This window comes from Erpetoichthys calabaricus, chromosome 13 (genome assembly GCF_900747795.2).
Source record: "Erpetoichthys calabaricus chromosome 13, fErpCal1.3, whole genome shotgun sequence".
Lineage (NCBI taxonomy): Eukaryota > Metazoa > Chordata > Cladistia > Polypteriformes > Polypteridae > Erpetoichthys > Erpetoichthys calabaricus.
In genome coordinates this window covers 34,389,245-34,533,423 of record NC_041406.2, presented here as the reverse complement: position 1 = coordinate 34,533,423, position 144,179 = coordinate 34,389,245, and the positions used below count along the sequence as shown (strand labels likewise).

Here is a 144,179-nt window from a genome sequence, read left to right as displayed (position 1 = left end):
TGGGATGACTCCCAGGTCACCTGTTGCCACAACCATTATACAGCCAACCATCTTGTGATTAAAACTTCAGCATTGACAGACTTGGAGTGTTAGTGCTGGAAATAAGAACAGCCACCTTTTCATATAAATTCTGGCACACTTTTACATTGAGACATGTGCAGATTAGCATAGCTGACATCTGAGCGACAATGCAGAGAAGATATCACTGCTAGTTTTAGCTTGGTATAAATTGTAATTAAAGAAAACGTTAGACACGTTGTTTAAATGAAAGCAGCTCAGCCAGAGAAACATTTCCTGGACATTTGACTTAAAGTGTCAAAACACTAAACATCTATCATAAGGGTAGTATGGTGTGGCAGACGACCAGGGACCTTGCCTCACCGGGACGCCTGGAACAAGGAAGGACCAGGAGAGGGACAATATATTCCCCTCAACACAAGAGGGCAGCCCCCCTGGATTCCATCAGGGCCATGGATACAGAGCTGGGAAGCTCATCCCTGTGGGGGTCCGTGGCCACCACCAGGGGGCGCCTGGATGGTTCCCGAGCCATGGACTGTAGCACTTCCGCCACACCAAGAAGTGCTGCTGGATCAGGAACCAGATACGCCTAGAGTACTTCTGGGTGTAAGGGCAGCACTTCCGCCACACCAGAAGATCATCAGGGAGCACCTGGAGCACATCCAGGTGTGCTATAAAAGGGGCCTCCTCACTCCATTTGTGGAGCTGGAGTCGGGTGGAAGAGGACAGATCTTGTGAGGAGTGAAGTAGAGGCGGCAGAAGAAAGGAAAGGTCTGTGAGTATTGTGGCTAAACATGCACTGTGATATTGTGTTGTGGAATAAAACGTGTGTGATTTGGACATCTGGCTGTCTCAGTGTCTGTCTGTGTCCGGGGCATCTTTCACAGGTGTCAGGCCAAGAAATACATAAGGCAATTTACTCCTTCATACCCCAAAACCTATTTACTGGCTCTGCTAGGTGGCAGTTGTAAATCAAAGAATGTAGGGAAGGAATCCAAAACTAAAATAATTTTGCATAACCAGAGCGAAAATGAAAGAAGAAAGTTGCTGTCAATTAGCAAAATGATTTGTGACCAAAAATCAGATTAAAACACTAATGGGAATCTAGTTTTTTCTTTGTTGTATCCTTTGTTGTCATGCTGCTCAATGGATTCTGTACAGCCTCACTTACAAATTATACTGGCTGCTGTTTGCTGGTTATTAAATAAATGAAACTCAAAATAGTTTGAAAATGTCCACACCAGCCCTTTTTGTGAATCGTGACTCTCTGTAAGGAAGCATTTGGTTACAAAAGGTGTAGCTATTTTCATGTGCACCACAGGTTAATAAAATATCTTACTGCCACCTCAAAAGTATTTTCTGTGGCTGAATCCTGTGTAACTGCTCTACAAAAAATTAAAAGAGAATGGAGTTTAAAATGCAGTTCACTATGTATTACTTTCGTGGCATACAACTGAGATAGACCAATCAGCTCCAAATTGCTAAAAGCAGAAATTTGAAGTGAACCATTGTCACTGCGCATTCTACATCAAAACTGACCTAAGTAGACCTCTTCTGAGTACAAAGACATGCAAAACAAAGCAAACCCCTTTTCATTATGTGAAAAAGAAAAGCTCTTGCAGAACAAGTCTGTCAGATGTTTATTGAATACAGGGGGAAACTCTGTGTTACTAATTCTTACACTCTTTAACTATTTTGTTTTCAAATTGTAATTTCTGCAAACCACCTTCTACAATTACATGCTATAAAATGGTAAGCATTGAAAGGGAGTCGGGTGCAGAAACAGACAAATGAAAAGAAACAAGCAACCTGTTGGGGAAGTGTACTGTATGTCTCTGGAAGCCTTTTATGCTTCACTTTCATACACATTTCATTCAGTTAGGAGATTCTTGGCCTGCTTAGATTCAGTATAGACATTACGAAGAGGTTTTGAACTTTCTGTAAACCAGGAAAACCTGATTCCATTGTTAACATTTTAAATGTACTGTGGCTTTGCTTTGCTACACTGGTGTCAGAAAAGTGATGACAGAGTGAATCTCCACAGAAATTATGAGAAAGCACAGACCAAACATATGACTAGAGTACTAGACAAATGTTTGCAGCAAATGCACTAAGTCAGACTATGAAGCGCACAAACATGAATTCATCAGTGGGAAGACATGGAAGCATGATAATGTCTGAAATGCTTTGGCTATTTGAGATACCACTGTAAATGGCATCTAAAAGAGGACAAATCTAAGGCAGGGGGACTCAGCTCTGGTCCTGGAGCTCTGCAGTGTTTTTTATTCCAACCACTTTCAGAATTAGAAGCCAGGCCTAGCAGATAATGAAACTTGATATTAAATTACATGGCTTGTTAGTACTTTCATTCATCCAAGACAAATCTTTATCACATTGTGGATTTTTCATTTTCTGAGTAAATTATGCATCTGTTTTGTGGTCCCAAACAGATTTGTGAATCTTGATCCTTCCCTTCTCTCTCATTTATTTCAAGACCTTCATGGTGCATACATACAGGTTTATGTTAGCTTGATGCACATACACAGGAAGCACGTTAGCTGGAGAGCTGGCTTGTCATTTGTACCTCATTATTAACTGATGGCTGGTTAAGAAAATAAATGCAGCTGTTTAAAACTAAAATAGGTAATTAAGTGTTCTGAATCATAACAAATGACTTAGCTAAAAATAAGTCCAAAAACAAAGAGAATGTCACTAAATGCCAGCAGTCAAATAACAACCAATGAAAACTGAGAGATGAATCAAAAGAAATGGGACATCCTAAGTCATGACCTCAGGATCAGCATATTGTGAAATACCGGAAAACATCAAAATCAAAAGAAGGAAAAGCAGACTTCCTTAAAATGACTAAAACTAGCAGACCAAGTAGGCTACAAATCGTTATGTGTGCAAAGTACTGGTATTCTTAAAGCTCAAACTTTGGGTTAAAATATCACCAAAATGAAAAATCTTTCTCAAGAAACACATCAGTCAATTGTTGTTTTGTGAAATGAAAATTATTCCATGTAACAGATTGCCAAGGAACTAAACAACTCTGGGATGCTGGCCTTAAAGGCAGAGTTTTAAACAAAATGGCATTTTTAACTGTACAAAAAGAAAAGGTTAACAATGGCAAAGTTTGAAATCACCCAGAAATCCATCATCCAATATTTTTGTTCTTTTGCCCATTGTAAGCTTTTCTTTTCATCGTTTAACCATTTCGTTTCAACCTTTAACAATTCTAAAGAGCAACAATTAACAAGAACCTGGACTACCTTAACATGAGGAAAAACAGCAAATACAGAACAGAGAGACAAACACCCAAACTGAGAACAATCTCCCATTCAAGCCTGCTGACTTCTCATTGCCTTACAGTCATAAAAGCCTTTGACTTGGGCTAATTTGCCACTACATTTGGCTTTGTAGACAGAGGATTTTTCTGCTATCATTCATCATTTTCTTTGTCAATACCGATTGTCACTACTAGTGATTGACTCCATCATCAAAAAAGCTAAACATTGCTCACCTTTGTTGCAGCATTTGTGCCCGATGAACCAGTGTCATCTCCACCCCTGTCTTTATCAGTAAATCCGATCTTCTCCTTGCCTGATGGTTTCCTTACTTGCAGTCTGCTTTTCGGAAACAATTTGCAATTGTGTTCTTCTTGACATCAGGACGGAGATAGAAAGCCAAGTGAATGTACAGCTTCTTTCAATGTTTTTCTTGTTTCATTTCCTAAAAAAGGTACTTAAATAGCTGACAATGGCAATTTACCTTATGGTCTTAAATTACTCATTGATCAATGGGTTGGATTACATTGGAGACAATTCTATTTTATCAGTTTATATGACTTACTAAGGTATAAAGAACATATATTTCTGTAAGAATTGCCTATGAATTTAATTAATTTTGATTCTCTCTTAATATTCTTCCATGTTCAGTTTTCTAAAAATTCCATGCTATTTCTTAAATATATTTTTGTGTTGCTTTTTTGATGGCATCATTTTGTATTTTTATGTTGCATTTTGGCTCTATGGAGGCTTGTCCCGTTGCTGAGCTCACTTGTGCATGTATCAGGTGTTGATGCGTGAGCTCCTTCTTGTTTAAGAGTGAGGCGGTGTGGCATTGTCTTGTCTGTAGATTGCATATAAATAAAGGAAAGGCCCTCACAATTAAAAATAACAAAAAGGAATCATTTTGTTTACTGTACCTAGGAACAGTTCATTTGCTTCCTCAATTATGATTTTTTTTTTCCCAGCCTAAGAAACCTTGCCTGATTGATCTGTCCATGCCTTTCTTTCCATTATTAATGAAATGTTTCATACTCAAACCTTTGACACCTTTGAAATAAAACTATCAGTGACATGCACTTTGTTCATGGACTGGCATTGTCATTGATCACACATCTCTGAGGCTAGTGTGTCTGCTTACTTAGCTTTCTGTTTAATAAACTGAGCATGCATTCACCCAGCATACCAGATTAGCCATGTTGTATAGCAGAATCGGAATATTTAGTGGTGGTACTCATAATATTCTTATTATAGTCAGCTAATGTACCCCTAAAATGACAGTTTTCCTATCAACACTAGTACTGAACACTCAGTGAATAAAATAAATGCACTGTTTTCTGGTTGGATCTGAACATTCACTTTGAAAGTGAGAAGGAGACATGGAAATTGTGTGATCACCAAGTGAATAATAATAATATTGGCACTTCAAGATTTCAGTCATTTGACAGATTGATATGAAATAAAGATGGCTGAAAAGAAGTCAGCTGTGATGAGAATTGGAAACCAAACACATGGCCAGTGTAGCTGAGCCAGTGATGGGATGAAATATTCAGAGCATTAGAATCAGCAGCGACAGACACAATGTCAGATCTATGCAGTATTTTATCAAAGGAACTAAACAATTTAGTCTAAGGAAAACAGGATTTAAGAAATTTTGGCAAATTTAATAGAAATAAAAAACTGAAATATCCCATTAGCACAAGTATTTACACCACTTGCAGGATTAGGACAGGCTCACACCTACCTATAGAAGGTCCCACAGTTAGCAATGTGTATCAGAGCAAAAGCCAAACCGTGGGTCATTGAAATTGCCCGCATATAGATACGATTGTGTCAAGGCACAGATCTGGAGAAGGATACAAAAATATTTCTGAAACATTTCCAAGAGCACAACAGACTCCGTATTACTTAAACAGGAGTAGTTTGGAATAACCAGTGTTGTGCATGATCTAGTTCAAAAGAGCGCGTTCATTGAACAAGCTCATGTTTCTAAGAACGGTGAACTTAACGTATCTTATTTGCAAGTGAAGAACTTGAAGGTGAATTTTGTGGACATGTGGACTTGAATAGTTCCCGATTAAATGTTTTGCCTTACCCTGTAATGTAGGGGTGGAGCCGAATATGAATACGGTATTTGGATAAGCACAAATAGTGGATTTTTATGAATATTTATTTCATACGATTTTTTTTGTTATTTATTTGTATTCGGAAAAATAACGTAAAATCGAATAGGCACTGTCTGTGTCTGCCTGCTTGTGTTTCTTTAAGCTGCATCTCCGCTGATACGAGCATGCGGTGAAGTTTCGCTTTCACTTTTAGGAAAACGTTGGACTTCGCGAGGCCACTTTATATTTTTCCCCGTTGGACATGCAATATGTAATGTGAATTTTGACCGGCAGAGTAATCGGTTAGTTCACCTACACGCTGGTTCCACAGTCACCATTTGTGTCTGGAAATAAAGTGGTAATTTATATGCATACTTGCATCTATTTCATTTCTTTTTTAACCAGGAGGATATTAGCATATGGTTATACGTGTTTGTTGATAGGTATAACTCAATAAAGTGTATTTAAATAAAAAATTCTTCATAATTATTGTATTTTGCTCATGAACACTGTAATAGCCTAATATAAGGCATGCAAAATTGAAAAAAGTAAATGCATGGGTCATTTATTCTCACTCCTTAAAAAATACAAAATGAACTGAACATGAATAGTTCAAAATTGAAATGGTGAACTATGAACGTGAATTTATTCATTTTAATTTGTGTGAACTGAACTTTGAGCGAGTTCTTGTGAGGTGTGAACCTGCACAGCCCTGGGAACAATCACAACTCTTTCTCAGCCAAACTGAGCAATCAAGGGAGAAGGACCAAGAACCTTAATTGTCACTCTAAAAAATCTGTGTGGAGATGGTAGGAACTGCCAGATGGATAACTCAACACACCACCAATCTGGGCTGAATGATAAAGTAGTCAGATGGAAGCCCTCTCTCAATAACAGACACATTAAAGTTCCCATTTGGAATTTGGAAAAAGGCACCTAAAGAACTCTTAGACTGTGAAAAGCAAGATTGTCTTGGCTGATTAAAAAAGGCTTGTTCTGTTTAGTCTTAAGTCTAAGTGTCATGCCTGGAGGAAACCAGGAACCGCCTATCACCTGTACAATACTATTCCAACAGTGAAGTATGGTGATGGTAACATCATGCTGTGGGTTTGGAGACTCGGAGACTAGTGAGGGTTGGGGGAAAGCTGAACAAACCAAAGTACAGGGACACCATTTAATGAAAACATGCTCCAGAATGTAGTGGACAGCAGATTGGGTGGAAGGTTCACCTTCCAACAGGACAATGACCCTAAGCGCAAATCAGAGACAACAAAGAAGTAGCTTAGTAACAGCTCTGGGAATGTCCTTGAGCTACCCCTATCCAGAGCCCAGACGTGAATCCAATGGAATGTCTTGGGAGAGATCTGAAAATAGCTGTCCACCAATGATGTTCACCCGACCTGACAGAGCTTGAGAGGATCTGCAGAGAAAAATGGCAAAAAAATCATCCCCAAGTCCAGGTGTGCAATGACTCCTGCTAAAGGAGTTGAAACTAAGTACTGAGCAAAGGGTCTCCATACTTGTGTCAGTGTTGAAAGTTTCTAAAATCCAAGTTTTGTTTTCTCATTCTTGGGTATCAAGTTTTGTTTGATGAGGGAAAAATAATTTAAATGACTTTAGCACAAGGCTGCAACAGAACAAAATGTGAAAAAAGTGAAGGAGCTGGAATACTTTCTGAATGCACTGTAATTTCTTGTAAACGAGTCTGAAAAGTGTCCAGCATATCCAGGATGACATTTACCAAGTTAATAAATTGAGTAACAAAGTTCAGTCTTGTTGCTATGTTATTTCTAAAAAATGTGTGCATTGTTTGTATTTTACAAGCAATAGAATAAATTTTGATAAAGAATTTGGCAAACAATGCAGTCTGCATTATTTAATGCTGCCAACTGACATTGTGCTGAAGGCCAAAGGTTCTGTTCTACATCCTGTACCACCACTTCAATGGTGGTGCAGTGGTAGTGCTGCTGCTTTGCAGTAAGGAGATTGTGGGTTTGCTTCCCGTGTCCTCCCTGTGTGGAGAGCGCTTTCAGTAGTGAGAAAAATGCTATACAAATTTAAAGAATTATTATTATTACCAGGTGTTCTTGCTTTTCTGAAAGGTCCAACAGAGACTTCTTTCACGCTACCAGTAGACTGAAATTTATTTAACCCTATTAAGGAAGTGTCATAAGAAGGAATTCTTCCTTGATGAGGCATGTTAAACTTAATACAAAATTTTCTTTGCTCTTCTGTATCTGTGCTATCTATACACAGAGATTGCTACAGGACTCTTTACTACAGGAGACCTTACCAGAAAAGGAAACTGGCAATTTTACAAAGATGATTAAAAAATTAAATTAAAAATCAGCTGCTAATCATAACTCTGCTTTGGCATCAAAGCTTAAAAGCAGCGTTGCCTCATCACATTTTCATATGAGTAAATTTCTACCAGCATAAACCTGTTATAATCTAAATCTAAATATAGTTTTCAGGGTTTCTGGAGCCTAGGCATCTATTGGTTGTATTCATCTTTTTCTTTCTTGTGTTTTTATTGTTGATAAAAAATTATTCATATTCACCAGGAGTACTGTCTTGTTTTCCTTATGGATGCCGCCATTTTGGAGAATGGGTGCTAGCACACGAGTTTGTGCTACTGGGAGATGATCACGTATCATCACCTCACTAGTGTGAAGTTTTAAAAAGCTTGTGTCACGTGTACCAAGTTCATCCAAGACTTGATTATCAAATGTTAGTTTTTGATTTTACTGGTAATGACACCAGGTTTATTTTTTCATATTGTCTCCTGATTCTGTTTTCTTTCTAATCTGCAGTTACCTTATACAAGCAGTACAGTAAAAGTCTAATCAGTTCAGTTCAGGTTTCTTGTCATGTGAACAGAGTAATGAAATTCTTATTTGTGAGACTGACCTACACATTTTTTAACTGATTCAATTAAATTTTTTTGTGGGCTATATCTTATGGAGTTATGTGATCTTGCAACAATTCCATTGTTTGTTTCCTGATTCCATGTTTTGCTATTTGAAAATATTTTGGGGCATTTTCACAGCCATTTTGTCAATAATGGGTGCCAACATTTTGTCTAACACTCTGTGGTTGTTATGCGGCGTGTCCTAAGCTGTTATGAGGTGACTGATTAACAGGCTTGCAATCAATGTGTTTCCCTTTTGAATTTGTGGATAAAAAACCTTTGTTGTTGAACATGCTTTTCTTTCAAAAAACCTTTTTACAAGAATTTCTGGATCTTGACATTTCTCGCTATGTTATTACAGTAATATGATTTTTGGTTTTCACTTTGGTATTGGCAAAATTTCATTTTGATCTTATTTTGCCTTTTGACAATGTCTTTTCTCCCAATCCCTCTATAAAGTTCTTGGTCTTTTTATTTAGCTTAATACATTACATGTACATAATACATACTGTATTTCCCTCTCTGACTGTCTGCAGGAACTTAAATCATGACTGTCTGCTAATTTTCTTAAATTAAATAGTGATTAAACAGAGGTTCTTCTGGTTGGAACTAAATCTGTTTTAGATAAATGTGATAATATTTAATTGACTGTTGATAATTCTCTAATCTCTTCTTCCTTCCAGGTTAAGACTTCAGGTGTTATTCTCGATAGTAGCTTAAAATTCGAGGCACATATTAATAATGTCACTCGGCCTGCATATTTCCATCTATGTAATATCAGCGGTTTATGTCCATCTCTTTCAGCTACCAGCACTGCTATTCTTGCTCATGCTCTGGTTACATCTCATATTGATTATTGTAATTTTATCCTTTCTGGTCTTCCTCACAGACTCTTTAGCAAACTCCAATTTGTTCAGAATGCTGCAGCTCATATTATTACCAGAACCCCTTCCATAGAACACATTACTCCTGTCCTTCAACAGCTTCACTAGCTCCCTATTAAATATCACATTGATTTTAAGATTCTGCTTATTACTTACAAGACCCTTCATAATCTGGCACCTCTTTATCTTTCCGATCTTCTTCACATCTCCATTCCTTCTCGTATCTTTAGATCTTCTTTCTCTATCAGTCTCATTATACCTCCTGCTCCCTTGACTACCATGGGGTTCAGAGCTTTCAGTTGAGTGGCCCCTCGCCTCTGGAACTCTCTCCCATAAGACATTCGTAACATCGACTCTCTTCCTTCCTTTAAATCTCATCTTAAAACACATCTTTTTCAGATGGCTTATTTTGTGTGATTATTTTAGCTGATAAATTTAAATTTCATTTTATTATTATATTTATTCTGGTTTTTATTGTACTGTAATATTTTATTAATTTTATACTGTGACTGTTGTTATTAATGTGCTCTGTAAGGTGTCCTTGTGTGCCTTGAAAGGCACCTATAAATAAAATAAATTATTATTATTATTATTTAACATGTGCAACCTTCTGGTACTTTGAATCCTGTCTGCATAGATTGTTGGACAACACAGAATATAGCGGGCTTAAAGTAGCTGGAGCTTGGACAGCAGTACAAGTTATTGTTTATCTCTTCTTCATTCCTTACAGTACTTAGTTTAATAAAAAGTAACTAAGCAAAAAACCTATTGTTACAAATATAATTATAACAAAGTATACACCTTATACACACACTGGATAATAAGCATGCTGTCCCCTGAAGCCCCAACTCTTTTTCTGTATATTTGCATGTATGATTCTGCTGTGTGCCACCCTAACTTTAAACAAGGAGGGCTAAAATACATGTTTGGAAGTATTATGCATATAATGATTATTATCATGTATTTTCTTTATCAGGATACAGTACTGTTGTTTACATATGCAGTATATTACTTTTGCAGCTGAAGGACACCATTCAGGGTCCCTTAGTGAGTCAGTGGTGAGATTGAACTGACAGTCTTATGATTTCACATCCAGTGGTATATCACTATGCCTTTTATTATATGAAGCACACAAAGGAGGGGTGATCAGGGAAGATTCGGGTGGCATTGACACTGTCTGCATTTCATATTATGCAGAATGGGTCCCACCTTTTCCATTTAGAAACCCTTTGCTGTCTACTAATAGTTTCATGGAAATCTTCCAACTTTCAACCCATCCTCCATGACCTCTCTTTTATTCCACGGTCCACGGCATAATTACTTCTGTTACATTCTTAAACACATAACTCATTTTTCCTCCTACTGTTCCTTTCATCCACTGTGATTCTTGGATATGCTTTGTTGTTTATGAGTGTGGACTTTCTTTTGAAATATGGACCTTTCTAACCCCATCTTCTGATATTATATGGCCTAATGTCAATTCTGGCCCAGCAATCCAATGCAGTTATTAGGGCAGCTACCTAATGTCTCCAGGGACCAGGGCTCAGCTCAGTCTCTGTCTGGTTAGACTTTGTATGTTCGCTATGTTGTAGGCATTTACATCATTCCGTAAGTTGAATTTACCTTTTCTAATATTTTTCTTATGGTTGTATGCTACAGATTTCTTTTTTGAACTGAAATAATGAGAAAAGTAGTTAAAGGAAGGGCAAAGCAGTAATCACCGCTAGGCACGAAGGTGTTTGTTTAAAGGGCAATTAAACTCTTAGTCATTAGATTCAACAGAGCTTATAAGACTTCAGATTTCACTTAAATTCAAAAATAAACAGGCTATTTTTGCTAGCACGTATTTTCTTTCTTTGTTTAGAACAAAGATCAGTATTTAATGCAGGTCTCCCTCTTATTTCAGATGACTTCCCTGACCTAAGACAACACACTACACAGGCAGACACACAGAAAACCTGTAGAAAACACACAAGAAAAATGTTAGAAAAACAATGAAAAGTAATATTAATTTCTTTGCAGACTCAACAAATTGCTAAAAACACATCAAGCATGTTCAAAACCCAATACTCCCTTACACTGATTTTCTCCATCTCTTCCTCCCATAAAGGAACTCCACAGCAAACACCGCCAAAACAAGGCCACTAACACTTTCAGAGACCACACTCACCCCCACAATGGCCTGTTTGCACTTCTGCCAAAGTATTTGGTGGAGAGCTACCAGATTTCATAAAAGTTTCATCCCACAAGCCTGTAGACTCTTAAACGATGGCAGAACTGATAATAGAGTGCACTACATAACTCTGGGCAATATGTTGGTGATTCTCTGTTGTTTAATCTTGCTGTTATTCTTGTTTATTTCTAGCATCTATTCTTACACATAATCAGGCCGGGAGACGCAGCTTCATTCTGCTATGCACTGCTGTGTGTGGCTCCAAAGGACAAAGTTAACTTTGTTTTTCTGTACTTCTCAAAGGCTGGGATATCAGGTTAGGTAACAAATTTATATTGGAATCTTAAATGTGAGTGTGTTCTGAGTTCAGGGTTAGTTATTATCTCACATTGTATGTTGCTAAGTGTTATGATCCTGACACACAACAATATTTGAAAACGGATGCAGGCCTCAAAAAGTAATCAAAAGACAGATCTGTCCTCTTCACAGATCTTATTTTGCTTCAGTCAAACTGGGGTTCAGCTTTCTCATTTATGTCTGTTTTGTTCATGATGTCTCATTTTCTATGTGCCATGTGTTTTGTGGGTGGTCCCCAAAGAAACAGGGCCACCCACCCATCACTGTCAAGGGGCTACCCTCTGCTCTATAAAGGCTGAGGAAAACCCACAGTCCTTTGGGGTGCTGACCTCTATGCTGTTTTGTGACTTTTCTTTGGATATGAGTATTGGGACATTGTTTGCCTTGGATTGCAGGGGTGGCTATACCATATAGGAAAGTAGGTGGTTGGCTTAGTTGACAACATTTTTCCAATTACCCCGTCGCTTGACAACAATTGAGTTTCTCCACGCCTATATCACCACGGGGAAGCCTGCTCAATAAAACAATTGATTGTCCACGTGGCAAAATCACCAAGGGGGCCTCCCTCCCATACACCGAAATTATTAAGAGTGACCCCCCACCACCACCATTCCAATTTGTGAAATGACATCCCTGTATGGCTCATGCGAAATCTGAAAGTGGATTACCACTCCCTAATTATTATTTGTATAGGAATTGCCTTCAAGACTCCGTGGTTTGGGTACAACATTTTTCCTTGTGCCTACGGCAGCAAAAAAAACTACAGCCAGCCTTGTTGGATTTCCTTTGTGGTTTCAGGCAACTGCTTTGACCTGTTTTGCTCCTTGGAGCCTATCTTTGTTACAGGGCATTTTTGTTGATAATAATTCTTTAATCTATAAAGATTCTATGTATGCCCTTTTTGTGACTAAGTGAAGTTTAATGGTTTCCCACCCTCTATTGGGCATGTTTTGCACTTTTGGCCCACTGAGGGTGGAAGTGTTTAAATTCACATTATTAGTTTCTTCTTCCAGACCCTTGGATGCAATTAAATCTTAGGGAGGAGACTCCATGGAGATACTGAAATCTTGTTCACTACAACAGGTCTGGTCCTTAGGAGGTACTACTATAGCAGGAACAGATATGGTGGGCTGGCAAACTAGCCACTGTGTAATCAGCAGCGCATTTGTGACACATCCTCAAACAACTTTCCTGAAAGTGGAATTCCTTTAGAGTCTTTTGTCTTTAATGTTAACCATGTGGCTCCTGTATCAACTAAAAACTGAATCCTCCTTCCACCAACATTGAAAGAAATTAAGGACCAGGTTTAGCAGAATTAGACAAAGCTATAGCTGCATTTTTAAGATAAATGCCCACCTCATCCTGCTTTTGAAGATAGCGATCATACAATGTGCAGGGTGCCACCTGTTGATTCTACTGAATACAAGTTTGTCTCTGTCCATTTGCTTGTGGGCAATTTAACCCCATTGTTCAAATGAGTCAAAATAAAACATTCATTTCCGTTGCCTTAGGATGAACTTTACTTTATTGAATAATTTTATTTATTCATTTATTTATAAGGATTCTTTGTTTGCCTTTAAATACAAACCACATCTGACAAGTCATCCTTCTCCTTGTGGAACTTTTGGCCTAATTTTGAAATATTTATAATTATTTGGCCAGTTCCTCATTTCTGGGACCCACTCCAGCTAAAGCCAGCAGTTAATATTTGGGTTCTGGCTGAAAATATGTTGCCTTTGCTGGGCAGACCAGGTAAGATTCTTTTCTGTTCACAGCCTGTTTTTGGAAGCCTTGCCTTATTTTGCTTTGGAGGAAACTCTAATTCATAAACCATAAAATTTTTAGTCCATGACTAACCAAAGTAAGTTCCTTTATATTTAAAGATTTGTTAAAGATGATTCAAAAACATTGCAAAACAAAGCCAAGAGAAAAAAGGAGCAACAATAGAAAAAAACTAAAAGCAAATAAACCAAAAAAATCACTAATCAAAAAAATTACTACCAACAAGAGACCAGGGACCCAAAATCAGAAGCACAAAAATCACAAAAGCTAGAATAAAAAACAGCAATGCTGAAGTGATCTAAACACTTCCGCTTCTCTGTGTATACTGCAGCTATGTTTTTGGGGGCCCCACCCCTATGGCTGTATATAATGAGGACAGGGCAGGAAACAAATAAAAATTATACATGTACTGTACATGTACTACTATAACACAAAAATTCCAAAAAATAAAGAAACTGAATAAACAATATAACATTATATAAATAACATGGAAGGGTCAAAACCGAAAGCAGAATTAATAACACAATGCACAAAAAGATTAGAAAAAAAAACAACAAAAATAATAAATAAACAAAAAACAAACTGGAGGCAGTGATGCAAACCTGGCTAAAACATAATAATTATGATACAAAAAATGAATAGAGAGATAGATGGGTGGATTTAAAAATTTTAGGCTTTATGGAGATAGGATACAAAACAATATAATAAATAAGCACAGTGTACAATTACATATGGGTAAGGGAAATGAAAAAAAATACAAAAACAGATCTCAGAAAAATCATAAAATTTAAGATGTTAGAAATTATAGACAAAGCTGTCATAAACAGCCCCTCAATTGTCTAACTCTGGATACCTGCTCGCCAGGGACAGTGAAACCAAAAATCAATTCATACCATGAAAATTAAAATAAACAAAAAAAATATTGAACACCGGCCTTAAATTTCCTTTGTTATAATCTCCCACTTTTTAATAGTGCTATCCAATGCCCCATTAACTCTTGAAGCTGAAGCCTCCAAAAACATTACATTACAACATGAAAACTTTCAGTGCCAAACAGATAAATGATTTGTTTTTTCAATCGAATAACTAGCAAAAATTTCAAAGCAGTAGAGGCAATGGAAAGAACTAATTTGTGTAGCTGAGATTTCAAAGAATGACAGTTTGAGAAGTATAATCCATCCATTATCCAACCCGCTATATCCCAATACAGGGTCACGGGGGTCTGCTGGAGCCAATCCCAGCCAACACAGAGCACAAGGCAGGAATAAATCCTGGGCAGAGCACCAGCGCACTGCAGGAGAAGTATAATAAAATTACTAATTGTATGGATACTGGTACTTGAATGTCAAAAATGGAGGACAAAGCACTGGTAACAAGATTCCACAATTCTGCCACCTTGGGCACTCCCAAAAGTCATTCATAGAGGTACCTGGCATAATAGATGGACATTCCAGTTAGTCAGCCTTACCCAAAAATATAAGGTTGTTGCAGGGACGTGTGGTCAGGTGAGGCAGAGCCTCACCTGTCATCATGAAAAGTAAAAAACTTATAAAGATAACATAAAATACATTTGTCCACTGGTCTGTGCTATAAATTTGTTTTCTGTATGATTGCAATAATTTTGATTATTTTTATAGTCAAAATCGCTGACTTTGTGCATTTCCTGTTCAAATACAGGGGAGAAACGTGAGGTGCAGCACCGACGTGCCTCACCTCAACTTGGACTGCGCTCTCCCTTACACACGGGGTTGATGTATGCAATTGGCGCTTCCCTGTTGCTGTCTCTCTGTATGTCGCCAATATAATGCTTGCAGACACGTTTATTATATACCCTGACTGCCCACAGTCTGGCTAATATCTTTAATAATTGTGCATGACATATTTAGTCTTGCTGATCAGACATAAAACCGCAGTGAAAAGGCACAAGCTGAGTGAGGTAGACAGTACTATGACGCTCCGATGGGGTTGATGTTGAGCTCAACAGGTGCTTGTTGCTGCTGTTCTACACAGAGGCTCTGGGCGCCAATAAGTTAGCGATATCAGAAAGTCAAGTGCACTGCAGCGGCCTGTTTATTTCTATTTTTTGTTCCAATTGACTGCCAAAATGGAACATTAAGACTTTTAAAACTAAAGGAAAATAAGGAGGACTTTTACAAGAAAGTGATGGAGATTTTCGTGGAGTAGGATCGGCACAAAGATTTCATTTACAAACAAAGGTAAGACCATAAACGGTTTTCAATTTTATAAAGAAAATGGGATCAGACTAAGAAAAAAAAATCCAATATTTAAAAACTAAATTTTGACCTTAATTACATATTCTTTTGTTTTTCTTGTTATTCTTTTGTTGAACATTCTATTAAAATTGATAAAAGCATCAGAATTAAAAGCTTTAAAAACTAAATATTTCAATGAAGGTCAAAATTGAATTCCGTTTTTTGTACACCTCTCTATACTTTAATTTTTATTGAATGAGTATGAATTGTGGAATTCCAAATTTAGAACACATGGAGGGTGCAGAGCAAATGCGCACTCTCCGCTCACTCTCGCCGCTATAAATGTAACGTTCTTTCTTATCCAAATATGTACCTTACCTATATGTGTGTAAAGAAATGCTGGTGAGATATGAAAAATAACCAGTAGTCAATGTACATACCGCCAAATGAATAGTGAATAAGCCTCTCTTTGGGGTTCATATATTTGTAAATATCACTCTGAAGGAGTGAGTGCCTTACTAGCCATGAACCTCACCACACGTCACTGGGCTGTTGCTGTGTAATGTCTGTACGGTGAACAAATCTATATTGCACATGCCGTTATAGGCTATTGTTATGACCATCAACATGGAAATTCTTCACAGAATTCCTCAGAGTGCATTCTCTTGTAACATCATCCGGGAGTCAGGTTAGAGTTAAAAGTCTTCCTCGGGAGTTCCATGGTATCCAAGCTAATGAGAATAAAAAAAACTTTATTTTCTTGACTTTCTGAGTAATTCATTTTTTGCTTTTAATATCGTTTCTTTCTCTCTAATAAATAAACCAACTTTTTTGAATGTTTGTCCCTGTGACTTGTTGTCAAAGCAAAAGCTATTCTAATGGGAAACTGTAAACGTTTTAATATGAGTGGCATATCAAGATCTCCTTTGGTGTCTAATGTTATCCGCGGAAGATGTACTATATTACCTTTCTTGTTGCCTGTTAAAGTTTTACATGTCAGAATTGTTCGACCAATTTTGAATACAACTAATCTTGTCCTACTGCATAGCCCCTCATTCTTACATAAATTACGCAATAACATTACGATTCATCCTTCTTTCAACAGTAATTCAGCCAGTGGAAGACCAGACGATGTTAACGCTCGTAGATATTCTACCAGATATTGTAAGTTGATGTTTTCATCTTCCCGCAATATCACCACTAACTGTTTTAGCATAGTCTATTCATACACATTTAACCAATTTGCCATGTAACCGATCAACAATATTCAAGTTAATTCGTTTGACTTCATCATTTCTCCATGCTAGGATTGCCCGTGTACTCATTTCTTCTGTTGATAACCCTTCGAGATGAAATTCTTCAATAAGATTTGGACATAATAAGTCTTCTATTATTGGGAACTTAAAGTGAGGAAAATGTAAAAATTTATAAGAGCTGAGAGCGCAGGAACTGTGTCTGACAAAAGCATTCACACGAATGAGAGATGAGAGGACCGTGGGCGTGGGCTGTTAACCGTAAATGGTTGAGAGGAGGGCGGGACTTGAAAAAATCTCTTGGCAATAGTCTCGTCTCAAGATTTTCTTTTATAATAGAGAGATGTAAAAAGCATTTATGTATGCTACATGGAGATAATTGAGGGTTTTTAAGATTTTCATCATCATCATGACTTTTATTTTGCTCTTCCAGGTGTTCTGGTTATTTACTAATGAGCACATTAGTGAATCCGATGCTGAAGCTGTTGTAGCCTTTCAGTGTCTCCCATGCTTGTTGACATTATTTGGAACATGCTTGTTGACATTATTTGCAGCTACAGAAGTGCTGTTGGACTGAGTTTGAGAACCACTGATCTAAACAGCTTAACATGGCTGTTAACAGAGTATGAGATTAGTCTGTGAGAGATGAGATAAGAAGGAGACAAGCACAAGACATGAACTGGAAATTTTATAAGGATCAACTCAGCTTTGTCAGTGTTTATCCATAGGATGATAACAGACATCAATACACTGATGTAACTGACCAATGTACAGTCGTGGCCAAAAGTTTTGAGAATGACACAAGTATGGGTTTTCACAAAGTTTGCTGCTTCAGTGTTTTTAGATCTTTTTGTTTGATGTTTCTATGGTATACTGAAGTATAATTACAAGCATTTCAAAAGTTTCAAAGGCTTTTATTGACAATTACATTATGTTTATGCGCAGAGTCAATATTTGCAGTGTTGGCCCTTCTTTCTTTTTCAAGACCTCTACAATTCACCCTGGCATACTGTCAATCAACTTCTGGGCCAAATCCTGACTGATGGCAGCCCATTCTAGCATAATCAATGCTTGGAGTTTGTCAGAATTGGTGGGTTTTTGTTTGTCCACCCGCCTCTTGAGGATTGACCACAAGTTCTCAATGGGATTAAGATCTGGAGAATTTCCTGGTCATGGACCCAAAATTTCCATGTTTTGTTCCCCGAGCCACATAGTTATCACTTTTGCCTTATGACACGGTGCTCCATCATGCTGGAAACGACATTGCTTGTCACCCAAATGTTTTCGGATGGCTGAGAAAAGTTGCTCTCAGAGGATGTTTTGGTACCATTCTTTATTCATGGCTGTGTTCTTAGGCAAAATTGTGAGTGAGCCCTCCTTTGGCTGAGAAGCAACCCCGCACATGAATGGTCTCAGGATGCTTTACTGTTGGCATGACACAAGACGGAAGGTAGCGCTCACCTTTTCTTCTCCGGATGCCCCAAACAATCAGAAAGGGGATTCATCAGAGAAAATGACTTTACCCCAGCAATCCTCAGCAGTCCAATCCCTTTACCTTTTCCAGAATATCAGTCTGTCCCTGATGTTTTTCTTGGCTTCTTTGCTGCCCTTCTTGACTCCCACCAAGCCATCCTCTAAAAGTCTTCATCTCACTGTGTGTGCAGTTACACTCGCACCTGCCTGCTGCCATTCCTGAGCAAGTTCTGCACTGGTGAAGCCTGCAGCTGAATCAACTTTAGGAGACGGTCCCGGCGTTTACTGGACTTTCTTGGGTGCCCTGAAGCCTTCTACACAACATCAGTGGAAATGGGTTTTTTGGGATTAAGTTCATTTTCATAACATTTCACTCTTCATAACATTCTGGAGTATATGCAAATGGCCATCATAAAAACTAAGACAGCAAACTTTGTGAAAATTAAAATTTGTGTCATTCTCAAAACTTTTGGCCAAGACTGTACCTTCAGGATTAATTATTTTATAGGAATGTATGTAATTTGCATTTGATTTGAAAATGAGGCCTATTTAGAAAGTCAAGCATCCCAGTGGCAGCATGCAGAAATTCAACTGATGTTGCCCAAATGAGGGAGTGAGGCTGTTAGAAAGCAAATTCAGAAGGCTGTCAATGAATCCAAGGGGAATCTGTTGGAAAAAACATGGATGAGTCGTTTATTTGAACCGCCCAAATCAATTTGGAGCTGAGCCTATATATACAGCTGACTGTGTTTATTCAGTATCACAGGGCCTGGTTCAAGTCCCCAGTGAACCTAACACAAGTCTTTGCAGTATGTGAGCGCCGGGAAGGATTTGAGCGGTTTGGCCTTTTGTACCATTTCTTTTCAATGCAGTTGGTATTATTTTCCATTGTCTGGTTTCCAAACTACATACAATGTAATGACGTTTATTGCCTTTCAGCTTCTGTCACACCCCTAATTGTTATTGCACTGTGTTCTCAAGGGAACCATCAGCAAGCTGGTATTGGATGCCTTCCCACCGACTGCTATCAGTGAATGGTAACCTGCTGAATATGGACGTTTGTCAGGGCAGTTCATTTGTGATAGTACTACTGAGCAATAAGCAGCACACACCATAGTTCTGAGGGCTCTGAAATTGACAACAGTGATACTGTGTGCTTATCTGATCCATCAATGAAAGTATGTATAATAACAATGTGTATTGTTGCTGTGCTTTCTTTAGTTTTTTCTCTCCCATGACAGTTACCTCTCATCATTTTAACAATTCTATTCAGCAGAGGATAATCTGAAGCAGAAAAAAACGGGCTGGTGGACAAACAATCACTGTGCAAAAGTCTGGTAATCAGATTACAAGAAAGACTCTGAGGTGGGCCAAAGAAAGGATGCAAAAATGAACTACATGGCTGAGGCCCATAGGATCTGAACTGTAAAGTATAAAAAGGATGAAAGAATGATGAAGCTGAGGCAAGGTCTAAAAGAAAACTTAAAAAGACTTGCGCTTAGAAAGTAAAATAAATTGTTCCATGGTTAATCAAAGAAAACAATTATTATACAATTCTACTACTATCATTAATAAAATACAAGGTATCAGTCCACTAAACCATGTCATTTCACCCCACCTGTCTTTCCTTCACCTGATTCTTAAAATTAAATAAACATAACAAAACTGTTATTTTAACACCTTTGTATATGCATATTTTTTTGTATATTTTGTGGTTGTATAGTGTAAAGAGTTTTGTTCCTTGTTATTCTTCATCTACACGGTTGAAAGTGTTATGGAGGTTAGAAGTTTTATGTGACCATGTTTGTCATGTTGATGATGTCACCAGGGTGACACTATACATTTGCGAAAGTCACAACAGATGTCTTTCCTTGGCGGATACGCAATGTGCTGAAAGTTCTGGTAACACAGTTAGCTTCTTTTCTAATTAGAGCCTAGCGCTAGATTTTAAATTCTATATTCACTTTGTTTCACTTTTGACTACTGATTAATATCTCATTCTTTTTGGCCAACTTTATTTGATTCAAATTTCGATTTCCTGGTGTTGACCTTGGTCTTCCCTGACTATGTCTTTGTTTGGTTAACCTTTATTTTCTCATAATAATCCTCGGACACATTACGTGTCGCAGTATAAACAGAAGGCAAACTCTCCACACCACTGCTGCCACCTGATCCCACCATTGCTGACACTGAACCTCACGTGAGTCTGTATACAACCTAAACATGAGGTGCAAATGAAAAAGGACCCACCAGCTCTCTAGCTAACTTGCTTCCACTTAAACCTGTGAATGTGCATCATGCAGTATTTGTATTAGTACAAAATATTTAAATAAATGAGAGAGGAGGGAAGGACTAAGAGGTACAATCTGTTCAGGACATGTGTCATGGAAACTTCAAACAATGAAGCTTATTATGATTTGGAAACTTTATATATTTGTTATATGTTTTTCTCAATCGTTTTAGATAATCTGACACTCATTTTTGAGATTTTGAACTCAACTCTGATGTTTTTTTTTCTATATACTTTAATAGTTGTTTAATTTTCTGGTTGGTTGCTATATTTTTTTCTTAGTGGTCACTGCCATTTTTGGATGCTCAACATTAGGACAGCTGACCTCGTTTCTAGGGGCATGTCCTCTAATGTCGTAACTTGCTACAATAGGTGAAATGGTCATCTGAAAGTTTATTACCCTATCTGAGCTGTGGAGTGAAATCCCTTTATCCAAATTCCTTTTGCTAAATTTTTAATCCCCAAAGAAGAACTGAAAAGTTCAGGCAGCACATGCCGATGTTCTCCAAGGTATGCTGAAACACTATGGGGTTAAGGGGCCTGCCCAGGCAATGCAGGAATGGGCTAGCAGCAACAGACATTTGTCAAACTCCAAAAACAAATATTTGTCTAGATAGGAGAGTTTTTGAGATAGGAGAATATCATTGAAATTAGGAAAAAAAAATATGATGATTAATATGTTGAAATTACAAAATAAACATTTTAACAATATGTTAAATTATTGAAACAAGGTTTACTACTTATTTAATTTTTGCAAAACAGCACTATCTGATTGGAATGGGGAGGCATCATCTCACTTCCACCTAATGTAGATACATCACTACATTTGACCATCCATTTTCTGACCTTACTTTCTAATATAAGGTTGCAAGAAGCCCAAGGTCTATACATCAACAAACACTAGACTATGGCAGAATACACAAATGTGCAAAAGTCCCAGTTAGAGTCACCAATCTACAGAATATGTACAAGGTAGGGGGGAATGAGGTATCAGTTTAAAGCCCATCTGGAAAAGAAATAATGCATCCAGACAGATAGCGACCCTGATGGGAATTGAACTCAGCCTCATTGTGCCACTGTTATGAATGCCAATTTTTAAAAACTTACTTTGCATGCCCAAGACGAAATTCAAATTATCAATATCCAATCACTAATGGGATATCCAGTAAACTATATGGTGATGCTATTTCTGTTAAGACTTTTAAATGTACCTCTTGGTAAACAGTCAGGCAAAAGTGGACAGTCAGACAAAAGTGGCATTCAGGCAATCATTTAAATGACTTCTGGTGAAAATATAACAAATTGAACATACTTCATATATATATATATATATATATATATATTACAGTGCATCCGGAGAGTATTCACAGTGCATCACTTTTTCCACATTTTGTTATGTTACAGCCTTATTCCAAAATGGATTAAATTCATTTTTTTCCTCAGAATTCTACCCACAACACCCCATAATGACAATATGAAAAACGTTTACTTGAGGTTTTTGCAAATTTATTAAAAGTAAAAAAAGTGAGAAATCACATGTACATAAGTATTTACAGCCTTTGCTCAATACTTTGCCGATGCACCTTTGGCAGCAATTACAGCCTCAAGTCTTGTTGAATATGATGCCACAAGCTTGGCACACCTATCCTTGGCCAGTTTCGCCCATTCCTCTTTGCAGCACCTCTCAAGCTCCATCAGGTTGGATGGGAAGTGTTGGTGCACAGCCATTTTAAGATCTCTCCAGAGATGTTCAATCGGATTCAAGTCTGGGCTCTGCCTGGGACACTTAAGGAAATTCACAGAGTTGTCCTCAAGCCACTCCTTTGATATCTTGGCTGTGTGCTTAGGGTCGTTGTCCTGCTGAAAGATGAACCATCGCCCCAGTCTGAGGTCAAGAGCGCTCTGGAGCAGGTTTTCATCCAGGGTGTCTCTGTACATTGCTGCAGTCATCTTTCCCTTTATCCTGACTAGTCTCCCAGTTCCTGCCGCTGAAAAACATCCCCACAGCATGATGCTGCCACCACCATGCTTCACTGTAGGGATGGTATTGGCCTGGTGATGAGCAGTGCCTGGTTTCCTCCAAACGTGACGCCTGGCATTCACACCAAAGAGTTCAGAATTTTCTTTCTGATGGTCTGAGAGTCCTTCAGGTGCCTTTTGGCAAACTCCAGGCGGGCTGCCATGTGCCTTTTACTAAGGAGTGGCTTCCGTCTGGCCATTCTACCATACAGGCCTGATTGGTGGATTGTTGCAGAGATGGTTGTCCTTCTGGAAGGTTCTCCTCTCTCCACAGAGGACCTCTGGAGCTCTGACAGAGTGACCATCGGGTTCTTGGTCACCTCCCTGACTAAGGCCCTTCTCCCCCGATCGCTCAGTTTAGATGGGTAACCAGCTCTAGGAAGAGTCCTGGTGGTTTCGAACTTCTTCCACTTACGGATGATGGAGGCCACTGTGGTCATTGGGACCTTCAAAGCAGCAGACATTTTTCTGTAACCTTCCCCAGATTTGTGCCTCGAGACAATCCTGTCTCGGAGGTCTACAGACAATTCCTTTGACTTCATGCTTGGTTTGTGCTCTGACCTGAACTGTCAACTGTGGGACCTTATATAGACAGGTGTGTGCCTTTCCAAATCATGTCCAGTCAACTGAATTTACCACAGGTGGTAACATGCAGAAACATCTCAAGGATGATCAGGGGAAACAGGATGCACCTGAGCTCAATTTTGAGCTTCATGGCAAAGGCTGTGAATACTTATGTACATGTGATTTCTCAATTTTTTTATTTTTAATAAATTTGCAAAAATCTCAAGTAAACTTTTTTCACGTCGTCATTATGGAGTGTTGTGTGTAGAATTCTGAGGAAAAAAAATGAATTTAATCCATTTTGGAATAAGGCTGTAAAATAACAAAATGTGGAAAAAGTGATGCGCTGTGAATACTTTCCGGATGCACTGTATATATATATACACACATGTGAATGTGTGCGTGTTAGTTGTGTCTGGCGTTTGGGGCTCAGTAGCGCCCCCTGTCATCCTCTCTATATATACATATCATTAACAAACATTTGGACATGAATCCAGCATATGCAGGCTTAAAAAGAACATCCAAATAATGAAAAAATACTTTAAGACAAACACCCTCCAAACCCCACCTTACTAATCCACCCCTCTTGCAGCCACCTACACCCCCCCATTTGCTATATATTGCCTTTGATTCCTGTATGTCTAATCATATTCCTCTAATGATGACACCTGGTAGGTGTTGAAAGCTCACGAATGAAAGACTATTTTAAGGTATGTGATAAATTTTCTTCTCTCTTTGTGGAATTCTAGCTATAAATATGCAAACCATATCACAGATCTCTGATTTCTATATATAGTCTGAATTGCAATCTGATTAATAGGATGGTTACCTACCAGGTAATGCTTGTGGCTGCACCTCCAGAGAAGCATTATAGGTAGACAATGATTCTAAGACTATGTAGCCGGCATCTATAGTAAATGTGTCCCACGCATGATCATTCAGAGACAAAGAAGCGTGCTGATGTTATTCAGGTATTACTAGAAAATTACAACTGTTGTTGGACAGGCATTGTTCTGTTAAAATAAATCACTAGGCATGCCTGCCGCCAAAGCTGTTAAGATCACCCTCCATGTATTACCACAAAGTTGACTTATAGAGAATGTTGTCCAACACCAAGTCACACGCTGTTCTTACAGTAAAAGAATAAAAACAATGAAGATAATGTGAATGTTTACAGTATGGACCTGTAGATGATCTTCTTCATTATTATTACTTGGCTGACACTTTTTCCAAGGAGATTTACAACATTTCAGGTACAATTGGTTACATTCCTTTGTTTTTCCTATTGCAGCACAGGCAGTTAATGTTACTTGCTCATGGTCAGACATAACATTTAAACCCACAACAACAGAGTCTGAGGTCTAAAGTCTTAACCACTAAACCACACTGCTTGCCTTTATCTCCCCTGGTAACATCACTTATGTATGTATCTGCCAAAGATTCAGCCCCAGAGGTGGGAGGAATATGGCAGGTGCTAATGGTAAACTAATCTCTGTTGTGATATTTTCCATATTTTTTGCAACATTCTGCTTCTCAGTGGATACAATTGATAATATCTACTGAACATTTTATTTTATCAGGTTTCTTAAGCCAAACTTATGTGTGTAAATTGATTAATTTTATCAATGACTTATTTGCTTTATAGGATGGAGAAGTGGTTAGTACTGCTATCACATAATCACCAGGTAGATTTTCTCTTGAGTAACTGGTATCTCAATGATTGCTGGCTTTATGTGAAGATACATGCAAATGTGAGTGCATCGGGAATCTTTGTAAATAAAGCTGCCAAGAGAAGCCTTAAAGCTTGATTAGTTGTGTTTACCTAAATACAGAATTTCTACATCTTTTTGATCTTGGCATATCCAATTTCATATATGCAGATTGTAACATACCCCTATTGAAGTGCTTGGACACTTCATGAGTGATGCAACCCAGATTCAGCAGATGTTTCAGGTCTTTTAACATCAGACACCCTCACCCAGGTGAACCAACAGGACTATGGTTCACTCCTCTTAATCCTCACATATATTAGGCTCTTTCTGCCGCCTATGTGATAATTTTGATGGCTTTTCTTTCGTGTACACTTGTGATGTCCAAGAAACTATAAGAGAAGGCTGCAAAGACTCTGCAATCCACCTCTACGGTAACACGCCATACATAGCACCACCGTCTGTGGCATTCTTCCTCCAGCTTTAAGTATTTAGCTCACTTGTGCTCATGGGCTTGCTCCATCCTCTTCTCCAGAGGAACTGTGAATTCCAGCATAACCACCTGCTTGGATGTTTCTGAAATAAGATGATGTCAGGGCTCAGGATGGTCTCTGCAGTGTTGTTTAGGATTCATAGTTGCTTCTCTAGGTCTGCCTTCAACTTCCAGTTCACTTGTTCTTCCCAAGATCCCCACTGCTGCCCTTGGCTGAGGTCTGGGTTTCTCTCCAAAACTGACAAAGGCTATCCTCTGCCTCATTAGTCTAAAACACTTAGTATAGTCTTTGGCACTAGAGATAGTTTCTGCACTTACCTTAAGCACCTGGCCATGATGCCTTTGACAGCACCCCTCACCCAGGGCCTTCAGGCAACTGCTCAGAATGTGCTCAAGCACTCCTCTTCTTTGGCACATGGGACATGCTGGAGAGTCAACCTTGACCCAGCAAAAGACATTGGATGGACTTAGCAGGATGTCATAGACAGACTGTATTTGCCTTTTCCCTGGGATCTGTCATAGTGGGTTGTTGAAATGTACCCATGCCCTGCTCAACTAGATGTCACTGTCACCACCAGAATGTTGTGGCATAGCCATGTCTCATCTTGGCCACTGCATCCTGTTCCCTCCACTTTCTTTGAGTTCTCACATAAGTGTAAGCATTGGAAACTTTATGGGTCACTAGAATTGTAGCACCTCTCTAGGTGACTATAAACTCATCATTCAAACTGCACATGGGTAGTCTCAGTTTATTCTTATTCTAGTACTGCACAATGCGGCTTAGGCATTGTGGCAGGCCAAGCCACCTGCATAGATGATGGTGGATTCTTCTCTCAAAGCACTTAACCATTAAAAGTGGAATTTCATAAACCAGCAGAGGTCACAAGATCCTTGGGAGTATACAATGATGGTAAATCCAGGGTGACCTGACCTGTCCATGGTCATGGCTTCTGGCCTTGATAGAGCCAGAGTCCTTTAGGGTATAATCAAAGATCTTACAGACAATCTTCTTAGGTTTTTTGGAGATAGTTGGAATTTGAGTGCCCGTGCCATCCCTCAGAGAAAAGTGAACATGATTATTCACCTTCCCGTCATTGATCAGGGACCTGGATTTGGATGTCTTGAAGCACATCACAGCCCAAGAGATGAGTCTCTTCAAGCCCTTTGATAATCCACCTGCACCCTGGCACTGAGGCTGTTGTTACAGTCAGATCATCTATAAAGGCTCTAATATGGGGCTACCAGACTCTGAATTTGGTCAGCGGGCCTCAGCACTCTGCCATGACCAGAAGTGAATGTGCCCGGGATATGACAGAAATCATGGCTGTTGGTGACAAAGGGCCCGCTCTATTGGGCCCTGTGAGAATTCAGTGATCTATACATATGCGCACTTAAACAGAGATTTACCAGAAGAGTTCAAATGGCTTGTCTAACTGCAATCCATTCAATGCATTCAGCGGAAGCCTAAGAATGAAAGAAAGGAAGAATTGTTTTATTACCCTCACATTCACAGGCGCCCGAGGAAATGCAGGATGAATAAGCAATTTTCTTGAATTTCGATCACTGCAGTGTATAAACTGTCCTGACTGTCACATCATCGTTTCTTATGATCACACTACAACAAAAGGCCAGAAAGACCATCCTGGGAGTTATAATATGTGCTCCATAAAATCATACAAACTGATTGAATGCACCAGCAAACGTAGAAATCAACACCAAAGGCAGTGTCAAATTACTGGATTCCAGTCACATCTGGCACAAACTGTTCTCACCTGTGCTGTATGTCACTAAAGCTCACTGCAGTGTTCTAAACAGCTACAGTGGTGGGATTGTCGGGTTGTTATCTTTAACTCATCAACTTTAGATCATATTGTGTAACACATCAACTTGAGATTGGTCATATTGTTTGCTGTTGGATTGTAAATTCCCATTAAATTGATGATAGAATAAGAATTAATAAAATTTAATTGTTCTGAAAAATAAAGCTTGAAATAGTATAAAAAATGTCATATATAATGCTTTTTTTCCACAAGCTTAAAGAACTAAGATCAAACATGTGCTGAGTAAAAAAATTTTTTTGAGTTTTATTTCACAAATCTCTCACTGCCTGATTTTTCACGAGTTCCTGCACTTCTTTCTACTACTGCATTTGCCAACTGACTGGTATAATGGTATACAAAAATAGGGACTGAAATACAAATCAATATTGTAGTTAGATTGCACTAAGGACAATAATTCTCATTTTGCATAAAATTTCTGTTTCTTGATATTCTTAAACAATAGGATTCTCCCTCATAGACGATAGTGCCTGTGCTAGCAGTACAAACTGCTGAAATTCAGTATACAATTTGCTTTAAACTTAATCTCCTTTAACTCTTTTTTTTTAAGTACTGGAGGTATATCTGCATCTGAATGACTCGAGTGAATTTCTTTGCCAAGCAGAGTAATAGGCATGGGAGGACTGCATTTCTCAAATGAATCTATTGTTGAAACTTACTCTTGGCAAGTAACTCCAGACCTTGTCAGGTTAATGTAATGACATGCTTCCTCGGGTAGCCTCACTTTCACAAAGACTCTAGGTGCAGCTAACAATTTAAATTTAAATAACTGGAACTGAATGGAGTATATGTTGTGACTTGAGTCTGAATGAAAAGAACATGGAGATTTAAGAATCATTAGTGTAGGGCCACTTTAACTTCACAAGCGAGCTTGCGACAGGCCACTAGACTGAGGTTGAATGTTAGGACCCTGTGAAAATGCGTAGGCCAGGTGCTATGACACCATTCAATCATAATCCTTTGTATCATTGTTAAAGTGAAAGCAGCCATAAGTTAAATGAGACAACCCTCGTAGGAATACATCATAGACCAACATGTTTCATGTGTTCATATTTTTTATAAGAAGATAATAGATTGCTGAGAAGATGAAATTCAACATAATTTTACTGCATGTGATTAACTTCTGTTTACATAACATGTGCAAAAAAGTAGAGATCTGAACATTCCCAGCGCACTACTATCTACTACAAAACTTGAAAACTTACTTTATATATGCAGATCTCCTCACTTTCTGCACACTCTTGTGTTGTGGACCTAATTTTAAATGGTTAAATTGGCCATTTTTCCCCTTCAATCCACACTCAATAACCCATAATGACAACGTGAAAACATGCTTTCAGAAAGGTTATTAAAAATCAAAAATTAAAATCTCTCATTCATATAAGTGTTCTTAGTCTTAATTCAGTAGTAGATTATAGAAAGAAGCCCTTTTAGCAGCAACTACAACATCAGGTCTTCTTGGATTAGTCACTATAGTCTTTGCACACCTGCATTTGGGCAGTTTATAACATTCTTACTGGCAAATCCTCTAAAGATATATATTTGATGGGAAGTGTTTGAAAACTGTCATCTTCAAGTTTCTCTACAGATGGGATTTAAGTCTGGACTTTGGCTAGGCCATTCAAAGGACCTCAGACACTTGCACTGAGTTCAAAAGTCTTTCAGTCAAGTCAATACAAGTTCTCTACTAAGAGGTGAAATCTCATTATACTGCATTTAACTACAGTGTATACATTTTAGTACAGGAGACAAAATGTCAGTATACAGTACATACTATAGCATATGTGTTTTACCATATTGTATATACATTTTAGAACAGAGTAAATATATCATGATATAGCGTATATGCTTCAGTACATGGTACCTACCTGTACACTGTGTGGCAGACGGCCGGGGTCCATGCCCAGCCGGGATGCCCCTGCACACTATATTGTGCCCTGGACAGTGCAATACCTCCCCCTGGACGCTAGATGGCCACCCCCCTGGGTTGGAGTGGTGCCTCGGTTTCTTGCAGGGCTCCATGGGAATTGGTGTTGGGTGCAGCCCTGTTGGGTCCCGCAGGCACCGCCAGGGGGTTCTGAAATTGGGACTCCTGAGTCTGTGTGGGCAACATATTTGTCACACCCTGAAATGCAGCCGAAACTCGCCGATCAAGCACCTGGAGCACTACCGAGTGGACTATAAAAGGAGCCAGCGACCACCACTCAGCAGCCAGAGTCGGGTGGAGGAACACAAGGTTGCCTGGGAGGAGTGGTGGTGCCAGAAAGAGAAGTGCTTGTGTTACTTTGTGTGTTGCTTGGGACTGTGCATTGCCTGTGGGGTTCCCGGGGAAGACGTGCCCCACAGGTGAAGAAAAATAAATATTTGTTTTATTTTACACGTGCCTCCATGTGAATCTGAGTTGGGTCGGGCGCAATATAGCACCATTCTTACAACTGGTAAGACTGAATTAAGTCCTAAATGGTGGCTCATATACTGATACCGTTATTTGCGATGGAGTATTCTATAACACACACTGTTTCTTCCAGTTTCCAATTGTCTTTGGATTGTGTAGGACAACACTGTACTCACTGACACTTTGATTTTTTTTGACAAATGGTTTTAAGTAATCAACAGGAGTTGGGACACCTGTGCAAATTGTTTGCTTCAACTTACAAGGCTTAATTTACTACAGTTGCAGCAGAACATCTGTAGGTTGTAACCTATTAGTTGTTCTCTGAAGAACACCCATTTGTGATATTTTGAAATTTCCTTTTTTAAAGATTTTGCTAAACTAAACTTTAAATTTACTTTTCTCCATTTTAGGTCATTCCTTGCATTTCAGCTGATTAAATTTGAAGAAAAACCTGAAAAACGTTGGTGTTCTAAAACTTTTCACTGGTTTTGTATTTACAGTGCATCCAGAAAGTATTCACAGCGCATCACTTTTTCCATATTTTGTTATGTTACAGCCTTATTCCAAAATGGATTAAATTCATTTTTTTCCTCAGAATTCTGCACACAACACTCCATAATGACAACGTGAAAAAAGTTTACTTGAGATTTTTGCAAATTTATTAAAAGTAAAAAAACTGAGAAATCACATGTACATAAGTATTCACAGCTTTTGCTCAATACTTTGTCGATGCACCTTTGGCAGCAATTACAACCTCAAGTCTTGTTGAATATGATGCCACAAGCTTGGCACGGCTATCCTTGGCCAGTTTCGCCCATTCCTCTTTGCAGCACCTCTCAAGCTCCATCAGGTTGGATGGGAAGCGTCGGTGCACAGCCATTTTAAGATCTCTCCAGAGATGTTCAATCGGATTCAAGTCTGGGCTCTGGCTGGGCCACTCAAGGAAATTCACAGAGTTGTCCTGAAGCCACTCCTTTGATATCTTGGCTGTTTGCTTAGGGTCGTTGTCCTGCTGAAAGATGAACCGTCGCCCCAGTTTGAGGTCAAGAGCGCTCTGGAGCAGGTTTTCATCCAGGATGTCTCTGTACATTGCTGCAGTCATCTTCCCTTTATCCTGACTAGTCTCCCAGTCCCTGCCACTGATAAACATCCCCACAGCATGATGCTGCCACCACCATGCTTCACTGTAGGGATGGTGCCTGGTTTCCTCCAAACGTGATGCCTGGCATTCACACCAAAGAGTTCAATCTTTGTCTCATCAGACCAGAGAATTTTCTTTCTCATGGTCTGAGAGTCCTTCGGATGCCTTTTGGCAAACTCCAGGCGGGCTGCCATGTGCCTTTTACTAAGGAGTGGCTTCCGTCTGGAAGGTTCTCCTCTCTCCACAGAGGACCTCTGGAGCTCTGACAGAGTGACCATCGGGTTCTTGGTCACCTCCCTGACTAAGGCCCTTCTCCCCCGATCGCTCAGTTTAGATGGCCGGCCAGCTCTAGGAAGAGTCCTGGTGGTTTCGAACTTCTTCCATTTACGGATGATGGAGGCCACTGTGCTCATTGGGACCTTCAAAGCAGCAGACATTTTTCTGTACCCTTCCCCCAGATTTGTGCCTCGAGACAATCCTGTCTCGGAGGTCTACAGACAATTCCTTTGACTTCATGCTTGGTTTGTGCTCTGACTTGAACTGTCAACTGTGGGACCTTATATAGACAGGTGTGTGCCTTTCCAAATCATGTCCAGTCAACTGAATTTACCACAGGTGGACTCCAATTAAGCTGCAGAAACATCTCAAGGATGATCAGGGGAAACAGGATGCACCTGAGCTCAATTTCGAGCTTCACGGCAAAGGCTGTGAATATTTATGTACATGTGCTTTCTCAATTTTTTTATTTTTAATAAATTTGCAAAAACCTCAAGTAAACTTTTTTCATGTTGTCATTATGGGGTGTTGTGTGTAAAATTCTGAGGAAAAAAATGAATTTAATCCATTTTGGAATAAGGCTCTAACATAACAAAATGTGGAAAAAGTGATGCGCTGTGAATACTTTCTGGATGCACTGTACCTTGGTGATTATACCCAGTGTCACACATGTGCGATTTGGAGGCAGCTAAAGGGCCTGAATAATAGTAGTACCATGCCAGACCAGGGGGTGGCGAACTGCACTGACTTTCTCTCTCAATCCTCTGCAGACCATCCACGGCAAATCCCACTAGGTTCCGGCGCCATTTATGACATCACTTCTGGCTTCAGTACTACTGACGATATCACTTCCGGTCCAGACGACATCACTTCCGGGTTCTGGTACCAATGACGTCACTTCCTGTCCTGGCCTTTAAAGCCGCCATATTCTCACCCTCAAATCAGTTCTGCTTTGGACTCAAACCAGATGTCTTATGACTGTTTTTGTGACAACAGAATAACTCGCAAATATACAGAGTGTGACATCACTGGAGTAACTGTATACTGGTCAGCATGTGCATTTCCAGATCATCTGTGATTAAGGATAAAAACTTGAGTGTTGGTGTGTGAAACCTTCATGTGTTTTGCATGGTTATTTGATCTAATTTTTCTTACAAGACTCTTCATTTTTGATTAACATTTTGAATTTCATAACATATCGTTTTTTACTTTTTCGTAATGATGTTGGCTTGACTATTCACATTTCAACTTCGTATCTGTTTGGAGTCAGAACACAGTGATTTGATTGTTGGCCTGTTCTCTAAGTATAGAGACATTAAATTTTGTCCCTGTGTCTGCATGGGTTATTCTTCACATATCTGCGTTTTCCTCCTACATCCTGAAAGATAGGCATGTCAGGCTACTGAAGATAGATAGATAGATAGATAGATAGATAGATAGATAGATAGATAGTGTAACAAAAAAACTTATAAACGGGTAATATACTGTATATATATGTACTACAGTAAAATATTTTTTGAAATTGAATACCCCTTTACTACTCATACTCCATTACCTCCTTACCTAAAATGACTTTAGTTGCAAGGCAACAATAATAACTTCCATCCATCCATCCCGCTATATCCTAACTACAGGGTCACGGGGGTCCGCTGGAGCCAATCCCAGCCAACACAGGGCGCAAGGCAGGAACAAATCCCCGGGCAGGGCACATACACACCCACATACCAAGCACACACTAGGGACAATTTGGGACCGCCAATGCACCTAACCTGCATGTCTTTGGACTGTGGGAGGAAACCAGAGCATCCAGAGGAAACCCACGCAGACACAGGGAGAACATGCAAACTCCACGCAGGGAGGACCCGGGAAGCGAATCCAGGTCTCCTAACTGCGAGGCAGCAGTGCTACCACTGCGCCGCCCCAATAATAACTTATATATATGAATTAAAAAATATGTGTCTCTATGGCCATTATTCAAGAACAGCTTTACTTTAAATTGTGTATACAGTATACACCTTGGTCCCAGTCAGAGATAGACTACTTTTTCCATCCCAAATCCATCGGGGGCAGTTTGGGGATGGTTGCTTTTGAGAAATCTTGCCATATGACATATTATTGTGTTATATTTTGATTCCCAAATCAAAGCTGCATACAAAAAGGTTGTCAATAATGTGTAGGGATAAATTAACTCACTACAACTTTTACACATTTTCATTACAGCAACACCCCTTTGGATCTAGTGATTCACATTATGTGGATGTTTTGTTACTTTTATTTTCTCTTCAAATTCATTTCCAAATAATATTTCTTCTACAACAAGATCCTAAATACAAAATCTGCTGATGCCAGAAGAAGTCATCTGATGCAGAATTTTGAAGGCTAAGAACAGCAAAAGAGAAAACATTCAGCAGCAAACTGCCTGAGAAATACTCAAAAAAGAGCCAGGAGGTCAAGAGGAGCAATTACAGTGCAAAGCAGCAGAGAGAGAATGTCATATACAATGTAAAGGATCAGAGAACTGACTGACTCCTCCAAATCATTGAGGAACAGAGTGTAGAAGAACATTCACAACAACTGGGGACTGATCGTCAGAGACATAGGGTGTCAAGAGAAGCTTAGTCATCTCACCAGTCTGAAAAGCATTTAGTATCTAATTGCTTATGACATGCCCTACATACAAGAAGAAAATGTCAGAGGACCACTGACAGTGAAAGATAAATTCAATATCTGCTTTAACTATAACCCCCTATGTCGGGGTAGGCAACGTCGGTCCTGGTGAGCCGCAGTATGTGCAGGTTTTTGTTCCAACCCAGTTCCTTAACGAGAACTCAATTATTGCTGATGAAGCACATATTGCTTAAGCGACATTTTGATGCTTCATTTTAGTGGTCTCGCTTGTTAAGGTTCTCCAACCTTAATTGCTTATTTCAATCTTAAACTGCTGCATTCAGTGTTTTAATTGCTCCTTATTAGCAATAAGATGTAAAAGACAAAGCAGCCAGCAGTTCTCCAGCTAGCTTTTTTCCAATTACATCTGTGTGTGTTCATCATGCACTGTTTGATTTAATAAAACACTTAATAGAAAAATGTGACAGACTGAAAATGATCTGTTTTAGGCTTCAAATCATTTGGATGATATCTTTGGAAAGGAAAAAAATCTACGATATAAGAGCCTTACATTGCACAGACTAACAAGCCATAAAATTAAATAAGGTCTGAGATTGGCAATGATTGGTTTCTAATTAAGCAATTGGGTTGGAATGAAAACCTGTAGCCACTGCGGCTCACCAGGACCGACGTTGCCTACCCCTGCCCTATGTGATTATGCTTCTTCATCCAATATTGGTTCAATGGATCAAATTTGCCAGAGCAATCAGTCGACATATGATATTTATTCACCTCAGATGACTTTTAAGTTTGAAAACCAATTGTACTATGAAGTTACGTTTTGGATAGCTTGGCGGTGCAGTGGCTAGCACTGCTGCATATCTCTTGGACCTGAATGCTATGCCTGTGTGAGTTTTATTCTCTTCAAGTGCTCTAGTCCTGCCCCGTCTCAAAGACATGTTTATTACATTTGACTGGTGGTTCTAAATTGCTCATATGTTAATGAGAGTGTGAGCCAAGCAATGGACTAACACTCAGCCTTGTGCTTGTTGCTGGTAACTGAATTGGATGAGGCAGACTTAAGAATGATGTTGCTGTACATAGTTTAATTTGATTTGAGGATGGCTTGGTTGTCCTCTGCCACAGAATTCCAGAGATGGATAAGCTTGCTTGATTCCTAAGCCACTCACATGTCCTCTCACATCTCAAATGATGGGCAGGACAGCTCAGTTATTGATTCTAAAGAAATAATGTGTAGGAGTGTGTGTGAGTGTGCTCTGATGTGAACTGTCACCCTGTCTGGGGTTGGTATCTACCATACTGGACTGGCTCCATCCCAGAACAGCCTTGCAATGATTTAACATGATTCAGAAAACTAAGTGATGGATCAGCTTTGAATTTACAGTTCACTTTGAATAAAAGCACATTATATAAATATTTTGATTCCTGAAATCTTTTAGGTTTATCCTGTGGATTTCGGCCTGCTGATCACAAAATTACCTTTCAATTTTACTATCATGTGCTGATTTGTTGCAATCGCCTAGTTTTGTGATTTTTCCTCTCATATTTTAAGAATACATATATAGCATTATAGGAATATCAGTGGTGATCTAAAAGTAGTGGCATTTCTACTAGGAATACAGCTTGGATATCCCAAGTACTGAGAATGGGATTGCCATGCTAAAGAGTCTCATTAAATGAAAAACAAGGCACAAAGCAGGAATAACCCCTGGACAGTGCTCCAGTCCACCCCAGGCAGGCATGCACATACTAGGGCCAGTTTAGTGTTGACAGTCCACCTAACATGCATGTCTTTGGCCTGTGGGAGAACATGCAAACTCCAGAGGACATGAACCCAGGTCTCCTTATTGTGAGGCAGCAGCATTACTACTGCACCACCATGCCACCCACTGTCTATCATAATCACCAAAATTTTTTTCAGGAAGGAAAAACATTAGAAAAAAATTGTTGACTTGTGTTATTAAATAAAATAATAAATAAAAGTAATACTAAGGGTGGCTCAAAAAGATAAATCAACTTGCTTTCAATCACATAGAAAAACAACAAATAGTGACTACAGTATTTTCTTAACATCCTGATTACTGATTCTTATGTCATTACATAAATCATAAACATACATTTATTGCAAGGAAACAGCTCCCATACCTCTGAACTGGGTTAGTCATAATGTTTTTCAATAAAATATACACACTTCAGTATCGCTGTTCCTCCAGACTGTTCCTTTAATTGATGCCTTCTGGTGAGAGGTCTCAAAGTTGCATCTCTCGGACCATTTCTGATCCATGTCAGTATATTTCTCCTGCAAGGTAAAAGGACATGACTTCAGCATAGTGGGTAAAAGGTGGCAGAAGGCTTTAAACCTGGATTGTCCGTGAATCTTGCATTCTTTATCAAATAAGCTTATAGCAGAGGAAAACAAGAATTTAGATTTATACTGGGGCAACACTTTAAGAAATGTACAACAGAAGGTCTAACAATTATAAAAAAATTGAACATAATAAAAATTGACCATCCAGTTATAGAATGCAATACAAATTTTGAAATTTGCCTTTAATTGCAATAAAATTATTTCTTGTCTAAGGTTGTTTTCTGCCTTGTGACTATTATTTTGTATAATATTTATCTTTACATTAAATATTAGTTTGTATTTTCAGTAAGTTTAACATGTGTGAGCACGTTCTTTAAGAAATGTTAAACTTAAGTCCATTTCTAAGGCACAACAGAGAATTAAAAAATGACATAATAAACAAGAGCTATGCACAGCAGAATACAAAATTCAACTAACACAATAAGGATGAACTCCGCAAGACAAAAAAAAATCAGATTCCTCTTCAGATTGTTCTGATAAGGTGAACAAAGCTAATTTCAGGTTGCTCAGAATACCTAATTAATAGATTTGGGGATATAATGGCCACCATTCTGTAGAACAAAGAGGACACTCAAGCAATTGTGTACCTCCACAGCAGATAAACTAAGCTCAGCTTGTATCCAGTCGAAGTGAAACAGATTCAGCTGAAATTGTTCTTAGATGACACGTGAGCACAATCGGTACAAAACTGGCATTTAAACAAGGCACCGCCATAAATGTGTATTGAGGGAAGCACAGTCATGGTTAAATGATTTGAATCCACCGATGGAAGTGGCTCCGCGGTCTAAGTACTCACACAAAGTGGTGGGAAAACTGAACTGATTCATTATTGTACTGTATTGGTGCCTTTTTCAAAAGCTCATTGCAGATACATTGATGCTAGTTTAGGACAAACTCAGCAAATCTGAAAAAAAAAACATTTCGTTACAAAATGAAAAACCAAGGCGCCTGTGACTAGAACATGATTTAATTAGGTCTGATTTAGATTAGACATGTTTGACTGAAACAGCTTGAACAGTATAATTGGCATTTTTATGTTTCACAGGTTTTGTTTGATTCCTTCTTATAGCATTATATAACATAACAGAATAAATCTAATTCAGGGTCACTGGGGTGCTTATTATTATAATGTTATTCTTTATTATTTTATTAAAGAAGACATTGTTAATATCTTACATTTTTAAAAAGTGTAATGTTAGGGCTTAGGGGTCAGATGATAAACGTGAAAATAGCAATCAGTGACACTTTGTGTGATTGATTTGAGTGAATTTTAGAACCTTCCTGTGGTCAATTTGTAAAAAAAAAAAAAAAAACATGGCAAAAAACAGGAGGAGGCCACTGACATTTTTCCCTCCTCATCTGTCTTTTCACTAGTTTTGCATTTTACTACGGTCATTGTCACTACTGGTAGCATGAGGCCATACCTGGACCCTACAGAGGTTGAACAGGTAGTCCAACTTCTCCAGGATGGCACATCAATATGTGCCATTGCCAGAAGGTTTGCTGTGTCTCGCAGCACAGTCTCAAGGGTATGGAGGAGATTCCAGGAGACAGGCCGTTACTCTACAAGAGATGGACAGGGCCGTAGAATGTCCTTAACCCATCAGCTGGACCGCTATCTGCTCCTTTGGTCAAGGAGGAACAGGATGAGTACTGCCAGAGCCCTATAAAATGACCTCCAGCAGGCCACTGGTGTGAATGTCTCTGACCAAACAATCAGAAACAGACTTCATGAGGGTGAGCTGAGGGCTCGATGTTCTCTAGTGGGTCCTATGCTCACTGCCTGGCACCGTGGAGCTCGATTGCCATTTGCCATAGAATACCAGAATATCAGCTTTTCACAGATGAGAGCAGGTTCACCTTGAGCACATGTGACAGATGTGAAAGGGTCTGGAGAAGCCGTGGAGAATGTTATGCTGCCCGTAACATCGTTCAACATGACCGGTTTGGTGGTGGGTCAGTGATGGTCTGAGAAGGCATATCCATGGAGGGACGCACAGACCTCTACAGGTTAGACAACAGCACCTTGACTGCCATTAGGTATTGGGATGAAATCCTTGGACCCATTGTCAGACCCTATGCTGGTGCAGTGGGTCCTGGGTTCCTCCTGGTGCACGACAATGCCCGGCCTCATGTGGCGAGAGTATGCAGGCAGTTCCTGGAGGATGAAGGAATTGATACCGTTGACTGGCCCCCATTCTCACTTGACCTCAATCCAATAGAACACCTCTGGGACATTACGTTTCAGTCCATCAGGACATCATCCGTCATCTCATTAGGAGCATGCCCCCCCGACGTTGTCAGGCATGCATACAAGCACGTGGAGGCCATAAGAACTACTGAGTACAATTTGGAGTTGCTGCAATGAAATTTCAGCAAAATGGACTAGCCTGCCTGCTGAATCATTTTTTCACTTTGATTTTCGGGGTGTCTTTGAATTCAGCAGTCTGTAGGTTGATGATTTTCATTTCCATCAAACGATGTGACATCCTTTCCTTACAGTCCATATCAGTGTATCAGGATTTTTTTTCCTATTGAGATCTGATGTGTTTTTAAACAATTACCTTTGTCCTCCTGAAGAGTTTGGCATGGTATTCACTATAGACTGACACTATACAAACAGAACAAAATAAAGAGCATGTTTTTTAAAGATTTCTTTACAATACAGTCACGTAGCCCATATAAAACAAACCACAGGCCAGGCTCATTATAAGAAACGTTTCTAAAGACTGCAATTATTGTAGTCTCCCATTTTTATTTCCTGACCAACAGCACTAAACTTACATTTTTTATTGCAAAGAATAAAGTGGAGTCTCACTGGGAAGCCTTTGGATTGCAGGCCTCTATCAAGTGTAAGTAGGATTGGGGAGTGTAGTAGGCTGCTTTGCATCTTGGTTGGACATGCAAGTTAAGATTTTTACTGTACTCTATATGCATGACAATGCTATTACATTGTTTCTTTCTGCATGAGTAGTAGTAGTATCAGTTGTTGCACACACGTTAGCATTCTAGTGACATTTCCAAGGTAAGAATACACAGACCAGCATCACAGGAAATGGTGTTGCTCTTTCAGGTGCAGCCTTGAGGACAGAGTGCATTGATGTCCCTTCCACCCTTAAGTTCCTGCCTCTTTTGCCCTGAGGGCTACTTAAAGGATTATTTTGTCAGATGTTCAATTGCAAATCTGAGACCAGCTAGCAAGGAGCACCCTGAAAGAACTAACTGTAATAAGCTCGAGAACAGAGGCACCAGAGGACAACCAATGTCCACAAAAATTTTATTTCAACCCTTTTCTTTCTTTTTGCCTCAGCCAAACAAATTAAACAGGATACTGGCTGGTATCCTGGCTGGTCTCCCCCACTTTGTCATGTTCCTTTTGTCATTTCTTACAGAGTAGAGAGAGGTTAGGAGCACACACTGATATAGCGCATTGCCGCACCCACCACATGACAAATCAACTCAGGATCCCAGATTAGGACCCGAGTGCAACCATGCAACGGGTGACACCTCAGCACCACACTAGTTCAGATAGAATGGAACAGTGTGAGGTTTTCATGGTGGCTGGAATGCCAATTCTGCCTCCAACTCCCAGGTTTTTCCCTGCAGATTGGAGGGCATACATGTAGGGCTGGATGCAGATTAACAGAGCAATTGCAGGTTAAGGGACTTGCTCAAGGGCCCAACAAAATAGAGTCACTTTTGACATTTACAGGATTCGAACCGGCAACCTTCTGATTGCCAGTGCAAATCCCTAGCCTCGGAGCCACCACTCCGCCATTTACACAGTAGAAACTACCAAATGTCACGACTGCAGCTGTTTATTACATACAGTATAATCTGTCACACACAAGAAAAATCAGGTCTGCTTATGCCTCTTGTTCACATCACTGTGGAAGTACTGTAGAGCAGTGCATTTTTTAAAATGTGGCACACCGCAAATTTCTTACACAATGACATACCAGAATACACCATCACACACATGTCCTCTTCCATTATGTAGTAACCACCCTTTCCTCTATTTTTAATTTGTACAAAAGAGGTTGAGGATATCTACTTTTCAAATTCTGGGGAGCTTAAAGTTTCTTTTCTGCCTCTAATGCATCTTTAGGAATGGAAGAACAAACATCATCATCATAACTGACAAAGTGGGGATCTTACTACCAGAACATTTGTCAGCTCAACTAAAGCTCTACAAGTGACAGGAGATGAGTTTTTTTCACTAGAGATCTTTATTGAAATACAAAATGACAGGCAGACTCATAGAAGAATGAATGCATGTGAATGCTTCCAGACTGGTCTGCCAACTTCAAGATGGAGCAGAATAAGAGTCAGAGAGACCAGAAAGTAAACAAAAATAAGACAAAGCAGGGTCTGAATCAGAAAAATAAACAGATCTTTCGCTTAACCAAGGATGAAACCAAAATCAAAGTCACTAACCAAAGAAAGTCATTGGCCACAGAGAGCCCATTACAAAACACAAAAGTCGCACAGAGAGCTACGTAGGTATTGAAAACCCTAGACAGTGAAAGACTCTGAAACCTGTAAACTCTGTAAACCAATGTGGCTTCTGGGGACAAACCAGATGCTAACAACCAGATTACAAAATGGCAATGTTCATTTCAAACAAAATGGCACCATGATAAAACTAAAAATTAGGAAGATTTAAATTCCTAAATTTTGAAATGGTTCTTTAAATATGAACACTAAGTTCACCAATAGAATCTCTGATGTAAGAAAATATCGGTTTTTACTCCAGAAGAAAAAGAAAAATATATTATGTCAAATACAAATTAAAAACGTAACACGATCATAACACACAAATTCATCTACATATACATACACATACATCTTTCTTCTTGTGTCAGTGGCACAAATTTTACTGGAAGTGAAACACTATTTGTTTCCCAATTTATTTTTTTATCTTGTGAGAATTGTTTTACTCAAGTTGGAACCATTTTGCAGTCAGAGGAAAACAGTTCCAGTAAGTGGGATGAAGGAGTTTAAATCATGAATATATTAATATTGTGTGTGTTGTGAAATGCACTGTAAAAAATAAAAACTGTAAAGGATCATTAAATGATAAAATTTACAGTTTCAAAGTTTGCATGATTTTTAAACAAATTTTCTTGTACCTAAAATAAGAGCTAAAAAAGAAAAAAAAAATGGTGCTATATTCATTAAAACTACCAATACACAGAATATCATGTCATTTTCTAACCGGCTTAATACAGACAAATACAGCCTCTGGCATTGGGTGCTAGGCAGGAACAAACCCTTGGATAGGGCACCAGCCCACTACAGGGCAAACATGCATGAGGGCCAATTTAGCAATACCAATTCAACTAGGATGTATGTTTTCAGACAGTGGGAGGAAACCAGAGTACCTGGAGAAAACCCACGCAGACACAGGGAGAACATGCAAACTCCACACAAGGAGGATCCAGGATGCAAACACTGGCTCCTTACTGAGAGACTGCAGCACTACCAGTGTCCCACAATGATGCACTCTATTAGTTGTATTTAAATTTGGTTACACATCAAAATATGCATGTGGCAGGGTCTGTCAGTCGATGGAAATATAAAAAACACTGCGGGCACCCATGGCATGATAACAGATCCTGCTCCAAAAGATGTGCTTCAGCACATTTCAGAAAATTCTGGAGGTCACCAAGTGCGACTTCAAATCAGCAATTCCTTACACTGTAACTTCAAGATCTGCTGGCACAGCATTCTTAGTATGTAGTCCTACGTCAAGATTAGTGTGACATCTTGTATAAACCGGTCTAAGGTGGAAATTGTTAGCAGTCTTTAGTTGTATATTCTCACTGATAAACAAAGCTATTCTAAGACAGTAAAAAGAAAAAAAAAATAAGTGAGAAATGTTTCAAATTACATTGGTTTTCTGGTACATTTGAATGATTAGGGCTCCATTTACAAGCAGAAATGAAACCTTTTCATTAAGACACAAAAGGTAATATGTCACACCCTTAACTCTATTTTAATTAAAGTAACTTTAGAAGTTTACCGTGCGTGTGTTCCGTCCTGCTAGCTCGGCCCCTTCTCAGGTGAGGGAGTCGCAAAGGTATATAACCCCCCTAGCCATGCAGCCCGCAAAACACAGGAGCTCACAAGGACAAGAGGTTGCTTTCTAGTGTCTGGCACTGAGTGTTCAAGTCCTCCAGGATGCTCCACCGGTAAGTGCACAACTACGAGGCCGCATCGGTTCTGTCGAAGTGCTGCTCAGGTGACTGAAACTGGCTTCGTGAAAAAAAACAAAAAAACAAAAAGCTTAATGTGGTAACGACTTTCATCGCAAAAAGCAATAACGTGTCATAAAAAAGCATTTTATCATAAAAACAGCCAAAAGGAATGCGAAGAGCAAGAGAGTTTGCATTTTTTAGAATGAAATTCTGTGCCTGTGACACAAAACTTACGAATTACTGCGATACTTGACTGTTAACTGTAATTTTGATTTGCTCCTCCATAAATCCGTACAGGTTACACCTGTGATTAATACATCGTGTTTTTCACACATTGATCTGAAATATAATAATAATAATAATAAAAAAAACTTGCTCAGAAATACGTATGAATGAAGGAGTTTAAAATCAGTTATTTTAATTGGCAAAGGTTCACCCTTACTTTAAAAACAAACATTAAAGGCAAATCAGAAACGCCCAGTAGGGGCTTCCACAGGGTGACACGTACGGCTCATCAGGTGACACGCATGGCTATGGCGACGCGTCTTTAATCGTCTTATATTTTATAACAGTAGGGGTAACATTTACCAATGCCAGTTTCTGCTTTTTACTCCATACAAATGTACATATGTGTTTCTATCAGCATGGCAGTCACGGTTACCAGCGTCTTTACTTTACTGACGCAGCTCTTCACCCCTCCCACGTGTTATTTCTTACTTAACAGCATGTGCATCTTGTACATAAATAATTCTCTTGGTATTGTATCACGTGTTTTGCACAGTGTGGCAAAGCTATGATTGATCTGGCAGGTGAACTAAATGATCGCAGTAAGTTTTGCTTCAATGTCTATACAGTATAAGTGTCAAGCCGTAAACGGCGTTTTATGGGGCATCCATAAAGTCAACGTGACCGGATAATGGAAAAAAAAAAAATCACACAATGGTACACAAGTTAGTACAGTATACACTGGCTGGGAAACCGCTGCCCTTTCTTCTGTAACTGACATTAATTGTGTTCCTGCCTTGATAGATGATGTATTTGTGAATTGATCGTTAATCTGCTTGAGTGTTTAATTTGAAATAGGCCCATGCACAAAGCATTTGTCATCTTGTATTGTGTGATGGCTTTCAACCCTGGATGAATACACCGATTATTTTACAATAGCGCAATAATTTACGTCTTTTCTTCCTGAAATAATATTAGAGCTTTATGAATAATATCTGTTGGTGCTATGTTGATAATCGTACGAAGACACCGATTCTTATAAAACCGCCGCAGAAATACTCAGTCTGTACCTTTTGGAATTTTACGGGATATAAGATATTATGTCTTTATTACAAAAATCAATTGACTAACACTCAGTCATCACGTTTCAGGAGTCAATTACCGTGTCTAATTATTAACAGCCGTACTTTGATATGCACAAGCTCAGCATCTAACACGAGCACGTGTAAAATGTGATTTTGGGAAGCATTGCTCAAAATTCTTATTAATAAGAAACCCGTCTTTCAATGTGCCCACGGGATTGTATGAATAAATCCATACACATGTTGTATTTTCACACTTTTTCCCCAAACAAGCAAAGTGTGAGAAGAGGACCTTATTACTGCTGTCGAAATAAAAAAAAAAGTGAAAAAACGTCGGGTGCGAGAGAAAAACCAGCGCTGGACTGGACGCCGGTTTATTTAGTGCATATATTCAAACATTCAGATCCTTACTGGACATTTAAAGGAGCTTTCTTTCCTTACAGACACAAATGTTATTCACTGGAGCAACACATTATAGCGAAGTTACAATGCAAGCTGTAAGTGAGCAACGCATATGTATCTATTTACAAAATCATAAAATGTAAATTTGATCATAACAGAGTTTGGCTGGCATAGCCTCATAACGTGGAAAAATACAAATAACCCTTTCTTATCATCATTTGGTCAACGTATTAATTTCGGTTAATGGGGCTGCAGCCTATCAGACCTGCGCAGCTAGGGATGAAAGTAGGAAGCAACCCCTGGAGGGGGTGCCAGGCCATCCCAGAGTTCATCACGGGGCACTTTTTGTTCACACCAGCGCAACATTGTGTCACCAGTTAACATACCCTGGAAGAAGACAGGAGGACACGAAGAAAAGAGAGACAGAGAGGGTGTGCGAACGCACACTATCACTATATTTAAAGATAACAATACACATCACATTGACCATATATTTTCACAGTAAAAAACTGCATTACAATAAACGATTAAAATAATTATGTTAAATCGATAAATGCACGTTAAGTTACATTTAAGCAGTATTTAGCTGTCAGTATTGATTGTTTTAATGTGCAAAACTATTTTATGAATAACTATTGCATTGCCGTATACTTACAAAGTTGTGGAATTCTCCCTTGAGCATATAAATAAAACGTATTATTTATTTATTATTAAATTTGCATAAAGTTAGTATATTTGCATAAGGGAACGCCCCTTTGCACCATGGGAAAGAAAAAAATATTGATGGTTATCTAAAATAATTTTTCAGTGTGTTCTGAATGTTTTTTTTTTGTGGTTATGTACGCTGTTTTATGCGGAGTTATGTTCGTGATACTGTCGAAAACTGTAGCACACCTGTCTGTATATCAGACAAGCAGGGTTTCCTTATCCACTGGACAACAGAGAAGGAGTTCTAAATGCTGCCATAAGTAAATAAACTCTTCGTTAACAAATGCTTAAATGTCACTAATAGTTAAGTGTTGATTTTAACTTAATATAGGGACATGAACTGTGTATTTAGAGTATGTTATACATTAAAAACTGCAATTGTTTTGATTTGACAGTTACAAGACAAATTAAAGAACATAATAAAACAGTTCAATGTATTGTTAGTGATAACAGAATTATCATTCTTGAGCGCATTAACTGAGACAAACCATAAGCTGGTCATTCTTTCTGACAGTTTTTTGACGGTTAAATGATTGGCAGCCTAGACATTTAACCGCTAAGTTACGGACACATTTTTTACAGTGAACCTCATCATCACCTGAAGACATGCTTCTTCTTAATTATTATTACTATTATCAGTGTTGTTGCTATTGAGTTTATTAGTAACAAAATTGCCAGTGGAAAATTAACGCTAATTTTGAAATACCTTTTAACATACATACACTTTTAACGGGTACTTTAACATTATATTGTTGATTTAACGCTGGCAATTTTACTTTGCTCTCGTTGTTATGTTGTTGTTGTGGTGTATGTAGTGTAAACTACATTCTTGCACACATACTCATATCACATTCAAAACCAGAAACCAACCTATACAGGGCACCGCAAAGGTGATGATGATAACTGAGGTGGCCAATGTGCGCCACGATGATTTTTGAACTAATTCTAACTGCAACAGTACATCAACCACCTGCAATTGAAACATTAAATAACACCGTAAACTAACAGCTGATTTAGCATAAACTCATTTTTCTTTCTTTTTTTTAATAATCATGATGACCGTGAAGTAATTATGAAGTTGCATTTGGTTCATTGCTACCTTCTCTGTCATTAGAATTAAACTTTGAACTCTTTAAATGTAAAACTTTGTATAGAACCGATATTTCTAAATTGAAAAATATTCCTTTTTTCAGTTCCAAAAATGTTTTAATTTGTCACTAGTCGCTTGTTTTTTAAATCACGAACAGATGTTCCCCGCTGTTGCTTTTTGTTGATTACCTCTCTGATGTCGTCTTACGTCACGTCCTTATGATACAATCATAACATCGTGCTGCAAACATAAGTTCACAAAATGCAGTGGCAGATATTTCATGATGCAATGTTTTAAATGTCTTTTTATTTATTTATGCTTTTTTTTTTTTAGGAGTTTGCTTATTGCTGTTATACTGACTGCTCTTGCAGTGGTCTTCTCTGCACCAATTGACAGTAAGATTATATTTTGTCTGTATATGATAATAAAGTAATAACATATTTACAAATAATGGGTGAGTTTTTAAATGTAAGCAACATGTGGGCCTTTGGAGTTATTAACTATGAATCCCACAGGGTATAAACAATTCAGTTCAAACTACTGTAATCTTTTACTGGGATTGTCGAAGGGCAGGTTCAGATTTACAGATCAAACACACACAAAACACATAATATGCACTGCATACATTCAGCTTTAACTAGGTAACGATATTAAATTTCTATATACAATAGTCGCCCAGCGGCGGTGAATTAAAGCAAGGCCAGATATAAAGAAAATCAAGTTCTTGTTTTTTGGATCCTGGTGAAAACATCTCTGCCAGTTTATTAGCCTTCGAAGCACAGGAGTCAAGTGCCCCCCTGAGCCCGGAACTGTGTACTGCAGTTTGAGCTAATGTCAACGAGCAGCATTAACACCCCACTGAGGAAGTACTGTAGAGTATTTACTCCAGTTCATTTGAGATCCTGGTATAAATCCACTGTTTGTAACTGTGTGTAGAAAAAATAAAAAAGACTATGGACAGCCGGAGCAAAAAATACACCATTATAAAGTTAACATCTTAAGTTTTCATTTAATCAGAATCTGACAGATCATCCATTATACTGGCAGGATGATCATTCCAGAATTTGTGGACCTGTATTAAATGGCTCCACCTCCACTGTGGTCATATTTCGACTTGAAATTGTAAGAAGGTGGTATCATGTGAGTACCACAGCACTGCAAGGTGCTAACATGATGTGTAAACTAATTCACAGGTTTATGCATTAGAAGAATCGCTTTGCAATCTGCTTTAAGTTAGAGGCCGATGCAGAGACTTAACAGATGAACAATTTTGCTGCTTTTTTTTCTTCATTGTTTTATTTTCTTTTAATTATTCATTCTTACATATTTACTAATTCCTTAATCCTAATAGTCACAGGGTTTCTGAAAATAAATGTCACTTAGTCAATAATAAAAAAAATACAGGATATATGAAGTTTCATTAGATCTTGCAGGAAATTGTAATTAAAAAAAACAACTTATTATTAGTTTAGTTTAAAAACTAGTTTACTTTTTGCTGTTAGGGGCTGCTTTCAGTAACATGGTAATTTGAAAGTCAATTCCTTTGCTAATAGTCATTGTCAATACGAAGTACATTATTGGAATTTTCCACATATTAGTATTCATGTTATTTATGTTAAAAACATTTGTCGATCACTTTTTATATTGATTTTATTTCTTTACTTTTTACAGATGGAGACGGTCCTAATGGTAAGAGACTCTATAATCATGTCCTACATTCTTAAAAATACTGAATGGCACTTTATGATGTATTACTGGGTGGTGCAGTTCCCCATAGAACTATTGCTTGACCATGTACCATTTCATTCTGGGGTTTTTTTTAAAGAAAATTGGTTCCTTCTGCTTTGAAAAACTTTTTAATATGTAGAAGAAACAAAACTGAGATGTGTAATGAATGGTAGGCTACCTAAGAGGACACTAATAGATTAAGAAAAAGTGGACTTAGCCTGTGTGAGTGTATGCAGTGAGAGTTATATTAAAATAATGGCCCACTGGTATTTCGCAAAATCTGTTATCATCTATTCATGGTTATTTACTGTATGGAGCCTGTTTCAGAACTAAATAAATAAGTAAAGGTACTTTTCAGGAACCTTCCTGCGAATGGGTCTTTTGTGTACAAAAAATGGTTCTCCTATGGCATCGCTCTGAAGAACCACTCTGGCACCTTTATTTGTAAGAGAGTACATGCACATCTTATAATGTTTACTAGTAGCTTTGTACATTAGAGTTAGTAACCTTAATGGACTGTGATTATAGATTTAGAATTATAAAGTTAAAAGCAGGCATTTTCTAAATTCTTCAGACAGACATACTTCCACCACGACCCCTTCTGCTACATGTTCAGTAGCTATTACCTAATGCTAAAAGGAAATCTGGCGTTATGAACAGTAACATTTCAGAGTAATGGCTGCAGGGCATAGGATGTATACATACAAATTTCTTTCCAAAATGTCAAAAGTTCTTAAACAACCTCATAATTTATGTATTATAACATAACATCCTACAAATTGTTGGATCCAATTCAGGGTCACAAAGCCAGAACCTAGCATGGCAGCACTGGGCACCAGGCAGGAGACAGCTATGAACAGTGTGCCAGTTTTTCACAGGGCCCATTTACACACATGCAAGGCCATTTGAGAATGACCAGTCAATCTGACAGGCACCTCTTTATATATAAATTATTCATTTTTGAATAAAGGATGAAACTGCAATCTCATTAGTACACACTCCATGCAAATCTCCTATGAAATGAATATCTATTTTAGATAGTGTTAAGATTGCTTAGCAATGTATATTTTGTAATCAAACAGAAGATGTTTCCTGTTTTGTAAGTTTTTTTGTAAGTACCCAGTTCAACATCTGCCATCCTATAAAAAGATCTGTTTAACACAACCTGGACAATGACATGTCTGCTCCTTGCAAAATTCAGCCTTCTAATTCACACTCTCTTGTACAGGCTCAAAAGTAAGCTGACATCCCACAAAGTCAAGAAACATAGTTCTAGCTCAGAAGGACCATCCACCATATACTTGTCTGCATGAGTTATGGAGGATACACACACAAAAAAATAATTCTCTCTCTACTTTGTCTTGGCTTGACAAAGATGAGACGTTAAATAGAACTCTGTCCTATGTATAAGGTGCCATGAGCCTGTCCTCTTGAGGCTGCCATTGATCTTTTGTGTTTTATGTTTTGTTGCATGTTTCATTGCATTCTTGTCTGTTTGAAGGTGCTGTGTGCACTGTACTACTTCCCTCTGTGCACCGTTTGGTTGTCATCTCTCACACAAACAGAAGTGCAGCGCTGCAACCTATGACAGTAATCAAACCTGTGTCTAGTCGATGAGCAGTATGACTGAGACTCTGGAGATGTCATACTACATGACTGCAGCCTTGGGCACACAATGCAACCGTTGACAACACATGAAAATTATGTGAATGAAGGCTGTGATGGAATCTCACTGGAAAAGTCATGTAATGTGATGGGGGTTATCTTGGTGGACACAGTGCATACATTAAACTACATTAAACTATTATCTTTAATTCAGACTTCCACACTACAAAGTAATTGTAAAATGTAAGCTGAGGCATATGTCAATGACAAAATTTGTGAACATTTCAAAGCTGTAAAATCATCAGACATTTAAACACACTGAAAACTGATGAGACATGCTGTAGATGGTATACAACTGCTTCCTTATACAAATATTAAACTATATATTATATAATATTATTTCCTGTGATTCTGAAGATTGTGACTCTGGGCTGAGAGTTAAAAGGTTTTCTCCCTGCCGGAGGCTTACTGTTGTTGAAGTGAATTGCGACAAAGGGTCTTAGTGTCTGCCATATTTCAGAGAGAGTTTGAGGTGAGGGTTTGGAAGGTGAGCATGAGAGTTTTGGTACTTGTGTCACTGTATCTTGGCTAGGTGGATGGGTCACCTAGCATTCTAATTAGAGAACAAATCCCATTTAGTGAAACCCAGTAGGGCAGAAAAGTTGAAAACTGGCACATTTCAACCTTATTGCCATCAGCTTCTTTTAAACATATATTTGCTTTCTGATGCTGTTTGTTCTGGGTTAGGGTAGCACAGAATGGTGTCCTTTATCACAATTGATTTGTGTTTGTCGGTCTTGTTGAACTTATGACTATTAAGTTACACCTTTGAATCTAAAAAAAAAAAAAAAAAAATCTAAAATCTAAAAAATCTAAAAAAATAAAAAATCTAAAAAAATCTAGTGTTACAGGAAATGCACAGAAACAGTAAATAAATAAGGTGCCCCATTTATGAACAAAATAACAAGTGGGAACTGACCCTTCTTCATGGACATGTACTGTTAATTAGCTTAAGGTGATGCCCCCTTTCATAAGGATATGTCAAAGGACACATCAGCACATCTCAAATGTAACTGAAAGTAACAAATGGTGTTCATGACAACATCTTCTGTACCCTAGTATTTTACCCCTAATTAAACAACTGTCTTTCCAAAGCCCACAATGTTCTATGTCTATCACCATATTTGAATAACACTAATGAAGCGTTCACACCGAACAACCACAGTAATGAGTTTGTGGCACTGCACAGCTGTTAACAATTTTTATGGTTACATCTATTATAGAATCTTTTGAGATTTAGAACTCCACATTAAATACTGACATTAACATCTACAGTGGATAGTGCTAATGGACATTTGCCCAGCAGGACTCTATCTGAGGTGGCACGGTGGCACAGTGGGTAGCGCTGCTGCCTCGCAGTTAGGAGACCCGGGTTCGTTTTCCGGGTCCTCCCTGCGTGAAGTTTGCACGTTCTCCCCGTGGCTGCGTGGGTTTCCTCCGGGTAATCCGGTTTCCTCCCACAGTCCAAAGACATGCAGGTTAGGTGCATTGGCAATTGTAAATTGTCCCTAGTGTGTGCTTGGTGTGTGTGTATGTGTGCGCCCTGCGGTGGGCTGGCGCCCTGCCCGGGGTTTGTATCCTGCCTTGCGCCCTGTGTTGGCTGGAACTGGCTCCAACAAACCCCCGTGACCCTGTAGTTAGGATATAGCAGGTTGGATGATGGATGGATGGACTCTATCTGAGGATTTATATGTGAGTTGGATTTTAGTAAATGCAAACAGCTGTAATGAAGTTCTAAATTTCAAATGTATTACTGTACTAGATAGTATTTGTTACATTATGTAGTGCTTTTCTAGACACTCAAATGCTTTACATAGATGGTGGGGAAGCACTTCAACCACCACCAATGAGCAGCATCCACATGGATGATACAACCGCAGCCATTCTAGTACCAGTACGCCCACCACACATAGCTATTAGGTTGTGAAGGGGTGAGAGAGAGAGACATAGTTAGCCAGTAAGAGACAGGGGTATGATTAGGGGGCCTGAATGAACAAGGTCATGGTGGGCAATTTAGCCAGGACATCAGGAAAACACTACTCTCTTTTTGAAGAATGCTCAGAGATTTTTTTTTTATGACTACTTAGCGTCAGGACCTCAGTTTAATGTCTCGTCTGTCTTATTAGATAAGCTATTGTTGATATTCAGAGCTACAGAAAGGGTACACGGCTCTTTGAACTTAAGTGTGGCTTATAATCAATATGATAAGAATTTGGCTTATTTTCACCAGACATAAAATACACAGTACTGTCATGGGCAGTAAAACACAAAATTTCTGCATGGGCAACATAGTGCCAAAGTTATTAGCATGGCCACATCATAACACATGGACCCCTGATCAATTAATGCCCAGCTGAGTTGCCACCCATATGGTCTTTACAATGTCTCCCTATGCTTTTGTGGCATTTTTCCAGGGACTTTTAATCCCACTATTCCAAAACGTTTTTCTTGTGTCCCAATTAGCAACAGCAAATTGGGACATTGTTAGTGAGTGTGCGCAGTGGTGGACTGGTTTGGTTCTGGTGTTGTTTGCTCTGCTGTAAGGAAATTATTTGACTCTTAGCAATCCTGTAATGGAAATATTGGGAACATAAAATGTAAAGATGCTTGGATTTGTATATCTTTCCCTTGGACATTATCATTAATGCATTACATAATCACAAAAATTGTGAAGGGAGAATTTGTTTCATCATCATGGCAGACTGGAAGAACTCTATAAATTAACATAATATTTTATATTGTAATAAATACACACACTGCTTCAAAAATTTTGATTCATTATAATTTTGCAATGGTATACATATTATCTTGAATGGAAAACATAGAACTATTTTGAATATTTAAAAGCCAATTAATTTCAGTCAACTTCCAGCTGTATTTTCTATTTGTTTATTTAGCTCCCTTTCATCTAGAATGGTAAATTCATTCTTTCTTTACAGCTCAGATTTTTATTATTCTGGAAAAACAAAATGGTAGGCATGCATGTTTCATCTCATGTGTAAGAACCCTCTGAGTCCGAATGTAACTTATTTTGCAGCTTTTGATTTTCTAAGCCTGATGCAACAATGAATTTCTTCTTTGACACACATGCTAAATGAAATAAATGCAGCAGCAGTTTGTGTCAGCAAATCTTAAGTAAAAGTCTTGTAATCAACAATAACTTGGTGTGGTAGTACAGTAGCCAAAAAAAAAAGCCAATTTCATAGAAAAGGACATTCATCTGAATGAACTGAAGACAATAAATAATGCAGTACTTTAAAGTCCTGCTATGAAAATATAACACATCACTAAGAGTTTTTATATGTAATGGCCCTCTACCAGTTTTAAAATTTATTGGACTTTCTAAAATCTGTCATTTATGGGAATCCATATATTTAAAAAAAATGCCCTGTTAGGTGCCAGTGTCTCAAGGTAGCAGCTAAACTTAACTGGAAAAAAATTCACTGCAGGACACCTTCACCAACATGCTTGCACTCTCACACCTGGCACAATTTAGAGGCTTAAGAAATCGATGGGCACTCAGAGAGAACTGGGCAGATGTTAAGCAGCTATTTTTCTTGAGCCTCCACTCTGCAGGGCCCTCTAACAGTAAATGCTAGGATCAGAAATTAAAGGAAAGATAATCAATTTCATAGGTAGATAAACAAATTTGACAAATCTGTTCAGCATACTTGGAAGTAATCATATTATATACAGTAACTCCAAATTCCACATAATTCCAATATCATTTTTTAGCCATTGAAGATTACATTATCTTTTCTTACTAAAACACAAATGATACTATCTCAAACATGCAATAACTGCCCATAACTATTTCTGTCAATATGATTAGTTATTTACAAAAACCTTTGTCTCTCTGCTCCTCAGAAATTTGACTACTCACAGACTTCAGACTGGCAGTCTTTCAGTTCATTTAAATGAATCCATTTTTTTTTTACTAACAAAAGCATGTTCGATTTATACCACGTAACACTAAAACTCTCCCTGCTCTATACAATAAATGGATGGCGAATGCAACAATTAAATCATTTCTGTTTTTTTTAGATGACACCTCTATTGATGCAGCTGACATTGGTAAGTAATGGAAATCTGAATGTTCATATTGGATTAATGATATTTCAAAACAATAGATACAGATGACAGTAGAAAAAAATGAAAACGTCTTTTATCGCTATCGCAGCAACATTTTCAGATTTAATTAATAATGAACACAATTAAGTAACAAGATTTACTATATCATCTATACAACATTTAAGAGTAGTCAATCAACCATACAGAGATTTATACCTGCAAGAAAACCCATGTAACACAAAAGAGAACATCCAGAATCCATGTAAGCAGTGCTAAAGCCAGAATTTCAACTCACAACTCTGGAGCTGCAGGGCAGCTGTGCTAGCCACTGCTCTACCAAACTACTCAGAAACAAGTATATTGGATTTCAGATTTTAGTTAAATGCAGTAAAAATGCACATTACTCCTTGGTATTAAAATGTATGATAGCACTGTATGATTAACACATTTGAAATTCACAACTATTGTCACTCTGCAAGAGGTCTAGTATTTTTTTTGCCCACTTTTGCTTTTTTGTCATCATCTGCTTATGCATGTCCCATCCCAGCATAATTTTTAAATATTACACTGAAGGCTTTATGCAAGGTGATGTTAAAGATCAAATTACAGTACCAATGTTTAGACACTTTTTTTCTTTAACAAATGAAGAACTACCAGATTAAGTGACTTCCTATGAACTTACTGGAATTCAATCTAATATGCAGCCATGGTTCTAAGTATGAAGAGTTTTGGAATGTTCATCTACCCTCTGGATCCCCTCAGAAAATTAAAATTATAAGGGTCCTAAAATACATATTTTAAAAATTTTATAGAGCTATAAATCAGATGATACCCATTACTGGGAATGTGAGAAAATATACTCAAATATAAATTCAAGAAGATGGTACCCTCAAAGTGACCAGCTTGTGGATCCCATGCTCTTAACTAACTAGAACTGCAACAGTGGCCTGTGGCAGGGTCACACAGTAGTAAATTGTTTCACTGAATGCAAGGACGTTATTCTGCTTGTTGTATTTAACCAGCAACAATTTTGTTTTAGCCTAACTCCATGCCAAATTATAGGAAAAAAAATGAACATACATTTTGAAATAAAATAAATAAAACAATGAAATAGTTTCAAACAAAGCATTTTCTACTAAAAGTGTTTCAGAGATTCAGCACAGGTGTCACAAGTGTGTTGGGGGCTTCTGTTCACATGTGTGTGTCATGAAATGTGACTGTTCTGCATTATACTGGTCACAAGTACAGTATAAGTTGGTCTGCCTTTAGTGGCAAATTGCATATCTGTGTATGATGTAATCAATATCTTTAATATTCAAATGCAAAGTGATGGCAGTCAGCTTGGCTAACATTATATTCCAAAGTACCAGAGTAGGAGACATGTGTTCATCCAGCAATGGAACATTAACTAGACACCACCAATTACCACAGGATATTTTGCACGCTATGTGAATTCATAGGGTTACTCAGCACAACAGGTAAAAGGCACAAACTAAACCTGCTTGGAATTCTAGTTGTGGTGCAAAGCACACACTGGACCATTTCAGAGTGACTGGTTGAACTACAGTATGACACACACATCTTGAAAAAAAGCCAGAAATGCACAAAGAGAAAGTTAAACTCCACATAGACAGAGAGTATTTTATTTGAGCACTGAGGCAAAGGCACAGCCCGCTTTGCCACAACATCACCATAACTTTACAAAAATGTTTATTCTTAACAACATAAACAGCCGCATAACATAAAATTAATAATTCCAAAACGTCTTTAATCCAAGTCCGACTGATGGAAGGCCAGCACTGGACGCAAGGCAGAAACCAGCCCTGAACAGAATACCAGTTTATAACAGAGCCCACTCTCTCACACACCCACACTCACACAGGGCCACTTTGGAATACAAAACCTGATCTGCTTTGATTTTGGGAATGTGGGAGAAAAACAGGAGCACCTGGAGAAAAACTGACAGAGACACAGGCAGAGAGAACATGCAAACTCCACACAGACACTGAGATCTGAACCCAGGATGCTGTCCCTAGTTATTCTACATGTTGTCTCTCTTTGACAAGCTTTGAGTCATTTTATATCTACTAATAAAAAACTAAAGCAGAAGATAAATGTTTTCTCTTCTGATGTTCATTTCTGTATTTTGCAGTTGATGCTATAAATAATCACAGCAGACCAGAGGGAGGTTCAAAAGGTAAGTAAAGTTAATTAAAATATTTTATAATTATCAATTTCCTTTATGCCAGCATATTAGTATTTTAATGCTTACTTGTTCTAAATGACATTTTAAATATGATCTTAAGTACTTTTCACCTTTTGTTTTTCAATAATTTACAATTTAAATATTTCCTAATACAGATGGACTCAATATATTTAACTGTCATGGCTTGGGGGTTAAAAAGAAATCAGTAAAAGTAAATTAAACATTTTTTTCTAAACATGAAGTAAAGCAACCCTGTCAAAATACATAATCATTTAACTGACAAAATGAATCATAAATTTCAAAGTCTCATTAACAGTAGTGTTGATAACAGACACAAATCTAACTTTTAAGAAAAAAAGAGAAAGGCAATCGAGGATGTTGATGTGATTATTTACAGTAGATCTGGGGTCTCCAACCTTTTTTCCCCTGAGAGCTACTTTTACAAAATGAAAATGGCCGAGAGCTACTCATGTTTTCTAACGTTTATTCTCATAGCTTATTTCAGCCCAAACAAACTAAATAAGCTTGTTTTGCCTGAACATCTATAAAATGTTGGTGTCCACAACTCACATTTTGCATTAAAACATCACAAAAAATATTTGGATCACCTGCAAATGCATTTTGTATGTCTGTATGCATTTTCTAGTGTATCTCACACTATTGAATTAAAACATGAATGCTGTCAAAACAAAACAATGCAATTGCAAATACACATATATTACTTATTTGTCATTTTGTTCCATGTCACTCTTTCACTTCACGTGTCCCATTGCATGTGTGATGTGTTTTTTAGTTAGTCAGATGACTGGCACTGCATGGATTCAACAAGAGAGGTGTATGATGGAGTGTAGCCACTTAGAGTCATTTAAATGTTCATCTGTCAGTCTTGTTTTGAACTTTGATTTCATGACATTCATGTCAGACTCACAGAGGTATGTAGACCTAAACAAAGCAGACATTTTCAGAGCTGCTTGGTGAAGATTCTTATAGTTATCTGGCTCTACTAAGCTCCAGGAATGCTGAGAATACTGTTGAGACTTTAACTGCACATTACTTTGAAGGTTTACTAATATATAATATATACAATCCAATGTCTCTCTGTCTGTGTGTCTGTCCACTTTTCACGAGAGAGCTACTTAACGGATTTAGATGTTTTTTTCCTATAATTTTTTGAACATTCCGGTTGATTTTGCGATTTCTCTCATTTTTTTATGTATCATAGTTCGCTTGCGGTACCTTTTTAATTGTGCAAAACGAGAAACACAAAAAACAATAAAATGTCTTTGTGTTTGAATTATACAGTTGTTGAACCCTATATATTATACTTTGAATTGCTTTGTGATTGTCATTGAAGCCAACTTAAAGCCAATGAAACTCTTCTTCCTTATGACATTTCCTCATTCCAGCTCTAGCGGTTTTCCAGTGACCGTCATTTTCACTCTCACTTATTTTATAAGTTACTTTTTAAAATCAACTCAATTAATCTTTGCCTTCCCTCTATTGTCATCTGAAGAGAACTAAAATGAAATTGTAGTCCCCTTGGACATTTTGTATGCTTACAGTGGCAGAGATCACGTAAGGTCTTTCTTTTATTGAATCACTGGCAAGCCATTTGCCTGGCCTGGCCTCTCTCTAAAGCCAATGACACATTAGGTGACTTTTTGTCACGGGGCTTGTCAAACTTGCCGACTGAATTCACTAATTTCGTCACTGTGCCATGTCAAGTTACACGACTGAATATGTAAGCATGTCTATTTTACCAACCAGGTTATGACTTTCCAGCACAGCTGTGCTTTTCACTGGCACTGATACAATGGTTAACAGCTACTGCGAGTTCAGCCAGTCTTGACCCTTTTATTGTTTTTTACCCCATTTGGTTTTAGTATGTAAAACACAACACACGACAAAGACGAGTGTCTTTCCTGTTCGTAAAGTTCCAAACACACATGTTCCTTATTCCTTGTCACTACATTCTATGCATTGAACTTCCAGATGAGCATTCATTGCTTGTCAGCCCTCCAGCACACACAGCCTGCCCAGATGACTAAAGACAAAATCAAACTTGTTTGGTTTTATTGTAGTCAGTTGTAGTCTCAGTCACTGAGTATGTCAGATTAGGTGATTGCATTCATAGGAGCAGGCCATCAACTGCCTCTGACTGGCTAAGACTACGCAAATGAAGGCTACAGCTGAAAGTCACTGAAAACATTGTGACATGAGCTTATGCTGCTATACATTCTCCCTGAACTATATCAGCAGCAGGATTCAAAAACCAATCATTACATCAAACATCACCTGTTTTAATATGTTCAGCGAAAGTGAAAACTCTCCACCAGCTGTCAACAAGGTTTCTGACATTGCAAGTGGTTTACCCTTTGTAGCTGCAAATTCTTTCATCCTGCCATATAAAGTTTAGCAGTCATGTACATAGGTAAGAACACTACAAATTGAACATTTCACTAAAGTAAGCTCAAAGTGGAAGGATAAAACTAAATTGAAACAAGGATGAGAAGCTAATTTGTTTATTTGCTTGAGTACAAGTCTCCCACTAAGCACTGATTTCTACACATGGCCATCTTTTATACTGTAGCTTGAGTGTCATGACCTCATGTAACACATGCCTGCCAATACACACATTTGACGCCCAAAATGGCAGTGCTCATTAAAAATAAATGAAACATTTCCAAAATAATATAAATAAAAAATATAACTTAACAATGTATTATTAAAATAAACATATATTGAATAGGTGGGCAAGGGCAGGTCAGGGACTTTATTGTTTTATGTTTATGACTTTTCTCATTTGATTGTTCTTCCTTTTTATTAAAATGAATACAAAAAAGTAAAAAAAAAAAAGAAATTAAAAACTGCATATTCGTATCACTGAAAGTCAGATAACGTTCTGAGTACCTATCCACATTGATGCGATGTGCCCTTAGAAAACACTGTATTTAATAAAGGCTTAAGGGTCTGAACCTAAAGGCTTCGAATAGATGGGAAAAAACAGATGTCATGTTTTTGACATCTGTATTTATTTCACTAATTTGTCAGTATTTTAAAAATGGCAGTGGAGAAATTTAAATTTATTGAAAGTCAAAAAATACATTTTGTAGTAGAATAAAACATTTTTTGGTATGTGTGTCTGGACATTGAGTTAATCAATTAAGTTCAAAGCAAAGTTGAAAGTAGACAAAAATGTTTGAAATAAAATTCTGTGTGTTTTGTGGGCTTCCAAGCTTTGGAATACATGACCAATGTCAGAAACATACAAAAATGAATCCCTGTATATTAAAAAAAAAACAAAAAAAACACTTATACTGTAGATGTGAAAACCAATGAAAAATTGCTGTTAAAACTGACCGATGTCCGTAATGGCTAAGTTTGTTTTCTTATTATTCAGATTCTGATAGTGATGAAAGTGGAAAGAGTGCTTCTGATGAAAATGAATCCAAAGGTAAGTCACTAGAAATAAATTTAATATTAGGAATGCATCATAACTTACACAGATCATTCTCCCTTTAGTACTGTGCATAATTTGTATGTATTAGTGTATGCAATTTGGAGTAAGATTTTTTTAAGTTTTGTTTTCTTATTATTTAGATTCCAACAGTGATGAAAGTGAAAAGAGTGCTTCTGATGAAAGTGAACCTAAAGGTAAGTCACTAGAAATCCATTTACAGATTTATCATAACAGTTAACTTCCACTTTAATATGACGGAGAATTTGCACAAGTTAGTGAATGTGATTTGAAGTAAGATTTCTCGGATTAGTTGTTTCTAGATGGAACCAAATATAATGGAGTCTTAGCCACGGTTTAAGGAGTTAACAGTATTTGAATTTGAATGAAAAGCTGAATGACCCACAAGTTAAAAAGTAAAAACTGCTTGGGAGTCTACTGGTTTGGTCTTTAATGCTACAATATATCTTAATGGCTAGCAGTGGGAACAAACAGTGTGTTGCCTGGGTGTGTGAGATCTGAGAAAGTGAGAAGAGCTTTCTTCTGGTGCTTCTTATCAGTTAAATAGTTGGGTCTGGAGCTCAAAAACATGCACTATGTTTACAGTACAAAACCTGAATACTCTCATTATTGTTAAGAGTATAACCTAATTAATCTTTGTACTGAATCTTTTTAGATTCTGGTAACGATGAAAGTAACTCTCTGGATGAAAACAGTTCCCAAGGTATAGTAATACGAATATAACAATTTGCAAAATGCAAAAATATGTTCATTTTAGACTTTAATCATGTCTTGAGAAATGACTGGGAACAATGGAACTTTGTAGCCTTTTTCAGACCTGTATCTCCTCTCAATGTCCAAAGAAGTGTGTCCAGATTTCTGCCATTAATCCACTAGCCCTTAGTTTTTATTCTACAATAAAGGCAGCAAAAAAAAAATGAAAAAAAAACCCCCACAATTACTATTAAATTACACGAGGAAACATTCAATTTAAGATCATATTAAAAATGACCACATTTACCAAGCCTGGGACTCTATCTAATTCAAAACACCTATTATGTTAAGAAAGGACTCTGACTGAACCTATATTGTTGCCACTGGTGTACATATATATTTACATACTGTGAATATATACACAGTACAAGGAGACATGATAAAGTGAAAGAAAGAGGGGAAAACCTTGGTAACCCCGTGTAATTTGAAAGAGTGCACAATAATACGCCATGCAATATTTTGTAAAGACGTCTTTCCAGACGCAAGTTCAAAAGAGAATGTAGAACAAATTGGCCAATTCCCGGGTTATATAGTCACTCAGCAGGAAGTGTCGGGTACAGAAGGGCAGACAACGGAAGTGGCGTCGGCAGTGTAACAGGTGTCAATCTTCCGTTCTGCAGAGGGAGAATGAAAGAAGGCTTTAGACCACAGTGCCAACCCCTGTTTCCAAGGGTAAATACCATCACCTGACTTCCACGAGCATGAATATAGATATATATATATATATTTGGGTTTTTTAATAATTGGCATTAACAGGCCCAAAGTGTACCATGAGAACATTCCCCATCTCATCACACTACCACCACCAGCATGGATTGTTGAAACAGGACAGATTGGGTGCATGAATTCAAGGTGCTGTTGGCACCAAATTCTGATCCTACGATATGTGTGCCTTTGCAGAAATCGAGATTCATCAGGCCAGGCTAATTTTTTTCCAGTCTTCAACTCTCTAGTTTTGGTGAGCCTGTTGTTGTTTTCATACACACAATCACTCTGCTCATTCAGAACACTTGGTTAATGTTGGCAAAAATGACCTCAGTATGTGTTCTGCGATTGGCCACAGTCATGTCCAGTATTACATCTTTCCTTGTGCCTGATATTTCTAATGTATACTGTAGTGAACAAAGCAGTTTCACCAAATGAAGGAGTGGATGAAAGTTATTACAATACTTAAATTTAAAAATGATTTAGGCAATTGTCTAGATACTGGATGATTTTTCACTTTTTCACGATTTTTTTAGACTCTGAACACCACTCAAAGAGTTCTTCACATGAAAGCGACAGCCATGGTAAGTCAACTCGCTTGTCCTCCTTGCAAGATATGACAGTGGCAAAATGTCACAAGTCACAAATGAAAAAGAACAAGTGAGATAAATACATAAGTATGAAGTTAAAAGGTTTTGTTGGATGTTAAAGATAGATCAATATCACATTTTGTTAAAAAAGAACTGAAGGCTAGGTATAGAAAATTCTACTTTTAGATATATTTCTATATAATAAACAATATTTGTTTATTTATTAGATTCAGATAGTGAAGATGATGAACACAATTCAGAAAACAAGGATTCTGAAGGTAGGCAACATAAAACAATAACTGAACAGATGTTCATTTCGTTCATTTAGTGGAACTTGTGTTTCTTTTTATTTTGATAAAGATTATTTTACAAAATACAGTGAATCCCTGCCATTAGAGCTGCCCTCAGAAACACAGAAAAAGTGTATGTTCAGCATTGCAGTTTATGTTCAAGTGAATGGGATAACACTATATTAAAGCTACTCTTCTCAGTCTATGAAAGGGTCCAGTAGCTCCAAATGTTTACTGCAAACTGTTTCTTAATCAGTGGTGCCGACTACACGCTGTAAATGAAGTCCATCAAAAAGCATCATGTCACAGTCACCTCTCAAAACTGTCACTCCTTGTCTAACCTCACTCTGGCCACACAGGAGTCAAGGAGCCATTAAAGATAAAGGCTTTAGAATGCCTCCTGGGACTACTTTGGGGTTAAGGAATGTGCTCTATAAGTCCTAAGGCCACCTTCAGGAGTGTCCTTTGGCAACTCCAAGTATCCTACAAGTTGCTGAAATTATTAATATTATTGATGACTTTTTTTAGTAGACACCTTTAATTAAGGTGACTTATGGAAGTCAACCATAATACATACAGCTTGAGTTAAAGAGCTACATTGATTTATGTTGTTAAAGTGCCAGGCATGTGTAATAATAATATTACATTTTATTTATAAGCACCTTTCATGACACTCAAGGATACTGTATATAAATAAGTTAAAACAAAAACACAGGGAAATAAAACAAATAAATGATAAATGTAAGATTAATCTCTCTCTCTCTCTATATATATATATATATATATATATATAATATTGTGGAAGCCGGCCCGGACACACACAGGTAGACATGTTTAAATCACCCAACACACGTTTATTTACACAACTAATATTTACAACAGTGCACACATCCCCAAAACTCCCCCAAAGTTCAGGCCTTCTTAATAGTGCCTCTCTCTCTCTCAGGTCCGCCTCCACTCCTCTCTTCTCCTCCAAGACTGTGTCTCTCATCCTCCTGACTCCTACCATCGAATGGAGGGAGGCGGCCCCTTTTATACACACCCGGATGTGCTCCAGGTGCCTCTCGATCAGCTTCCACCGGTACTCCCCAGTGTGGCGGAAGTACCGGCTGCACACCCAGAAGCACTCCGGGTGTCCCTGCTCTTCTTCCCTCCAGTACTTCCGGGTGTGGTAGAAGTGCTGAGGGCCAGGGCTCCTCAGGCATTCGGGCGCCCCCTGGCGGTGACCACGGGCCCCTATAGGGTTGAGCTTCCAAGCTCAGGTCCCGTGGTCCCCAAAGCCACCAGGGCGGTCGCTCTCTCGTGGCCTGGAGGAGGCGTAAGCCCTTCTCTGGTCCTCCTGGGTGTCCAGGCTGGGTACCACCCTGAGCCCCTCGCCACAATATATATAATATATATTGTCATAAGAATGAGTCATAGACATCATAAAGGTATGGGGCAGCTTGATTCAAAGTTGATTTGAAGTAAGCACGATGTGCATAGAACAAAGTCCAAAACAGAACTGACTGGCCTTGAGACAAAATGGCTGTTTTAAGCAAGAGTAGGGGAAATGACATCACTGGCGTCGGAACCGGAAATGACATCTTTGTGGCCGGAAGTGACATCATCATTTGGTGCCAGAAACGGAAGTGTTGTCTTCGTGGCCAGAACTGGCATCATCATTCCCGGGAATGGTCTGCAAGAGATTGAGAGAGACAGTTAGCACATTCCGCCACATCCTGGTCTGGCGGTGAATTACTATTATTTAGGCTCTTTAGCTGTTTCCCATGCACACGTGTGTGACAATACAAGGTGTGATCAAAAAGTACGGTGAATGTTGATGCAGAGCACCATCCAAGAGCAACGCAAAACAATTCAATGCAAGTTCTGACATGTCCATCCTAGAGCCTAGTTTGTGACAAGTTTCAACTTGTTTGATACTGTCAGTCGTTTGTGAGCCACTGTTGAGTTCAAGTGTGCTTTTCAAGTTTGTTGTTAATAATGGATATCGAGCAACGCATTAACATGAAATTTTGTTTCAAATTGCAAAAAGCTCAGGAAACCCATCAGATGTTAAAATTAATTCAGATTCAGAATTAAATCAGATGTTCAAGTTAATTGCTTGAACATTGCGATTGATTTCTCATTGTGCAAAGTATCATATTTCGCTTGCGGTAGCGATTGATTCGTGTGAATGCAAGAGACAGGATGCTCTACCTCTCGCCATGTGTTGGACCGTACCTTGCTTCTGCTTAGCTAGCAATACCTATTTGTTCAGCAGACATTATCGAGATTGTTAAGGAGTAATGTTTGACGTTTTTGAGAGAGATCAGAGCTACGTTTGTTTTAGAGGGGAGCTGCTGATTGGCAGAGATATCACGACCACATGCTTTTCTCCCCATGCAGGGGACGCTCTCCCATCAGAGCTGAACACGATCAGATACAGTGCCAGCATTTGATGTTGGAGCGTACCTACCTTCCGCTTGGCCAGAATTACATTTTTTAAATTGATTTTTAAAGTTTGTCCTGTGTCACTACTACGTGGGCAGAGCAGCATGGGACAGCTAGTAATAAATAAATAAGACAGTCAAAATTACAAAATAATTCTGCATGTAAAACATATGTTAGTTTTAAAAGGAGCAATTGAGGAAGACTGTGTACGATAAAGAGATAGGGAGTTCCATAATCAGCGTGCTGCTGCTGAACTAAAAGCTTGATCTCCCAGTGACTTGCACTTACTGTGCTAGGCAAAACGACATTTTACATTGGATGACCTTAAATTGAGACAGGGCCCATACTATTGTAACATGCTTGAAATATGCATAGGACCATTGCCATGAAGAGCTTTATGTTAACAAAAGAATCTTTTAAGAGATACAGTATTTAACAGGCAGCCAGTGCAAGGAAATCAGTGAAGTGGTTATACGTTCCCAAAAGGGGTGGATTTACCATCAGGGTATTGTGAGAGAGCACCCATGGGCACATGACATCAAGAAGCCTTTTCACCAAACCCTTCCCCACTCCCCCACTCCATTAGCTTAATGAAGTGGTTGAGTATCCACATGGTGAAATACCAGAGGGGAGCCTTCGCCAAAATTAAAAATGAGAAATGTCAGTTTGTGTGAAATGACCCGGTGTCCACTCACTGCATTGTTGAAAGTATGATCAACTCTCTGTTAAGGAGCCTATGGCAGTCCTTGGTTCCCAAAGTTTAGCACTTGTTAAAATAATTATGAACTGCAGAATTCTGTACATATTGTAGTCTATTTAGAATTTTTGCCTGAAGGACCAAACAGCAGAGCATCACAGTAGACAAGCCAAGTGGTGACAAAAGCATGAATAAGTACTTTAGTTGCATGATCAGTGAGAGAAGGTCTGGCTTGTGAAATGTTCTTCAGCTGAAAGAGATCAGATCTGGTAACATTCTTCACCCGAGGCTGAAATGCTTGATGGCAAAAATACTGCCTATCCTTCAATCCATGGGGATTTCACATGTTCTATGGAGGAAACCTTTACTACTGCCCAACATTTTGACAGAACTTCCCCGGCATCATGTCCATCTGCTATGACATGGATGGATTAATTTGTTTGTTCTTACATCTATTTTTAGTTATAACTGATCTCTAGGTCTACTCATACAGTACTCTGAAGTGACCAGCATGCACAAATGTAAGATTTTGTGTAAATGATGTTATTGACAATAAATAAAATGAGCTTTGTTTTGGGCTATCCCAACAGATATTTCTTCAAATAAAGTTCTTTTGCTTTAACATCCACTTAGCCTTTCTTGTATACAGGATTACTTTAGCAACTTTTATGCTCACTCGTGGTTCCAATAATCTAACACCATTTGATGAGTTTGAACATAAAGTTACATAGAAAAAGTTATTTTAGTTTAAAACGTCTAACTGAATCATCACAGGTCACATTCTTACAAATGAAATCATATTTAAATAAAATCTACATACAAATATGAATCTCAGTCTCACTTCAAGGATTTACTTCCCGACAAAAGGTCTGAAATAGGAATTAATAAAACTCAGCAGTATTAACTGGAAAGAAAGAAAACCTGCATCCACTGTGGCTCTCCAATGACTAAACTGAGCTCCCCTGCACCAGACCATGGGAGGTTGAGCAAACAGTTGAGCAGGAAAATGGTAGAAACAAATCATCTGTAACACTTTTTATGTAAGAAGAATATCATACTAAAGCTTTCCTAAATATATTTTAGATGAGGAGAAGCACGAAAGGCATGATTCTGGAAAAAGTGATTCCCAAGGTAAGCCTAACAGATACATGTTTTATTACATGTTAAACTTCACATGCCATAGGTAAGAGCCACATGGAAAGACTTATTTGAAAATTAACTGTCCAATGAAAGTGAGCTTCTTGTTGTTATTGGCTGTCCATCATCTTTGGGCAGAGTATCCCATAAAATGGAATACAGTAATCCCTCCTCCATCGCGGGGGTTGCGTTCCAGAGCCACCCGCGAAATAAGAAAATCCGCGAAGTAGAAACCATATGTTTATATGGTTATTTTTATATATTTTAAGTCCTTATAAACTCTCCCACATGGTTTATAAATATTCACCATACAGTTATACAGCATAAACCCTTTATATTCTCTTAGTTATTAGGTAAGATTCATTGAAATTATGTATGTAAACAGTTTATATACTACTCACAAACATACGTATCGTATATCATTGAGGAGTTTTATTTAATACGTAATACAGTTTTAAACATATTGTAATTGAGTAGGTAATATAAAAATACGTGAAAAATCTATAACATGTAAATGCTGTACATAAAACCAAAATGTTATTTTAAAGATACTGTAGAGCGTCTCTGATATCACATTTGTTACAACCATTACGATAGACAGGCCACCGGCAATAAATGCCAACAATGCAAGGAAAAAATTGTATAAAATATGTGCACAGTTGCAATAAACGTACATACATGTACTAAGTACGTAGAAAAATAGTTTTGGGTACTCACCAACTTGTCAGATAACGATGACATTTACTGCACTGACACAGCTGTTCTAAAGGAGCCTCTTCAGGCAACTGTGTAGCACCGCCGTCGTCTTCTTCTTCTTCCACTGAAGGCGTACTAGGCAGTGTTTTGCGTGTAAGGAACCTTGTGATGGGCAGTTGCTGGCGCTGCTTTTTCATTTGTGTAAAGAGGTTCCTATACACTTCCGTGGCGCCTTCAAGAGCATTTTTAAATTGCAAAGAATGAATCATTTGCGGGTCCCATTCTTCAACTGATGTCTGGAGATCTTTTGCCATTCGTAGAATGGTCACGAGACGCTTGACAGTTAGCACAGCACCCAGGAGCTTAACCGCATGCTCTGATTGGGTAGCTTCTCAGCCATCCGCCAATAGCGTCCCTTGTTTGAATTCAAATGCGTCCCTTGTTTGAATTCAAATGGGCAAATCAACTGAGGAAGCACATGTACTGTAGACCGCAGACATCTGCGAAGCAGTGAAAAATCCGCGATATATATTCACATATGCTTACATTTAAAATCCGCGATGGAGTGAAGCCGCGAAAGACGAAGCGCGATATAGCGAGGGATCACTGTAGATCAAAAATACATAAAGCTGCGGATCAATTTGACATGATTTTCCTACTACAGTAGCTGCATGTTTGGTGAAAAAATAAGCTGATTTCCAGTAGCAAATAAGGATATTATGGAGTACAGTATATTTTATCTTTATTACAAGTTTGAAAATTGTTTCATGAATCCAAAGAAAAGTACATGGCGTGTTCAGTTATGAAGCAATATTTTCTGATGTTTGAGATGTCTGGTAAAAATTCTGTTAAGCCCCACAATTTCTAGAGCTCTTTCCACCTACTTACTCATACCTTCAATCATTTATTCTCTCTATTTTTTGCTTCTTCCAATATCTTCGTGGTTTGTGATGGTGGGGTCCTAGGGTGACCACCATTCCCTTTTATATTATTTAATTATGTAGACCTGTATAGAATGATACCAATCCAATACACGTATAACACTGTCAGGGTTGACTGTTGTTGTAGTTCAATACTTTCCCCTTTCGTTTGCATCTGTAACCCCAGGCAATTTGGTGGATTACAAGCTCAAGCAGGAGAGAAATTTATACCCTTATGCATTATTCAAACAGATAATGCCATAAAGAAAAGAAAAATAATGAGTGAACACCATACAATCCGGTATTGTAGGATATTTAGTCTTTCCAGGCAGCCCATTTTTTGCATTGCTTGAAGTGTTGGCAGTAACTCAGGGGCATTCTTAGATTTGTTTCCCCTCTCCTGTGTTTCTCCATTTGATCTCCTCAATACCAATTTGCATAACAGGATTTATAATACAGAGAAAAGGGAAAGTTTACTTTGTTATATTGAGTGCAGTGCGTAGAAGAAGAAAACTGCATCACCTTCTGCTGATAGAAGTTTGTCTGAGCTGTATCTTCCTCTTTACTCTCATCTGCTAAACTTTTATAAATTTCATAAATGAATATATCCAGCAGCTGTAAAGCAGAAGTCACTGAATAACAGAAACCTTTATTTCATGTAAAGACTTCCTTCAATTACCTCCTTTCAATGGTTCTTTACTCTGTTGTTTATTTGCTTTTATAATAGTGCAATCTTGACAAAACAGACAGTAGCATTGGCAGCAGGAGAACTCCTGTTCTAGTGCCTGTTAAGTATGACATTTTTGAAATTATATTTAGAATTTCCCAATCAAGAAAATGGTAGATCTAATCATATTTTATTTTGTTAATTGAAGATGAAGAAGATGAAGACAAATCTGACAATTCTGAAGGTAATTTGATTTCACTTTTGTCCATTTCCTTCATATTTTCTTGGGAAACACGTATTAAATTGTAACAATCATCAATGTGACATATTGTGATTTTGGCCTTCTTTCACTGAGACATTTTTATTGATTTTCACTTATTTTATTTATTTGAGGATTCTGTGTAATGGATTGATACTTCATTCTAGTTTTGCACATGCTTTGTACCCTGTGCTGGTGGAATAAACACCAGCTCCCATGCCTGGATAAGAAGGTTAGAAAATTGTTGGATGGAACACTTGGGGTACCAGTCAGCCTCTGAGCTCCTAAATAAGCTTCCACGCTGTTTAGGCTATGGGGAACATCTTGAAAATATTCACATGACTTTTTACAAGAAAATTAACAATATTAATCATTTGTTAAATAAAAAATATCCATCCATCTATTTTCAGACTCACTTAATTAAATTCAAGGGTGCAGAAGCTGGAGCGAATTAAAGAATACAAGCAAACAAATTTAAAATCAAAGAAGATATCTGTAGTCAAATACATTGCCATGCAGCTATTCTTAAATATTTCCAGTGCACATTCCCTGGTCAGAATAATTTTATTCTTAGTAGGTACTGCTGCCGTATATAAGTAACTGGACCCTACTTAGATTCCAGAGACTGTCTGTAATGTTTGATTGTTTTTTCAGGTTTCATCTTGGTTATTTTTGAGTGCTATCACAATTCAAAGACTTGTAGTAACAAAAATTGTGCCAATGAGAGGTTACTGTGCTCTTGAATATACCCAAAACAGGGCTGGCATATATCTAGGGTTGATTCCTGCCTTTTCCTCATTCCTGTCAGGATACATTCTGGCTCTGTGCAAACATGCATTAGAAAATCAGATTCAGAAAGTTAATGTGTGGATGGAGATGTCCATTAAACGCTAAAGAATGGTTAGGTGTTTATTATAATTTTAGGAATGCTTAAACCATATTATAATATTCAGCTGCCAATACATATACATATATATATTTTATATATAAACATCTATGTCTGTCTGGAAGTGAGAGGTGGAGTCGAGGTAAGGGCTCCACCTCCGAGAAAACAAACTCTCTCTGTCTCTATATATATATATATGCCCTACGTTATGCATAAAACACTGCTCTCTTTAAACGCGGCCAGTCAATGACAACTCAAAATGGGGGGATTACAGCTTATTTCGTGAACTTTGTCTTTGTCCAGTTTACTTGGGAATTTTACTTTCAAGTTCAAACACAGTTAAAAGGCTCTCTGCAAAGTTCATTGTGTATTGACTCACTGTGCAGCAAAGGAGTTGGAACTTTCTCCTGCACAGATGCTGTTGCACCGCTGTTTTGCTAAACTTTCCGTGACCACTATGTGCTCACTCTCAGCTCAGCCCTGCCCAGCTGAAACTCACGCCACGCATCTCACTGCAGTATGTCTCATCAGAAATCTATGGCAGGCCGTTTTAACTTTTAATCCATTGTCCTTGATATCAGCAGTTAAAACCGTGATATCATTGGTTTAAAATTTGAAATCGAGCATTTGAAATTTGATATTAAGTTTTTTAAATTTGATATTGTGCTTTTGAAACTTTATTTCAAAAAAGAGAGCCTAAATGCTAATATATTATGGTAGGCCGTTTTAACATTTAATCCTTTTTATGAAATATATCAGGCTTATAAAATTTGACATCACATTTTTGAAATTTGATATCAACATCCTCCAATTTCATATCAAATTTCAAAAGCTCATCACAAATTTTAGAAGCGTAATATCAAATTTCATTAAACATGATATCAAAATGACAAAATATGATGTAAGTTTAAAATGCATAAATATTAGCATTTAAGCTCTTAAATTTCAAAACTGGAATAACAAATTTTAAAAACCTGATATCAAATTCCAAAAGCTTGATATCAAATTTTATATGCCTGATATCAAATTTCTAAGTGCTGATAACAAATTTAAAACTCATGATATCAATGTTTTGATAGCAGTTATCAAATTAAAGAAATTAAATATTAAAACAGTTTGCCATAGGGAAACTGTCCCAGGAATCAAAAGGTGACTTATTCTCACCTCAAGATGACAATGTAACAGAGGGTGAACTATCTGCCCAGCACAAACACACAGTTAAGCCATCTTTAAAGATCAGACAATGTTTTGAAAGTCAAAGTACAGAAATGTCTAACAAACGTTTAGATTTATGGAGCAATATTCATTGCATTGCCATTGCTGATGTTGCCAGTGACAGTCCAGAGCAATTAAAGGACTTGTTTGCAAGACTTAAACATGCCTATGAGAAATATAAAAGACATTTTGAGAAGTATTCTGACTTTCTGTTAAACATTAACATGGAAGAAGCATTACTGGAGTTAAATAGCATTACTCTCCTTGTTCAGCAAAGGCATTTCACATTTCTTGAAGTCAAGTGAAGGTCAAAAAAAGAATAAGGCAGTTGCATGATACCACATCCTGCTATTCTGTCTCATCTAGACATTCTAGAAAATCATTTAGATCGCTACGATCAAACTCCCAGACTTAAGCAGCTACCTGGTTTTGGCCCTTTCAGAAGCAGAGGCAGCTAAGATTCAGACTTCCTACATTAAGAAGGTTCTAGCCCACATGCAAGCAGAGGCACAGTTACAGGCCCTTCAAAAGCAATGAGAGGAAGCAGCAGCTTTGGCTAAATTGATTATTTTGGAACAAGCTGTAGAAGAAGAAGAAGTCAAACATCTCCTCAGCTTGACCGTCTCAGAAGATCCTACAAAACGTAATTTGCAGTTAGTCTTAGATCAGAATACTGACAATGCCTTTAAGCCCACTGTTGAAGGCTTTACACACAATGTCCCAGCATATAACCTAATGGCAAACACCACTCTAATGTGCCCCCCATTGTAAGTGTTATGAATCCCCACAAGTCTCCAAAATCCAAACCACCTACTCATGCATTGCCAAGACCTTTCCTGGATGCAAATCATCAGAACTTTGTTAAACCTCCCAGGGACTGCCATATGCTTCCAGAGACTCAGTTTTCTTGAGTGAGTCATGTCATAAGACACCCAGGTATCAGGCAACCAGAGCTGAATCCATCTGCAACTCTGTTTACGCCACTAGTACCCAAGCATGGTCCACCAGATGCCATTAGCTACAGAAACGTCCAAGGAACACCTGTGGGCATGAAAACTGAAAGGGCCGATTTTGCAAGGTACATAATCTGCTCAAAACTCATCAATACTGGTCTCATGAGATTTAACAACTGCCCAGAAAATCTACAGGAGATGGAGATCCACATTTAAGACCACAATCCAAGACTTAGACATCCCACCCATGGAAAAACTAGATCTTCTGGTGAGATGGTTTGGGCCCCAATTGGCAGAATTTGCCAAAAGACTTAAAAACATCCACGATGACAATCCATTCACAGGCCTCACCCTTGTCTGGGACAGACTAAGCCAAATGTATGGAAGCTCTGAAGTCATTGCACTTTCCTTATTCAACTGTTCAACAAAGATGACTAGAAGCTTTTGGAACTAGTGACCTTCTACTTAAACTTGAAATTGCTGAAACAGATCCACATTTACCAGGTCTCTGTTATTCAGATACTGCTCATGGTGTTAACCCTTTAGTGGCAAAACTGTCATTCCATCTTCCAGAGAAGTTGACTTTTGTTGTGCTTCAAAGATGACTTTGCCAGAGAATGTAAAGCCACAATTCAATGGTCTGAGTGTGGCAGCAATTAGAATGTTTCTGCTCTCCATCCAAATTCCTAAGAGGACTCTATATCCATCTCCAAGCATGGCAGGGAGAGCTCTGAAAATGTGCCAAGATTAGTATCATCTAAAGGTACCAAGGTATGTGGAGAAGGACTTTGTGGAAAAGCCTGTGCTAAAATATGTCTCATAAAGTGTTCCACAAGGAACAACCAGAAAATGCAATTAAAATGTATGATATCTTAGATGAATAAAGCAATTGCTCACTTGCGAGTTGTTTGACCTGTTCAATATAAAAGGGAACTCTTCACACTAACCTTAGGCACATGTGCAGGCCTAGTGAATATTACTGGAAGAAGAGTGAATGGTTTTATTCTGGAAGCTGTGCAAGGGAAAAACTATACAATTGCACTGAACTGTAAATTTTCCTCTTGCATGTTGATCTTTCTCAAAGAAAGAAATTTATGAAATTTGAAACTTTGGGTAAACTATTCTCTAAATTAAAATTCAGCTTATATTGTAGGCATAGAAAATACTATTAATGCAATAAATGTCTACCTAATTCTTTTCAACATGTTTCTTCTGTCATTATAGATCATGAAAAAGATGACAGCCACTCTGATTCCAGCGGTAAGAAAAGGTTATAAATAATGAATGCCTCAATTTACAAAACCTACTGTACATTAAACCAAAAATATTGCTTGTACCATAGATACTGAAGAAGATAACTCCTCGGAATCAAAATCAAAGGGTATGTCATTATTAAAGATGGTAATGGTTGGTTGCCAAGAATACTGTATATTGTTATGAAGTGTTGCCAAAGACAAAGACGTCACTTATGGTTTTCTTACACTGCGGTGGCCATACTGTTGTTGGTAACAGAGTCCTGTTGTTACTATGTCATCATCTATCTATCTATCTATCTATCTATCTATCTATCTATCTATCTATCTATCTATCTATCTATCTATCTATCTATCTATCTATCTATCTATCTATCTATCTATCTATCTATCTATCTATCTATCTATCTATCTATCTGTGGACCTGTGTGTCATTGCTATACAAGATAGCAAGACGCTGCCATATGTATCCTAATTTTGTATCAGAGATACTTTCTCAACAAGTTTTTGAAATCTTAAGAAAGACAGACAAACACTAGGGACAAAGAACATAGATTTTTGACAACAATTTTTGAAGAATAGTTTGGTTTTAATTTTGTCATACTGTTTTTTGAGTATTCTCTTGGTGCTCTCCTTTTCCCAGTTCAATCACTGACCTTGTCCCTTGGCTGTTTCTCATCATCAGTCATGACAGACTATCCTTGAGAAGGCCAAGAATTAACACAAATGGCACCTTAATTAAGAAGAAACTCAAGAAAAGAAAAGTACAGTAGTGATACCAAGACCAACTTAGAATAGACAGTAGTTCTGTATAATTTTGAGAGCCTCAGAAAATAACAAGGAGATGTAGAGACATAAAGGGAAAGGGTGGTGTTTTTGCTCAAATTAGTTGCCCAAGTTGAATAAACTAAAATGTTTGAACCTTACGCTAGAGACACAACACTAAATCAAAATGAAGTCAAGTAACCTTTGCTGAAGTCCTTATTCTAACTCGGTAATGAAAGTCGCTGACTAATGCCATGAATTAAGGTTTGGTTTTAAAACATTTACAACACTTGTATGTCAAAAGCTGTGCACCACCATCTTTTATAGGTGAGATAAGATGATTCACATTTTCATGTGCAATTCCATGTCAAGTCCTCATTGAAGTTCACCTTCCATGCAGGGACCAATTACAGCTCTGTTGTGAAGCCCTACCAAGCCTCACTTCTGGGATCCTTTTGCTGAAGTGATACAGGGCTACATTTCCCTCTAGTGGGTCTAAATATCCATGCACACTTAAGTTGACAGTTGCCCTTAAAACTCCAGGAGCCTTATGTATTAAATGTGCTATTGCATGGAAATATGTGTAAGCTATTTCTTAGTTAAAAGTCAAGATTTATAAAACATGAACTTTGATTGATTTAATGTTAAGGAAATTTTCAACCATCAGTTAAGTTCTATGTGGACTTTTTTGGTGTTGGCATTTTAGTGCCTCCAGGTGGCAGGACAGTGAAGTGAAAAGAAAATTTTGTTTCTTTGCACATTTCATTGCTGAATTGTAACAAACAAGTTAACTAAAACTAAGCCCAAAAACACATTGCTTTAGTAGTTAACAAACGGGTTCTAATTAAAAATTGGCTATAGCCTAAACCTGCAGCAAGTGCAGACCTCCAGGAGCAGAGCAGAGTACCCCAACCCCAGGGAAAAATTGCATGATTACACACAGTTGCTTTCACACTTGTGCTGGTGGCAGCACCTATTGCACTTATGGGGCACCCAGTACAGATTACAGGAAATGCCACCCCCTGGCTGTCTCGGTTTTCCCACGCTGGTGTCAGTAACTTCTTTTTCTCTTTCTGGCCCGAAGATCTATAGTTGAACTTATCCTTGCTCTATGCTCTCTTGGTGGTGCCCTGGCAAAAGGAATACTGTTGCTAGATTGGCACATCTTTACAATATATATAATTTTTATGTGTTGTTTATTTTTTTAACAAAAATTTTTTTTTTTTGTGTCACTGCATACCATTTTGTATCTTATTTGAACTCTATAAAATTTGTGATAGTGTATAGCATCTTAAATTTAAGTGTTGCATGTGATATGTACTGTGGTGGGCTGGCGCCCTGCCCGGGGTTTGTTTCCTGCCTTGCGCCCTGTGTTGGCTGGGATTGGCTCCAGCAGATCTCCATGACCCTGTAGTTAGGATATAGCAGGTTGGATAATGGATGGATGGATGGATGTGATATGTTAGAATAGATAAAATAAATAAGCTAAATAAGGGGATAAAGTATTTCAAGAGACAATGCAGAGTGCAGGGCTTTTGCAGTTTATGTGTGTATGTAGATAAGTTGTCTATTCATGAAATCTCTTTAGAGAAACTGTGACTGGAATTAAAAAAGGTACTCTTTGCCAGGCTTAGTATCACTTATGATAATCCTGTAAAATTACATCATTTAAAAATATTTTTTGTTTTAGACAAAGAAGACGACAGTTCTTCAGAATCAAATTCACAAGGCAAGCTCAACAGTTAGTAATAATACGAGGGACATTCAGAAAGTTTCCACACTTTTTTAAAACTCTATTAAGAATTTCAAAAACAAATGACATAATTTTTGTACATAGTCACCTTCGTTTACAATGTAATTTTCTCAGCATCATACCATCTTTTTAATGCCCAATTACTACTCCTCCCACCTTCAGCGTTTCCAATGAAAATATAAAAGTGCGGATACTTTTTGATGTCCATTGTATCATAATTTACTCACCACTACTGATTATAGAAGATTACAACATATAAATTGTATTTTCCATCAACAGGCAATGAAGATAACCAAAGAGACTCAGATTCAAAGAGTAAGCTAAGCAGCATTTTAATAATTTATTCATCTTATCATTCCATGTACTAAACCCACTTTTCCATTTCAGAGTCAATGGGAGCAGTGCTTCTCCTGGTATCACAGGCCTTACCACTTTTGTATAACGGTTTAATTAAGACAGCTTCTTCAACTTTCCCTAAAAATAAACATTTAAAATCATGTTATAATTTTAACAATTGAGTGCTAACTGTAAGTAATATGGCATCTTTTTATAGGCAGTGAAAAAGATGAAAGCTCATCAGAATCAAAATCTGAAGGTAAGTATATCATATGTCCTTTTGATTTGTACAGTTAAAGTTCATCTAGACATGAACAAAACTACGGGGAATATTTGCCTTGGTGGTGGTCTGAGTGGTTCCCCTGCTGTATGTGCATTTCACTTTGAGTTGGTAAGAAAAGCGCTGCATATTATAAATGTAACTATTATGTTTTACTTTCTGTGGTGGGTTGGCACCCTGCGTGGGATTGGTTCCTGCCTTGTGCCCTGTGTTGGCTGGGATTGGCTCCAGCAGACCCCCGTGACCCTGTGTTCGGATTCAGCGGGTTGGAAAATGGATGTTTTACTTTCTAATCAGTTTAAAAAATATAAGCCATCTAAAATATGCAGCAGCACCTTTAAATTCTATCACAATTACTGTATTTTCTTATGATCAATATACATTGGTCGTCTGATATGAAAGTTCTATGAGATGGTGCCACAATTCATTTGGTGATGTCATTGCTAGCAAGTGTCACTCTTCAAACTAGGCCAGGCCAAATTTCAACCAGAAACAACACATTGTTTACGTTCTACGGATGTGTCTACAATTATTTCCAAAAAAACGTGTTTAACTTGCTTTTTAAATTTTTTTTTACCATACTTTATCGGTGAGATAAGATGATTCACATTGTCATATGCAATTCCACGTCAAGTCCTCATTGAAGTTCACCTTCCATGCAGGGACCAATTACAGCTCTGTTGTGAAGCCCTACCATGCCTCACTTCTGGGATCCTTTTGCTGAAGTGATACAGGGCTACATTTCCCTCTAGTGGGTCTAAATATCCATGCACACTTAAGTTGACAGTTGCCCTTAAAACTCCAGGAGCCTTATGTATTAAATGTGCTTATGCATGGAAATATGCATAAGCTATTTCTTAGTTAAAAGTCAAGATTTATAAAACATGAACTTGGCATAAAAATTGACTTAACGTTAAGAAAATTTCAGCCATCAGTTAAGTTCTATGTAAACTTTTTTGGTTTTGGCATTTTAGTGCCTCTAGGTGGCAAGACAGTGAAGTGAAAAGAAAATCTTGTTTCTTTACACATTTCATTGCTGAACAGTAACAAACAAGTTAACTAAAACTAAGCCGAAAAACACACTGCTTTAGTGGTTAACAAATGGGTTCTAATTCAAAACTGGCTATAGCCTAAACCTGCAGCAACTGCAGACCTCCAGGAGCAAACCTGAGTACCCCAACCCCAGGGAAAAATTGCATGATTACACACAGTTGCTTTCACACTTGTGCTGGTGACAGTGCCTATTGCACTTATGGGGCACCCAGTACAGATTACAGGAAATGCCACCCCCTGGCTGTCTCGGTTTTCCCACGCTGGTATCAGAAGGTGTCTGTAACTTCTTTTTCTCTTTCTGGCCCGAAGATCTATAGTTGAACTTATCCTTGCTCTATGCTCTCTTGGTGGTGCCCTGGCAAAAGGAATTCTGTTGCTAGATTGGCACATCTTCACAATATATATAGTTTTTTATGTGTATTGTTTATTTTTTTAATAGGTTTAAAAAAATGTTTTTTTTTGTGTTATTGCATACCATATTGTATCTTATTTTAACTCTATAAAATTTGTGATAGTATATAGCATCTTAAATTTAAATGTTGCATGTGATATGTTAGAATAGAAATTTAAATGTTGCATGTGATATGTTAGAATAGAAATTTAAATGTTGCATGTGATATGTTAGCATAGACAAAATAAATAAACTAAATAAGGGGATAAAGTATTTCAAGAGACAATGCAGAGTGCAGGGCTTTTGCAGTTTATGTGTGTATGTAGATAAGCTGTCTATTCATGAAATCTCTTTAGAGAAACTGCGACTGGAATTAAAAAAGGAACTCTTTGCCAGGCTTAGTATCACTTTTGATAAGGCTGTAAAATAACATAATTTAAAAATATTTTTTGTTTTAGACAAAGAAGATGAAAGTTCTTCAGAATCGGATTCACAAGGCAAGCTCAACAGTTAGTAATAATACGAGGGATGTTCAGAAAGTTTCCGCACTTTTTTTAAACTCTATTAAGAATTTCAAAAACAAATTACAGGTACATCACTTTTGTACATAGTCACCTTCGTTTGCAATGCAATTTTCCCAGCATCATACCAACTTTTTAATGCCCAATAACTACTCCTCCCACCTTCAGCATTTGCAGTGAAAATTTAAAGGTGCGGATACTGTTTGACGTCCCTCGAATCATAATTTACTCACCGCTACCGATTATAGAAGATTATAACATATAAATTGTATTTTCCATCAACAGGCCATGAAGATCACCAAAGAGACTCAGATTCAAAGAGTAAGCTAAGTAGCATTTTAATAATTTATTCATCTTATCATTCCATGTTCTAAACCCACTTTTCCATTTCAGAGTCACTGGGAGCAGTGCTTATCCTAGTATCACAGGCCTTATCACTTTGTATAACGGTTTAATTAAGACAGCTTCTTCAACTATCCCTAAAAATAAACATTTAAAATCATGTTATAATTTTTAACAATTAAGTGCTAACTGTAAGTAATATGGCATCTTTTTATAGGCAGTGAAAAAGATGAAAGCTCATCAGAATCAAAATCTGAAGGTAAGTATATCATATGTCCTTTTGATTTGTACAGTTAAAGTTCATCTAGAGACATGAACAAAACTATGGGAATATTTGTCTTGGTGGTGGTCTGAGTGGTTCTCCCGCTGTCTGTGCATTTCACTTTGAGTTGGTTAGAAAAGCGCTGCATATTGTAAATGTAATTATAATGTTTTACTTTCTAATCAGTTTCGAAAATATAAGCCATCTGTAATCTGCAGCAGCACCTTTAAATTCTATCACAATTACTGTATGATCAATATACGAGAGCCGTCTGATATGTTTGATAAAGTTCTATGAGATGGTGCCACAATTCACTTGGTGATGTCATTGCTAGCAAGTGTCACACTTCAAACTACGTCAGGCCAAATTTCAGTCAGAAACGACACGTTGTTTACGTGCTACAGATGTTCCTACAATTTGTTTCCAAAAAAACGTGTTTAACTTGCTTTTTTTTACCATACTTATCAAACAACCCTTGTATACAGTAGATTAATCATTCTGTTTACATTTTAAGTCATGACTTAAAAAAATCTATTTAATAATAAGTTTCTATTTTCCTTAATATAAAGTTCTTCATTAATAATAATAATGACAGATACTAGATTTTTCCTGATTTATTAAGGTTATTTTATTTCCTATCTGCCGGGTAAAACTAGGGTCATTTTATATGACTAAACTGGATTTTTGGTATTACTAAAACAGTAAAATCAATTTTCAGAAATTTTTAAGGCTGAGTTGTTACTCTCAGGATGATCATGTGGTCCAACCATCCTTAAACCATGCAATTTATAACATTTGGAAGATGCTTTGTTTTGAGATTTTTAGAGTTTTTGTAGTGTGGATAACATGCTTGCATCTTATGAGCAAGTAAATCTCAAATATAACTTTTTGCCAACATATATTCTTTACTACGTAAAAGGTAGAAAAAAACTTAGAGGCATTACTTAAAGAAATCTTGCCAGCTTTATTAAACTTCCTTCAGTATAAGCTGTGGATCCTACACTACCCTGCAAGAATGAATATATAGGCAACATCTCCATCTATACTAGTTTCTTCCTAAGAAAGCATCTGTAAGATAATCTGAGGCAGTATTAACAAAAGGGCCTTTCAATCAGAATTTTAGAAAATAAATTTAAAATCACTTTTAATATACAACTAATTAATTTATACAAAATATGTTGTAACTCAGGGGTTCTCTAGCTCTGTCTTGGAGTACCACTGTGGCTATAGGGTTTCTTTACAAGCAGTTTCACAGATCAGTGGGTCACCTTTATGTCTCATCAGTCTAATAGTTTAGCTACCTTTTTTCTTTTCTTATTCCTAATTCTAACTCAATTCCTAATAGGTGGAGTGGTGGCTCCGAGGCTAGGGATCTGCACTGGCAATTGGAAGGTTGCCAGTTCAAATCCCATAAATGCCAAAAGAGACTCTGCTGTTGGGCCCTTGAGCAAGGTCCTTAAACTACAATTGCTGAGTGCTTTGAGTAGTGAGAAAAACGCTATATAAATGCAAAGAATTATTAATTCAGAAAAGTGCTCTAGTCTGGACCCTTACCTTTACCCTGTATTAAACAAGCTGTTCTTTCCCAGTCTCTGCCTTTTATTCAATTCAGAAATTACAAAAAAAAAGGTTGCTAAAATTTCAGAGCAATGCGGCATTTGTATATGAGGCATTAATTAATGTTTTTTCCCTTATTTTTTTGGATTTTTTAATGTTCTGGTCATTTGAACCTTTTCTTATTAATTAGCTCACAAGTAAATTTTATTCTGAAGTACCTGCTTCCCTTTAGTATTCAATGTCATTTGCAGCTGTGTCTGTGCTGCTCACCACTAGATAGATAGATAGATAGATAGATAGATAGATAGATAGATAGATAGATAGATAGATAGATAGATAGATAGATAGATAGATAGATAGATAGATAGATAGATAGATACTTTATTAATCCCAAGGGATTCACTAGGAAGGAATAAGTAAATAAAAAGTGTACGATAAAAGAAAGCTAGCATAGAAAGATATAGGAAATAATGAAAATTTCTGAATTTTGTTTACATGTAAAAATATTAGCACCTATTTCAGAATGCAAAATAAGAGAAGAATACGACTAATTAAATAATTAGATCATTTAGAATTAAGACTGGAAAATGTATTTGTGAAATAGTTTGGAATGAAAACCTGCAACCTCTGTGGTACCCTAGGATATGAACTTAGGAACCCATTTTCTAATTCAAGTTCAAAATTGTAAATCATACACATTTATCTTAAATCAAAATGCAACTCAAATCAGGACTGCAATTGTGAAAGATTTCATCAGGTACTAGCCTAATTGAGTCACAAGTTTTGGGATCTCCATGCTGAGACCTCACAAGAATAAACTTTTTATGCACCATTCAGATATTTTTTACTTAACTTTAATTCCCAACCCTTTAATATTTGTAGTATTACATGTAATACCTGATGAGAATTCTTTCATTAATGAACAACTTATTGTAGTTACTTGGGCTACTTTGCTAGCATGCCACCTTAATTTGTTTAGCTGGAAGATCCCTAAGCCACCTATTGTAACAACGTTGGAAAGGACGCACAATTTTACTTTTAAATCAAATTAGATGAAATACCCGGCGTTGCCCGGGAGGAAAATAAAGTTTGTTTTTTTTTTAAATGGTTTGAGAAAAATATAATTAAAATAACACATCTTTAAATATAAAAATAAATTAACAAACAATGAAGACTTACTAATGTGCTTATGCTGTTTACTGAAGTGTCTTGTTATATACAGTGTTTTTAGTTTTTCCGTCTTTAGCCAATATATAAAGGTTCTCAGGACTTCGTATTTGAACATGCCACATAAAGTTGGCCATGTGAGAAACAGGCTGTTTCCAAATTGATTCCAGCAATTTTCAATGATTGTCCAAACTTTCCGAGCGTCAAGTGGATGATAACAGACATACAAGACCGAATCTCCAATTAGTCTCTTCCAGTTTAAATTGTTTTACAATCAATTAAACGTTAAATATTTTACCTATATAAATAAATATTATAAGTTAAACGTTAAATATTTTACCTATATAAATAAATATTATAAGTTAACTATCATAGCTATATTTGGGTTATACTTTACCTTCGATTTTGATAAGTTAATTAAATGTTTTTTGATTATGAACGTATTAAAAAAAAATCCTATGTCTTTTTTACAAAAAAATTGTAACATCAACACGTTAGCTACGATGTTGCGAAACAAATGACATTTAGTTCATTAATGAATAAACAAAAATTGCAAAGAGAGCCACTGCATCCACAAAATAAATATAGGATGTTTATGGTAGATAAAAATAAAATTGCTTACTTATCTTATAGGGGCAGCACGGTGGCACTGATGCCTCGCAGTAAGGAGACCTGGGTTCGCTTCCCGGGTCCTCCCTGTGTGGAGTTTGCATGTTCTTCTTGTGTCTGTGTGGGTTTCCTCCGGGTGCTCCGGTTTCCTCCCACAGTCCAAAGACATGCAGATTAGGTGCATTGGTGATCCTAAATTGTCCCTAGTGTGTGCTTGGTGTGTGTGTCCTGTGGTGGGCTGGTGCCGTGCCCTGGATTTGTTCTTGCCTTACACCCTGTGCTGGCTGGGATTGGCTCCAGCAGACCCCCGTTGGGCTAGCGGATTGGGAAATGACTGACTGACTTATCTTATATATAATAGATTATCAATTTTAATCAAATATATAATTGCGGAACATATTCAAAGTAGTGTAAAAATGACGAGAAAAGTGAAGACTTTTTTAAGGTTTTTTGACAGATTAATTTTTGTTTTGTGGTGTAGTAATAAGTTTTTACATGCAGAATTTTTGACGACGTAAAAAAAACGTCAATTAAATTAATACTATTATTAGGTTGATTTAATTCCATTACCACTACAACATTGTTACAATAAGAATAATGCAAGATGAAAATATAGTTAACAAAAACAAACATTAAACGACAAACAAATAATACTACATATTTTTCATGATAAAACTGTTGGTTGCTTTTACAGAGCACACCAGAAACGTTCTGAGCATCAACTGGAATATAACATACATACAAGACCGCAAGATTGTTACAGTCTGCTTTATATATAAGATACATATATGATGACTCGAGTCACAAAGACAGAATGAGTCCCAAAAATAGTTGGGATGTCAACCCAATTTTTAATTTCAAAAGCAAGTGGTGCTCAAACATAACGCTCGCAGTTGCCTCCAGTTCACCCTCTGGTGGTCGTTCCGAGTGTCAAATGGATGATAACATGCTTACAAGATCGCAAGATCACCCCCCACCCTACCCAGAAGGGAGTGGATTAGGGATGATTTCAAACTACAGTATTTTTAGTTGACCAATGAGAAACATGTGTACCAACAAGTTTCATGAAAATCTCTCCAGCCGTTCGTAAGTGATGCTGGAACACACATACATACATACATACAAACATTGACTTTTATATATATAGATTAACAATACCAGGGAATGTTACAGACATCTTTAGAATTAGGTAGGCATCTTCAGCATCCCTGCTAAACACTGGAATAAGTGATCACTTCTCATTGAATTTTATTTCTTGTTCTCTCTATATTGGTAGGGAATGGGATGTCATATCTCACATAAGTAAAATGTCCCACTGTATTCTTAATTGCATTTCTTTCATTCTAATGCAATATACAATATAAAAAAATAGATATAAAACATGGTTCATCTGTACTGAGGCCAGGACAGAGTACCATTTTATAATCTTTTCTCTGCACCTGATAACCATAAATGAGTTTACTACTCCGAAAAGGTAGAAAACTGAAATTCATCACATGCAAACTAAAAGTTCTTTTTGATTTAATATTTTATTTCTTTTTTATTTTTGTTGCAAATGACAGTGAGATTCACAGACCCATTAACTGAATCTGCTATTACTGCTTGCATGACTTTGCATAACTGCTTTAGGCAGAAGTAAAGTTCTCTTTTCATTTAAGTCATTTTCATACCTTGTTCACTTGTAACCATTATTTCAGTCTTTGGAGCAATTGTCCCCATAGTCCAGTTGGCTTAGGTGGATGTGAATACACCAATAGCAATCTAATGTAGACCAAAATTACTGGAGTGGAACATTCTAGAAATGGTGGTCTTAATGCAGTACCAAGCAAAGCCTGGACTAGTTTGTGTGTGGTATAAATGTGATCCGACATGGAACTGATTTAACTGTTGAAAATACTGTGCAGTATGAGAAACATTTCTATTGGTAATTAGGCAGTCTCGGTATAAAAATAAATCCACACATGCATAAATGTTTGCGTAAAACAACTTGGACAAGTACAAGTCCATCAGATCAATCCTAGCACACGTTTTAGCCTTACAGCATCTTTTTCTCTCTCACAATCGGAGTTGACCATGTAAAAAAAAAAAAAAAAAAGACAAATTCATTTGTGATCAGGTAGATCAAACTGACCAAATACAGAGTTGGTGAGAAATGAATGCCCCTAGCGACCTGTGATCAAACCCCTAATCTTAAAGAGTGACATGCACTGGTGGGGCATCCTCTCAATGCGATTGGACTTCTGTCACTTCTAGTTACCAGATAACACACTCTGCTCACCAGGCTCTGCTTAGAAAACAGGCCACATAGTCATTACAAACGTAATGTGAACAAGCACATCTTGTTGAATCTTGAAGAAGATTCCCAGGAAAAAAATTGCTTCTGTGCAATGAATGAAGAGCATGAATAGGATGTTTATTGTTACTGGATCACTTGAAAGTTTGATATGTGAAACATAAGTGAACTAACTGGAGACTGAAACAAACTAATTATCTCTTGACAAAGCAAACAGACTATGAATGTGAAAACACCTTTACTTGCATTTCAGTCCATAAAGCTAACTTTTTCACTTTTCAATAATTTCAACATTATCATCTGATAATATATAACTGTGTCTTAAAAACGATATCTTTCACATTTGCTGAAGAAAATTAACTGCATTCAGTGGGATTTTCTTCCTTTTTAAGAATGATTCTTGGGCAAAAACTCCACTATCAGTTAGTGAAGCTCACAATTAAATCAAACCAAGCTGTTTAAATCTGGAGGAAACATGTTCACTTAGTTTGCACTTTTGACAGTTCCTCATTCAACTGCTTCCCAGCCTTGATCCATCCTCAGACCTGTTATGAATCTCACTGTCTCCATCAATTTTATAAAATCATCACGGTGTTCCATCTCCTTAAACTCCTTTGCCTCTTTTACAGCCCTCCAATCACCAGACGCCAGTCACTCCATAACCATTTTACCATCTTGACCTCTTGCTGTGATGCTTATACTTCCTACAGCAGTTTGACATTCTCATCAACCTCCATCTAATCTCTTCACCATGTACATCCCATATCAATCCTCCCACTACACTGTCTCTACAGCAATTTTCTTCTTAAATGGGATATATTCTGCACTTTAGAGAAATGTTTCCACCAAAAAATGCTTTCAATATTTCATTATCTGTTTTGCAGTTAGGACTACACAAACTAAGGTTGCTAGAGAAAATGTGTTATGTAAGCAATGTGATTTTCTTTTCTTGTTACAGAAAAACATGAGACATCTAAAGACTCTGGATCTAATGGTGAGTTTTCAATTGCTTTACAGCCATATGACACAAAGACCTAGAAATTCATGTTCACTCTTGTCTTCAATTAGGCAATCAAACATACTTATAATACATGCAATAGCTTCACAATGTACATTTCATAGCAAAAATGCAACTAAAATAAGAACATTAAGAAGTGTGACAAATGATAGGAGACCGTTCAGTCCATCAGGCTTGATTGATTAGCTAGTTGCTAAACTGCCCAAGAGGTCATCTAGATTCTTCTTAACGGTTTATCAAGTTTCCGTTTTAAACTAGGTCATTGTTTCATATTCACTCAACTATTTGTGTATTAAAGTACATCCAGATTTCAGTCTTAAATACACTTCCTCTAATTTATGCATATGCTTTTCTTTTGTTAGTAGCCTGTTCAAAATAGTGTTATTGTTTTTATAGTATCTTCCTCTCGTAAACCTATATAATGACTAAATACAGTTTTTAATAAAAAGTACATTATTATACAGACCTTTAATATTGGCTTCAATGTTACTATCATGCAGTTGTGAGAAGGGGAGCGCAGGTTTTAATGTAATATCTAAGTTATTGAAGGTTCTCTAACTCTAAAATTAAAAAAAAAAAGTACCAAACCATCTCTGTTGCTGACAACTGTCACATAATTAACATGGATTCAAGGCAAATTGCACAACGTTTTTGAGCAAGCTGTCAAAGTGACATGATGGGCAGGAAAATGATTGCAGGAAGATATTTACATACAGTACCAGTGTTTCAGCTAGGGCAAGTCGCAGGAGGGCCTTTGTTTGTCACTTAAGTATAACAGTTCAGTCTATTGCCCACAGTAGACAACGAATCATAACTGAACCACCCAGTGGTATCCATAAATGACTGGGAATCCAACGAAACACCTGTCTTTGCCAGTTTCACCCTGTAGTACATGCCTTTGTTTTTCTCAATGTTCACAGCAAGGCCTTTATTTGATGATGTTCAGGGACAGACTTTTTCAACGTTGGGTGATTTTGACCATTTACTCAAGAGACTACTGAGCAGCACATATATTTTACTCATTACAAACATCATAACATTAAAACAAATTAACAAGACTGAGAGCACAAGATATAAGAGTAGCTAAAGTTAAAACAGTTATTAAATTGCTTTACACTGTGGATTTAATTTTACAGATGAAGTAATTTTTTCTAAAATTTACAGAATGTTAGTTGACTTTTCAGCTTTAAAAAACTCCAATATAAATCAATAGTGCTTAACTGCCCTGGAATTGGCAGGTGGATTGTTAGTTGAACTTCCAACAATCATATGTCAATCACATATACTGCCCACCAGAGAAGTGACAGTATGAGAAGATAATAGATGAGATCGTCTCATACTGACAGGTGTTTACTGCCACAGTAGAGCTACAGAGAATGAGCTACCATGTCATCTGCCTTAATAAAAAACACGTTTTTAAAGTAAGATTATTTACGAATTAGAAAGAAATCCACAGAGCTACTGCTGTATTTCCACATGTCAGTCTGCTGCCTTTTCAGCCATTTAAACAATACAATAAACATCTTCAAAAATGTCTCTCTCATTATAGAATCTGATGATGTGCACAGTTCTTCTGAATCAAATGGTAAGAATTTTTCTTAGAATACACCAAATATGTAAATAAAGTTATAAGATGTCTTTTATCTGCATTAGATAACACATAGAAGCTCACATTCTTTTATGTTTCTTCCTTTTTGCCATTCTGGTATATGTTCAGATCATAGTGTGTGTGTGCTTATTTATTTATTTATTTGATGAGCTTCTGTAAAAAGCCAAATTTCCCCCTGATAACAAATACAGTTCTATCTATATATTTATAATTATGTTTAAAATTCATTTTTATATCACTGCAAAATCCATTTCAATCTATCTGAAAGCAGGAGTTTAATAGTGGATGAAAAACTGTGACCAATATGCATCTCTGACCTTAAATAGAAACATGCCTTGGGCTTCTTTAGAATTCAAGAGGCAGAGGTTAAAAACTCAGTACAAAATAGTTAATTATTACATAGACAATGGTTGACTGGTTGTGTCAAATTTCCACAAAGGCAACACATAATGTGTACTGGTGGTTGAGCCTGAATGAAAAACTTTGTGGTTTGTTATTTAATCCTTTGTTTTTTTTATAAAATATAAACAGGGGGGCTTTAGCAACCTCTTACTCTAAAATAATAAGGCAACCTGCCACATCCCCTGTTGCTTCAGTGCTGCTGCAGTGCCACTGCACCTGTGCAAACTGTTGAACATCCCTAAAAATAACACGGCATAAACATTAATGATGCCATCAAATAACCTGACACAAATATGTAAAAAATAAACAAACATTAATTACAAAACATTGTAAATGTGAGAGAAACATTTAAAATGTGATAAAATTGTTTAAATATTTGCAAACCCTGACATAAGTGTCTTTACAAGTTACCAACTTTAATCATTTGTATAGAACATTGTAGATGTAAAGTATCCTGCTCGAATTTTTGAGGAACTAAAATTATATTGGCAAAGCAAGTGTACCCCCCCCCCCCCCCCCCCCCCCGCCCCAGTCTCCCACATGATCATTTTGATTATTTAAACAACAAAGATTTAGTGTTCAGTATTGTGTGTGATATGTGTTTAATCATACTTTGTTTATCTATGTAAGGATCAGGTCTCATTTTAGAAGCAATTCATACAACTGTATAGATGATCACCCCTAGAGACAGTCCAGTTCTGTGCACATTTCTTATTACATTTACAAGTTTTAGTTGTTAAGATCTGGCTAAATTGAATTCTCCTGGATAAAATTGTTTTTGTTTCCTCCATTTTATTTTTTATTAAGGGTTTTTAAGTTTCCAGGGTGCCACTATTTTATGTATTTGTTTTCGTGGGAATTGCAATTCTGTGTGCCTGGTCACTATGATGCGGCAAGGGTGCTACACACTTGATGTACATACCAATGTCATGTGAACAGTCAAAAAAGAGATGAAGTGTATCAGGAATAGTAAGGGGGATTCAAATATAAAGACAGAGCAGTGGCAAATGCTCTAAACTTGGAGTTTTTTGAAGTTTTCACATGTGTGGAAATGGATAACCTCTCAGCAGTAACAGTGACTACTTTAGAGATTGTGAAGAGACAAGAGAGAAGAACTGCTTGGATTAAATAGGCTGAAATCAAACAAAAACCAGGACCAGACATTTGTCCTCAAGTGCTTAAGGAGGTTAGTGGTTACAGTTGTGGTTGGAGCTCAACAAGAATACAAAGAGCACAGTTGGAAACTTGTTAAGGTTAAATTTCATACAGAAGTTTTTCGTTACATAGAGACACATACAATACGTTACAAAGTAGTGTGGTGGACAGTGGGAATCTAAGGACATTCAAAGCCTGACTGATTATGTTTTAGAGGAATTAAGTGGATAGAACTGGTGAACTTTGTTGTATTGAACAGCCTGTTCTCATCAGAAACATTCTCTAATATTCTAAAGAGACCTGTGATATTGCAGAGGCCACTGAATATAAAAAACAACTGCAGGAAATGAACACTGTTATGACAGTGAAAAGGTGACAGAGAATTTTTAAATAAAGGACCAGAAGAAGTGATGTCCAGAAAACAAGCAAAAAATTGTCCCTGGGAAATGAATGATGCACAATCATCAAACTAAAATCAAAAGCCCAAAATCGTTCTTGAAAAATATTTAGAACAGACGTTGTTACCAAGAACATTAAATAAACATACATTATTCTTTTGTTATTATCCTATAAATACAGATACAAAATAGCTGCCAAGGAGACCTTTTATTCTTTTTCCAATTGCCCCCTTGAAGTTGTGACCCCTAGGTCTCAACCCTTGAAACCGAGACCTTCACCATGATGATGGGATGCACAAAATGGCGGCACCTAATGAAAAACAAAATGGAAAACGCTAATAAATAATACATTGCTCACAATTTTGTTAAACCTCAATTTTAGCTTCAAAATCAGATTTCCTGAGTATGAAAACTCCAGAAAAATTACATAAATCACCTGGATCAATTCAGGATAAGGCACAGGAATTAAAGGAAAATGGAAATCATAACAAATACTGTCTGATCTTTTAAAATAAAAATGAAAAATTGAACCAAACAAATAAAACAATCGGATGTGTCCAGCACATGACGTTCTCCTTATTTTCAAAACAAGTACAGTGTGAATTACCAAAATAAAATGCAAGATGCAATGTCACAACTGCATTTGAAAATTTGCAACTTTATGTCTTTGGATTGAACTCAAAATTCACAAAAGTTGTCCAGTTTATTGTGAAAGATGCCAAAAGAGCGTACATGTCAAATATTATTCTGTCAAACTGTCACAAACCTCGTGTGTTATTTGACATTATAGATAGGGTTTTAAATGCTCCACAGAATGCCTGTATGGAACCTTCTTTTGAGACATGTGAGAAATTTTTGCACTTCTTTGTGGATAAGGTGAATAATGTTAGGGCTCATATACCTCTCACTGTTTATGACCCTTTAGCTGTTCTCCCCTGCTCTGCTGTTTTTTATCAGTTTGAGCCGGTGACTCTATCTTGTTTATATGAGATTGTTTGTCAATCGAAGCCCTCAGGTTCTCCTTTTGATGTTGTCCCACCTTCTCTTTTTAAAGAGATTTTTTCTGTTTTAGGGCCATCTGTTCTTGCTATTATCAATAGCAGCCTTTCCTCAGGCGTAGTTCCTAATTTGTTTAAACATGCCATAGTGCAACCATTGATCAAAAAACCAAGCCTAGATCCCACTGTGCTATCCAATTTTAGACCGATTTCCAAGCTTCCATTTCTGTCCAAAATTTTGGAGAGAAGTGTGTATATTCAATTGAAAGCCTTTTTAGATGAAAGTGATGTGCTCAAAGTGTTTCAATCTGGTTTTAAGCTGCTTCACAGTACTGAAACCGCATTACTGAAAGTTTTTAATGACATCTTTTTGGCAACAGACTCAGGGGATTATGTGATTTTAGTTCTGCTCGATTTAACAGCTGCTTTTGATACTATAGATCATAGTATTTTATTATCTCGTCTGGAGCATTGTGTGGGCATTCGTGGTACTGCCTTGGCGTGGTTTAAATCGTACTTGACTCAAAGAACTTTTTCAGTGAGGCTAGATGAATTTAGATCCTCCTCTGCTTCACTATCATGTGGGGTTCCGCAAGGCTCCATACTTGGTCCTCTGCTATTTTCTTTGTATCTCCTGCCTCTTGGCTCTATTCTTAGAAAGCATATAATTGCTTTCCATTGTTATGCAGACGATACTCAGGTTTATGTACCCCTCAAACGTAAGGATGCTTAATCTATACAAACTTTGGTTATGTGCCTAGAAGAGGTGAAAGCTTGGATGGCAGTGAACTTCTTAAATTTTAATGAAAATAAGACAGAGGTTATAGTTTTTGGTCCTGGGGGCACCAGTGGGTCTATTTCTACTTCTGCTCCTGTGGATTTGGGTCCCCTAGCACAATATGGTACACCTGTTATTACAAATTTGGGTTTTAGGATAGATGAGGATTTTAGACTGGATGGTCAGATCAGCGCGGTGGTGAAATCTTGTTTTTTTCAGCTAAGACGTTTGGCGAAGATAAAAAACATTCTTTCCAAAGATCAATTTACAATAGTAATCCATGCCTTTATTACAACCTGGTTGAACTATTGTAATTCGTTGTATGTTGGTGTTAGCCAGTCCACCCTGTCTCGGCTCCAGCTGGTGCAAAATGCTGCTGTACGCCTTTTAACTGGCACGCGAAAGAATGAGCACATTACACCTGTATTATCCTCACTGCACTGGCTGCCTGTTCAGCTTAGAGTTCATTTTAAGATTCTTTTATTTGTTTTTAAGACATTAAATGGGCTTGCTCCGCCCTACCTCGCTGAGATGCTGCATATGCACTCTCCTTCCCGCTCACTCAGATCAGCTGGTCAGCTGCTTCTGGATGTGCCTAGGACTCAGCGAAAGCTCAGGGGGGATAGGGCTTTTTCCGTTGTGGCTCCAAGGCTCTGGAATTCACTGCTGATCCACATTAGACAGGCCTCCTCACTGCCCATTTTTAAGTCTACTCTTAAGACTTACCTTTTTGGTTTGGCGTTTGATCCTGTGTGAGCAGTTGATTTTACTCTGTTTTAACTCTGTTTAGATGTGTTTACTATGTTTTAATTAGTTTCATTTATTGTATTTTATTTACTTATTTATTATTTTGTTTTTGTTTAAAATTTATTTCAGCCTATGTTCAGCACTTTGGTCAGCGGCTGTTGTATGTAAAGTGCTTTATAAATAAAGTTGACTTGACTTGACTTTCAAAGTCCAAAATGTGTATGCCAATTATTTTTGGACTCCTGAGTAGTGGTTTGGTTGTTGTTTGTATCTACATTAAAAACTCAGAATTTTAAAAGCATGAAACGCTTAAATGTTAAAAAAAGGAAATGCCACAAACTAGAGAAAAGGGTATAGAATGAAATAAATATCACATTATCTGAAATGTACAATATGCCTGTGAGGAAATAATATATACATGCACACACACAGACACATTACGTATTTATTAAATATATTTAAATTTGTGTGTCAGATGGTAAGTAAAATATTTACTATTCACATCATGACCCAGGCAATGTATAAAAATCTGAAACAGCATCTGTTTTGTTTCTTCTAACAGAAAATAAAGATAAGAAAAGCCAGTCCGACTCAGAAAGTAAGTTAATAAGCTTTTTAAAACGCTCTTTCATCTTGATAAATTAGTGATTAAAACGCAATGATGATAATAATAATAAAAGACTTTTAAGAATGTGAACTCAACTTATAGGCCATGAAAATGACGATCACAGCTCATCTGAATCCTCATCTGAATCAAATTCTGAGGGTAAGCAGTTTTGACTTTGCTTTCAGTGTACTATATTCGGTGATGGTGGCACATACTTTCCATGTCCTTGATGTTTTTTCCCTGTGTTTGGTTTTCTTACCAGATCCCAAAGGCATGCTAATTTGTTTTACCTGTTGAATTTTAATTGTCTCCATATGACTTTTAAATTCATAAAATATGGATGCTGTGAAGGCCATACTACCATATTGTATATTATAACCATCACTGAGTCACAGGTTGCATGACAAGTGCATCATATGTCTAGCAATCACATAGCAACCAAAAAAAAGCTTAAAAATAATGTGACCCATCGAACAAACACAGAATATGGAGTCAGCCTTGAAATAACAAAGTAAACAATTTGGTGACAAGATGACATCACCAGTAGAATGACAAAAATTAAAAATAATAAAAGTATATATTATCAATGCATTAAAACCCAAAACACAAAGATCAGAATGAGTATTTAACACGTTTGTTTCAGAAAACAGGCTGGCATTTCATTTGGGGTTGATTCCTGCCATGTCTCTATAGCATATGAGTTGGGCCAGTGGGCCACATAAATGAAAGAAGAATGAGTATTAATTTGATAAAATATTTTTATTTGAAACAAATTATTTTTATTTGTTACAGAAACACATGGAAAGAGTTCCCATCACTCAGATTCAAATGGTAAGTGCAAAATTTCCAATATGTTAAGTTTACTTATAATTAACAGCATACAGTTGTGAAGACAGTCTGTTAAGGCATGTTATCATGTTACAGTGTCCCACAAACATAACAATCCCAGAAAAACATATCAGTGATGCTTGATTGTTCTATTCCTTTCAATCTGCTGTTTCACCTTAAAATAGTGAAAAAAGGCCAAATTCTTGTTTATCACTAGATTAGAATGATCGAAGAAAGATAAAAACTCACCATCTCATATGGTCCTCAAAAGTACTGGTAATATACAGTACTGTCTTAGTAGTACCTGAATACCGCACTGGTTAGTTGATATTTGAATACATTATCATTAATAACTAATCATCTTGGATCAGTTGCTAGTAACTGTGAGGTAGTATTAATATTTTTAAATGTAAAACATAATGAAAAATGTGCTAAATGTAAAATATTTAAATACAGAAATTCAATCTTCCTATAATAATGGAAAGTAATAAAATATATCGACTTTTGTCATTTGTTTTTATTATTATAGACTCAGAAGATAGTCACCACTCATCTGAATCAAAAGGTATGGATATGCAGTACTGTGGCTGTGCAAAATCTATAACAGATCAGAAATGCTACTGCTTTTTGTATAAACAGCTTTGCTGATAATGCTAATTTAATAAATATTAGTCTTAAAGGAATATTCTGCCCAAAAAAGATGTTTTTTATACGTTACTTACTTCATTGCTCAAGAGTCCTGTTTTCAAATGTATTATTTTTTGGGTGGAGTATTCCTTCAAACATCACTACACCATATGTACATTTCAAATAAATACAAGTGAGTTAATGACTATTCAAGCAGAATTTTAAATAGTTTTAATTAAAAGTAAGTGTTTAAGAGCATAATTCAAAAAGAAGAGGTAAAAAAAAAGTAAAAAATAAAATTTTAAACAGGCTGGGATATTCTGGTAAATGTGTTAACTTTGCTTGCATGATATAATTTTGAGAGTCTGAAGAAAAATTGAGATGTTGAAAAAAATCCAGAAATATTCAAAAATGCTCTCTTGTCTGTAATTAAATCATGCTCAAATAGATTTACTCTTAGACATTTGTATCAGAAGAAAGACCCCAAAAACATGCATATATTTACAAATATAAAACTGTAATATGTTGTAGAAAGTTTCTCACATTTAATGATAATATGCTGTAAAAAAGAACAGAGTTGTCAACGGGGTGGGGACTAGGTGGGATCCCGTTTAATGTGCACTAAAGTAAAAAGAAGAGCTGAAAAAAGAAAAGTTATCTTGGACGTAGGTGTCCTTCAATGCCTCTCTCTCAGGCTAGGAACGTGAATTGCTCTCTGCTGACTTCCAGCATTCTTTAAGTAGTCTGTGAAACTGAAGAGGCAGCTAACGCGACGGAAGCTAAAAGTTATATTAGTGGTTGTTGGGGGACTCGTCCCCTGAGTTACAGGTGTAAGGGAACAGAGGCTGTTAGTGACTGTGTTTATTCTGTCGAGTACAATTATACTATAAAAAGAAGAAACGTCTATCTAAACACTGCAACTGAAATACACTTAACAACTACACTTTTGTGACAGTTACCAGTGGCTACATCCTTGGACTATAAATCATAAGGCTTCCCATTCAATCCCTATGAACTGTTCACCGTAATGCGTCACCCTGGGAAAAAAAAAATCACTGAACTTAAATATAACTCAGTACAGCATAAAGTTCACTATTTATAAATGTACTACTAAAAATGTTTTATTATGGTTGTTACATTGTTAGCAGAAATGACTTAGTTGACTTATTCAAAACTGAAACCCTACTTATCTTATTGCCTTTATGCATTAAAACAGTCAAATAATTTGTTTTTCTTTAAAAGTTATATTATAGACCCTCATCTAGCATCTTGATGTTCACATTTTTATTAATATTTTGCTGTATGTTTGCAGTTGAAAAATCAAAGTGAAAGTAGGCAATTAATAAATAATGTTTAGCTAAAATAACTAAAGCTCTGAAAAGTGATCACTCTAGCTAACACATATGTAGACATCTTCTTAGTAAAAAAAAAAAAGCTAGCAGTAAAATAATAATTGTGAATTTGTATAAATGGTGAGTGCATGTGAAAAATAATATTAATAAAGGTGTCTTCATAACAAAAAACATACTGTGAAAGTGAAAGGCTTACCTTCATTTTTAAAGAGAAATTGAAATAAATTGATTGACCGGTGGTTACACTTACAGTTCTCTGTATAAGTTGCTCTTTAATATTGATTCTCTTCAGATATGTATGCCAGTTCCACATTGGCAGTCCCCTTTAGGTTTTTACATATACTAACATCTTCTCGATCAAAAAGATTCAGACTACCAGATTAATTTGTAGCACATTGAAAGGAGAATATCAACATCAAATTAGACATGACATTGAATACCTTAGGATACAGTAAATCTGCACCCACCATTTATGGTATTGGTATAGGTCTGATCAGAAAAATTATAGGTTTGGTTAAATCTTTTTGATATTTCTTGAAAATTACATCTTGCATACCATAGCACTGATTATATTTCCTTTTATACTTGAATAAATTTGCAGCATCCTTAAAGAAGGATAGAAGGATTTCTATTAATAATAATAATATAAGCTTTAAGTCTAGTTACATACATACTGTATTCACTGTCTTGTGTTTAAAAAAGTTATTTATGAATACTTTGAACTCACTCCAGTTTTGTTTTGTCTAGCGCCTCTTGATTCACCAGTAGTAGAAAAACCCAACATATAATATACCATTTGACTCGTCTTGATATCTAATTATGCAAGACATTAAACTCCCCCCCCCCCTCCATTTTTGGACCATATTTTGTGTGCCCTTTTAATAAAGAGTACTGTAAACCAATAGATATCTTCAACAAAAATGATCAGAAGGACTTTAAGTTGTGCAGGCCACGTCAATGACCCCAAGGGTTCAACCCCTAATTGGATACTAGGGGTCAAAGATGCTCCTTTTCACCAAACTTAGAAAAAATGGGAAGCAGTATTATAGGCATAAGGGCTGTCAGTTTATGCTGTTTGACAGTTGCTGATAATATTTTTATATATGATTCTTTACTGGTGGTCCTAGCCCTCTACGACCCACCCCTAGAAGGTTAAAAACAACAAATTTCAAATATAAAAATGTGAGGTATCATTTTAGACTATTTCAAGGTCAGCGATTACAAACATTTTTGATCCTTTACTAGAGATGTAACCCTCTATAGACCGCTATCAGAGGGTGAAACATTTCTATTATAACTGAGAATATTTAGACTTAAAGTGTTAAATTGAAGCACACGTTTTCATATTTCAGATATATGATGCAACTATTTTTGTTTATTATGTACTATTTAATTTCTGATGAACACACCAAATGATGGCAGCGTACAGTAATTTACACTCTTTGCACATTGTTAGTTCTACGGAACACTTTTAAGTAGTCCCTCTACACAAATTATGGCAAAGAGAGCAACAAGTATCAAAAATCAGTATATTAAATTCCAAAAATGAATTACTCAGGAGAGAGTACGATACACACAGACTATATGTAAAACAACAATAAGTAAAGATATACGAACAGCCAACTGCCATAAATTGGTCTAACATGTGGGTTGACTGTCTGTTTAACCTCTAGCACTACTTCCTGCTTGCAGATTAACTCTTGCCAAACCTCGTTCTCCTGATTCTAAGTTCAATCATGGAGTGACCAGAAAGAAATTTCTTCCAGGAGCACCTTATGGATAACTACTTGAGTCAGAGTTAGACTTTGGAATCCATGTAGCTGTTCTCCTAGACCTCCTTCTAGGGACCTTCTGTGTCCCTGCTGTCCTGATCCCCAGCTCCTAAAAAGGCAAGCCATCCTCAGGTCACTGTCCATTATAATGGGTAGCAGGAGCCATATATTGCATAGCTGTTTCCCCTGCTGCCGCCTGGGGGACACTTGGTCCATTACTCGAAATGTCACCACTGTATTTTCATGAAATAAGTTATTTTTCTGGTGAAAAAATTCACATTTCTATCCTCAATGAAGAGGCATACTACTCCCTACTGATAGTGACATAGTATTAAATGTATTAATATTAAATATTAAGGGTTCTTTTCCTGGTCATATTACAACTCAACTCTTGAGCCATACTGCACATGATTAATTTAATACATAGAAGAGAGAAAGACATGGGTTCAAGGCAGGGTGTTGGGGAGTCAGCTGACAAAATACAGACACTCAATGGTGCAAAAGTCACAATAATAGTGGAATTTCCACAAAATAGCAAAAAATATAGAGTCTAGTGCTCAGACTAGACTCCCAGTTAAAATGAATGCCTGGTTCTGGTTTGATGGTCCTTTATACTGTATGTAGTAGTGTCCAGAAGAGGTGTGGTTTGAAGAAGGATGTGGAAGTGAGATCTGTTTTCCTCCAGCTGCTAAGCATCTGGACAATGGACGGAAAAGAAGACAGAGTTAATGATGGGACCCTCTTCTGGCCAATACATATACAGTATAAACAAACTATGCCAGGTTTATCATTCATGTAGAACCACCATCCTTCTACATTTTTTTTTGACTGTAGTTTTAATTTTTTTGATTGTCCTCAGTAAAGTTAGTAAACTTTTTGTGCTTTTTAGGTTATGTGTTTTGCATATTCTGTGTATAATCATGAAGTACCTGTTAATATGTTCAAATAAGATGTAAACCATGTCACATTAAACAAACGTTATTTTGGGAATGGCAGAGAATAAATGTCTTTCTTTACAGACAAAACAAAAGGACAGTCATTGTTATTAGCCATGGTCGCTATGCAAATATTTTGTAAATTTTTTTTATCTTTATCTTGAAGATCAAAGCTAAAATCAAGCTCATAACAAAACAAAAGACCAGTGTAGAACTTTTCTAATTTTTTTTCTCTTTTGATTGGTCAACTGCTTTTCTCTTGTAAGTTCTTTACTTTACCTTAACAAATGAAATTTTGGAAACTTGGTGTTTGCACCCAGCCATCTTAAACATCACAGCCTCGATGATATCAAAGCTAAGATGTCACATTCATCATTTACCTACCATGCCACATAGCAGCAAAGTGACCAGACACACAAAATGTCAATGCTTCTGCAAACAAAACCACACAAAATGGTGACATCCATAGGAATACAAATACAGAAGGTAACACAATTATGATAACCTTAAAATGATGAAAATATTAACAAAAAGACAATTCAAAAAATAAATTAACAATGCATTCCTGAAATATGTCAATTCTGGATGAGATATTTTGTAAATGTATTGTCTCTGCTCTTGTATTGGTATTGAAAAACTTGGAAATGTTTATTTTGAACTCTTAAAATCAATAAACTTTTTATTTATTTATTTTACAGACAAAGAAGATGAGGATTCCTTAAACACAGAATCAAAGGGTAAATACAATTTCATACATTCTTTAATTTCTTAATGGAGTTTATGCCAACTGTAGCTAGATACATGCAAAAACAAAGGTGTAATGGCAGTCTGTAATAGAGAACACCTACACTGATGCTATGGGAGGTTACAAGAAATAAAGTACAAGCCAGAAGCTTTTGAATGTACTCTTCAACAACAATACAAGAGATCTTAATATTTCTTCTATCCTGAAAATCATTTAGTCAGTTTGGCCTGTTTTCATAACCTTTTTCATCTAATGAGACTAATTGACAAAGTGAAAAGAGGGCTAAGGTTATTTCCATGCTGAAAAAATACAGAGAAGGCGATTTCAGAATACAGAACATATTTATTCCTTTTGCAAAAGCATGCTAACACAGCCCTTAACTAACCCCACAATATACAAGATTTTAAAGAAATAATCACACATAAAAATGACCATTTATTTTAAAACAGATTACTTAAGTGGTGTAGAATTCTGTTGGTTAAACCCAATAAGCTAAACAAAATTATTCTTATGTTGTTGTCTGCGTTCTCATAATGTGCCTGGTAATAGTGATAATGTCAATTCATTATCACACTAAAAAAGTTTTAACAAAAACATAGTTTGCTAATATGACACTTTTTCAGGCAAGTAGTTAAATAAAAAGTAAAATTATAAAAGAAGAAATGGAGTAATCCCCAGTTTATAAGTTAAAATAGTAGAAGGCACTGTTCTTTTTGATATCATAAGATATGATCAAATGACAAGAGAAAGGGAGATATGTATATATATATTACATAAATGTTAATAGGATTTTCAAATAGTGGAATTCCACGATAACAGTACTCATAGCATGCAGAAGACATGCTATTTTAAAATTAAGAAGTGAACTGTTTATAATAACTGTACAATAACATCTCTATTCTGTGCTCGTAGCTTCCCTAGTATACGTTAGTTCAGGACTACTTTATATATGACATGTAAGCTCAAGGACAAGTGTTTGAGTCCCATTGAACAACCAGGAAATCCGCAAAACCCTGTTATCAATTTGTGCAGTGAAAGAGCATCACAATATCATTTGTCCCTGGGTAACAGAAAAAATAAATAGATGGTGCTATAATATATAAATCTCCTACAAAAAAAAGTCTCACATAAGTATTCCATCTTAAACTGAATCTGAAATGTGTTAGCAGTTATTGTGCCTAGGAGTAGTCCGCTTATTATGAATGAATTCCATGGTAAGGAAATAGCATGTCTTAATAAGTATACAGTAATCACTTTAGCCTGAAAAAGAAAAAAAATAATACATTTCTTACAGCTTGTGCAGAGGTGGAATATTCTTATTGTACACATACTATAATGCTGCAATAATATTTATAATACTTTGAAAATATCTTCACAAAGTTGTTTTTATTTATTTTTTTATAATTTTGTTTATCCTTTTTAGGAAGCAGCGAAGAAAATGACAAAGACTCTAAAGGTATCCTCTCAAGCATGTGTAGAGCAAACTAATTTAATTTAACATGATTCCTAACACTCCATTTCCAATTAAAATTTGTGATACCTAAAATATCCACTAATTTCTTAGTAGAAAAAGTGAGATTCCCAATCGATATTTAAATAGAGTTCAGTGTGCTTTTATAACTTTGTAGTTTGGGAGTACAACAGCGATTTGTCCAGTATTAGTTGATGTCTAGTCAGCATCTCCTAGCATTGCCTTCACCTTTATGACTGAAGTCCTCATTCTCAGCTGATAGGAGAATAGAGGACTTGTGCCAATGCTGCAAGAAGTTGGGATACTACTATTGATGGCAGGTCTGATGATATGAGTCGGATTACTTCACGACTGATAAATAGTTGAGCCAATAAACTGTTAAGATCAAAAAACAGGAACCAGAGAACAGGCAACGATGTACTGAGTAAGCCAGCAAAATATCAAAGTTAAAAAATGAACAAACAAGGAACAAAGGCATTTTTAGGACACCATACATAGTCAGCAAGCTCAAATTGTCATATAATCAAGAGTAACTGCTGTTATTAGACAGTTTTAACAAGACAACGTCATGATAGGCAGGGCCGAGATCGAAGTTGTGTACAAAATAAACCATAGTAGATAGTCTGGAACTGAATGATGGTAAATTTTAGGAATGAGGGGATAAAGGCTGGTATTATTAAATAATACAGCTGAAAGTTCAAAGCAAAATTAAAAAAGACATTCATCTTTAGAGAATAAAAACCTGTAACCACATAGGTCTTTCATGAGTACCTCAGTAGTCTCTGTTTGACATAATTTAACACCTGTTTCTGAAATCTAAATGTGAATTTCCCATTGGGATTAATAAAGTATCTATCTATCTATCTATCTATCTATCTATCTATCTATCTATCTATCTATCTATCTATCTATCTATCTATCTATCTATCTATCTGAAATCATCTGTGCAACAGCTGAGACTTCCACAAACGGAATTCTTATTAAACGAGTCATCATAATTCTCTCTGAATATGCCTGTTCTATTTGTGTTAAAAGCCTACCTCTATATTATAAAATGTTCATATTTAAACTTTATGATATAAAAATTAAATGTGGAATTTTATGTAAATTATCTCTCAATTTTGCCTTTGTGAAGTAATCTCAAAGACTAACAACAAGCAGTTTATCAAAATACACCCTTTTTGAATTGCAGACTCAGAAGATAGTTCCAGTTCCAAGGAATCAAAAGGTATCATCAATATATCAAAATCACAGTAATATATTGTTAATGCTGACAGAAGTGCTGCTAATTGTCTCCATGTCTTTGTCATGGTAAAGCCCTAGTGCCTACTATATTCTCCCCTGTATACTCTTTATTATTATGTAGACCATAACAGAATGCCCAAAATCCCATACTCTTAACACAGTGCCAGGGTTGATAGCTATTATTGTTCAACCCCAAACACTTTCTTTAATGTCTGTAACCCCTGGCAATCAGACAGAGTACCAGAACAGGCAGTAGAAAAGTTACTCATTTGTTCATTAAGACTGCAGTGTCTTTTTCTTAAAATATTTTCTACATTGGTTACATATTTTGAATGAGTGAAGCACAATCTTATTGCTACTAATTATTGATGATTGAAGCACAGAGCAGAGTGTGCATAGAGCACCTAGAGTACAAGATTTTCTTTTAGATCCAACCATACTGGTTCATATTCAGCTCTGACTTCTTTTTGCCTTTCAAATAAATGAGCTGATAATGGTATAAAGCGTTTTAAAGATGGATTTATAGTTATAGAAATGCCATGAAGCAGGAATTAAAAATGGGAGAGGATATGTATTTAACTATATTAACTCTGCGCGTTACAGAGAAGCTAAGAAATTTTTTGACATCTTGTTGAATGCCTTCCATCAAGCTATAATACTGCGTTTAAAAAAATGTTTAAGCTTTCTTGTAATTGTAACTCTGATACATGAACTGTTCTGAAACAGAAGTCTTGTAATATACTTTAATGTGCTAATAATTTTACTTGGAAAAACCTTGCATTTTTCCAGATAACTTTTACAAGATCTCTAGATTTAAAATTAATTTAATACATTTATTAGGATCAGCAATGACAGATTTGGGTAGCTGATGAACAGAATCATATCATCTGTATAGAGACGTATCTTGTGTACCATTCCATTCATGAGTTAACTGGTTTTGGAAGAGATGGATCTAGAAAATCTGTGGTGGGTTGGCACCCTGCCCAGGATTGGTTCCTGCCTTGTGCCCTGTGTTGGCTGGGATTGGCTCCAGCAGACCCCCCGTGACCCTGTGTTCGGATTCAGCGGGTTGGAAAATGGATGGATGGATGGATCTAGAAAATGAAAAACCTTCATGTCTTTAGGATGTGGGAGGAAACATGACGGGAAAGACAAAATCTATCTATCTATCTATCTATCTATCTATCTATCTATCTATCTATCTATCTATCTATCTATCTATCTATCTATCTATCTATCTATCTATCTATCTATCTATCTATCTATCTATCTATCTATCTATCTATCTATCTATCTATCTAAAATCCATGTTGAGAATTTGTAATGTTCCACAAAAACAGTGTGCCAATATGCCATACATCAGTACAAATGTGCTCCTTTTATCACAAGTTTAAGGTTTGATTCATCATTTTGCCTCTTCATCAGACACTCTGATAGTCCAGTCCTCATTTACCCATAAGTATGTGTCTGCCCATTTCACAAACTGGGAAAAACTAATATCTATAGTAAAATATAATTTGAAACATAATCTGACTGATCACATTGCAACTTTGTTTTTTATAGAATCAGAAGAAGATGACCACAAAGATTCTGATTCTAATGGTAAGTTCAAAATGCTTATCAAGTCTGTGTTTACAACTTGCTTTAATTGCCAAGGTTTATCCATCCATTTTTCTAAACTGATTATATAGTTCAGGTTTGTAGGGGCTTGAGCCCTGACATGCCCTTCTTTTAAATGTGCAAATAAAAGTAATATTTTACCAAAGTGGGCTGCATGGTAATCCATTATTTACCACTCATGCCTCACAGCCAATAGGACCTGGTCACTCTCTTTGTGGATTTTGCATATCTTTTCTGTATTGGTATGAATTTTTCAACATCCTAAAGAGCTGCACATCAAGTTAATTGGGGATACCAAAAATGAACTGGTAGGAGAGATGATTTTTTTGAATTTCTAGGTTCAGAAAACAAATGGACAATTTTTAATTAACTGATTTAACATATTTGGCTTTTGCCAGAAAGCATTTGGATGATCCCCAAGCTTTTTGGAAAATGTTTTGGATGACATTGGTCCAGTTATACCAAGTGTAAAGCAAACATAGCATTCCACATTATGACCATCTTACCAAAAGTTGCACTGCATGACATCACCAGCAATGATGGTCTATAAACTGATGCCACATTTCTACAATTCAAATTTGCAGTGAATTTAAATAAAGTTTGCAAGTTTTTCCTGTCATGTTTCTGGCTTAGAAAGATTTTGCAGTTCCTTATTACTGTGTATCCTGACTGTGAAGGAAGCAGCAGCAGCAGTCTATTAAGATTTTTGTCTTGGAGTGGACAGACACAAAATATGAAAATTCATCAGAAAAGCAAGGTACAAGGAAAAGGGTAATCTTTCAGAACAGAATTCAGAACGTTAGACAGTAATCATAGTAAAATATACTTTTACACTAAAAATCATTTCGCTCACATGCACACAGACATACCAGACATTAATGAAATTGTATTCAGGGATGCTTAAATGTGTTAATTCATTAAAACACACAAACTGAAATTCTCATCCCATTACAAAACTTTTTCCTATATAATTTTCCTATATAATCTTTAGGTGAAGTAAGAAAGACCTTGGAATCCTGTAGTAGACTTACAGAAGCTGTCAGAGTAGATAGATAGATAGATAGATAGATAGATAGATAGATAGATAGATAGATAGATAGATAGATAGATAGATAGATAGATAGATAGATAGATAGATAGATAGATAGATAGATAGATAGATAGATAGATAGATACTGTATTTACCCCAAGGGGAAATTAAAAATGCAGACTTACATAGCCCCTTGTGTGGAGTTCACATCAATGAAGGGTATGGCTAAGATATACTGCATACTACACATGTTGAATTATGTGTCATATTTATTCTTCGTATCATAAATTATTATATTGATTTTATTATAGACTCAGAAGGCAATAAAAGCTCCTCTGAATCAAAAGGTAAGTTTTGTATATGTTCAAATTACTCCTAGGAAAGTTAACACGTTAATTTTTGAGATTAATGTGGCCGGCAACAAGGCAATCACATCAGGCAGTGCTTTGGTCAGGGTGGCATTTTCATATATATATTTTTTTTTATTTTATAATATACACATTACGAAACAGTAATACAAAAAGGTTAAGTGTGAACCTAAAGAACTACATACACATTCAGTACCATATTCATATACTACCTTTAAAAACTGAGATATGTAATTTAATTTAAAAGCTTCAAACTACATGTTTCACAGTGCCTTGCCACATGTCAGTATGTGGTACTGGTGTTCATTTCCTTGATTTATCCATACTGAAATAGGTACAGGGGTGTGCGAGAAATGGGGGTTTATGGTAGTCCTGGAGCAATACTAAAGAAAACTGGAGAAGGTAAAAATTATGCTATTTTCTTTTTTCATGTCATGTTTCTGTAATAAGATCGAATCAATGTCATATCACATTTGTGCAATATGTTTTCTTTGAGTGCCACTAAAACCAAAATAAGTCTCTAATTCCTCTGTATTTAACATGCAAGTAATAATTTCATTGGCTTGTGTACATGTGACAGTACTACTATAAATATTATTTAGCTTGTATTGAATAATGATTCAGCATACAGTCACTGTCAGGCTATTCTAGGAGACCTCAAAAGAATATCAGCAGAGTGAATGTTACTTTGATGGTTAGGATGTTCTCTCTCTCTCACTGTTAGTTGTGGTGCTTTCAGTGTGCTGGTTCTAATTTCATACAAGTGCTGTCAAAATGCAAAGGGGTTTTTAAGGCAGTAGGTTATGGAGGACCACAATTCAAAAGGCCTAGGGTTTAGCAAGTCAGCTCTTGTGGTGCTCCAGTGTGTCCAGATTCCAGAAGTGATGGGGCTCCTTAATGACAGGGTGTGGTAATAATATTTTTTGTTACAATAAACCACTGTCTAACTAGGAGGTTTAGTTCATGTTATGATTCTAGTATCACATGATAGCAAAATGGGTGAGGCCTTTAAAAATATCTACAAAAAACAGGCCAAGATCCTAACTAGCTTGCCCAAAATTAGGTTTCACTCCAGAAAATTGGTAGGTTTTGATCTGCAATGCCCCAAACAAGAAGAACAGGCAAAATATCAGTAAAATACCAAAATATATCAAGTATATTAAAATAATTATTATTAATAATAAAATATTAATATTAATAAAATTGATTCACAAAAGGGAGAACCATAAACTCCATGTTAAAGAGAAAAGAACCAGAAAGGATTCTTTAAAAATTGAAACATTTATTGACTACAAAAAGAAATATTAAAAAGGAGTTGTCTAAAAGGCAACCCAGAGCAAACAGTTCCCAAAATGAAATACAGAAGAGTAACCCAGTAAATGGCAACAAAGCATCAGCAAAAATCAAAGAAATACTTATACTCACACATCTATCCTCCACAGTGCATTCAATAAGTGGCAAGGATCTCACTGTCCCGGCCTGTTTTTAAAGTCTGGTTGGTGGTCCCGCCTCTTGTATCTATCCACAAAACACAAGAAACATGGCAGAACACAGTCACAAACATAGAAACTAAAAAATAAATGAGAAATAATTTACAAATTAGAAAAATATTAATACATGAAACATATTTACTAAATAATACATTTAGCAGATATGTTTAGTAGAAAATATTAAAAGAAATGACAGTAGAAAATGAACATAATTAAAAAAATGAATAAAAACGACAGAAAAAATAAATTTAAACATAAGCCAGAAGAGGACCCCTGGCTAAAACATAACAATTTTGAATAGACTAATACTGTTCTGTCACAAGTGGAAAAGGCAGAAGTGATTGTTTGAATAGGATTAGAAGAAGAGGGTTAATCATATAAACATGTGAAGGTCAAAACCTGGTAACTATCTTTTGTCTAAACAAAACCACTAATCAAAAATCTGAGTCAGACAGACAAAGCAATGCATTTGTTAACCAGGAAAACCAGTATTTCAAAAGAACCATTAGCTAAGCATTGAGACTGATCTGCAAGCTTGGAAGATCAGTGAATGAATAATGCTGACGTTTTACCTTCTTTGACAGCAATGTCATGGACAGTGCATTTCTGGTCAAGTTTCCTTGATGATGTTAGGATGCCAATAAAGAATATGACAGCACCCACAAAAAAGTAATTCATAAAATTAAATGTCAAATTTGAATTCCTTACTGTTCAAAACCACTAAGAGAAAGGAATATAACAATTGACAAGAAATAAAGTAGAAAAAAATAATAACAAATACAGCATAATAATGAAAACAAAAAGCAAGGGGAAAGGGAATATATAGTGGATCCTTCCAGAAGGGCCAGAATTTGAGTCTGGAGGGGAAGTGAGATCAGGCATCTTCTTGGACCTTGGACTTGGCCCACTGATACTACAGATAAAAAAGGGAAGCACTTAGCAAAAGCACCCCCTCTCGACCCAGGATGGAGCTGCTTTTCTGCTAAGATACAAAATATTAATGAATATGTACATAACAAACAGAAAGAGAGAGAGAGAGAGGAAAGGAGCTCTAATGAGATTTTAAAGCACTATATGTAATATATTGCATGGATATATTAAGAAAACTTAACTGTTTAAACTAAAAGAAATGCATTCTGGACTGTTTCTATCTACAATTGTCCTGCTGCTCATCCATACCATCCACTCAGGTAATTATATGGTGTCATCATAATTTCTTACTCCAGAACGATGTAGATTTCCCTTTATCAAGACTTTAGTGATGACAAGTGCCACCACTGACACAAGAAAGGGAAAGAGAATGTTAGATATTCTGTGCATTTTTGTGTAACTGTACTAAACCAATAAATTAATATATACGTATTTATATATTTGTTGTATACATTGTCAAAGCCTTTGTGGTGTATGGCATTTTCAACAGCCAGTTTGATATCACATGATATAAGTGACATGTTGTATATTATTGCCAGGATTATACTTCTTATTCTACCTATTGTAACTTAGTCGTCTCAGCATGAAAAATGTACAGGCTATTAAATAATCAAATACACTTCATTTTTAGATCACACTGAAGAAGATGAGGACCAATCAAAAAAAGAATCTAACGGTATAAAAAGATAATCTTTTCTAGTTTATGAGACCATAATAATGAGTAACTTCTAGGCATTTTCTAATACAAGTTTCTGTTAATATGTACATTAAGTCATCTACTTACTGTACACAAAGTACTGTATTCTCGATATTGAAGTACCTATTATATTTGTTAATATTTTACCCAATCTGAAAAGAAAATACTATGTCTTTTTTGACAGATACAGAAGAAAACAGTGAATCCTCAGAATCAACAGGTAAATTAAATCTCATTGACTGCTTTAATGTAGATTCTCTTAACAAGTCAAGTTAACATTTTGAGATGTCACAAAGTATATCTGAGATCTCTTACAACGTAGAATACCTTTCAGAGTTTTCAATAACAGACATTACTTTTAAGATATCTTCTAATTACTTGCTTTTATGTTTCATGGTTTATTTAAAATATTTCCAGTCCTGGATCAATCACAGTATAGTTCATTTCATATTCACACAAACCTGCACACTCACTCCTATCAAGGGTCACCAGTAAACCTGCTGAGAATGTCTTTATGATGTGAGCGGAACTTAACAAGAATATCTAAATAGACAGTGTTTGGGCCAGGATTTGGACCATGTAGTCTGGTGTTGCAAGCCAGCAACACTAACCACTCTCCCATCCCTCTGCCTGAAATGCCATTAAGATATCTTAAAATAGATAGAAAACTTGTTTGAAATACATTTTAAGTTTTAAGATATCTCGCAATTAGAAGAAAACTAATTTTAAGATGGCAGAACATGAACGTAAGGTAATCTGTACTTTACAGGGGTAGCATAATGACTTATATACTTGCCTTACAGCTCCAGGGACCTAGGTTTAATTCTAAGCCCCTTTATTCTCTGTGGCATTTTTTTTCCTTATGTCCGTGTAGGTTTTTTATTCTTGACTCCAGTTATTTCCCATTTCCCATACACATGAGCACAAAGTTAATCAGTACCTCTAAACTGGTCTTGTGTGAATGAGGGCATGATCAACGGATCAATGCTCAGGCTCTGAATCTAAGGGATGGAAATTTAAGCTCAGACAATGGATGGAAATCCACAATATCAATTTTAACATATCTCAAAAACAAACAGAATGATCCATTCTAAATTTAGGAATTTTCACTGGAAAATATTTTGACAATCTTAAATTGTTCTTGAAATATCATTTAAAAATGCATTTCAAAGCAACACTAAATGGTTTGGGCTGCTGTAGTAAAAATAACATTGTGTACTTTATTGTTGACTTACTGGTGGATGAACTACTCATAATTAGTGTGACCAGTAGGGGGCATACAGCAAACCAAAAAGGACTCCAGTAATGTGTAATAATTCCAGCCATGCTGTACATTTGTTTTGTTCCCCTTTCTTAAAAATTGTTTTGATGTCCTGGTAGACCTAACATTCTATGGTGAATCTCTCCTTCTGAAGTACCCACGATAGCCTCTTTGGAAGACTTTGACTTTGTAAAGTGGCAAAGTGAGTCTCTGTTATCTAGCCAAGGACTAACATAACATTAATTCTCTTGCCCTTAGTGGGTACAGTTACCCCTTCTGGATTTTTGCTGGCACATGGGGGGTATGTCTGGAGCACCTGTGCTCCCTAAGATACAGACATCAAATTCTGAGGCATCCAGAGTTCTTAATACCCCTCCCAGTGGTCTTCTAACAAAGTAAGGTATAACAAAAAAGACAACTGATTAAACTGGTTACACATGTTTGAAGTACTAGTCATTGTTTAAGTGATACTTCCATGATACATAATAGTAAAATCAGAAATATTTTCTTACACAAAATTGTATCACATTGTTCATTAAACAACTCTTCGAATTTGACAGTCTGTCTGGAAGGGCAATGTTTGATCAGCTATACAACAGCACACATTACTTTGAGAAATTTCATGTCAGCTTTTTACTAAAATGGTAAATAAGCAAAGATTAGATGCCATTAAAAAAAAACATTATACTAAGTTATTTTAATAGTGCTTAAATTAAATATTGAATTTGTACTACAACTTTTTTAAAAAAATAAGATATCTAGGAAAAAAATATTTTAAACTTGATATTAAGCCAGGATGTAAACCAGAGCATAAACTAGCCCAGATGGCTTTTGTTCTTATAAACTTCATATACAGCTTGTAAAATCATCTCCTGAGTTTAAAGAATAAGGATAAATGTCATTTGGTGAATAACGAATAATAAGCACAATGCGTAAAAATATTTTAAAATATTATAGGTTGATTTTTCCCAACCAATATATGTTTTTCATTTTTACTGTCAACATTTCTTTCATTGATTTAGGCTGTGTAGCTCTCACACTAGCATAGAAACCCTCTTCTCAGTGTTCCCCACAATAGACAGGGAGTTCTTACATTGCACTCATTTATTAAAACAAATTGTATTTTTGAACTTTTGAACTTTGTAATTTTGTGAGAAAAGACACAGAGGCCATTGTTTCTGGATGGAGATGAGGTTTGTCCCAAAGGACAGTAAATGAGAAAACAAGACTTGGAAAAAGCCTGAATTAGAGTATGCTGCCCTAATTCAGTGTGTTCGTAAGAAATGTAATACTTTACTTCAGAAGGCAAAAGTACATAATAAAAAGAATAGCTGTATCATATATTTTGGAATATTAAACATATTTAAACATTTAAAGTCTAAATATTCTTGATTTTTATAGACATTTGTCATTTTTCACCCTCTGTTACAAGTCCATAGAGTGCTAGATGCCTAGTAAAAGATCAAAATTCAAAAGTAACGTCATATTGGTAATCACTGGCCTTGAAATATTCTAAAACAATACCCTACATGCTTGAAATTTGTCATTAACCTTCTGGGAGTGGCTCTAAGAGGACCAGGACTATTGGTAAAGAATAAAATATCAAAATATATTATATATATTTCAATATTACAGTGCATCCGGAAAGTATTCACAGCGCATCACTTTTTCCACATTTTGTTATGTTACAGCCTTATTCCACAATGGATTAAATTCATTTTTGTCCTCAGAATTCTACATACAACACCCCATAATGACAATGTGAAAAACGTTTACTTGAGGTTTTTGCAAATTTATTAAAAATAAAAAAACTGAGAAATCACATGTACATAAGTATTCACAGCCTTTGCTCAATACTTTGTCGATGCACCTTTGGCAGCAATTACAGCCTCAAGTCTTTTTGAATATGATGCCACAAGCTTGGCACACCTATCCTTGGCCAATTTCGCTCATTCCTCTTTGCAGCACCTCTCAAGCTCCATCAGGTTGGATGGGAAGCGTCGGTGCACAGCCATTTTAAGATCTCTCCAGAGATGTTCAAACGGATTCAAGTCTGGGCTCTGGCTGGGCCACTCAAGGACACTCACAGAGTTGTCCTGAAGCCACTCCTTTGATATCTCGGCTGTGTGCTTAGGGTTGTTGTCTTGCAGAAAGATGAACCGTCGCCCCAGTCTTAGGTCAAGAGCGCTCTGGAGCAGGTTTTAATTCAGGATGTCTCTGTACATTGCTGCAGTCATCTTTCCCTTTATCCTGACTAGTCTCCCAGTCCCTGCCGCTGAAAAACATCTCCACAGCATGATGCTGTCACCACCATGCTTCACTGTAGGGATGGTATTGGCCTGGTGATGAGCAGTACCTGGTTTCCTCCAAACGTGACGCCTGGCATTCACACCAAAGAGTTCAATCTTTGTCTCATCAGACCAGAGAATTTTCTTTCTCATGGTCTGAGAGTCCTTCAGGTGCCTTTTGGCAAACTCCAGGTGGGCTGCCATGTGCCTTTTACTAAGGAGTGGCTTTCGTCTGGCCACTCTACCATACAGGCCTGATTGGTGGATTGCTGCAGAGATGGTTGTCCTTCTGGAAGGTTCTGCTCTCTCCACAGAGGACCTCTGGAGCTCTGACAGAGTGACCATCGGGTTCTTGGTCACCTCCCTGACTAAGGCCCTTCTCCCCCGATCGCTCAGTTTAGATGGCCGGCCAGCTCTTGGAAGAGTCCTGGTGGTTTTGAACTTCTTCCACTTATGGATGATGGAGGCCACTGTGCTCATTGGGACCTTCAAAGCAGCAGAAATTTTTCTGTAACCTTCCCCAGATTTGTGCCTCGAGACAATCCTGTCTCAGAGGTCTACAGACAATTAATTCCTTTGACTTCATGCTTGGTTTGTGCTCTGACATGAACTGTCAACTGTGGGACCATATATAGACAGGTGTATGCCTTTCCAAATCATGTCCAATCAACTGAATTTACCACAGGTGGACTCCAGTTAAGCTGCAGAAACATCTCAAGGATGATCAGGGGAAACAGGATGCACCTGAGCTCAATTTTGAGCTTCATGGCAAAAGCTGTGAATATTTATGTACATGTGCTTTCTCAATTTTTTTATTTTTAATAAATTTCAAAAATCTCAAGTAAAACTTTTTTCACGTTGTCATTATGGGGTGTTGTGTGTAGAATTCTGAGGAAAAAAATGAATTTAATCCATTTTGGAATAAGGCTGTAACATAACAAAATGTGGAAAAAGTGATGCGCTGTGAATACTTTCCGGATGCACTGTATATATTGAAATAGCATAAAATGACTCTCCATATGCCTATATTACCAATAAGAGATTTTCAATAGAGCAGTTGAAAAGCCTTGTGATGTCTAAAGATGAAAACACAATAATACGGAGTCTCAACTATTAAAAGCACTTTGTTTAATTAGGAATTACTGGTATTATTAAAGGTAATCAGTGAGAGGTAGTGCAAGTACTCTCTTGTTTAGTGAATTTCTGTCAAATTTATATTAGCTGTTTGTTTCTGTAAATAAGGAATTGTAACTTGCTTGTATTTTGCTCTGAGCTCTTATCTTGTAATGATCAATTTGTAACCTTGTCCTTTAACACTTGTTCTCAAACTGTCCCCCAGACTAATGTTTACCTGATTATATTGACCTTTTTTTTAAAGTCGCTTTGGATAAAAGCTTCTGTTAAACTAATAAATGTAAAAATGTAAATTGACATAAATGTCAATATGATCATAATAAGTTAAAGACTACACTACAATTATAATTTTTTCTTTAATATTCGTTTTATCAGATAGCTCTCTCACCCCACTATGAAAAATAAAATCTGGGGATTTAAAATAACCAGCTACATTTTTATGGAATTCCTAAGGAAATCTTCACTGTTTGGTTTTTAACATTTTCTTTAGGGTTTTAAGGCATAAGGGTAGCCATTATTAAGTGTACACCACACACAATTTGATCTAGACATTAATATGGAAATTAAGCAGACATTTCTCTGAAATTAGTTGTCACTGAATTGTTAATATTATTTCATGAACATTATACAATATAGGAAGCAGAAGGTGCTACTTTCACAAAATAAGGTCATTTAGAAAGCTCGGTTACATATGAGAAATTCTATTATTAAGTTCTCCAAGCCTGTAGACAGCAGTGCATTTTAGCTTTAGATGGGTACTGGACAGGACAGCCTGGTCCTCACAGTGCACCTCTATGATGAGGGTTTTATCAATGACTTTATGTGTGATTCCAGAAGTTTTAATACAGGTAGGTCATAAGTTTAAAGGCCTTGTTTCCCCATGCTTCAGTGAGCTCAGAGTTGGGGAGACATCAAGACCGGTGGCAAAAGGGAGGAGAAAGTTTAAGACGGTGGATGGTGTTAATGTGGAAAGTAAACAACAGGAAATGTTAAAATAAGATGGTACTTAGGAGCCATTGTTGTTTATATTGGCCTAGAGGGTCGAGGTGTCTATAATTTTACCCTTGTGTACGCTTGTGCTACTTCAAGCTGTTGGATATTTTTGTTTTTAATAAAGCTCTTCACTTTGGTAGTTTGAATGCTTATAACTGTGTCTTATAGTTCATGATCTGAAGCTGAAGGAGAAATTAATAAAGAATAGGTTTTGAATTAAAAGGGATAGAAGACATCATAGAAGTGTTTTTTATAACCATAACAACACAAGAATTCTTCTGACATACAGCAATCCTTTGAGATATGGAAGTCAAGCACTCATGCCTAGGAATATACCAGTAAACCCCCGATTCTCTAAAGAATTGCAAATGCAAGAATGGCAATTACTTTCTGTTCCCTCCAATCTTTGAAGGGATGTAAGATCATGGAGGGTGGGAGCGTCCTGGGAAGGTTTTCATTTAATGAAATAAATCTATTTGTAGTAAAGCTGTTTCTTTTTGGAGCCATGACTCGTTTGGTTCTGGTGTTTCAGAAGCGCGTCGTAGGCGGCTTCGTTCATTGTTTTTATCCATGCAGTCTCGTTTTTGTTTTTCTATGGGTTTGTTGTTAGCTAGAAGTCGTTTGCTGTTTTAGGAATCATAATTGAACCTCTGACCGCAGGCACTGTGGAGTAGCTGACAGCTGGCACTGTCAGTAGTCACCACTACCTCAAGTTTAAATACATACACATATATAGATAGACGCCGCATTCACTGTGTTTCCCAGTAGACACGATATGTCAGCCTTATTGCGAGTGGCAAAAGTGCTATTTAAAATAATACAGGTAGATGTGGACACCGGGTTTTCTGATGAAAAAACAATAACGTTTAAAACAGTATCGTTTACATACAACAGATTTTGGCGAATCATTTAAATGCAATTATTTATATCCATTTATACACTAATAATGGCAATTATTAAAAAATAATAATTATAATTATTATTAACCATTCCTCCCATATAAGTAACATTTCAGGGACTGCCTTCTTCTATCTTTGAAACATTTCCAGACTTTGTCTTGTTCTTACGCAACACAGTACTGAAGTATTGTTTAATGCCCGAGTCACGTCATGTATAGATTACTGTAATGGTATTCTATCCGGCATCCCACAAAAACTTATCAATCGCTTAGAACTTCTTCAAAATTCTGCTGCCAGGATAATATCCTGCTGTTGTAAATCCACTGAACATATTACACCTATTCTCTCTCAACTTCACTGGCTCCCAGTTAACTACAGAATACAATACTAAATACCGCTCTTAACATTTAAAGCTCTCCACAACCTCACTGATCTCCTCCAGACTTACACTCCTCTCGCTCACTCAGATCTTGTACTTTGAGAGTATTCAGTCTGGTAATATGGTGCAGCCTTAGTTTGTGGAAGACAGACACAACTAAAGACATGAGCATAAAATGATGGTTGTCAATTTCAAACTGTGTTTCCTCAATGTGCTCCTTGAGAAAAAACATCATCAAGTTTGAGACATGTTAACAGCTAACAACAATCTAAATAGTGACTAAATACGTTTAGCCAAAACGTTGTTTGGAGGCTCACTTGAGCACATAAATGCATAGCTTTGCTAGCTTAGCCTGGCTTAGCTAAAGTAAAGATTATAAAACGGGATTTTCTAACGGCCAAATATAACCAAAACAATTGTTCAGCGTTACCCCCGGGATCTGGTTTGGAGCGTACAGCGGTTTGTACAATCCCAAGCAGCACATTATTCATTACTTCACTCCACAGCAGTGCCACTCACAATATGGCGGCGACGTTGACGTACGATTCTGCTAATCATGAGGCGTCTAGTTATTCTATGTCAATGTTTAAATATGTCACCATGGCAACTTGTTGGTGTACATGCTTTACGTCAAGTTTAGTTTACAGGTTGTGTTGTGTTGTTTGGGTGCCACTTACTGACTTTGGGAAGCCGCTGGGTTTGACTGTTGGGCACTGTGCGAGTGCGCATTTGGCATGGGTTGCGTCTGGCATCCGTGCATATATACAACCTTCGTAAACATTACTAAATGAAGGTTTTATATGTGGTGGAGTGCGCGTTCGGGCGGCGGTTGTATTGCGACCTGAAGTTTAGTTTACAGGTTGTGTTGTGTTGTTTGGGCACTACCTACTAAGTCTGGGAAGCCGCTGGGTTTGACTCTGGGGCGCTGAGTCGCAGTGCGCGTGTGCTTCGATGCGTCCTGCGTCCGTCATCCTGTGTCCTTGCATATATACAACTGTCATTTAGTAATATAGATAATGGCCTGCCCCTTTAATATACTGCACCATCTGTCAAGCCCAGCTAGTTTAGTGATCATTCTCAAAAATGTGTGATACTCAAAGCTGCTAAAGCTCTATTTGGAAAGGATTACCTTTGCACCGTGAGGTGAGATAAAATATTTTTTAGTAGAGGACCTCTGTAATTCTTAAGCCCTATTTGAACAAGATTAGTTTTACACCAGACATTGGGGTAAACTCAGTGCTTGAAGTGGACTGGAATGCATTGGTACTCCATACCAGCTGCCAGCGTTTCCCCATTCTTGCCTTATGAATACTGGTAGAAATGTATGTGCCTCAGGGTATACCATCAGTCTGGACTGCATTAGGATACCTTATTTATAGCACCAATGTTTCGATATAAACTGTGCCGATCAGCCTGCCTTCAGACAACTGAGAGGATACCTGTGATGATGCGGGTTCACTCCATGCTCCCATCTTGCCTCTGGGAGCCCTTGAACCCGACACCGTCGGTAATGTCACCGATGGACTAGGCAGTGAGGCACAACAAAGCAAGGGGATGGTTCAAAAAGTGCTTTTATTTAAAATCAACAAACAAAACATTTTCCAAATAAACAGTGCAGTGCTCCACAGTTCCAATAAATAATTCATAAAAACAAGTGAAAGGGTGAAGGTTAAAAACACACTAGCAAAATTCTTTTAAAAACAACGAGGTTAAAACAATGGCTGGAAGCTGTCCTTTTAAAATCAGCCCGGTGCCTTTCTACTGGTGACTCCCCTGCTTCTCCCATCCAGGCTATGCACCAGGGGAGCCACCCTACCTGCAGCTGACTTTCATTCTACCTTCTGCTGCTGGTCTGTTTGCCTCGCCGATCCCTGGCTCCGGTAGGCTTCACCAGACCGTGACTTGGGCTCCCCAGCGACCAGGGCGCTCACGCTGGGGCTTTCACGTCCCAAGTCCCGACTCCCGCTGCCTTCCGTGGCCTTATGCGGTGAGCCATCCTCCTTCCGGTCACTCCTGCTCTTCACAAAATGCTCAGCGGGAGCAACCACAATCGACTGCTCCTTGGGTGCCGGCCAAACACCCAGGCTCACTGCTTAGCTGTCCATGAGCCTGCGCTCGCTCATCCTTGCTCTCTTGCACCGGCTTTCCTCTAGCTGCTTCCAGCGTTCTTCTCCCTTAACCTCCCGTTCTCTCCTCTCTTTTCTCCTTCCTTTTTCTCCTCCATACCTGCCTCGCGCTTTTATTTATTATGGGGATGTGGATCAGATGTGGCAATTAGTAGCTCCTGGCATCAATTACGGATGCGGACGACTCCTCACCTGTGCACTTAAGCGAGGACTGCCCACATCACAAATTCATCTGGGAACTGATCCGCCACACTACCACGCCCCCTCTCTAAGCTGCGAGTGCGACAACTATTTATTTATAAAGTGGCCTTTTTGACTTGAGCTGTGGACCCAATACACCACAATACCTCATCCCTCCGTTATTCAGTCCACACAACTAGGCTAATTCAGGTACTGGGTAAAGTAATTATTACCAAAGGAACTCTGTAATTTTAGTCCTGCCAAAACGCTCAAATGACAGTTTCACTGACATCTCGATTTGTATGGGACTAGATTAACCTGGAGTTAGTTTTAGAGAAGGCATAAGGCTCCATAATCTTTACTGAGATGCGAACATGCAGTCCACAAAAAAGTTACTGACATGAGTGATACAGATGGGACTAAACTTACAGAGGACCCCTTTACTGGTGTAAAACTATATCCATCCATATAGGGCTTAATTGTTTTATTTTTTATATATGAATATTTCAGTGTAGATTTTTCAATCATAATGTATTTGATTGGTTTGATTTTGAGTTGTTAAGAATCTCTTACACAATATGAGATGCTCTTTATCAAATAAAAAATTCATAGTTAGGTTCTTTACTTTCAATACTGAAATTAAAATGCAAAGAGTGCATAGATTTTTTTTCTGTTTCTGGCATATAAATAAGTCATTTCAAATTTTATTCCTTAATGGATAATGAAGAAGACAACAACTCATCAAAACTATATTCAAAGGGTAAATGAATGTACTTTAAAAAGCAGATAAGAATTCAGTTCAAAGCAAGATGACAACAAAAGCAAAATGAGATCACTCAAACAGATAATAAAGCATAGAGAAGCCAACATTAGGCATTGCTTTCAAAAGTAAACATGTACCGATGATAGGAGTAGATTCAAAATTAGTGGCAATAAATGTCACTGTACTGTCAGCATTACGACAATAGGTACTGTAACCTGAGTAATTAATAAATACAAGCTTAGCTGATCTAAATTGCAAGAAATAAATGTGGAATTTCAGGAATGATTGTAATGGTAATTGATAAATTCTTACATGGAAACTGCAAAGCTTAAGGAGTACTTGCCAAGCGTTTTATGATGGGATTTTGGAATGATGAGAAGATTGGTATCAGAGGATCTCATGGCGTCTGGTTTTTGATCTTCAGCAAGAAAACGTATGTAGCCTATTGTATTTTAAAAGCAGAGCAGCAGGATTTTGAAGATGACTCCATACTGGACAGGAATCTAGTGCAGCGAAGTCAGATGAAGATTGATCTGTTCACAGTATAGATGTATTCAGCGGCAGAACTCCTTAATAATTCAAGCTGGAAGGCCAATGCAAAGAAATGCATTACTGCAGCCAGGAGATAATACAGGTGTGAAGGTATATTTCCGTGTCATCAGGGCAGAATAAGGACCAAACCTCGGGATGTTTGATAAAAAGAGGTGTTTCACAGCAGCTGAGATGTGACAATGAAAGTCTTCTTTTATTCTTTTGATTTTTTCTAACAAGTTGAGCCCTTGATGTAAATTACTTAATCCATTCCAAGCTCCCCAGACTGTGGAAGGGATGGAGGGCTTCTAAACTCTGACCTTTCTTGCTTCTTGGTAAATCCTGATATTACTTCCAGACAGCTTTCCATAAGGAACTCCTCTTAATGGATCTAAGTGTTGCTGGACATTCAGGTTTAGATAATATATCACAGACAGTTTATGGTGAGTCACAGATTGGTTGTCTAGGTGGTCAACAACCATAGTGTAGTGTGGTTTATTAATGCCACTTACAAACTTACAGGGTCTCTCAAAACTTTAGCAAATTTTCCTCAGAACAATGAATGAACTTAACATTTTGATCGTATAACCCTTCTACATTAATCCAATGAATGTGAGTAAGGGAATATGTGTGAAATTTGTTTTGTACTTTGGTGAAAGATGATTCCTGTCGTCCTTAAGCAGCAGTAGTATTAATATTGGCACATGCACAGAGGATGGTGAAATTCTTCTTTGCTTGTCTGCTCAGCATAGAACACATAACTACTCTTTGGTGCCATAATAAGCAAGAATGGATTAAAATGAAGAACTTGATTTTATTTAATAGAAAACAAATCTGTTCATAGTAGCTGTTCTGAGGAAGACAGAAGTTTTGAGATAAGGTAGTTATGCAGTTACACTTACTAATGATGGCACTGGAGAATGGTGACCTATTGCTTGTTAATTAGCACGTTCAAGTTAGAATTTCACTTTAGTCTATACATACAGTATAACAATAAGAATGCTATGAGCCTATGAAAGTGTTAATGAATGTGACTCCCAAGATGGGGGGGGGGAGAATTAAGATAATTTTATAGGATCGGATTGCCCTACAACAAGCAGTTCAGTATTTTTTACCTAATTTGTAAGAATTTAGCAGACACATGTAAACATGGCAGTCTGTGGTCAAGGTTTAGACCATCAGCATACAAGTTTAACATGGGGTTTTGTTGGTGAATAAAGCCTCCATTTCTTAAATGTACCCACACATTATGGTAATGTTATACCTCCAATTAGCCAAACAGTACAGTATGTGACTAATTTGTGAGAGGAATATGAAAACACAGCTTTTCATAATTTGTTCCTAAATTCCTATCTCTTCTGCTTACCTATTTCTATATTTGCAATTGTGGTCTTGATTGATCTTGCATATAATCAAATATCTTTCCTCTTCACTACTAAAATATTTTGTTTACTGTAGATAAATCATTTTGCTTTTGAAATATTAAATAATTTACTTTTTATTTCTATTTTTTAACAGACACAGAAGAAGATGACTCGTCAAAATCAGAATCAAACGGTACATTTATTGACATTTTTGATCAGCTTAGTGTCAGGGGAGCGTTCTTGAAAATTAATAATAAAGGAAAAAAATTAATCAATGTTGAAGACAAGACTAATAATATCTAAAAGATTCTTCTTCCTCTTCTTCATCTTTTCCCACTTGTATGAGAGTCAATGTGCTTAATCAACCTTCACCATATAGTGTGGTCCTGCACCTCCTCCTCAGTCTGACCCTTTTCCTTCAGATCTTCCTTTTCTTTATCCATCCACCTCCACTTTGGCCTCTCTCACTTTCTCTTCCACTGTACTTCCATTCCCATCACTCCTTTCCCCACATATTCGTTGTCTGTCATCACATGTCCATACCACTTCAACCTAATTTCTTGTACTTTGTTAGATATCTCTCACTTTTGTTGTTCCCCTGATTGTCTCATTTTTTATATTGTCATTTTTGCAATCCCTACGGCCATCTAAACTTTCACATTTCTGCCACACCCAACATCTCCTGTGCTCCCTTTACTTAGCTCCATATATCATTGCTGGTCCTGCCACTGTCTTAGCTTTGACCATCCTATCCTTCATCATAAATTTTCAATCATACAGTGCTCCTGATGTCTTCTTCAAATTGTTCCATCTGCACTGCACTCCATGATTTATCTATTCATCTAATATTCCATCTTGGGCTACCACTGATTCTAGATAATTAAATTTATCTTTTCAATAGCTCTACTTTCAGTCTAACTTCTGAATCCTGATCATCACTAAACCTCACATATTTTGTTTCTCTCTATTTATCTTCAGTCCTTTACCTTCCGAAGCCTTTCTCCATTCTTCTAACTTCCTCTCCAATTCCTGTTTTCTTGGTGCTGCATAACACAATGTCATCAGCAAAAAGCATGCACCAGGGGGAATTGATTTTTATCTTATGATTCAACAAATTCATAACCAAATCAAAGAGGTAAGGACTTAAAGGAGATGCCTGGTGCAGACCTACTTTTAATGGTATCTTGTTTGTTACCACAACACTGCTTTCAACCTGAGTCCTCATTTGCTCATACAGATTCTGGACAATCCTCACATACTTCTCTGCTACTCCTTTCTCTACCATGCACCTCAAGACCTCTTTATATGGCACTCTATCATAAGCCTTCTCTATATCAATTTACTCCATATGCAAACCTTTCTGTTTTTTCTCAATGCTTCTTTATGAGCAGTCTCAATGCAAGGGCTCCATTAGTTGTTTTTCTCTCTGGCACAAAAACAGACTGCTCTTCCCCTATGGTGGTTACTTCCCTAAGCCTTCCCTCTACAACCCTTTCCCAAATTTTCATTGTGTGTGATATCAACTTTCTTCCTCTATAGTTTCCACAATCCTGAATATCACCTTTCTCCTTATAAATGAGTATAATCTCACTGTTCCTCCATTGCTCTGGTATTTTAACAGCATGCAGCATACTATTCAGGGAAAGGCAAAAAAAGTACACTGTATATATTGTATAAATATACAATATGGAGTACTTGTACCTTTTTATAGAAATCTATTTTTTTTGCCAAAGACCACATGGTCCCTCAAAATTGAGTTTAATTGTCTGCAAACTTTATTTCAAAGATAAAATGATACTTTTGCTCTACAAGAGACTTTTTGAAAGCAGTCAACTATTAGAATTAGAATTATTAGAATTACTGTATACTAGAATTTATATGGTATGTAGTTGATAGCTTTCAGAGTACAGAGCTATTTATGCAGAGTACAGAGCTTTTTAAATATCTAGTGTTACATTAACTCTGATAGTGTTTAAATGAATCCTTAAACATGTACTGTATATTTGGGTGTATTGTTTTCATATGTACACATTCAGTTGTAAATTTAACACTGGTCACTTTACTGTGTGTATTCCACATGTCACATGTGCATACTTTACCTCAAAGATAAAATGATACTTTTACTCTACAAGAGACTTTTTGAAAGTAGTCAGCTATTAGAATTAGAATTGTTAGAATTATATTAGAATTTAAATGGTACAGTATGTAGTTGATAGCTTTCAGAGTACAGAGCTATTTATACAGAGTACAGAGCTGTGTAAATATCTAGTGTTATATTAACTCTGATAGTGTTTAAATGAACCCTTAAACATGTACTGTATATTTGGGTGTATTGTTTTCCTATGTGCACATTCAGTTGTAACACTGGTCACTTTACTGTGTGTATTCCACATGTCACATGCAATAACTAAAAGAGCTTCTCTAGCTTCTACTCCATTTCTAATACGTTTACACTTCACTGAAGTATAAAACACTTTCACACATTTATGAAAAAGTATTGCTCACCACCTGACAAATTTGACACTGTGATCACATGGGCATACAGCTGTCTCTTGGGTGCTTTTGGGCCCTCATATCCAGCTGTAACCGTGGTCATTTTCAGGTCTTCCTCAGTGAAATACATTTTTGGTTTGACTTGCTATCATCTGTGCTTTGTTTTTCATTATAAGTTCCTGCATAAAGGAGTTCCTCTATAAACACTGTCATGATGATTATCTCAAATATCAACAGAGTTACAATCTGAGTATTTCATGATGCCCCCTCAACCTCCCTCTCCAACATTCATATTTCTCTAGACATCAGTATCACTGCAGGTATTAACCATTTACCTGCTCCTTACTTTCATGGTGATGGCACCCTGATTAACACCTCCTGCAAATTTACAAACATAGACTGAATTTAAATTAGTCTTTAAAACAGGAACTGAACAAAAAAGTATTTTGCATAGTCACCTGGATGTACATACATAGTGGACCTACAGTACATAGGTTCTTATATGATGTGCTGTATGCAGCGAAGTTGGGGTGGTGCACATGAAAGCTGTATCACAAGCTAGGAGTGTCAGATCTGTAGCAAACTAATGGAGATCGTCTTTAGTTGAGTGGTAGAACTGACATCTTTTCATCCCAATGTCTTGGGTATGCATCTGACCTCTAATATCTTATGGAGAATGACTAAAGAAAGAGTGAGAGCATCATTCTGAGTGAAGCTCTCGCTGGTTACACTGGCCTAATATATATATAACTTTATTTAGAGAGAACTTTATTTGTCCCCAAGAGGAAACATGGCATTTTACAGAAATTCTTTGAGTAAACAAATAGATACATAAATATATATACACACACACTATAGTCTGAACACACATCTTAATGCCTAAAAAGGAAGAAAATTTGAAAGAAAGAAAACTTGGCAATCCCAGTCACAGTGAGGCATTTTATAGGTGTATTGCTGTTGGTATAAAGGAGCCCCTGTGACGTTTCCTGACACACTTCTGCTGAATAATTTGTTGGCTGAAAGTCCTCAGTGTTAGTGTGTCAGAGAGAAGAAGTGTAACATTCCATTTTGTTTTAATTGTTTGCTTTGCTACTACCTCCAGGGGGTCTAGACTGTGCTCCATAACTGAGCCTGTCATTTCAATTAGGTTAGTAATTTGGTGGGTCTCTCTTGAGGCAAAGTTACCAGCCTAGCACACTACAGCATTGCAAATTGCACTGGCCATAACAGAGTTGTAGAAGATTTTCAGGCTGTTGTTGCCCATGTTAAAGGAGTGCAGTTTCTCTTTGTTACAAGGCCAGTCCAACCTATCATTGATGTGGACCCCCAAGTAACTGAAGGAGTTTACTACCTCTCAATCCACTCCCTGAATAGTGACCAAACATAGAGGCTTGTTAGTTATTGTATATTGTATTAAACCTGTATTATTTTTCACTGCAGTAATTCCTTCAGTTTTGTCAATCGTATGCATCACATGTTACTGATTTATTTTATTATTTGAAATATATAATGTACAATATTTTTATGTTCATTAACAGATACTGAAGAGCATGATGACTCATCCAAATCAGAATCACAAGGTAAAATAAACTCCATTGGTTAACTTATTAATCCAGTTTTTAGAAATTGTATGGAAAAAGTGGATTTGTGGCGACTGTTAGAAGTGAATATTTTTCATAAAAGGAAAAGTAACAACACCTGTCTCATTCAGCTGTGAGTATCTGAGGGGTGTTGGTAAGATGACTTTGTTCTACAGCAAGGGTATCCCCTCCTCATTTAAGGTAATCAGCAAATTTAAATAACAAAGTATCCTTTTCCATTTTCAAAAAGCACTCATGAATCCAAAGATTGCTGTCAAACCTATCTAATGAACTACCTTTAACTCTGATTAAGGACTGCAAGAGAAGTGCTAGTATTGAATGCGGGACTTCCAGATATGTCTTTGTAAAATGGACAAATAAAAAGTCACATATAATAAACATTGACTGATTTAATTAAATATTAATATTAGTATAGTATTTTTACTCGTGTCAACTTTTCTTTCATTGTCTGTTATTAGATGTTAACCCTGTCAGTCAGAATTTGTAGAAAACTAAGAAAGACAAGACTGTACTAGAGGAACTGAAAGCTGTAGGAACTGCAGTTTTCTAATTCAAATCATGTAATAGCTGAATGATTTTTGTTATTATATTTATTTTAATGACACATTTTGTTAATATGGAACCATAAGATAAATTAACTAAATGCCTACCTTATGTAATTGTTCAGCAAATCAGAACTTTAAAGTAACACATACTAATATAAGACAAATCAATACATTAGAAAGTCAAACAAAAACAGCAGAATATTTTACCTTTTGTACACTGATTATTTTATATTTTGAATTCAGATATGAAAAAATGTGCCTTTTTTATAGAATCTGAAAGTAATGAGAGCAGTCTTGAGAGTAATAATGGTTAAGTTTTCAGTGATCTTTAATTGATAATATTTAAAACATGTATACTTTTATTATAGTTGAATTTATATTTTTATTGATTTTTTTTTATTTTACACCATGGCTCAGTGTTTAACCTTTCTATTATTTTCTCTTATTACAGAAAACAACTAAATATTACACTTTGTTTACTAATCTGAGCGTTGTACGTAATGCTTTATATAGTAATCTGAATGTACATACTGGACATACATAGCTTCTCAGATCAAGGAAGTCACGTCACAAGCTAGGAGAGCCAGATCTGTAGCTGGCTAGAACTGACAGCTTTTATTTCAATATCCTGGGTTGGCATACCACCCCTGCCATCTCAGGGAGATCTGATGATAATGTTCTTTTAATATCCATTTAAATAGGATATATAAGATTTCAATAAATTACAACTGAGAGTGTTGTCTAAATTTGACTAATAGGGGGCATTATAATTTTAACCCCTGATTGGTTATCAGAAAAGTGGAACACGTTACTTGTAAAAATAAGAATTAGAGAACCTAATGGTTGGATTACTTTAGAACAACATTTAAAGATACTTGGGCTGAAATTAACAATTAATAGGATGAGTGGTCTCCGTAAAATAAAAAGTTTATAGGTAGAGCAAGTGTACCCATGCATTTTGATTTGGCCTTCGGGCTATAATCCCCTACCCTAATTCTGACTGAAGGTCTCACTGGTTACACTAGCCTGATCTAATTCAGGGTTATACAGTAGCAGATCTTTGCTCAGGGTTAGTACCCAGCCATGAGTCCTCCCTGAGAGGTGTGAAGGTGCATGAGAGAGAAAGGAGTACCACAGAAGTATGTGAGGATTGTCCAGGATATGTATGAGGGATTGAAGACTCAGGTTGAAAGCAGAGTTGGGGTAACAAATAAGATCCTATTTAAAGTAAATTCAGGTCATTGAATTACATGGAGACACCTTTCTTCCATTTCACTAGAGAAAAGCCAAGCAAAATGACACCTTTTATTGGCTAACTAAAAAGATTACAATATGCAAGCTTTCGAGGCAAATCAGGCCCCTTCTTCAGGCAAGATGTAAACCATTTCACCATTCCATTTCACTTAAAAAGATCTCCGTCAGCCAGTGAAGTGAAATCTCAACCTCATCCCACTTGTCTCTCCTGTTACATAGCAGGCTGGAGCTTTGGCAGCACTAATTTAGGAAACAACCCTGTCCATTGCAGGGCACAAATATGCACACTAATTTTAAAGTAGCCAGTCAACCTTTTCTGCATGTTTTTATGAGTGGATACTACTATATCCACACAGGATTTTAAATCCAGGTCTGGTCACTGTCTGTTTGGCTTTTCTTCTCAGTATTCTGGTGTCATCCTAAATACATATTAATTGCCAAACAGGTGTTCACTCAATATTGAGTGATAGTTGGTATGTGTTGAGTCTGACCTGTCATTGACTGGCATCCTGTCTAGGTTTGGCTCCTGATGTCGCTTACAGCAATAATTCACCCAAAAATTATATGTTTTTATGTAGTCTGTAGTAGAGCAAACTATATAAAAATGTTTATGAAAAAGATTTTATATTATTCATCTCACATAATCCAGATGTCTTGACATCCAGTCATACGCGAACACAGCGAACACAGCGAACACAGAAGAAATGCATTGTTAATTTAATACTTGCCTCTCCTCGTCATTCATTAGTCACTACATATAAATTGCAATTCTGAGTACAGGGCCACCTGTAACTTTTTTTCTGTCCTAAACAAAAGTGAAAATGTGCTAAAGCCATGGAGTCCTAAAGGCAATTGGTGGTCAGGACAGTGTATTTCTTTACCATTATCATGATGTTAAATGGTTTAATTTCTAAGGGAAGAACGGTTTTATATCCTTCCAAAATAGCTATTGATGCCTGTAGAGTCTACATCAAGATAGCCTATCAAGACATTTTACTTAGGTGTTTTCTTAATTGTGTTGTTTCCTGCTTAGTCTAGTACATCAATGCTATGTAGATGTTTTACTATTAAAAACTAAAATTTAATAAAATAGTAAAGTTTAAGTAAAGTCTGTTAAGCATTAACAAAATTTGTGTGCTTTCTAGATGGTGAAATGGACGCTGATGAAAAGTCTGAATCTGATTCTAATGGTAGGTGAACATTATATGTGTCAAATAGACAGCTTAGGAAAGATTCTGCATAGTAAAGAAATTGCAGCTTATAGCTGATAATACATAATAATGCTGTAGCAGTAGAGGCCTTTGTCCACCTCTTGAACCCTCAGGTACCACTTCTCCAAACACGAGGTAAAAGTACAATTCTTCTTTATTGTACAATCACGTGCACAAAGCACCCTTCACTCCACACTACTCATATAAATCACTAATCACAATACAATACAATACAATACAATACAATACAATACAATACAATACTCTTTCCTCCTCGCCCAGACACTTCGCCACCCTACCTCCCAGCTCAGCTCAATGTCTGGGCTTTCCCACAGTCCTTTTATACACCCTGACCCGGAGGTGTTCCTCCCCAACTGTCCACAGTTCCTTATTCCTTCCGGGTCAGGGTAAACAGTCCTTTTCTTCAACCCGGGCGCACGTCATTTCTTCCCGTCATGTGACCATGACGTACTCCCGGGTTATAGGGCACATAAGAGCCCACGAGCCCCCCTACAGCGACTCCTGGTGGCCCCCAAGGTATCCAGCAGGGCTGTGTGTAGAAACTACAAAGTCCCTGAGGCCCTGCTGGAACTCTGGGCACGTGTATGCTGTCTGGAGAGCTCCTCCTGGCGGCCTGGAGGTGAGGGCCGGAGTAAGAAGCCGGCAATCCACCACAGTTTACATAAGATATTGGAGGGCACAAGTCCAGTGAGTTCAACACAGAAACATGAAAAAACAGAAGACACGTAGAGATCCAGACAAGTACAGCCAGTGGGAAAAATTAGCCTTATCTAACATGCAGTAATATGGAGAGTAATGAAATGAGAATCTACTTTTCTCAGGGGTACATAAATATAAATATACTTCACAGATAACCACATATTCTGACCAAAAGATAACAAAGAGTCTGTGAACGTCTCAAAACCAGTTACACTCCTCAGTCCACACTGATCCATGACCAGAGTGATTGGGTGGACTACAGTGTTAAGAAAGAACAGGTGCATAATACGCTTAAGAAAGATGAACAGTGTTTACCTATAGGAACAGAATGCCTTCTAAAAGCAAGAAATGAAATAAGGATCACAGTCATAAATTATATCTGCTTGAAACCCATGTGCTGAATAAATGAGAAATAATTTTCTTGAAATAAAAGGACATTTTTTTAGAATGTTTAAAAAGTGGACCTTTAAAAATTATTTAAGTTGCTTAGTTTTGCAACGGTACTTTATTTGAATGGTAAAGCAGCATGCACTTTGTCCACAATTGTTGTACTGTTTGATTAAGAATTACTTGAATACTTGATTATTCGTTTAAGTAGAAAGTGTAATTAACTCTGTCATACTGTGAGTGCAAAAGCTGTTTCTGAGTTAAACAAATATGCTGTGTTACTTAGTCCCATTTATGGTGTCAAAAGCATCAGATAAACCACCGGATTTTAGAAACACAATTTTAGTTTTATGATCTAAAACATGAGCACTTCTTAACAATTCCTGTCTCTGATTATACAAGCATGCCATCCTATACCCTCCTAACTCTAATGACAGAAGCGTATGAACTCAGAAAGCACATTTTCAAGACAAGAAATTGAACTGTAAAAAGGCAAAGTTGATTTGGAGATAAGATGACCATATCATAAGTAGATTAGCTGTACAAAATCAATAAAAGAGCTGATCAAGAATGGAAGACAGTAGTGGGGGGAAAAAAGTCAGCCGCAAGAATATTCTGATTTATGGCTGACACTTCAAGCCACACAAGAAATGGGCCTCCTGGAAAAGACAGAACATCAAATTGTACCAGGGTGTTATGGTGTTCACACTTTATTTTGCTTTTGCTTTATGGCACTATTTGATCTATAATACATGAATAAATGTGTAACTTTTCTCCTGCCTGTTATGGTTCTCTCTCTAATGGCTGAGGTTACAGATGTAACAGGACAGGGAAGTGCTGAACTACAGTACTTTACAGTGTGGTAAGAGAATGGGATTTCAGGCATTCTGTTAAGGTCTACATAGTAAAGAGTATGAAGGGGAAATGGGGTCACCCTGGGAGCTTCCTACAACAAAACAACATGCAAATGCATGGTCAACTAAATCATCTACTGTCTCACTCTCTGTTACCAGTGTTTTATCACCATCAGCTTAAAATGAAAACAGTCATTAGTATTACTTTAGTACCTTTACAAGATATCAGTAGATAATAATGACAGAATGTCTGAATGGGCCAGGAAAACAAATGACCAGCAGGCAGGTGATTAGAATCACATGTCCTAACATATTGCACAACATTTTCTACTATGGTTAACCCATATATTGAAGTGTAAGTTTATCATCAACATAACCAACCAAAAACGAATCATCTACTGTACATTTATGAGATACTATGTGAGAAGTGGTAGGTAGAAATGAAAGATTTATTGGAACTGATTTGAATTGGTTTCATTTTTGAGACATTTCCTGTATCCTTCCCTTTTACTTTGGGCACTATTTATGGTAGTAACAGTATTTCTATGCAAGGATAGCAGGGGGTGCACGGCATGTGACATCACTTGCATAGTGGCATAAAGGTTGGGTTGTGCATTTCCTCCTTATCAAAGTTTTGCAAATATAAACAAAAAACTCTCGCTGGTATATGGTTTGCTTCCCACGTTTATCACAGCATTAAAGAACATTTCTGCTGTGGTTTCAAGAGTACTATTCCAATTAGTGATACATTTTTGTTAAAGGATAGCATTGACTTTTTACTAATAACCTTTGGCTTGCTCTTTTAACTGTGATTCATCTTCTTTTCATCTAATAATCTTCCTCCTTTTAATGAGAAAAAAAATTGGAAGATTATTGGGTGATTGCTCAGATCTCCACACTTAGCACACTGAATCTTACATACAAAATAAACCTTGTGCAGAAATGTGACAAGGTGGATTTAACTCCAGGAATTATAAATATGGCCATCATCAAATGCCTTTCATTTAGAGCACCTGGGTGTGATAGAATAGTTAACTTAAACTGGAGACTCTTTCTACAGCTGAATTATACAAATAACATAAATAGAGACATACACTGAAATAACACTATACAAAACCAATTTAACAAAAACAAGACATTTCAGAAGAACACCAAAACGCACAATGATGAAAACACATGGATAAGATCTAAAGTCAAACATGACATTAATATTTATTAATTATATTGTTTACACATTTAAGGAAGTTTTATTTGTACACTTACAACCTCAAACCAAAGTGTGTCACTGTTTCCTACCTCCCTATTTCACATGGATAAATCTTGCTGATTGGAACAAAAACCTGCAGCTCAACCTAAATTTAAGAACCACTGGCTTAAGTTAAACATTCTGGAATGGTGCAAATCTATGTTGAAATATATATCATTATTCAAAATGATTCTTCTTTAAATAGCTTAGGCTCTATTTATAGAAAAAAACCTTTTCAATATATAATATATGCATACAAATAGAACATACATTACAATTTCGTACTCAAACTTGTGATTGGTTGTCATTCATTGTACATACAAAGATCAGCAGTCAAAAACTAAAATCTGTATTTAAGTTTCCACGTAATTAAGGGAATGCCTTAATAAAACCTAAAATTGCATCCTTTATTCTTGTAACCTGTGGTGGGCTGGTGCCCTGCCCGGGGTTTGTTTCCTGCCTTGCGCCCTGTGTTGGCTGGGATTGGCTCCAGCAGACCCCCGTGACCCTGTAGTTAGGATATAGCGGGTTGGATAATGGATGGATGGATGGATATTCTTGTAACCCTGTATTTTCTCATTTTGTAAGTCGCCTTCAAAATGTAAATCAGAGAATGACTGTATGATGCTGGATGTGTTAATGGACACCCTACGTTTACACAGCACTAGCCTAAAGCACACCGTACACACTTAAAAGTAGGGTTTCCATTAACACATCCAGCATCATACAGATATCAGCAATACCTTTTTTGTGTGAATTAACCTGATGATTCTCAGGTAAACTGTTCTAGATTTGTCAGCACCACACTTTTACAAAGATTATATGAGGCTATACAACAGCATTCCAGTTAATAATACAGTTTAGTTAAATATTGCTTCTGAAAGTTTTTTCTTGTTGTTTGACACTCAAAAATAAACTGTAAAAAATATTCCACTTATATTTGAAATAAGTACTATGCTTTTTGTATGTTTGACATAGTTTACCTTTTTTTTTTAAGAATCTAATGCATCTGATCAGGATGACAGCACAGCTGATACTGACTCCAATAACAGCAGTGACTCCAAGGGTATGTTGAAACATGTTAAGTTTTTCAATGAAATGTATCATACAAAGATATCGATCAAATCTAGTCACCAAAGGGGCCATTCAGCTCAGCTTGGTGCTGGTCCCAAGACCAAATAAACAGTGGTAAAAGATAAAGAAGTTATAGAAATATCCATCCATTCATTTTCTAAGCCACTTGTTCTATTCAGGGTCATGGGGGTGTCAATGTCTATCCCAACACTAGATGTAGCACCACTCCAAAGAAAAAGAGTAATTTTTTTTGTTTAATTTCTAGACAATGTTGACCATACTGGAATGGATGAAAAACCAATTGGTAAGAGTTATGTTGTTGAGGACATTTGCAATAAATTAAATATGAATAAATCTGAGCCCTGACCAAATGGGTACAACATAATGCTAAAAACATTAGGAAAAGTGAGCAGCATCACCTTAGATTAGGTACTACCTATGATGATTGTATTGGTCACATACTGTTATGTAACAAGACATTAACAAATGCATCTTTCTGTCTTCACAACATTTACAAAGCATCAATGAAGTGGTTAATTAAATCTGTGCAAACTGGCATACTAAAACAGTCGATAGCTTAATATGTCTCTCAATTTTGCACACAGTAGTTCAGTATAAGGCTTGGAAATCCTTAACTAATTTTTAGACCAAATGACCAGATTCAACTATTTTTTAATTCTTGTCTGTTTCCTAACAATGAACTTGCTTATTTTTTACAATGGCTGTCTTCTCCCATTTTTTCTGTTCTCAAGAAATATTATTTTATGAGCAGCTGCACCTTCCCAAAACTTAGCAGCCTGGGTCTGATTTAATGGCCTCCTGTCATTGTTTAGAATCACACTTTTCCTTTGGGAGACAATCTGCAGGACAGGGCATTTCATCCCCATGCTATCCCAACACTGCATATATCACCATTCCAAAGAAAAAGTGTAATATTCTTTTTTTTTTTATATAATTTGTAGACAATGTTGACCATCATGGAATGGATGAAAAGCCATCTGGTAAGTATTATGATATTGAGGACAGATGCAATAAATTAATTATGAATAATTGTGAACCCTGAATGTTAAAGAACACAAACATAACTCTTCATTCTTTCCAAAGTTTTCTTTCCCACAAGTGTTTAAAATGGCAAAGTAATTTATTTATCTATCAAATCAATTTTTTATGTTCGATTTTTACAAAAATTAAACAGAGGACACTATTTATTCCACCCAGCTTATTGGATCATCTAGATACTTTTTTCAAAAGTTGTATTGGTTTTCACTTTACTTTGTGACTTTGTAGTTTTCTTAATATCCCAATGACCCTATGTATAAGCAATGGTTTCCTGGCTTCTGTTTCAAATGCACTTGCCATTAATTTCTACCTCTTCCCTTGAGTATTTGATTCACTCTTACCCTGAAACAAAGTCACCATATCAGTTTTATCAATACCTGTGAGAGTTCTGAAGACCTTCATCAGGTCCCCACAGAGCCTCTTCTTCTCAAGGTTAAAGAGGTTTGATTGTAAAATATGAAATTTAGTACCGTGTTGTTTTTCACTGCTGTTCTCTGCACAGCTTCTAGAACGCTATGTCTGATGTGTAGTTGGCTGCCAGCAACTGAACATAGGAGTCCCAAGATGGTGTTGCTACTGTGATTATCCATTCTGAGAATAAAATCCTTTTTCTTGGCCAGTTTCAAGAAGCAATTGAGTCTGTACTGCCAACTCTTGGATCATGACCAGGCAACAGCCTTGGCCAACATGTTAGTACACTGTGGCCCTGTCTAATGATAGAGCTTCAGTCTTTAATCCATTCCTCAGTCTTGGTTATACCTATACCATTTGGTGAGGTGCGGTTCAGCTATGGCTCTGGTTGTTGACTGTTTTTGCTTTTCACTGTTATTGCAAATGTTTGGTGATTCGTTCAGTGCTTGGAGCATGGCAACATTTTGCATAACTGTGTTCATTCAGTATTAGGTCATCAAAGAAGGATCTTATCTTTGGAAACACTGCAGCGAGTGGAGTAGAGTGTTGGTGGATTAGAAGCTTGGTGAACAAAAATGTGGGAATGCTTAACTTTAGAACTTGGGGTATCTTATGAATATTGTATTTGCTCAGTGTCTCAAAGTAGTCCAGGTACAGAAAACAAACAATTCAGAGAAGAATTTCAGAATTAACATGGATTTTTTTCAGCGATTAACTTTTTATTAATAGAATTAAAAAGGAGCACATTAGATAAGGATGCAACATTAGATATCTTTTGGAATATATAAAAACAAAATGCATCTACATCAGTCCCCATTTTGAAATAGCACTACTAAAAAGGACACAGAAAAAGAGACAGCAAATATGAAGCTGACAGGAGAACCAGCACAGAATCAACACAAAAAGATGGAGAAGAAGGAAAAAAAAGAGAGAGAGAGGAAAGCATAAAGGAGAAGCCATGAAATAGAGAAGAACACAACAAGCTTGTATTAAATCTCAGCAGATAGCAGAGGTGGATGAATTTTTGAATTGGGACTCAAAGTTCAAGGAGGAGAAAATTCTAGAATGAAGACTTTGATATGGTAGCAGTAGAAAGCCAGAGGATTTCCAACAAGAGACTAATATCAATGTACTGCAGCTGAGGAGGTAGAATTCATTAGGAGCCCCTCTACTTAGGCTTCTAGGAGTGGGAAAGGGAGTGCTGGGAGTGAGAGAAGGAAGGCAAAATTATTATCATTTACATGGTAATATTCACTAGAAGAAAATCATGAATCATCCCTGCATCCCATAAGCTAAAATAAATGCCTCTGTGAGTATGTAATTGTGAGACTACAGATCAAAAATCTATAGCTTAATCCAATGGGCACAAGATATGGACTGGCATACACCCTGTAGACCCAAAGAACCTCCTATCAGATCTACACAAAGCCAAAAACAAAAATATGTCTTATTATTTAAAATCACAATAAATATTAAGTGCATATTAGGCTAAATAAAATAGTGAGACTCAGGCATGTCATGTATTGCAGCAGGGTGCAGAGAGCTCTTTACAGGCAGGACTGAAAGGTGGCGGTCTGTGACCACTTTACAGTTTGGATGACATGCTTGTCTGGGAGCAGATTGAATGAGCCTGGACGTTTGAGTGGCAGTAGCTCTGCATCCATTAAATCGGGAGGGTTTGCGAAAGAGAACAAGGACTTTCTGAGGAAACAAATAAATCGGAAACTTGTGCATGTGTTACAGTGTCGCTGTATTTAGTTATTCAGTGAACAAGCCAGTTATTAGGATGACCCTGTGGCTGATCTACTGAGAGGAATTCAGTTCCCGGCATCTCCAACAGATCGGTGTACATTAAAATATGTTTTTCAGCTTCAGGGAGAAATGAAAGGGTCCTGACAATGTTGCAGAGACTTTTAGCATTTCAGTTACATACTTAACAAAAACAACACTTTTCTTTCTAATGTTAATGAACTTTGTTTGCAGACTGTAATTAATGCAGTACATAAACCAAAATATTAATATCTTAACTGATAAAAATCCATCCATCCATCCATTTTCCAACCCGCTGAATCCGAACACAGGGTCACGGGGGTCTGCTGGAGCCAATCCCAGCCAACACAGGGCACAAGGCAGGAAACAATCCTGGGCAGGGTGCCAACCCACCGCAGGACACACACAAACACACCCACACACCAAGCACACACTAGGGCCAATTTAGAATCGCCAATCCACCTAACCTGCATGTCTTTGGACTGTGGGAGGAAACCGGAGCGCCCAGAGGAAACCCACGCAGACACGGGGAGAACATGCAAACTCCACACAGGGAGGACCTAGGAAGTGTACCCAGGTCCCCAGATCACCCAACTGCGAGGCAGCAGCGCTACCCACTGCGCCACCGTGCCCTGATAAAAATCTCCATATTTAATTTATTATTTATTTCATAGTACAAGAGTAAGATTTCAGTGTTCAGCTAATAGGAGTCCTACCATTAACAATGGGATATTTTGCACAATGACTAAATGTCTGTTAATAAAGATAAGCCAAAGCAGAAATAACAATTTTTTTTTTGAAATCACACAACATTCCATACAAATAGATCAATTTTACAAAAATAGGATTGTTAACAAATCAACCCCAACCCCTGTGTAGAAATAACAATTTGAACAAAAAAATTTAGACATGAGCATCAGTAGGCTTTGTGTCCTAGGGACCTAGTTACCTGAACTATTCTATAACATTTCAGTAATTATTTACTGTTCTGATGCTGATCTTTCGGATGGTAAAATAGGTCATTATGATAGGAATTGACAAGAAGAATTCATAATTCATTGCAGAATTGCGGTATTTGAGGGTTCCTCTAGAGTGCCTCTTTCTCTTGCACAATTTGGTTCAAAAACTAATCAGCATGTCATCATCTCATAACAGGTTTAAGTTTCAAGTTTGGTATTTTTCTGTCCAGCTGTTTTAGCTCTAGACCGTCATCAAGAAACTGTGACACACAGACCCCAATTATCAAAATATCAATGTTTTCGGAATCAGGGGACCCAAAAACGCTGAGATCCAACAAAAACCAGCAATTTAAATTTTTGACAAATCAAAAGCTTTCGCATGACTTCCCCCCTGAAAATATAGATGATACAGTCATGGTGGGGTAGTACGCAAAAGACCAAAACTGGAGTCTCCAAATACTATTGTGTTAGCACCATAAACGTTTCCACCAGCATTGCAAGAAGTTGGTGCATGCTATTTACAGTTTTTGACTTTAGTGGATTTTTTTATGATGTGCTGGAAGTTGGGCCAGTGCATATATGATTGGGCGCTCATTTGACTGATGTTTAGGCACAAACGATAAGGCGCAGTGTTGAGTTTTGCTTTTCTTCAAGCACTTTGAGTTTCTTCTATTAATACCTTAAAGTCGGAATTTTCTGTATACGACTGAGAGTGCATTATGATAGATTAGCTTTCCTTCTACTGCTTGCTGCCAACAAAGATTCAAGTTTCCTGTGACACTATAGGAAAACATAGTCACACATTAGGAAAAAGTTCACTGCAAGGGTCTGATGCCTTACACTCTGCCTGCTGAACCAACTGACAACTTGCCTCTGCTATTGTACACCCTTAGCATGGCATGGGGTTCCAGGTACTAGTGTGTCAATGTTCATTGTCAGGCCCATAACCAAAGCAGAGAAAGAACTGTAAAGTTGTTTGTCACTTTCTTAATATTCCAGACAGCCAAGTCATTTTTAATTGTTGAAGTTTGTCCTTTTTTGTTTTCTAATGTAAAAAGAATAATTTGGTTCTTCAGTCCTTGCATGCACACATATACAGACCAAAGGCCAGGCATTGCAGCAAAACTAGCATGACTAAAATAATTAAATTAGCAGAAAATATTAGGACATTTTCTATCCATTTCCACCTAGATGTGCTTGATTAGGACTTTACGGACCTTCAAAACTTGATGTCAATTTGGATAAATTACAGTATGTGTATTGAACTGAATGGGCTGTTCTCACCAAAACTGTTCTAATGTTGTAAAGAATGTTAACTGAGAAAAGATTTTCAGTCTTTGAAATGTAAGCAATTCTGTTTCATGTGTTAAAATGATTACAGGTCCCCCTGACCACAACCCTCCTCCTCACAGACAATCCTAGCAATGAACAGGTTTCTGCGAGAGTTGATGGATTACAAATGTAGAGGTAAATTCTCTTTCTGAATTGTATAAATATTTGGTGAAAATGTGAATGGAATTATAACAACTCTAAGAGGAATATTCAATGCCATGTTTCTATGATATTACAGATTTCACGATTTCTACTAATGCGTAACATTATTTCATTAAAAGAAATGCCTTTGTTGATATAGTCAAAGGAGTACCTGTCAGATAGTTTGCCCCAACCTTGTTTTAAGATCTTTAAAACACGTTTAGTTATAATTTTTATATTCTGTAGAAGCTGTGAAGTAATTTAGAACAGGGTCTTCAAGTTCAGACAGGGAGGGATTCAGGTTTTTGTTTCAGCTCTGCTTCTTAATGAGAAGTGATTCCTTGCTGATAATAATAACTTACTTAATTTTATGGCTTCTTAATGCTTTTATTATCTGATGTCAGATCATTACTACATTGTAGATTTTTCCGTTCCAAGTATATCCATCCATTCATCCTTTATCCAACCCGCTATATCCTAACCACAGGGTCACCGGGGTCTGCTGGAGCCAATCCCAGCCAACACAGGGTGCAAGGCCGGAAACAAACCCTGGCCAGGGCGCCAGCCCACCGCAGTCCAAGTATATCATCCCAAGGATTTGTAGAACAGGACAGATCAATAATTTTCAGTCCTTCACTCTTTTCTCTTCCATTTTTTTCAAATATATTTTATCAAAACCGACACTCCATGATAAACACACATAGCTGAAAATGGGCCAAGTTAGACTATAAACTGCTCACTCCTTTGTCATTTACATCTCATTGTTATTTGTTATGAAAACAAGAACTAATTAAAAATGGAATACAACTGTTTAAAATTCAAAGAAGCAATTAAGGGCTGGAAATCTTAACAAGAGAGTTAATATAATGAACCACAGAAATGACACCTGACCAATAACTGCTTATGCAGCAATAATTAGCTTCTAGTTAAGAAACTGGATTGGAACAAAAAGCTGCAGACAGATTGGCCCTCCAGGATCACACCTGAGGCCCACGATCTAGAACAGGGATCCTCAATCACGATTGTGGTGGGCTGCAGTGGCAGCAGGTTTTCATACCAACCAGTTTCCTATTTAGAAGACAGTACTTGCTGAGAAAAGGCATAAGAAAACAGGAAACAATTGGAACAATTAAAACCAAATGCAACTTTTTAAAACTAATATAGGCAATTATGGGTTCTAAATCGTAACAAGTAAGTTAACCAAGATTAAGCACAAAACACAGTAAATAAATTGGTTCTAATTAAGAAATAGGTTGAAGTGAATACGCAGCCCTCAAGGACTTCTGCTCTGTAGTTTAATTAAAACTTGTCTTGGTTAAATGTTAAACACCAAGCTTCATTATCAGCAAAGGCTGTTTTCTAATAAGAAAACTGTCTGTAACAAAAACCTGCAGACACTACAGCCCTCTAAAACTTTGATCAAGGATCATTGGTCTAGAACAGCGTTTCTCAACCTTTAAGTATTTGCAACCCCAGTTTTCATAACAGTTTTAATTGCGCCCCCCCTAACGTTTTTTTGAAAGAAGCCCACAAATACCAATTTGTTCTTTTTTAATTAATGATATATCATAGATGCATTTTTTATTATAACTACTTAACTTTTATCAACATTTATCTAACTCTATATTTATTTTTCTAGTATCAGAATGTAGTTTAAGTTCATTTGTTTTGGTTTCAATAGATGTATTTTTCTTATTTTCGATTCTTGTTTTCTTTTTTTCACATCTTCGCGCCCCCCTTTTTGTTACTTCGCGCCCCCCTAGGGGGACCCGCCCCACAGTTTGAGAACCACTGGTCTAGAAGGTGGGTGGTTTAAATTTCTATATTCTCAAGCACCACTAGGGGGCATGCCAATCCAGTGTAAAAAGTACCTGAAGATTCCAAGACTTGTCAAAAATAATGTTTTTGTTAAAACATACACAGGGAAAAATATATAAAAAAAGAATACAATTCATCATATTACAACACACAACAAAAAGCACTGCAGACCCACTGTAAACACTGACAAAAAAGTAAGTAAATAAATAGGCTTGAAAAAGTAGAGAAACTAATTATTAGAGCAGGCAAACTCATAGTTGAAGAAACAGTCCTAAGTCCAAAATTCCAAATAGAAGGAGATACTTGATAACTGGTCATTTAAACCAAAAATTGGAGGTAAAAATTAATTTTCAAAAAAAAAAAAAAAACACAGCAGAAGATGAAACCAATCCCTAAGAAGCACAAAGTAGAGCTTTTTGGTTTTTATCCCAAAATTAGGATAACGAGCGTACACTGCCACCATTTTCTAATACAGTATGCTCTGTCATTACAGATCACAGTGCCAGATTCATAAAATAAAATAGACATTCAAGCCACATGTATGATTGCTGTTGACATAAAATTGATTGTCACCAAATTGGTCACAACATAATGCTAATAACATTAGGAAAAGAGAGCAGTTATCACTTTAGGTTAGGTACTACCTATGATGAATGTATTGGTCACACATACTTTTATGTAACAAGAAATTAACAAAGGTGCCTGTCTGTCTTCACAACCTTTACAAAACATCAATAAAGTGGTTAATTAATTAATTCATTTTGCATACTTCAGTGTAAGGTTTGGAAATTCTTAACTAATTCTTAATAAAACCAAATGAATCTCTCATATTCACAACTGATTTTACCAGCGCACATCACAAGGGAAGCTGGAGCCTATCCCAGCAAGCATAGGGCACAAGGCAGAAACAATTCCTGAACACAGTGCCAGTTCATACTACACAGAGACAACTGAGCACTTTACCCATGATTTGTGTCATTAAGACCAAAAAAAAGCTTTTGTTAATATATTGTTACATACAAATAGATGCATTACAGAGTACATAATAAAGAACTGAAAATCTCCTACTGACCTTTAAGTATTTTGACACTCTTGTTATCCTTCTACTGTGAAACATTGTGACCTGTCATTGTTTACACATGTCTTAAACAACTATTATCATACACTGATAATTTCTGTATTATCTATATCTATTATTTATTATTTATTCATTATATTACATATCTTACACATCAATATTGCTGCTACTTCTTTGTCTTTGTCTTTGCGCAATGTCTTGTCTTGTTTGTGTTTTAATTTTAATTTAAATTTTAATTCAATTTTTAAATTATTATTTGCACATCATGTTGTTACACTGTGGACCCTGAGCTTCGCAATTTCGTCTATCTGTATACTTGTATATGGTTGAGATGACAATAAAGTTCACTTTGACTTTGACTTGACACCCACAAAGATCTTCCCCTGCATGTGACCTGGGTTAGCTTTCTTACTTTCCGACCAATTTTCTCTCCTTTTGCTGTCTCTTCATCTGCTCTGTTGGGCACTTGAGCAAGGCCCTTAATCTGCAAATGCTGATCGCTTTGAGTGGTGAGAAAAGCGCTATATAAATGCAAATAATTATTACTATTATTATTCAAACTAGATAGCCTTCACCCAACGTACCTCCCAACTCCAGACTTTCTGACACATTGACAGGGAATAACACGTTAATCCTACATAGAGTTGGTAGTGTCATGAATTTACATTTTGTAAATCTGAGTTTATTCATGCTATTTCTGGAATTTTTCCACTTTTATTTCTTGTTGTTTATTTAATATAGTTATTCTAGTAATGCCATTTTCTGAACTGTTTTGGATTATCACTGCTGTAGAATCCATATAAATCAGGAATTTTCCACATTGTTTAAAGGAAGGGCTTAAAGACACTCACTTGAACTAAGTCTGGATTTAACAGAATACTCTGGGACCCTGAAGTACAGTGTCTTAGTGCACTACTCAGCCTGTGACATTCAACATGTTTTATATGCGTATTTTTTGTTTCTTCATTATTTTTTTTTAAGAATTGTATTTTGAAGAAGTTTATTTTTATGTTTGTCCATTTGTATTTATTTGCGCAACACTCTGAGTAGCGTCATGTGACCATTTCAGTCACATTTCTGACGCCATGAGATATATATTATAAATATGGTGGCAGTCACTACACATAGTCTCCATTATTGGATACATGTCTTGAACCTCAAACCTCTTACCGATAGTTAGCGTTCCTACTAAGTAGGTCTTAGTGTCAGGTTTCGAACTCTTTGTTTTGTACCAACTTCACATTCTTGCTTTGCCCCTTTTGTTTTGGTTGCTCGTTCTCACTGACATCACAGCTCTGATATCTGATTTTTGGAAACCTTCTTAAAAAAGTTAGGTAATTATAGTTCTTTATGAATAGGTTCTTTATTTAGTTTTTTGTGTGTTATTCTTCATCTCTTTGCGAGTCTGAACACTGCACACTCATTTTGAGTTTGTATTAGCCCCTGATTCTGAATCTGACATCAGTTTGTAATTTGAGCTTTACATTTGGTTTTGCTAATTTATTTTGTGTGTGTTTTCACAGCCATTTTGTTTTACCCATCATTAGCTCTACATACCACTGTTAGGGGTTTCTGTCAGAGGTCATAACCTTCTTGTTAATGATTCAGTGTGTTTAAAAGGTCATCAAAGAAAGCATTCCTTATCCAAGTTTGCATGTTTTCTTGGGCTCCTTAAAAACATCTTTTCTATAAGATTTTTGACTCATTCTTGATTTTTGATTTGGCTTTGATAACAGTGAGGTATAATTCATGGTTTTCGACTATTTTTTTTTTTTTTTAATTCTTGTCCGTTTCCTAACAAGGCCTTTGCTTATTCCTTAAGTTTATACCTGCTCTCTCTCATTTTTTTTCTATTCTCAATAAATATTTCTGAGCTTACTGCACCTTCCCAAAACTTAGCAGGCTTAGCATTATTATTCTGGAATATCTCTGATCTGCTACAGCTTTTCATTTATACACATAATACATAGCTTCTTTTTGGAATTGTTTTTGCTGGTTTTATTTGACTCACAACTATAATAAAAATATTTGTTTTCTCTCTTCTCGCCCACAGAATGACATTACTTGGCTAAAACTGGTACTGGGAAAATGTGACCTATACGAGGCAAAACCTCAGAGTAACGACATCTTTTCTTTAGTCCTTAGATGTGGGTATTTCCAAGAACCATTCAATGGGTTTCAATAGGGTTGCAATGAATTTAAATTATTGGGCTGCTGTTTTCCTTTCTGTCAATTCCAATCTATTTTTTAAATAAAAATAGAATTTTATTACGACTCTGCCAAAGCATTTGCTATAATGTTGCTACCTTCTGTCTTTATGGATTGTAACAATGAAACATGCACGCTTTCTCTTTGTTCTTTTCTGACATATTTAGTATGAAGGAATTGAATGAAGAATAAATTTGTGGAAATACAATTTTCAGATACAAGCAATAAAAAAACATAGAAGCACAGCTTCTTACGCAGATCATAAGTGTAGTTTATTTTCAATAAATTAAAAAAAAAATCACAAAACATCAGTAAACACACACAGAAATAACTGTGTCACACATTTGATGGGTTTGTAATATAGCTTCTAAAATAAAATATATGAATGGCTTAACTCAATAAGAAAAGCCTGGCTTATAATAATAAAAAGGAAACTCCAAATAAGTGCCCTACTACAAGATCTTTTCGTAGGCCACAAGAAGTGCTAAATAAAGGACTCTGCTGTCAAGCCTGCTTTGTTTTTCTTTTATTAGATTGCATATACTTTTTTTCTTGATCATGTCCTGTGATTCACATAGAAAGCACTAAATGGGATAACTGACTAGCCATCCATCAGAAACAAGGCAGGCACAGCACAGAAGCTTCACACAACTGCATATCATGTACATTAAACACACTGGTAAGTGGCTCCTAGCCAGAAATGTGAAGAATCCTTTTAGATTCCTATTCAGATTGCCCCACACTCTTACAAAAACAGTTGTTCTTTAACAGCACTGGGTTTTGTGGTTCCTCATAGAACGATTGCATGACAAAGAACCATTTCATTCTGGGTTCTTTTCATATGAAATTATTTTTGGGTATTGAAAAGGTTCTTAGTATGATGAAAAACTGAGCCTATGTTGTGCGCAGCAACACTGTGTTTGAAATCCAGAACACATTTGGATTTCACAAATCTGTTATCATTCTTGGGTTGCCTGTACCAATACTGGAAAAGAATCCACATTTTAAAACAGTACAATACCAGACGGATTTTTGGTACCAGAAGTAAACAGCTTTCCCCTCAATCCTTCCTTGCCATTCTCATGGCACTTGGTAGCATTTAAGCAGAAGAACGTCCACCCTGTAGACTTCAGAAAACAACGACTTAGGCTTTGACCAAATCAAGACATCACAGGGGATGGTAGTCCCCCCCATAACACACACACCACCAATGACCTGCACTTCTACATGATCGGGACTTCATAAGGAGACAACCGCTTTACCCCTTATTGCTTCAACATGATCAGGACTTCATGGGAGACCACCACAACCCCAGACTTGCTTCAACGATTGCAGACTCCATGCTATCAATAGGGAAGCAGTGCTTTGTGGGTTGGAGTTGTCTATTGTTTACTTTGGAACTGTTTTGGTACCAGTACTGAGGTGCAAAAGCTGATATCAATACCAAAATCAAAACTGTAGTACTGTTTCAACACAAATCTTTTGACAGTTGTGGAACCTGTTACAGACCTAAATAAAATGTTCTTTTGGACGCTTCATATGGGTTGTTTTTTTGTGAATCAAAGATGGTTCCCCTATGGCATCTCTCTGTAGAACCACTTTGGCCCATTTATTTTTAAGAGTACACATAAATCTGAATTTGTAAATCCTGTAGTTTATGTTGAAATTGTCCATCCATTCATCCATCCAGGCCTCCTTAATCCAGCTCTAAACAACTGAAATAGACCGAGTGATTTTCAGAAAATTCAAATATTCTCTTCTCATTAGAATTACTGATTTATAATTTTACACTGAATCAAAATGTCTTGTACATAATATCAGTGTCTACTCCTACATCCATTAGAGATATTTGAGTTAGGTTATTAGATCATTCTATAGTGACCCGAACAGTGGGAGTGAAGGTAGGGGTGTTTGTTGTGATGGGCTGGCACAGCAGCCAGAACTGGCTCTTGCTGTGTGGCTGATATGGACATAATGGACTTTAGCCCCTCATAACCATAAATCAAATTAAACATGTTATTTTATAATAGCAGTGACAGAAATTTTTAAAATGTGAATGCAAAAATGGTATGCACAAAGCCATGACTGCTGGAATCCTAATAGCCATTTATGCTCACCTTGAAACCAAATTCAAGTGTACATGCCATATGTAATACATGTTCTAAACCTTTCAGACTCTACTGTAAAGTGGGAGCAAATCCTGGGATGGATGCCTTTCCATTTCACATGTATCCATCCTCACTAAATTTAGATATCAGTGGGATGTAGGTGGAAAGTAGAATCCATTAAAATCCTAATTAGACATGGGGAGAGCATGTAAACACCACAAAGACAGTAACCCACAGTAGCTGAAACTCAGACCTGTGTCTGTAGAGGGTATAACTGAAGCTCCATTTATAACCACTACATCGACTGATTCACTTTCCAGTCCTCGTTTTCTAAAATGATCTTAGCATGAGACACAAAATACTTCATTGTCATTGGAATTATTAACTGAAAGTGTTTTTTTAATTATAATACCTTTTAATACAATTTTGAAAAGTTCTGATCTATTATGAAAGGTATTCTGGAGCACACCATGCAGCAATTTGATATAAGTGCTCCATGAACTGGTGCACAATGTGTTGACAATGTAAACTTTTACAGAATACATTAGAACAAGACTTGTTTTGTTCTGGCTGTAATTTCAACAATATGTGATGGAGGTGTCAGATACACACGAAATGTTTGCAATGAATACATTATTGCTTTCACAATATTAAATGGTTACAACAGACTGCAGTTATAGCCTTCCTATGCCCTATAATCCACAGTCTATCGATGATATGAACAGGATCACAAATAATTACCATTTCCAAAGTTGTTATTCATAAACAGCACCTTTTTATTTCCAATTTTAGAGTAGCACGGCTGCTGAGATTATACGAACAGAAACAGGCACAGATCAGAAACCAACCTCAGACATGGCATCAGCCTCTTGCAGGGTACATATAGTAAATAAAATGTTAAAAAAAAAGGTCTGGAGATGTATTTGGATTGAGCAGGGGGCTTCTAGAGTTCCAAATGTGACCCTGAGTCGTCTTCTATATCCAAGCTGATTGCTGCTCTAGAATTTATGCTTTATCCTTTTGAAACACATCAACATCCTCTGATGCACACATTTATCTAAATTCTGACTTGCTTGTTTATGTCCTGGTTTGTACAGAACTGGTCTATCCCATGGGTACAAAATTCACCTTTCTATTATGGAATATCATGGTCTATTTTGTATACTACTGGTTTATCCAATTTAATAAGAGCTGGTGTTTTGACATTTTAATGTATTTTATCAGAAGGTCCTACATTTAGATTTACTGTGATAAAAGTATTGTTTCTGTTAAAAAGGACATTTTAGATTTAATAATATTATATAAAGGTATGAAAATGTACTTTTACCGGAAGATGATTACAATTTTTTGTTCCTCAA

General features: G+C 36.9%; 2 protein-coding genes and 1 long non-coding RNA gene across 3 annotated transcripts; all 3 read left to right on the top strand.

Moving 5' to 3' along the window:
• Positions 1–42,261: 42,261 nt before the first annotated feature.
• stm (starmaker) lies at positions 42,262–97,810 on the top strand. Its single transcript, XM_028818109.2, has 28 exons — positions 42,262–42,371; positions 46,218–46,279; positions 47,556–47,573; positions 52,217–52,249; positions 53,322–53,351; positions 55,501–55,545; positions 58,955–59,008; positions 59,155–59,208; positions 59,688–59,735; positions 61,027–61,074; positions 61,308–61,358; positions 65,581–65,628; positions 68,126–68,161; positions 72,455–72,490; positions 72,573–72,611; positions 74,939–74,977; positions 75,281–75,316; positions 75,555–75,596; positions 77,520–77,558; positions 77,868–77,903; positions 78,142–78,183; positions 84,771–84,806; positions 86,380–86,415; positions 91,480–91,515; positions 91,627–91,683; positions 92,317–92,355; positions 92,882–92,917; positions 97,737–97,810. The coding sequence occupies exons 1-28, from the start codon at positions 42,361–42,363 to the stop codon at positions 97,808–97,810; spliced, it is 1,161 nt and encodes a 386-aa protein (XP_028673942.2). The 5' UTR covers positions 42,262–42,360.
• Positions 97,811–99,205: 1,395 nt separating this feature from the next.
• Positions 99,206–106,854, top strand: LOC127530107 (uncharacterized). The gene is made up of 6 exons (XR_007936640.1): positions 99,206–99,239; positions 100,447–100,482; positions 102,063–102,101; positions 103,461–103,496; positions 106,569–106,613; positions 106,819–106,854. It is a non-coding gene; the product is annotated as an uncharacterized LOC127530107 (long non-coding RNA).
• Positions 106,855–112,068: 5,214 nt separating this feature from the next.
• LOC127530115 (dentin sialophosphoprotein-like) lies at positions 112,069–140,779 on the top strand. The gene is made up of 9 exons (XM_051936136.1): positions 112,069–112,165; positions 118,707–118,745; positions 122,584–122,625; positions 125,591–125,635; positions 129,861–129,929; positions 130,203–130,241; positions 130,900–130,938; positions 135,518–135,603; positions 140,559–140,779. The coding sequence occupies exons 1-8, from the start codon at positions 112,069–112,071 to the stop codon at positions 135,556–135,558; spliced, it is 411 nt and encodes a 136-aa protein (XP_051792096.1). The 3' UTR covers positions 135,559–135,603; positions 140,559–140,779.
• Positions 140,780–144,179: the final 3,400 nt, after the last annotated feature.

Excerpts from the sequence above, each read along its gene's own strand:
- LOC127530115 (XM_051936136.1), top strand. The coding sequence starts at position 112,069 with ATGGGTACTGGACAGGACAGCCTGGTCCTCACAGTGCACCTCTATGAT. Across the intron at positions 112,166-118,706 it reads TTCCAGAAGTTTTAATACAG|ACACAGAAGAAGATGACTCG; the intron begins GTAGGTCATAAG and ends ATTTTTTAACAG. Across the intron at positions 130,242-130,899 it reads AATGGATGAAAAACCAATTG|ACAATGTTGACCATCATGGA; the intron begins GTAAGAGTTATG and ends TATAATTTGTAG.
- stm (XM_028818109.2), top strand. Across the intron at positions 72,612-74,938 it reads CTCGGAATCAAAATCAAAGG|ACAAAGAAGACGACAGTTCT; the intron begins GTATGTCATTAT and ends TTTTTGTTTTAG. Across the intron at positions 84,807-86,379 it reads TAAAGACTCTGGATCTAATG|AATCTGATGATGTGCACAGT; the intron begins GTGAGTTTTCAA and ends CTCTCATTATAG.